Below are 119272 nucleotides of genomic sequence, written 5' to 3' on the forward strand. Positions count from 1 at the left end.
TCAAAAGAAATAAAAAAATGAAAATGAAATGAAATTGAAAAGAAATTAAAAGAAAAGAAAAGAAATAAAAATAAAAATAAAATAAACATTCTTTTTGCTCTTTTTTATATCAGGGACTGTATCTTGTAGTGGGGAAAAAAACCCATTCTATTATTGTTTACATGCCACTATATCTGCATCACACAAAATCAAAAGTTGTCAGTAATAAGGTGGTTAAAAAGTATTCAGTACTATTCAGTACTAATCATTTCTTTTTAATGAGGAAAAATGACTGAGTACACCATTATTATTTTAACAAAAACAAAAATAATAATTAAAATAAACATTTTTTTAAATTTCATTCATTTTTGTATTATGAATAACATTTGTACATTATTGCAAACATTCTTGAAGTATGGTTGCAAGCTTTCAGACAAAAAAAGATTGGCCACAAGGAAGTGTCACGCTACTCAAAGCTGCTTGGTCTATGTGGTCATAAATTCTGTTTGTGTGCTGACAGCCAGAGACTGACAGCATCCTCAGCCCCTTTCACCACAGGCAACAAAGAGCGTCTCCCAGTACAGGTGACAGAGAGAAAGAGAGAGACACAGCAACGAGGGGCTGGGAAATAAGATATGAGGGAAGCAGGAAAGGAAGGTGGGAGGGTGAAGCTATCATCTATAAGTACAAGAGAGAGGCTGAGAGAGAGAGAGAGAGAGAGAGAGAGAGAGGGAGAGTTGAGAGCTGGCTGGTGAATATTGGCTGGTATTGCCGGGAGAGGAGGGGCCTGCTGTAAAGCTGTAATGGGCTCCAGCTTGTGCAGTGGTGCCGATCCCCACATTTCCTCCAACCCAGCAGCTTTTCCTCTCTCTGCAGACACACATGTACGAGCGCTGGGCTGGCGCCGCTCCAGCACAGCCTTGAGACATTCTCAAACGGATTTTTCGGATTCACCATCCCACCATCTGACTGAATGACTTTGTTTTTCTCGTTGGAAACGCACAGCTCCAGTTAATTTATCTTCAAACGCTCAAGCAAGCTGGATTACATCCCAAATATGCAGACGCAAGGAGCAGAAACATAAGGGAACATCATTTAGCAGTGGACTAATATGCACCTCTCCTGAATCTGGATTTCTCTCGGAAGCTAAGCAGATGTAAGGGCAGCGTTCAATTCATTCCCTGCTGAAGATCAGATACTTCCAAGACTCCACTTCATCCCTTTCAATCATCTCTCCGTCATGTGATGGAGAGACCTGTCCTTGTAGACTGACATCTGGTTCGGAGAAAGAGCTGAGCTTACCTCTGTAGTGCGAGAGAGGCTGTTTCTGACATGATCTGACAGGTGCACTTGCTCATTCATTTTCTGCCATGAACACGCAGCTGGAATTCCAGGAAGAAAGGAAGAGGGCAGGTTTGATGTGATCTGTGAACGACAGACTCTTATCTGCACAGTGAGTGCAAATGAGAGGTGGGATTACATCCCCACTTTATAGAGGACGAGGAAAAGATGATGACACAGTCATAGAGTGCTTTTGTAGATAAATACATGCAGGTGTCAAATACAACATGTTATGCAGGGGGAATATGAAATTAGGCACGGCATTAGACTTGCAGTTATACTGAAGGCTAATGAGCATCTTGTAATTGCAAGAATGTTTTACTGTAGAGAATAACATCGGAAATACTTAACAAGTCAGTACTGCAGCAGGCACTAGTCACAGACTCGAGCAACATGTTTTAAAGCACTTCAAATAGCATGACGTGCATGTCTGCGCCTACAGAGTGTTGTTATATGTAAATGAAGGGAACAAGCTCTCTAATAATAGAAACAGAGAGTGAAGGAAGGGATCACTCAGGGGAATACGGAGCGCGGAAAGTAAATATTTGTTTATTGCATCTTTTATTTAATAATTCATGTACTTGTCTACGACTTTGGCACCAGGGAGTTTACGTTGAGCAGATCTCATCTTTGATTATATTGTTCTGACACGGTGGGATCTGTGAATTTAATCCTCGGCTCGCTGCTTGTTTCAAGTGCAGAGACTTTGGGGATATGAAACATTTTCTGTGTAATATAATACTGTCTGATTCCCGTCATCATAATTCTGTCATAGGTGAAGTTTTAAAGGCTGTCACATTGAACCAGTATATATGTTGGAGTATATTGAAAGCTGAGTAAAAGCACACAGACATCAGAAGCTCCATTCATCAGAGATCAAACCTTGACTTTCTCACGGCTGGATGCTACAGCGTCTCTGATCCCGCTTCCCGGGTTGGACCTCAATTAAAACAGCAGTGGGGCCTGAATGAGGAAAGCAGACAAAGAAAAGCACATCAAAGCCCTTTCATGGAGTGCAGAGTCTTAACCTCTGATCTCAGGGAGGGATTACTGTAATTGGAAGGCAGGGATCGGCATCTACGTCGGAGAATCAGGACGCGAAGTTTATCGAGGAATCGCACCCCCTCAGGAAATCACAAGCCAAGATGGGCTGCAACATGTGTGTGGTGAACAGGCCGGAGGAACAGTACAGGATCATGTTTCAGGTGAGAATGCAAACATGAACAAGTGCATATTAAATATTCTCTTCATTTTTAATTTTGCGCAGACAAACTTTAATGCTTATTGGCAATAATCATTAGAAGGTAAAAGTTTCAGTTATGAAGTTCATAATGAATCATAAATTTAAATACATCATATATAATGTGACATTTACTACTGTTCAAAAATTTGGGGTCAGTATGATAAATATTATATATATATATATATATATATATATGCATACATATATATTATGGCTGTCAATAGATTACATTTTTTTTAATTGCGATTAATCGCGCACCTTTTGTGTGATTAATCGTGAAATTAAGCATACACCATTTATCTTGCCTTTACCTTTGCTGCCTATATCCAGCAAAGTAAACCATCACACTGAAGTGTGATTCTCACAAAACTGTATTTTTCAGCTTCTTTCCAAAAAAGGACGCTTGCTGACTCCAAAAGGACACCAAATAACCAAAAGTCCATATAATTCATACATTCATGTACACCAAAGCACCCATAAATAAAAGTCAAGTTGCGATACTGAACAGGACCACATGGAGATGGCAAAAAAACTGTCCTAAACCAGCCACCTTGACCTGCATATATACTAAAGTACACAGCAACATACACAGGACAAATCCAAAGAGCGCTCATACATGATCTGTTTGTGCATCAATATAACAGACTCACACGTGCTTAATGTACGACTCCTGTACGTCACCGCAATCATCTTTACTTTGATTGCAACCTTCATCCATCAAAACTTTACTAGCGAGACTGATATCCAGCCGATAAACATAGTTTGCATATCATCTGGCCATACTGCGGTGGGATGTTTCGACGTTCTGTTCAGACAGGAACAGCGCGATGCGGGAGGGCTCGCGCTCTTCAGATACAATGAATATGACAGAGAGTTTGTGTTTTAAAGTGAAACAGACACTGGAATGAATAAGTCTCTATTCTCTCTGCCATCTCTGATGTAGCCTAATCAGCATGGACTTTTAAGATCATCTAACTCCGTGACATAAATTACGTTAATGATGCAGTTTCACATGCTTCAGTAATTTATTTGTGTTAAATTATTTTAACGTGTTAAGGATAACAGTATTGTCATTTATAATGTTACAAAAAAATTATATTTCAAAGAAATGCTGTTCTTTTGAACTTTCTATTTATTAAATAATCCTGAAATAAAAATATACTAAAACTGGTACTGTACTGAACTAAAACTTTTTTCAACATTTATAATAATAAGAAATGTGCACCAAATCAGCATATTAGAATGATTTCTAAAGGATCATGTAATACAATGACAGGACTAATGCTTTGCCATCACAGGAATAAATAACATTTTAAAATATTAAAATAGAAAAATGAATTTAAATTATAGTATTTCAAAAAAATTACAGTTTTACTCTATTTTTGATCAAATAAATAGCCTTGGTTAGCATAAGAGACCTTTAAAAAACATCTTACTGACCTCAAATGTAACATTCAGAGTAACAGTTCCGAGATCAGCAATAGCTTGTTATATTATGTATTAAATGTATTAGTAACACACAAATGAACTGTTAAATATTCAATTTTAAAACAATGGGTAATAATAGGGAGTCAGTCCTCCCTTTGCTGCTATAACAGCTTCAAATCTTTTTGAAAAGGATTCCACTTGCTGAAGCATGGATACAGGGATTTGGGACATCTAGTGTATATGATTAAACATAAAAGGGAAATTAGACTATAAATCAGCTCTTTTGGACGAGTAATTTAAATTTGGTGCCAATATATAGACAACCTTGAGTACGATCACCATTCCATGATCTATAACTGAAGCATTCCTCAAATTACATTAATAGTTCTTCATACAAGTATATTTACCTCTGAAATGGAGAAATTGTTCTGTATGTTGGGGTTTAAGGACCTTTACTCTTGCATGAGGCTCCTGTTCTTTTTAGTACCAATGAAAAACTCACATTCTGCTGTCTCATATAATGGCACCAGGGTTTATGCATGTTAACCTTATGGGGATTGTAGATCTGCCAGCAAACTGGAAACTGTTTATCGTAACAGAACAGCTTTAAGATGTATCAAGGGGCTTTTAAGTTACGTTGGTGCTTTAAGCAAAGAATTTAATGAATTAATCCTGTGTTGAAAACCACAATCCCCCAAACTGCACAAAGACTTCCTACTCAGCATCCTCTAATTGACATTGCAGTGAGACTTTCTAATACGATTTTAAACCTCTTCCACTGTTGAGGTGTTAAAGTTTGGGTTCCATTCTGTCATTTTTCCTACTACATGACAGGTCATGTGACTATGATTGATAGCTAGGGGATATTTATACTTCTGGAAAGTAGAGCAGGATGAGAGAAGGGCAGATCTGCTAATAATAAAACCTATCAGGTGTGTAAAATATCTGTGGCTGTGGCACGGATAACAGAGATGGAAAAGGAATGCTAAAATCAAGATTTATTGAATTCGGAAGCTGAGTACAAGTGTTCCGGAGCAAAGCTGATCCTTTAACTATGCTAAATAAAAAAGCATAGCACGTCTCTGAACACATGGCTTAAAGCTGACAATGGAAATGTGGCTGCAGTGTAATGTCACCTTGAAATAAACTAAGGGTCCAAATCAGTAAGTATCTGTGACACCTGTGCAATACCTGTGCACCTTTTTGCAAGGTCACGCTCATAAATATGCAAATATTAACTAGATTTATGTTTCGGAAGAGAATGTGAGAATGCTGCTTGGGATTATTGCTATGCGGTTGCTGTTCATAGTAGTTGTTAGGTGTTTGTAGGTGATTTTTAGGTGGTTACAGAATTTAAAGGATTAGTTCACTTTCAAATGAAAATTACCCTAAGCTTTACTCACCCTCAAGGTGTATATGACTTTCTTCTTTCTGATGAACACAATCGGAGATATATTAATAAATATCCTGACGCATCCAAGCTTTATAATGGCAGTGAGCTGGATCAATGAGTATGAGCTGAAGAAAGTGCCTCCATCCACATCCATCCATCATAAACATACTCCACATGGCTCCGGGGGGTTAATAGAGGCCTTCTGAAGCAAAAAATATCCATATTTAATAAGTTATGAAGTAAAATATCTAGCTTCCGCCAGACCGCCTTCCATATTCTACTTATGAAGAAAGTGTAAAACTCTTGCAGTTCAAAATATTGAAACTCTTAAAGCAAAAAATATCCATATTTTACTTCATAGCTTATTAAATATGGATATTTTTTGCTTCAGAAGGCCTTTATTAGAAGAAGAAGAAAGTCATATACACCTAGGATGGCTTGAGGGTGAGTAAAGCTTGGGCTAATTTTCATTTGAAAGTAAACTAATCCTTTAATTGCATGATTTAAAGATTAAAAAAACATGTATATATTTTTTATGCACTGTATAACTGCAAAGTGCTTCCTTTAAAAAAAGAAAATAACAATGTAATAAATTAATAAGAAAACCTGAAGACTACCAAACAAAAACGCAACCTATTTCAAATGCACTGATGCCTCTCAGTTCTTTTGCCTGTAACGTTTAAACTCCACTTGACCAAAATCTTCTCCACAGCTTGAGTTTGCCACTTTGAAGTTTGTTCAGAGAGCAATTTGCTTTCTCCGCCAGACCGCAATGTCATGCCAGGATAGGTCGAGCTTTCTCTAATACCGAGAGGATCTCCCACTTGATCTGTTCAATCTCACTTCAATTTCCAGCTTCTCTCTGCCTTATTCTACACTGCCTGAGGTTCTTCACAGAGGGTTTTGCTCCTTAACCAGTTTCTTACACAGTGACTGATAGTCCTCTCTGTGTGAGCCTGTTTTAAATGCTGCACAGCTATTAGTGGAGAGAGCAGGAAGACACCATAAACCCCCTGCTAAATCAGCTGTACCAACACTGGAAGCCCCCTGGATTTACAGCAAAGAAAGAGTGAAGCATATATAATGCGCTTTGGAATATGATGCAAAACGGTATCAGCATGAGAGTGATGCACAAGCAGTGGGTGACATCACCAGGAGACATTACATGTCTTTACTTTTTCCTCCTATTCTTCATGGCTTTCAGATTGAAATTGTTCACACTTAAAGGGTTAGTTCACCAAAAAATGAAAATACTGTCATTTATTACTCACCCTCATGTCGTTCCACACCCGTAAGACCTTCATTCATCTTCAGAACACAAATTAAGATATTTTTGATAAAATCCAATGGCTAAGTGAGGCCTGCATTGCCAGCAAGTTAATTAACACTTACAAACGCCTAGAAAGTTATTAAAGTTATATTTAAAACAGTTCATGTGACTACAGTGGTTTAACCTTAATGTTATGAAGAGAAGAGAATACTTTTTGTGTGGCAAAAAAACAAAATAACAACTTTATTCAACAATATCTAGTGATGGCTGATTTCAAAACACCGCTTCATTAAGCTTGGAAGCTTTACAAATCTTTTATTTCGAATCAGTGGTTCAGAGCGCCAAAGTCATGTGATTTCAGTAAACGAGGCATCGTTACGTCATAAGTGTTTCGAAATTTCAATTGTTCACGTGACTTTGGCAGTTTGATACGTGCTCCGAACCACTGATTCGAAACAAAAGATTCATAAAGCTTCGAAGCTTCATAAAGCAGTGTTTTGAAATCAGTCATCACTAGATATTGTTGAATAAAGTCGTTATTCATTTATCGCACCCATATCTATCTTTTTATGTTTTTTAAAGAAGTCTCTTGTGCTCAACAAGGCTGCATTTATGTGATAAAAAATACAGTAAAACACTAATATTGTGAAATATTACTACAATTTAAAATAACTGTTTTCTATTGTAATATATTTCAAAATCTAATTTATTCCTGTAATGGTAAAGCTGAATTTTCAGCTTCATTGCTCCAGTTTTCAGTGTCAGATGATCCTTCAGGAATCATTCTAAAATCCTGATTTGGTGCCAAGAAACATCTCTTATTATTATCAATGTTGAAAACAGTTGTTTAATATTGTTGTGAAAATCATGATAGATTTTTTTTAGCATACTTTGATGAATAGAAAATTCAAAAGAACAGCATTAATTTGAAATATAAATCTTATGTAACAATGTAGAGGTCTTTACTGTCACTTTTGATCAATTAAATGCATCCTTGCTGAGTAAAAGTATTAATTTCTTTAAAAACAACAACAACAACAATAAAAAACTGTACTTAACCCAAATTTTTGAAAGGTAAATACAAAAACTTGTTGAAGAGAGGTGTTACTTTTCTAAGCCTCAGTGTGAGAAACAAAAAGGTAGAAAAATGGAAAAGGTACTAGTCTTTTTCTTTTAGGACATTATTCGTTTACGGACTCAACGCAACGTGTAATTCAAATTACAGGTAAAACACCTGTGAAAAATCAATATGAAAAATCTTAACAGTACATTGGGCCCTATATATATATTTTTTTTTACAGACTTCTCCTATAAGGCATTATGATTTATGATTTTTCCACCTGGAGATGATAAAACTGGTGAAAAATCCCTCAGGCTTATACTGAAGGAGGGACCCGAGCCATATCTAGGGATCAGAATCGTATAGAGATGTATGGATGTGCTTTTTTTAAAGTAACCAACCACCTAGCAGCCACCCAGCAACTGCACAGCAACGTGGTAAAAAGCACTCGTAACACCTTAGCAACAACAAATCAACACCCTGGCGATCATGGCAGCAAGTTCTGCACTGGCAAACACCAATCATTTTCTTCATAGAACGTCTTTTATCATGGTAATGTCACTGTTTTATAAAAATAATAAGCCACCATGGGTTAAGTGGTGTTAGATAAAAACCACACCTCTTGTGGCTCTAAAGTGCTTATCATAGTGACACTGTTTCTTCTTACACACACTTTCTCTGTGTCATGCTCTATGTATCTGAGTAAGTGGCATTTGCTCTTGTTTCTCCTCTGTGGCTGGGCACACAGTAATGAAGAGCAGACACATCCTGACAGGCTTCATTGGACTCAGGACAAGCTGCTGCAGGCATGAATAATATCATTCACACTGGATCGCATTAGCCGGCTCTGCTGGAATAGCCGAGCGCATGGAATCGCTATCCGTGAACGCCATCGCATTCATTTGGCAGGACCATCTTCATGTGATACTCATCCGCGCTAATTGCTGCTAAGCTTTAGTCTTATGATGAGATTTAAATGAGAAAAAATCCTGTGCATGTTGAGATGCTCCAAAATGAGCCTTTTAGCGGACGCTTTGCCTTTTGTAATCCCGCCTAAAACCCCCCACAACACGTCTGATGAGTTTCCCTCTCGCTCTCTCAGTCTTCCTGCCTCTACCTAACATACCCTGTCAAATTTGTCTCTATGGGATGCCGTTGCCAAGGCAACTGAGGTCATTAAGCAAGACTTATATGCTTTCTCACTGCAAAGCACGAAGACGCAATAATGATGGCAAAGACGCGCACACACATAGTCGAGCACACTAAATCAGGCGTTTGGAAAAAACACTGATGTAAATAAACATAATCCACTAGTGTGGGGTGAAGTATACCCTTCACGCTGCAGGAGGTCTCTCCAAACATGCAGCGACATGAAAGGAAAAAAGATAAAACGGTCCACCCTTCACCTGCTCGGAGAGTAAGAGGAAAGAAGAAGAAAGTAAAACTAATCCAAACTGACATTTCAGGCACAAGTAACCTTTAGTTAAATTCTCCTCTGGTTTCTAGAGCAACCCTTGCCCTGCCCTGACCGGCAACACTAGTAGGAGCAAAAATTGCTATCGCCCATCCTGAACATACATACATCACTGCTCAGGACTCAGGATTAATGGAGGTTAAGGTTCAATCCAGGGCGGAGAGCGCATGCGAGAGAGAGTTTCCCTCCTCTAAACTCTAATCAAAAGCAAGCCGAAATCCTGAGGGGAAGGTGATGGAAAAAGGGAGGGAGGACAGGAATAGAGTTTGGGAACAATGTAAAAGGCACAATTTAGAACCTCAAACTGAGTTGACCTAGTTAACTGCAGTGCTTAGAACCTTTGTGAAGACGTTTAGCAATTCTAACACTTTGTTTAACTGGGTCAAGTTGATTGAGAGAAGCAAGCTGATTTCAAAATGAAACTCGAGAAAAAAAAAGAAAAGAAAAAAGGCCATAATCAGAATAATTATTTGGGGAGAATCTTGTGGGAAACAGCCCTCTGTTTCTGTATTATAATTACGAGTCTGGCTGTCGGTGGAAATGCAACAACAAACAACCTGTCACTCCAATATAAAGCTCATACTTCTGTACTAATAACCACTAGAGGTAATACTCAGAGTTGGCAAAGTTGAAGCATTAAAGCAGTTACAGATGCAATAAGCAGATAAAATGTCTAACAAATAAGGCACTTTACATGAAAAGCAATAAAAGGCATTTTCATGCAAGTGGAAACTAATATAAATGCCTGGCAGTATTCTTATTAAAAACATTACATTTCATAATATTGTGTCATCGTCAAGTAAATAAACATTTACAAATTTTCACACTAGTTGTAATGCTGAAAATTTGTCACACTGTTACCAAATTTATTGTAAGAACAATTATCAAACATATATTGTTTTGGTAACTTTGTATATCTATTTCACATCTTATTGTGAACAATTCATCCATTCACACATTTATTTATTTATTTAAATTAAAATGGCATAACTCGATCTTCTGGTGAAATGACAGAGCTCTCTCTGGTGACGTATGATGGCCTTCTTCAAGTCCACTTAAACCCCTTTCCTTTTTTTACAATTGACTGCAAACTCACATTCAGATATGCCTAAATAAAATCAACAACTGAGAGATAGAACCAAGACTCTGACCTACATTTTTTTCACTCAGAAATATGTTTTACTCAGAATTGTTTATTGTTTCACTCAGAAATATGTCACAACATGGAAGAAAAGATTTGTATCAAACTAAAAATGAACAAAACTTTTAAAGGGTTAGTTTACCCAAAAAATGAAATTTCTGTCATTAATTACTCACCCTCATGTCGTTCCACATCCGTAAGCCTTTCATTCATTTTCAGAACACAAATTAAGATATTTTGATGAAATCAGAGAGGTTTTTTTATCCTCCAATTGAAAGCAACGAAATTACCGTCATTCAAGGTCCAGAAAAGTAGTAAAAACATTCAAATAGTCAACGTGACTACAGTGGTTCAACCTTAATGTCATGAAGCAACGAGAATACTTTCGTGCAAAAACAAAACAAAAATAACAACTTTATTCAACAAATTCATCTCTGGAGCTGGCCAATACTGAGCCGGTGTTCGGACGTGAACACAGAAGCTCTGCAACAGAAATAGCGTTCATCACTTCATAATATTAAAGCTGAACCACTGTAGTCACGTTGACTATTTTAATGATGTTCTTAATTAATGACAGAAATTTCATTTTTGGGTGAACTAACCCTTTAAACCATTTTTAAAAATTTTGTTATTGTTAAATTCTACATATAATGAATGTCAGCTAATGTTAATGAATTCAACTTTGCAGTGATGTTTAAACATTTTATCTTTAATTTATATGAAATATATATTTTATGAATAACTAAAAAGCAGCATTTGATTATATACTAGATAGATGAACATTATCTAAAGGTTAAACATTTCCTTTTACTAAAAGACAACAAAATTGACTTTTTTCTGCTGCTTCATGCTACAAGTCTTAGAAAGAACCATAATCAATGCAGCTTGTTTGGTAGATCACAGACTCTGAGTTAATGCAGGCATCCCGCAGTGAGACGATAGGGATCGTTGGGGTGTGGATGTGCATTGCAGTATCTGTGAGCGCTTTCAGAAGCTCCTTCATTAGCAATGCAATTATTCCACGGGGCAAATGTACAGGGTGAAGGTCAATAGAGGTGTATCAGGAGTTAAAGAGATGTAATTGCTGTCTCCTGGTATTGAACTGATAAGCACAATCACCCACTGAGTTCTGTATAAACCACTTGATCATGCAGAAGAAATTCCATCACAGTCCATTCGACACGCTTTGTTGTTTCTCTGAAAGTGCTAAAACAAATATTTAGAAATTTCCAACACGCTGCTTCCCTATATAGAATAGCTTGTAATTTCCCCCATGATCTTATGTTTATACATTATAAATACTAATGTATCAAGCTCACGCTATAGAGAATCATACATCACTAAGCATTTTCTATATGAGACAGAGTTGAATGTATAGAAAATCTTTTCTGCTCGAGAACTCCATGTTTGTCAATATCGCTATTGCTCCATCAACTCTGAATCCCGTGTGCAAACAGTCCATTTGTAATCAAAGCTACTGACAGGATCAATAATGATCCGAACACAGTGAAAAATAAATAGGTTTCACCTCTTTTAGACATTGAAAGACTTTCAGTCAAAAAGCATAAGGATTGGGGTGAGACCTGGTCTCTAAGGGTCAGCTATTTGTAGCTTGACTGCTTTGAGAAGGATGAAAGACAGAGAGAGAGAGAGAGAGAGAGAGAGAGAGAGAGGAGGGGTTGTCAAAAGTACTTTCAGTAGTATTAACCTTGTATTGATTGTGGGTTGTATTCATGAGGGTTAAATCACCTCTCATCTGTCCCTGCCTAAGGCTTGTCATTGGATGAACTGTCCCAATGCACAAATCCAAATCTGCACTGTCAGAAATCTGTCAGTTATAATAATAATAAATAAACCAACAGACTAAGAGTTATTAACGAGCGTACACAACAGCAGATGTAGAACATGGTATAATTTATAATACACACACACACACACACATATATATATATATATATATATATATATAAAAAACAAATTATGTAAGAAAACTCAAACACTGAATATGTTAAACAGATCAAACCAAAATAAATCCCTGATACATAAACACTATTTTACAGGTTTCGTAGCTTTGTCATAATACTCAAGAGTCAGTGATGTGCAAGAAAAAGATCCTGCCAAAACATTAACTGATATAAGGATTAATATCAACCTTAATCAGCTGTTGTTTTTTTTCTTTTTAAAGCTGTCAATAATCTGTTTAATCTATTTCTGTTTGGTTTTTCTCCACAGAAGGGAAACACTCTTCGTCCCATTGATGCAGAAGTAAAGGTACCACTCGGATCTGAAATTTGTCTCATCACATGTATACTGCTGTTCAAAAGTAGTTATGAAATAGAAAAAATAGAAAAAAAAAGAAAGATTTCTATTTCAAATAAGTGCCATTCTTAAAAAAATCTATTTATCGAAGAATCCCCAAAAAACTGAAAACTGGAGTAATGGCTGCTGAAATGTCAGCTTTGACATCACAGGATGGCAATTGTGTTTTTAATCAAATAAATACAGCCTTGGTGAGCAAGACACTTCTTCAAAAAACTTTTTTTTTTTTTTTTTTTTAAATGACCCTAATCTTTTTAATGGTGAAGAAGTAGCTATAAGATCAGTTTCAGTCAGAGCAGTTTCTTCTCTTTCTGTGTCTGTTTGTGATTGGATGATGAACAGCTCATGCTTGTCTTGCACTAGTCATTTTTGCTGGTTTGCAATGTTACTTCTCACCAAGGAGGAGCAGAACTACATCCTTCCTTGAGTTTTGCTTATTTGTGCATTTATCTTCCCTCTCTTCTTCTCTCATTTTTCTTATCTGCGTCTCCCTCCTTCCCCACCTTATTTTCTCTATAGTGCTGCTTCAGCATTTTCAGAAGTGTCAGATTAATAACCAATCAGTACATTATATTTCAAGTGGACAAGATTAACAACCAATCAGGGCTGGATTTCCCGAAACCTTCTTAACTCTACGTCATTCTTAAATTATACATTAAGCTGTACCTTGACGTTAATACGTGTTTCCCGAAACATTCTTAGTTAAGTATACCTTCTGTAAGTCATTTGTTCGTAAGGTTGGTCTGGACCACTCTTAGCTATACCTTATCACCATTGACAGTCTATACAAATAAAATTCTCAAGTTGTAATACACCCAGTGTTCAATTAGGATAATGGCAAAGAATAAAATGCAAAGATTTTCATGCAAAGAATAAAATTGTCATTACACTGATGGTTGTTAGATTTTTAATTATATTATTCAAATGTACATCAGCTGGCAAACCATTAGGCATTAGGGAGTTTATTTAAAGGAAATGATTGTGGTGGGGAGTTTTGTCAAACTATGGCAGCGATACAGCTAATAGTTGTGCTAAATCAAAGACGGCACCTTATGCAGAGCCATTTAGTGTAGGCCTATGTGCACTATTTCATCTGTGAAAACTTTAGTCCCCTGGCTACCATGTCAGAAGCTGCAATTCTTTAAAAAAAAAAAAGAAGAAAAAAAAAAGCCTGCCACAGCAGCTAATTCAGCAGCTTTTAGATCTTGTTGGTCCAACTCATGCGTGGCGCCACGAGGGGTAAAAGGGGGCATTGCCCCTTCAGATCTGATTTGTGCCTCCTCAGTATCAATTTGTCCCCCCTCCACCCCTGAAACGGGGTTGATTTTAACCTTTTGACATGTACGATCACACCAGTGTGATTAGAACGCTTAGTGCGTCACTGCTAAATTCAAATGTGCTTTTGCTGAGCCAGAGACAGATGCGCTGACAGATGCACAACTATTCAGTGTTTTCAAACACATCAGGTTTATTTTAGGTTTCAGACATTTAAATAGACATTTGAATGAAGTATAGGCTATATAAAAAAATAAAACATTTATAGTTTGTTAAACTCAAATTCCATACACTGATGTCTATGGAAGCTGCAATAATAATCCTTTCAATTATATAATTTGACAAAGTGTTTTATTCATATCAGATACACATTGTATATGAAACGATAAAGTTTACTCTGTTCGTCTCCCAGTTCACCGGCCACTTACTTTTATGTATTTCGGGGGAAATGTTATTTATGTATTTATTTTTATTATTTGGGAAAATTTGTAAATCCGACAGCTCGGAATTGCGGTGCAAACTCATCGCGCGACAAAACACATTCACTTCCACATATTTTACAATCGGAATATTATATCACATAATTCAAGATATAGTTAACAAGTTTGTGAATATTTTGAATAAAAAAGGAAAAATGAAATAAACGCAATACCTACATATCTGTCAGCTGCATGATGCATCTCCAAGGAATTAATATGATCTAAAGTATTGTTCTAAAATAACGGTCACCTTAAACTCACATTGGAGGCTCAGCTAGAATATAGAGCACCCACAATATAGATAAATTAGAATATAGATTTAGTTTGCAATTTGGCTTATTTTTAAGATCCCATAAGTCCTGATGCAATTGCAATTTCTGAAGTACTTCTTTTATAAAGACCACCGCTTTCTCACATAGCGCAGTGAAGCAGCCCCTGCATAGAGTGAATTAGCGATTCTCAAGCAATCGATATCAACCAATTCAGCACCACCGGCATGGACAGCACCTGGTAACATTGCGCTTAAGAAGATGTACTCTAAGCAACCTATGATAAGCTATCCTAAGATATAGTTCGGGAAACACGCCTAGGAAAGGTATAACTTTCGTTAAGGTATACCTTTAGAGTCTTTGTAGCACGCTAAAAGACAACATTATCGGGAAATCCAGCCCAGTACATTATATTTTAAGTGGACATACAATTGCATTCATCCTACATGGTCACTATTTTCACTACCTGCAGCTCAAAGGTAGAAGAACATCTCACCTGTCCCAGGACAAGGATGGGCAGCCTCATGATCCTCTGCTGCTTCAGGTAGTACGTAAGGGTCACAGGAGAAGATTAGGTGCGGCCGCTGGCACGGCTCGGCTCATGGCTATCACAGACTGCGTGGACAATGGCACCCAGACCGACATTAGCTTCCAAAACTTCCTGAATGGGGACAGAGAGTCTTACCCAAGCAGTGGATCACCAATGCCCCCGCCCTCCCCTCCCCTCGCCCAGCTGGTGGAGCCGTACCTGCTGAATGACCTGTGAGCGTCTTCAATGTCCTCTCCCTCTTTATCAGTTCTCATTAGTGTATGTGTGGGTCTGTGAGGTGGACAAATGTTAGATACACTGAAAACCTGATGCATCTTTTCACAGTGGTTCTCTGGGACAGGAATATAGTGATCCAAATGACTACTTCAATGTTGCTAACCATGAGGTGGATCAACAAGAAGAGCTGGAATATGAGGTGGGAACACCAACTAATCAAAATAATCCTTTACATATAATTACAAATAATCAATCTCTACATTTAACAAATTAAATACGGCTGATAAAATTGGTGAGCAAAGTTATGATTTCTTTTTACCTGGGTGTAAATGGCCAGAACTGTTTCATTGTTTGATGTCAAAGTCAAAGCTCCATCAAAGGAAAACCTGTCAAAATATAGAGAAACACACTATTTAGGTAATAATATAATATAATATAATATAATATGGTATTATTATTAATAACATTGTCCTGACTCACATAAAAAAGTAAAATGCAACCAAAACAAAAAATTTATTAATTTTAAACAGATAACTCGTTGATCCAAAACATGAAACTGGAGTTTTAAATTTTTGTTACATTAAATGAAACAAAGCAAAAATAAATATACAATTATTCTGGAACTGAGCAACCTCTGATTGTAGATTCCACAGGATTACAATTGTGACCAGGAATAAAGCACATATTATATTCACATACAAGAAAGAAAGTGAAAAAATACGGGATTAAATGGGTTAACATAACACCAGTTACCCAAACAGATTGCCACAACCTACAATGGCTTTCTGTCTCGGTGCATCTTTAAAGCAGAGGGCTCAATCTTTGCCCCATATAAGCAGCTCTTCCTCTCTGTCTCTGTCAGGAGGTGGAGCTATATAAGTCGAGTCAGCAGGACAAACTGGGACTAACAGTCTGTTACCGGACAGACGACGAGGAAGACCAAGGCATCTACGTTGGAGCAGTGAGTGATGACATAAGACCGGATGTTACGTTTTACTGCTCATCACAACAGTATGCTAAGTATTCAACTGCGATATTAAAGTTATCCAGGTGATAAACATTCCCTGTTCTTAGGTGAATCCAAACAGCATAGCAGCAAAAGATGGAAGAATCAGGAAGGGGGACAGAATATTACAGGTATGTTTATTTCTCAGATTAGCTTTTAGAGTCAAATGACATCATCAACAATTACTCATGAACTGACATCATATCGTCATGATGTTCATCTGGGATGCAGGCCAAGTGCTTCTGACAATCAGTCTATAAACAGATAATTGGTGTGACTTTTAAGACAGCCCACACAGTTACTCTAGAGAATAATTACAGAACAGCAAACACAGAGTGACATGTTTCCATTGTCTTGACAAGTTCTTAGTTTATTCTGGTTTCATGACATTGACACACCCATTACCATGGACTCAGTTAAAACATGACCACTTATTTGCTGATGTTTTGATGTTATATTATGTTTGGAAAAGAGCTGACCTTTTGTGTTTGAATGTGGCTGTGAGTGATGGCTCCGTCTGTTCCACATTAGATAAATGGGATGGAAGTTCAGAACCGAGAGGAAGCGGTGGCCATCCTGACCCGTGAGGACAGCACCAACTTCTCATTACTACTGGCCAGACCAGAGATAGAGGTAAAGACATAAAACACATGAATGAAAGAGGATTTACAATGTGAACACACTAGAATAGAGTGAAGGACAAAGACGTACATTTATGAGAGTACATGCAAACAAAATATAAAGAGTCTTATTTATCAGTTATCAATTATCAATGTCCTAGACCAGGAGTGTCCGAACCTGCTCCTGGAGGACCACTATCCAGCAGAGTTTAACTCCAGTTTGCCTCAAAACACCTGCCTGGAAGTTTCTAGGATGCCTAGTAAGACCTTGATGAGATGGTTCAGGTGTGTTTAACTGGGGTTGGAGCTAAACTCTAAGGATAGTGGCCTTCCAGGAACAGGATTGGACACCCCTGTCCTAGACAGTAATGTGTTAAATTGAGAGTGAATTGCTGCTTCTCATATTTAATTTCAGAAGAGATCTCAAATGTTCAGAATGTTCGGAAAGTTTCAATTAAAAATCAACCAAAGACCAAAATGTTTTTTTTTAATTTTTTTTTTATCTCAATTCAGTTTTATATTCAATTCATCTATCTCTATAGATGTTTTGTTAAGTCCTACAGTATTGTTAATGTGGTAGCATCTAAATGAACTGGATTCATAAAAAAAATAGAAACATACTGACGCCATTACTGTATAATGCACCAATAGTAGTCATTTGAAATGTTATCTTTTAAAAAGAACTTCTTGTATTTACTTTTTACAGCATATTTTGTCTCATATTTTGGCATATTCTTTTTAGGAGAAACCATGGAGACAAAGCAGACATTAAAATGCAATACAACTAAGATCTCCATGAAATTTTCTGCACATCCTCTGAGCAATAAAACGGTCCTCTAGGCACACACATAAAAGCACAATTCAAGTACACACAAAAATAGGCTTTTTGAGGCACATGCAAAGTTAATGGACCCACGCTGTCCCCAACGACAGCATATCCTAAAATTAATGGCTTATTTTGCTGAAGGAAGGGAAACAGAAGTCTCACATCACTCAATGTCTCAATCATGTGATCACTCTTAGTGACGGGCGTCAAGGATTTGTGGCGGTTCCATTAACACTATTCCACAAGGAGGTGAAGAGTGAGAGGGAACAAAGCTGCTTTACAGAATGGGGGAAAAGTGCACTATTAGAAAGACATGCACAGAGGAGGAGTAATTGAAGGAATTGATGGAAGGTATGAAAGAGAGGGCAAATGAAGAGGTATAGACAAAGGTACACTAGGTAGAGAAAGGAAATGTTTTTTTTTTTTTTTTTCACAGTCAGCTGTTTCCAAGGACACAAACTAACACTGCTGTGCACATACACATTCATTTGATTTCTATTTAATAAACATTTAATGGCATTTTTACTCTTGCACCACTCATTTATTATCTGTTTTAAATGAGCATCTATTTCAGAGCTGTATATATGGTGCTCTAAATTTATGACTTTGTAGCTGTGTCAATTTTTCTGCAATTTCTGGGGATCCAGTGGAGATATTGAAAAAAATGGCTGTTGGTTATTGTGTGCAGCCCGCAAAAATCATCTATCATGAGCACAGCCGTCAGCTAATGAATAAAACAGGGAGCTCATTTCAGCCAACGCTCAGCACTAACAAGATCAGAACAAAAAGAGGGCCATTTTGTACCTCTCATTCTCATCACCCTCCCAGCAACACAAAATGATTAATGATGAACTGAGGACCAGAAACAAGTGGAGCTGTCAGACCAAGAGTGGAAGAGATGGAGAGAGAAAGAGAGACAGTGATAGAGAAACAGGAAGGAAAAGAGAATGGTTGACTCACAGATTACAGATTACAGGTTGACTAAATCAAGAGTAGAGGAAGAGAGACAGATACGCCTAAGAAATGTCATGGGCAGACCATTAAAACAACCTGTGCTGCTCTTAATGTAAGTCTGAGATATAATCAAGCGATAATTGCAATTGATTATTGTCTTCTGACTATAGACAAAGATACTCAGGGAAAACAAATCAATACATCAATAAAGCTGTATTCATAATACATCCGTAGAATGACATAACAATTGCCACAAATTGACATTAACAAATTAATAGTCATAGTAGTGCCATTTTGTTATAATGTGTCACAAGTAAACAATACAGTGTAATTATAAATTTAAGTACTGAGTAATATTAACAACGTACTTACTATAGGGTTATGGCTAGAAATAGGGTTTGGTAATTGTGTAATTTACTGTTTCTTCTTGGTTCTTGTTTCTTGCTTCTTGTTCTATAGTACATGCAACATGTGTAACAAAAATACTGTAAAATAACATGTTACCTAAGACAAACTATATGTATAATACATATATAAGTGTGTGTGTTATGTTACACACACATATTATATATAAATTATGTATGTATGTATGTATGTATATTTATATAAACCAAAAGTTATTCAGACATTTTTGATATATTTTTACTAGTGGGTGCAGGACACTATAGTTCATTTATGTAAGTGAGGATAGCAAAATAAAGTAAACTGTGACATATTATACCCAATAATTCTTCATACAGTGGACTACCAGTAAAATTGATAATAATTTGGAACCAATAATTATTCAGACACTTTGACCTGACCAGGTTTTGCTAGTGTTATCTGACATAGTTAAGATTCATTTTTTCTGACACAGTTTAACTATGAGATCTTGTCATATTTTATTACCATTTTTTAAACTATAGTAAATAAACTGTATTATTGAATGAAATGTTCAAGGTGTCTGTATAAATTTTGGTTTGACTGTATATATATATATATATATATATATATATATATATATATATATATATATATATATATTACAATAAACAATACTGTGCAAAAGTCTTAGGCCACCAACAACTTTGTTGTTTTAGCAATATTTTAATGACCATCCATATTTATTTTCCAGTCTCTTTACTAAGAAACAGAAAATACAAGAAACATGTACACAAAATGTAAAAAAAAGAAAAAATTCTGAACAAAATCTTTCAGCAAAAATCAGTGTTTAGTGTGACTTCCTGAAGAAGAAACTTCTCATCAGATTTTGAAAGTTTTCTTGGCTTTCCAGTCCTTTTCCATTCCATTTAGGTTTAAGAGTGCCTGGTTCTTGCTATTGCTCAAGTGTAAGGGGAGATCACAATACTTGCCACTTCAGCCTATAAAAGCTTATAAAAGCATCATGTGTGTTACTACTAAACATTGCACACATTTAAACAAATGTCTATATTGCCATCTAGTGTTGAAGTGTATTACTGCATGCATTTACTGGTGATGTCAAACTCCATCTCTTCCCTCTTTGCTTGCTTACTTTTCCCCTTCACTTCCTTTTTTTGCCTTTCCCATAGACGGACACTCATTTGGACCCAGAGGAGCTTGATTGTGAGTTACCTGTAGAGATGAGTGTGGACAGCCTCAATACCTCCCATCTGTCCGGCCTGTATAGTTTCCGCCAACAGAGAACCCAAGCAGGCATTCCTGAGGAAGACCTACATCGGGAGACACCCATGCTCAGCCTAGCAACCCTCAGCAACAGTCAGGAGCTCGACAGTGGTGTGGGCCGCACTGATGAGAGCACAAAAAATGAAGAGTCCTCTGAGCACGACATCCTTCTGGGCGACGAGCAGACCAGCGCCTCCAACACAAATGCCACCAACACACCTGGCAGCTTGCGCAAGTTCAGGCCCAGCAGGAACGGTGGAGGAGGGAGCGACACGCCATCTCCACTGTTCCCTCTTCGAGAGCTCCACCTAAGTACAGACTCACTGGACTGTGGAAACGTAAGTGGTGGGTACCTACACGATCCCATCAGCGGGATGATTATGCCGGGTCTGACAGAGGAGGAATGCGAGAGGTACAGGCAACTTCTGGAAATCAAGTGCCGTTATGAGAAGAGGATGAAAAAAGTGCAGCAGCTTCAAGAAGGGCAACAGAAAGAAGGAGAGACACAAAAGGAAGATGAGAATAGGGAGAGGGAGGAGACTCTGGATGAGAACAGTAACGAGAACCTAACTCCACATGAGATGGCACTTTTGGAAGAGGAAATGAGGCACCTTGAGTTCAAGTGCCGGAACATTCTACGGGCACAGAAGATGCAACAGTTAAGAGAGCGCTGTTTGAAAGCCTGGCTGATGGAGGAAGAAACATCTGGCCGGGCATCTGCAGAACCTCAGGGGTCTCCATTGCATGAGCTGTCTGACATCAACGAACTTCCAGAGAAGGAACGGTCAGACAAGGACAGCACCAGTGCTTACAACACTGGGGGAGAGAGCTGCAGGAGCACGCCTATGGTAAATGAGCATCGACTTCCAGTTTCTCAGCTGGAAGAGTCCACAAGCCCTCTGCTAAATAGACACAGGGATCGACCAACCTGGAGCGAAAGGGGACGAGCAAGCCTCAACAGTTCATATTCACCAAGCAGCTACAAGAAGTTTCAGAGTAACACCACTATGAACCAGAAATACTGCTCACTAACAAGAGAAGGAACCATCCGTCGCATGCCTGAAGGGATGACACAAGGCGGCAATTCTAGGGTGAGCAGCCATAACAGAAATGGTGGTCGTAGTGCAGAGTCAAGTCCTTACTTCACTCGACGCCGTCATTCCAACTGCTTCACTCCAGAACGCTACCAGAGTTGCATGCATCTGGGATCTTCACTTTCCGAGAGTTCTGGACCCTTGGATAGAGCTGTGGAAGGAGAAAGTGAGGCACAAATGGGCGGCAGTGACTGTGAGGGCCATGTGAATGTCACTTTTGGGTCTCTGCCTCACCCCAGCCCAGTGAAGCTTTCTCTGGCTTTACCTTTGCCGCTCCCCCCTGCCTCACCACGCATGGAGTGGAAGGTGAAGATAAGGAGCGATGGGACCCGCTATGTGGCCAAACGTCCCGTCCGAGACCGACTCTTGAAAGCCAGAGCGATGAAGATCCGTGAGGAGCGTAGCGGAATGACGACTGATGACGACGCAGTTAGTGAAATGAAGATGGGACGCTACTGGAGCAAGGAAGAGCGTAAGCAACAGCTGCTGAGGGCCCGTGAGCAGCGCAGGCGCAGAGAGTTTATGATGCAGAGTCGTTTGGAATATCTGCGCGATCGTGGTCTGGACATGGGCAAGGAGAGCCAGTCGGAGTCAGGTCAGAACCCAGCCTCAATCCTAGAGCTCAGTCAGAAAAAGAGCTCCAAGAAACGCAACCGACGCATACTGGACAACTGGATCACCATCCAAGAGCTACTGGCACATGGCTCTCGCTCTCCAGATGGGACAAAGGTGTACAATCCTCTTCTGTCCGTTACCACAGTCTGAAAGGAAAGGATGGTGAGGAAGGACAACAGAAAGAGAATCTATTTTATCCAATTACTTTCTTGAACAGTTCTCAAAGGGTCATTGTTCTACTTTACTATTGTCGCTGAGCAATGTCTAGCATCTATCACCCTCTTTATTTTAACATTAACATTCTCTCAAGTCTTAATATCTTAAGGTGTGATGATTCTCAAGTAAATGTACATTTCAAATCAAAAGACTAGTTAAAAACTCATTAAAGGGTTAGTTCACCCAAAAATGAAAATTATGTCATTAACTACTCATCTTCAGAACACAAATTAAGATATTTTTGGTAAAATCCGATGAGAGGCCTGCATCGCCAGCAAATAACACTCCCTTTTCAATGCAAAGAAAGCTACTAAAAACATATTTAAAACAGTTAATGTGACTACAGTGGTTTAAGCTTTATATTATAAAGCAACGAGAATACTTTTTGTGCGCCAAAAATAACAAAATAGCGACTTTATGCCACAATATCTAGTGACTGGCGATTTCAAAACGATGCTTCATGAAGCTTCAAAGCTTTACAAATCATTTGTTTTGAATCAGTAGTTCAGAGCACCAAAATCACAAGATTTCAGTAAACGAGTGAAACGTTTTGAAACTTCAATAGTTCACGTGACTTTGGCAGTTTGATACGCGCTCCGAACCACTGAATCGAAACAAAAGATTCATAAAGCTTTGAAGCTTCATAAAGCAGTGTTTTGAAATATTGTTGAATAAAGTCACTATTTTGTTATTTTTGGTGCACAAAAAGTATTCTTGTCGCTTTATAATATTAAGGTTGAACCACTGTAGTCACATGAATGGTTTTAAATATGTTTTTAGTAACTTTCTGGGCATTAAAAAAAGGGAGTGTTATTGCTGGCGATGCAGGCCTTACTGAGCCATCGGATTTTATCAAAAATATCTTAATTTGTGTTCCGAAGATAAACAAAGGTCTTACGGGTGTGGAAAGACATGAGGGTGAGTAATAAATTACATTTTTGGGTGAACTAACCCTTTAAGAAGTAATTTTTTCTGTGCTTCTGGGTGGTGATACTCTTAAGTTCTTGGATAAACTTGATTTTCTTGATTAATGAATGTCACATTATATTGCTTCTTAATATACATTAATGACATTACTAGTTTATACTAAAAACAGCACAGTGACAAAGACACTTTGAAGATTATGAATGTTGACTGAACGTACACAGACAAGCACAACGGACACACAAACTGCATACAACCAGACAAGTCTCTTTGTGGGGTTGAGTGGCCATACAGCAGGACAACTGTTCAGTCAAAATCTGCCCATTGCAAGCAAATATACAGGAAAAAAATGGAATTCATACAGTAACTTCCTCACAGCTGCACACAAAAAAAAAATTCAATTTCTTAAAGGGTTAGTTCACCAAAAAATGAAAATAATGTCATTTATTACTCACCCTCATGCCGTTCCACATCTGCAAGACCTTTGTTAATCTTCGGAACACAAATTGAGATATTTTTGATTAAATCCGATGGCTCAGTGAGGCCTGCATAGCCAGCAATGACATTTCCTCTCTCAAGATCCATTAATGTAGTTTGGCGGTTTGACACGCGATCCAAATCATGATTCGACACGCTGATTCATAACGCTCCGAAGCTTAATGTAGCAGTGTTTTGAAATCGGCCATCACTATATAAGTTGTTATTTTGTTTTTTTGGCGCACCAAAAATATTCTTGTCGCTTTATAATATTAATATTGAACCACTGTACTCACATGAACTGATTTAAATATGTTTTTAGTACTGATCTTGAGAGAGGAAATGTCATTGCTGGCGATGCAGGCCTCACTGAGCCATCGGATTTCAACAAAAATATCTTAATTTGTGTTCCGAAGATTAACGAAGGTCTTACGGTTGTAGAACGGCATGAGGGTGAGTAATAAATGACATTATTTTCATTTTTGGGTGAACTAACCCTTTAACTGTTGAATTCTTGAATTTCATTGACAATAATAGGAGGATGGAATAACAATAATGCTTTTGTACAACTTACTGCTCAAACTACAACATCATATAAGTGCTTAACCTGTGCAGACACAATCATGTTAAACTTTTCTACAGAGACGTGGTGCTGAACATTTGTGATGCTCTGTTTACACTATTCTCCTGCACAGTTTATTAGGACACAAATAAGACAAAAGCACAATGTAAGCCACATTATGCTTTTTAATTTTGAATGTATGGTAATTATTTTCCCTAACACCCCAAATCATCACAGAGAGACTTTCACATGCCTATGTGGCCTAATGCGAAACACATACTAATCACCAGCAAAAGGGGAAGCACAAAACGCTCTGGAATCCTATGAAATATAACCAGCTTCAAAATGAAAACAGATTGTACATTTTAATATACTGTTATAAGGAGCATTTAACCTGAAGTGGTTCACACAACAGTGTAGCAAAGGAGCTAAAATATTAAGGGATATTCTTATTAACAAATAAATGATTGATATACAAATTTGTTAGCATATTTGTAAGTGTTCAAAACTGTTTGAAGATTTTGTAGAAAATGGCCTTAAGAGTTTTGACCAGTTTGATGATGAGAGTCACTTGTTCAGCTCAACTAATTTTGCATGACTTTGACTATGATTTTGACTATATTGTACATGACAGAAACACAATGAACTTTAGTGGAGAACTTCCATTTCTCAGTATACAAATGTATGTGACCAGAGTACTTTATCCAGCATCATTGTCATTTCTGTCTTGGTGTTAGATAAAAATGTAGAAACCTACAGTTATCCTCATATGGTATCTACCTGTTGACTGATATCAATAGTCCTAATTATACAATGTGTAATGTGCATTAGTTCTTGAGTGGTTATTTCAATGCATTGCTGAGACAGTACAAAAATATAAACTTTTAGACAAATAAAATGATTTTGTATGCTTAATATAAATCAGTCATTAGCCTGATTTCATAAACTATTTGCACGCATACACGTATACATTCATATTCTACACACAAAGCCAAACATTCACTCAAAATATATAAAAATAATAATAAAAAAAACAACTTTCCAACAGCAAGAACATGTTTTATAGAATGAGAGCAATAAATAATCACATAATTTCTCTCAATTAGTTCTGCATCGAAACCTCATACATATATACAAATAAAACTTCATACAATTAATTATTTTAAATATAGGAACTGCTCTTACACACACATACTGATACAATTTTACAATTACAATTCGTTCCAAGCCCCCCCCATCCCCAGGTCCTTAAAATGTAAACAATGGTTCATGTTCCCATTCCCAGCCAGATATTGATTCCTCAGTCCAGTGCAGAGTAAATATGGCATATTTATATTAGCTAATATATACATTCAGGTTTATACAGCATCATTCAGCTACAGTAAGTGCAGACATGCAACACGGGGCACGGTGGCGCAAGACATTAGCGTGTCAGAAACCAGAACACGCGTCTCAAAAAACTACTGGATCGATTTCTTTTTTTTTTTTTAAACGTCATATATCTCTGCTTTATTTGTGTTTGAGCTCAGCATGCCCCAGCACTCAGGACTCTTAATACAAGCACAAGAGCAAAGCGTTAGAGTTAGAGAGAAGCAAAACCACCCATAGGAAAAAAACGTGAAATGTGTTGAACGGCCCTCTAAATTTCAGATCACGCCACAGCTTATGAACAGGGACATGGAGCTCCTGTTTGTCTACAAGGGCCTTAAGGTTTCCAGTTATGGATAATGCTAGCAGATTTGAAGTACTGGAATCAATTACCTGAATAAACATTATTGTAGTTCGACTAAATGTATTTCATACAGGCAAAGAAAATAGTAAAATAAAGGGCTGGGCCTAGCAGCAGAGATTAATATTCTTATTTAGGATGTTTTCATCCTTGTAGGACTTTTAAAAAATGTTAAAATTTTATAAGTATAAAAATAACTCCTCAACACAAACATCATCACTAATGTAATACTGTAAATGATTCTGCTTAATGGAGAGAGAAAACCCCATTTTGGTTCTCGAGGCGGGGGAAGTAGAATTAGAATGAGATAGGGACTGTTTGGAGGGACGCAGATGGTATTGGAACTTTGGATCCTAGGCACTGATGATTTTTAACTTGTGTATGTGCAAAACCAGAAACTTTCAGCAAAAAGATCTTCACAATTAAAGATGCTTTACAGTCTCTCAGTGTAAATGAGTGTGTTTGTGCATGAACATAAGTCCTCTAAACAGCTTTCATATAAAAAAATAAGAGGGCACTGACATTGGACATGCAACTCAGCAAAATTCACAATATTAAAAGAGCGAGTTGCTCAAGTGTGTATGGCTTCTGGCAACGACAAGTTTTACATGGATCGTACAGCTTTTATGTAGATAATATAGTTTTATAAACTTGCTGCAAAACATTTACCTGAAATCAGCAGTCCAATTAGTTGGCTAAACATTAATTGTACACAAAAAAAATCCTAGCTTGTTGGTCCGTCTAAAAAAAGCTCTTAGAAAACACTCAGCACGGCACTCTGCTAAAACATATCCATGTATTATATTAGCAGTAGCTTTTACACCAAAAAAGCAAGAATTATATTAGTAGTATTTGACATCATAATAGTAATAAAGTCACCCATTAAAATCACCCATATCCAGATGTTATTTTTAAAATTCAGTTACTTCTAAGTATTTAAGATATCTGTAACACATTTCAACCGCAAGTCCATAAGTACACAATTCATTTCAAAGTTTCAATGACACTCTCTATGAACACCCTGCTCCTCCATCAGGTCATCCAGAGAAAATATCCAGGTGTATCACAATGATCCTGAACCTCCAATGACAAACCTTTACAGTAGGCACTAAGGTTATGTAATGAATTGCCAAATATAATGTTTCATTGGTCAGGTGAGATTGTTTAAATAAACAAACAAAAATAATAGTGAAATGGCAATGCTAAAGGGGAAGGAGAGATGCTGAGGTAACAGGTGGCAGGAAATAAACAAATGCAGTTCTGATTTTTCTATTTATCTATGTCTTGATTATTGGTCGCTATTAGTCATGACTCTTTTGTGTACGTTACATTTAGGTTTGTTCCATTAGGTTAGACTGAATTGTCTTATATAACAGAAAAAAGAAGTATCTACCAAACAATTTAAATCTCTTTCTACACATTCTGTTTAATAAATGAAAGGCGCACATGACATAATGACTTCACTGAGGTCTTCAAAAAGGTTTTTTACTGTTATGGCTGACTTATTGCAAACCTGATGCCCAGCCTCTTCAAGACAAAAACAAAACAAAGCAAAAAACATTTTTCAAATAGTTCCAAAATAGTGATTTTTTTTTTTTTTTTTTTACCATGTAGATTTAAGTAAACTTTTCCAAGCATCCCTTCACTCACAAGTCAAAATGAAAGTTTAAAAGAATCAAAATATAGTGTTTGGCATCCCTCTAAATGCATGCTGGCCCTTCTTACACGCTGAGGAATACGTTTGACAATTTTGAGGAATGTATCAAGCAAAAATTCTGACTGACCCTGAAATGATTGTCATCTGAGACACATGAAAACTGAATAGACTACAAATGAAAAAAGTTCAGTTTCTTTTATATTTTGCACTCATCTGTCCAGTTATGTGTCCATGTTGAGTGTTTATAGAGTCTTACACTGAATCTTAAATTCATCAGTCTGACTTAAATTGGCACCCCCTTTTCTCCTGTAACCTCTTCCTTTGGCAGAAATGCAGGTCAAATTCAACTCATACTCTTAAAAACACTTCATCTGCTTCACCATTGTCTCCATCAGGCTCCTCAGATCTTCAGTCGGAGATTTTATGCTGTTACACAGCCTCTGTTTTGAATGGCGGCGGACAGCAAGAGGCCATTCAGGCTAGCAATGAGCATGTAGCCGGCCAGATTTCCCACTCTACACGTGAGGGAAGCGGATGTGGAAGTAACAGAGTCTGAGTATGGTATGCTTCCTCTTGCCCGGGCTCCGGCGCTTCCGCGTTGAGACTCTGCGCCCTCTGCCGCGGCTCACCCTCACACCACCGTGCTGATGCGGTTGATAGGTTTGGATTTGGAGCTGCCGACCGTGCTGCTGTTGCTGGCTCCGCCTCCTCCCCCTCCCCCTGGGCCGCCCGACTGCGACCCCATGGGTCCTGGGAGCTGCGGGGCTAGCGGGGAGAGCGGAGTAAGAGGGGTGAGAGGGGTATGTGGTGACGAAGGAGGAGGTAACGGGGAATGTGGTGGAGGAGGCGGAATGGAGGAGAGGGGCGGGTACTGCGGTATGTAGTGGGCGGTGCCCTGGGGTATGTGCCGGGCGGTGATGGCGGATGGCGCCTGAGGGGGTGGCGAGAAAACGAAATGAGTTTGATGGGCGGAGTGATGCAGTAAGGGGTGGGGGCTGTGGGCGTGGACGGGATGGCTGTGGGTATGAGAGTGAACGTGGGAGTGGGCGTGAGGGTGGGGTTGCGAATGAGACAGAGTAAGAGGAAGCTTGCCGGTAGGACCGGGCACCCGTACGTGGCGTATGGTATTGGGGTGCACGTGGTAGAAGTTGAAAGGGCCGATGGGCGAATGGGGTGAATGCGGGGACAGAGGCGGAGGGGTGCAGGCCATATTGGCGTAGCGGCCTTGCTGCATAGCATGATGGGATAGTTGCTGTTGGAGCTGGGCGTGTGAAGGAGCGGGCGGTCCGCGTCGCGGGAGGGACCCTCGTTGTAGGGTGTGATGGATAGCGGGCGGATGGCCAGGGGCGGCCACCTGCATGTGGAACCGATGATGATGGTGGTAGGGGGGCGGAGGCTGCCCAAAGTTGTTGTGACAGTACTGAGCGTGCAGCGCTTGGATCTTGGATGGGCCACCAGGGTCTGACTGGCTGAGGGCGGAGGGGGATGGAGGCGGCGGCCCTCCTGTAGTAGGAGGTGGCACGGGAGCCGGGTAATGTGGCCCGGGGGGAGTAAGGGGAGCAGGGGGTTTGGCGCGCTTGCTCCCAAACAGGGAGCCCAGGAAGGAACCGGAATTGCTCCCTCCAGAACTGCTCCCCGGCCCCCCACCTCGATCGTTGATGCCAGCGACCCCCCCAATATTGCCTACGGCGTTGTGAAGCTGCCCCGGCCCACCCCCCACCCCTACTCCGGGGCTCAGGATGGGGCGGTGAGGCCGGTAGTCTTCCAGCCCGTAGCAGCTGGGAACAGCGCCCCCCATGGGCATACGCTGATGTGGCTGAGGACTGTTAATGATGGATCCCTACAGTGCGCACAAACACACAAAGCCAGACAGTTATTACACTGAAAATCTCAGATGGACGGACAGTGTTGGGACTAACGAGTGAAAGACACGCCACATTTACTTCGTCAAATAAATAATTTGTTACTTTTTAGGAATACACTGATAAAATTCTGGCCAATATAGATAAGCAATAATGATTATGTAATGATGTTATAGTAGATAACCAATAAATGCCAGATATTAAAATGCTATACTATTTTTTCTAAATAAAAAATTTTAGTGTCATAATGTACAGTACCAAAATTCCAGCAGTTGGTACCAATTACAGTAAAATTTCACGGTTCTCTGTACCATTTTCCATAGCAAAAAAAAGTAAATAATAAATTTAAACAGCATGTATTCTTCAAATGTAAACATTGTTTATAAAAAGAACAAGTGTAATATTTGTAATAAAATGAAGGACAAAGAAACATACACATTACACAGAACAAGTGGCAGGTCTATTAAGTATTAAGTATGCATTTACACTAAGACTTAATGCACATCTATTTTGACATACAATATCAGATTGTTTTGTCTCGTGTGTTGCTACGGTATATATTTAATAATTATTGGCTTGTCTGCATCAGCCAGAATTTTAATATCAGAACATGCTTAATTTTAATTAAGAGCAAGACAATAATGTAGCTTGAGACTTAAAAGTACATCCACACAAGATGTGTAACACTGTACACACATCTCCAGGACAGCAAAAACCAAAAAGCCTTTTAGCATTAAATATGAACAGCTTCAAACATCTTGCAAAAGTTAGAAATGTCAGTGTCACATTAAACAAGCCACAATGATTTTTGTGATGGTCGACCACGCTTCGCATTAGTTAATAGCAAATGCGCCAGGCATAACCTATTAGACATGCTGCATGCAAAGCAAACACAGATTACTGTTTTTACACAATACGGAATAAAACATGCTGCACTTCATCACACAATAATCACAAATATTTTTCTTAAATACAGTACAGAGGACTCATGCACTTGAGAAAGCTGCAATACAAGATCATTCCATTTCAACGTGATTACGAGCAGTTAGTAAATCTGTCTGACTTACTTCAATGGTACTATCCAAAGAGCCAACACTGTTTCTACGGCCTCGCTTTCCTGCACCCAACCAAGCACAGCAAGGTCAGGGTCAAAGGTCATGGAGAAAACATTTTCTAAAACCTCATACTGGGTGTTTGACCCTGGATGATCAGTTTACAATGAACAATGTCTACAAATTCTGTACACAAATGTCTACTGACAAAACTAAACTTCACGCCACTGAACTCAAGATTGGCTGTGTTCAGAAACCATATAAAAGAGTAGTACGCCACATGATCACATTACATTCATGTTTAATTCTGTGAGTTCAAAATTAAATGGCTACAAAATGAAATGACTAACTCTTGGCAGCCTGATCAAACATTAAGCAAAAGATTTAAAAAAATTGGCAGCTATCACTTCATGGAAATAGGTGGCTAATGTCAAGATCATCGCATTGTGTGATACAGTATTCAGGCCGTGACACACCGAGTCGACGTCAAAGAACTAGCGGCGACAAAAACTGTTGTTGCCTCATGTTGGCTGTGTCTGGCCAAAAAAGCTGCGCTTGAACATCACACCAAAAGGACTACAGGCGACTGCCAACTAGCGTGTGCATTCTGTGCCTGCATGTAAGGAAAAACTGTCTATATCAGCAGGTATAAATAGCCTATATTTGTCATTCAAAAAGGGAAACTGAAACTAGAACTGCAGACATACAAACCGGAAAACAAAGCAGCGCTTGCTTACCATTTTGAATAGCAATCGTGCTGTTCACTTTCTTCATTCCAGGCGGCTCATGCCGTTATGAAAATATTTGTGTATTGGAATGCTGAGGTAAGATGATGTAAAATTAGAACAGCCTTCTGTCTGTGCCATTTTGACTTCTTTGCTCTGCCATATCTGTTTATTCTTGTGCACAGATCTCTCTCACCGACGCCAGCCCAGATGCCAATTTAAAATGCTGACTAGAGCTGACGTATGGAACACACTGCAACAGATGATCACCAGCGGCCCGCCATTGGTCAATGGCTTGGTGTGTCACGGCCCTTACACAGTCTGCCCCAATGTATACTGCACATTTGAACAAATGTAGCATCTATGCAATCTATGCATACAGAAAGTTTGCATACTGTGACTGCGCATACTAATCACTGCAAAAAAAAATGCAATTTGACATTTAAAATACAGCCACTGAATGAAAAACAGTATGCAAGTACATACTGTGCCATTAGAGGGCACTGTCTGTCAATCTGTACTTCATAACAGTTCAGCACTCCACAACTGTTACAGTATGGCATTCATGATCAAACTGTGGTGGATTTATAAATATTTCCCCCATATAAATATTGTTTTATTTTTTTTATGCTCTGCAGTCCACAGAAATCCAGGGAGCATCCATGTAAGAAAGCATAATTAAAATGTGGTAATTTGTGGTAAATTTTGCAGTTTTTAGTTGAAACAGAAGGGAGTTTGTTGTGTGATTGTGTGTTGTACCTGTTTCAGAGAGGTCTCTCAGTGAGGAGCTAAGTGCTGTTCGTTTGAGCCCCTCCCCTGCTGCGTACGTGTCATCCAGACTGGGCCTTCCCAGAGTGCCGTTCACAGCCTCAGTCTTCATTCCGCCAACCCCGCCCACATCTCCACTCAGGAGCCCTGGACGCATCACACCTTTCTGCTTCTCTAACTCGGCTACGGAGAAGAGAGATAAGGGGTTAATGCTAGCAAAACTGACATTTACCATAATGAACATTAACCCTAATTAATAATTTATCAGATATCTGAAATTTCAGTTTGCAAATAGGAAAATAAGCTCATGCTTATGATCTGTCATGTGTGAAACAACAGATAATAAGGATTTCTTACACTCTACACGGTATTTCTCCATATCCTGAACCTCAGCGACGCTCTCACGCAGATCGCTGGTGAAGCGTGTTCGGTCCTGCTGGCTCGGCGCGTTGAACACAATCAGAACCTTACGCTCACTGCCGGGCATTGCAGATGTCAGTCTGATACCGTGAGGATAGTCTGAGAGAGAGGGACAGAGATAGAGGACAAATGCAGTCAATTAAAGAGAGACCCAGATAAAGAGGCATGTGCTGTGCCTCGTGTAATTAGTTACAGATCTCACATTTTGACAAAAGTCTACAGATACACACAATAACAGTACTAAAATTAACCCCAGAAAAGCCAGAATCTCACACATTCAACAAAAATGTTTTTTTTTTTATAACCTTTGTTTTCTAGAAAAAATATCTAACGACCTTAAAACTAAATAAATTTACTGTGCACTTTCAAAATTATATTTGTTTTTAATTATTTTTCTTAACCAATTTGTTTTTCTTTAAGCATAAATCGAACAAATAATAGAGAGGTTTATGTTTAAAACAATAATAAAAAAAAAACAATTAGTTAAGAAAAATACATTTAATTAAAAATAAAATTGTCTTAATCTTATAAATTTTTACTTTAAACTATTTTATCTTCTTTTAAGGATATTTAGATATTTTGATAGTGGAAATCAAGTTCAAAACAAATTCTGATTAAGACAAATAGAGAACAGACGTTTTCAGAAATCAACAGAACAGCTACAATTGAGGTGATGGCATGAGGATGTCTTTTTCTCCTTCATATACTGGTAAGAAACCAAAACACCACCTACATGAAAGCAAGGAAAGGGTAATGAGAGAGCACCGAGCTGAGATGGAGTGGATGAGAGCAGAGTGTGTAAACGAGCTGGAATGGAGTGATAGTATAAATAAAGAAGGAGGGACAGATGGTGAGACAGATGGATGGATGAATATACTTACAGGAGTTCTGGAACATATGAACCTGCATCTCCACCAAGGGAAAAGACTGTCTGAAACTGTACGTCACAGACGTCTTCTTCTTCTGAAAAATCTTTGTTACCTGCAGAGGGGAACAAAAGGGGATGTTAGGATATAGTTATGATCATTATACTCTATATACATACAACAGAAAAATGCTTGGACACACTTGAATATATATTATGGCTGTCAACGTTTACACTCACTGTAAACGTTTCTCTTTGTGAGCTTTGGTTAGAGGTGGCTGAAATGCAATTTTACACATAACTGCCAGCCTGCATGGAGAGGTTTTTGAGACTCCAGTGACACCAGCAGCTTCAAATACCCGTCTGGTGCTCAACAGTGGCTTTTAATAGCTGCCCTTTTAATACAATTAACTTGTTTGACAGAAACTTTTCTTAATAAGCCTTTATCTGACCGAGTTCTGCTGTGCTCTAAATCACTCAAAAATCTTATGATAGTCTGATAACCTCCATTCAGTTTTGAAAAATATTAGTGGTTTTCATACCTTTTGCGTAACATTGCACCATGTCATGCTTTTCATCTTCAGAAAGATCTTTCTTCCTCCCCATATTGCATGAGAACTGTGACTTGCTTAATAATGTGGAACAACCTCTTTAAGTAGGGTTTCCATTTACCTGAGATCTGGCGAACTATTTAACAAACCTGTCTGAGATTGTCAGTTATCTAAAAAGATATGGAGAAATAAAACAAACAAACACTTTCTTTGAAAAACTAAAATCTGAATGTTTATTGTATTGAAATCCTACTGATATGTCACTAGCATAATAATTTGGAACACAGTGTATATACATACATACATACATACATAACATACATTACATACATACATACATACATGCATATATATATATATATATTTTTTTTTTTTTTTTTCTTTTTTCAGTCTGAATAGCTGTAATCTAAACAAAGAGTGGCAATTTTGAAGAAACTAAAATATAACATAGTCTTGATTTGTTTACCCTGTTTTTGGTCACTGTATTATTTCCATATTTCTATTTGTGCTATTTAATAGTTTTAATGACTTTTAATGAAATGATAAAGAATGAGAAGGTGTCGAAACTTAGACACCTACTAGTACAAATTACATCTTCGATAATAGGTATTTATTATTATTGTTATTAGTTATTTGTAGTAGCAATAGTAGTAGTGGTAGTAGTAGTAATAATAATAATAATAATAATAATAATATGTATAAATACATAATATTTATATATATAGAATATATTATTTTTTGTCATTTTAGGTGCACCAAGGACCAGAAATTGCTTAATTATGACTAATGAATTGTGTGTATATATATATATATATACATATATATATATATATATATATATATATATATACATATATATATATATATATATATATATATATATATATATATGTACACACATGGGCGACATTGGGGGGGGGGCATATTTTTCCCGATGTGAGCCAGCAGCTCCAGTCCACTACAATTTAGAGCGGTTAATGCCCTTTCAAAGAAACTCCTTTGCCCGTGAGAGCGGAAAGACGCGTTCGGGCACATGCACACGCGACCGTCCGTGGTCATAAAAATTCGGCTGCGCGGCCACTGTTCAGAGACTCAAAGCTAGTCCATAGTCTAGTAAACGCTTCTCGTTTGCGCCGACTGAAAACACACGAGAAACACCATGAGACAGGAGAGACTCAGACATTGCAGTAGGCAGGGCTATTAAATTATTTTATCTTATTATCATGCTACTTTTATTATGAAATTAATATTGCAATTCATTTGCCCCGCGATATCATAGCGCATCGCCGCATAACCGACGCGCTGCGAGGATAATAAAATATTGGTTAGATAGCTTACTCCTCATTTAAAAAACAACTTTAACACAAAATACTTCTCGATTCATGAAAATTACTATTTTTTTTCTCACTATGGGCTACAAGAGAAATATTAAGAAAATAAATTAGATTCATCTCGCATCGTCTCTAAGAGAACATGCACCATTAATGCAGCAACAGATGCCAAAAGCTCAGTCAGTTTTTACTTTCAGTTTCTGTACTGAATAATTGACTGGCGTTTGAGACTTCTTCACCGGCATTACTCTCATGCAAAGTTTGCACATTTTTTAAAATGTTTGTGTGATATCCACTGGCTCGCCTTCATGGTTTAAAATGGAAATATTTTCAATATTGCGACGTGGCATTTTTCTTTATCACCAGTTGCTCGCAAAATGATGGACAATGATTCACATATCATCCGCGTCATTTCCCGTGATAATATTAAGTGAATTATTAAATAAATTAGTAAATAAACAACAGGCAAACTTAAATCAGTTTGCTTAAAATTTCTGCAAATAATTTGCTGATGCAGGTACAAAAAGATGTTTTGTACCTGCAAAAGAAAAAAAAAAAAGATATTTTTCTTGCCCCCCCCAACTCGAGAGTCAAATGTCGCCCATGTATATATATATATAGTTATAATTGTAATTATAAAACATAAATATGAATATATATTTATAAGACTGAAACTGTTACATATGTTCTTACTGATTTTTCTTTTTATGAAAACAGTAGGCCTATACATCCTGTATACATTTTTCAATGCAAATATTGTACTATTATAATAATTGTAAGTGCACATGACTTATCTAAACCAAAGGGAGTATTTTTCCTCTACATCTTCTTGCAGTAATTAGACCAATATGGCTGACTGAAGACTTACCACTAGCAGGTCATTAAAGAGGAAGACCTCCCGCTGGTGAACTCCACTCCTCTGCGGTCGATTGGGGTCAGGGACTTCATACAGCTGACAACAGCACACTAGCCTGCGATGTGGCAGAGAAAGCACCTGTGCACACACACACACACACACACACACACACAGCATATCAAAATACAACTTGGTTTCACACTAAATGACACAAACAAACTGAAGATCAAATTTCCTTTTTTCCAAATTTCCCAACTAAAAGTTGAACAACGATATGGGGTTTCAACCACAAGTATGACGTAAATCACATGGTTTGACTCACAGGTTTCTTGCCCACGATGACCCTCTCCACAGCTTGCACTTGAGACACGTGGTCATCGTTTGTCCTGAGCTCCCATTTCTGAATGCGCTGGTAGATGCCCACTAACATATCCCTGGGAATGTCCTGTCCATTATCCACTCCTGTCAATGAAAAAGGTAGGGAAAACGAATGAGAAAAAGAACATGTAAACAGCTGGAAAATCTATCTGATTTAGCTAAAGACATTCTAGATCTAACAGATAGATAGAGTGGATCACCTCTAAGGTTCTTGATAAAATCCTCCAGCTTCATCTTCCTCTCAGCTTTGACGTTGGGGCTGTACATGTCTGTGTTGAGGAGGATGATGGCAAATGCCAGGATGAAGATAGTGTCTGGGTTCTGAAACTGGCGGACGAGTGCAGGGTTGCATACGCAGTATCTCTGACTGCAAGAAAGAAAGAAGATAATACTCATGCAGAACTACAAAATGCAGTTAAAAGAGCACAGGGTGTGATGAGAGTAAAAGCTACCTGAAGGCCTCTACCAGTCTCTCAACCTTCTGGGCTTCCCCCTGAACCTTAATCTGAGCCTGAAACTTCCTCAGGGCATCATCCAGATCCATACCCGAGAAATCCATCTCATCCAACACACAGCTGAGAAAGAAAAACAGAAAGATTGTTGAATTCATCTGCTAACATGTATTTGTTGATTTTTTTAGCCAGTGTCTGGCTTCTGTTTTTTGCCTCCAGCATATGGATGCTTTGCTACAATCTGGGTCTGGAAGACAGGAAAAACATCATTACTTACTCCAACACATCCTTGTTGAACTGTTTTTGTCGATTTCCCAGAAACTCCCCGATCATCTGTCTACTTAGGCCTTTTCTCTCCAGGATGAAGCGTGCAATGCCCACAGGTGTGTCTGATACAAAACCCCTCTCTATCAAATACTGGATCCCCTTCTCTGGTTTCCTGAAAGACAGAGAGAAAAAGACAGGGAAAGTGAAGATTAAACAGATAGGACAGGATTAATTTCAGTAAGTCTGTGATAAACTGAAATAAAGACAAAAAAGAGAATATTGACAATAGCCTGAGGGTAGACAGATGTATAGACACTTGAGCAGAAAATAAATCCAATCGGATTTAGGTTCCCACATCTTGCATTTGATCGTGCAGTCTTTTATTTATTTCCGTCATCTTAAAATCCATTTGATTGCATACAGTTTCATTTCTTCATCAGACTTAGTTTTGTAAAGGAACCTGCTAAAAGTTCCTCAGGTGCTGAAAGATTCATAACACATCAATCTGGATTCATAAAATGTTACAGTTACTTTATTAATTCTCTATGATTTATAATAGAGGGACGTGTTAAAATAACACTGTACTGTCAAAAATCGTCTGTGATCTTAACAACCATATGGATGGGCAATTGAAAAATATCTGTACTTAAAATGTTTAACATCATGATTTTAAGGTTATTGTATAAATGGTAACATTGGTTACCATTTCTTTTTTCACCATTTTAAAAAAAAAATTTTTTTTTTAGCAGTTCAATAGTTCTGCGACATGATAATGCCTTTTTAAAGAACAAATATTATATATAGTTTCTCAAGTAATATAATCCAATTGTAATTGTTAATGAAACAAAACAAAACAACAAGAATGCTCAAAAGTGGGTAACTGAAAATTCTAATTGCATTTCATTTTGAATAATTATTTAATAAAAACTTTGCATGTGTATAGAATGGGAATTTTAAAAAGTGGAAATCTTGTTTAAATAGACTTAGACTGCAAGGCACTGCTGTCACTATTTAAAGTTTCAACCCAAAATTTCAACTGAAACCGCACAATGTCAGTCCTATCTAGGGATTCAAAGGGGCAGAAAATTTCTGGTAAATTTCCAGGATTTTCAGTAGCTCCTCACTGCAGAACACAAGATCCAGGATCCAGATCCAGGGGGTGGAGATGGGTAGGTTTAGGGATCGTGGGTGGAGATGGGTAGGTTTAGTGATATGTAAAGTGGGAGGAGTTGGACCTGGATCCAACCTCGACCCATGGATCTCGTGTTCTGCAGTGAGGGCCATCTCGGATTTTTGGAAACTTTCGGGAAATTTTGGAAAGTTTCTGGAAATTTACTGGAAATGTTCCGCCCCTTTGCATCTCTAGTCCTATTGCTGATCTTGTGACGCATTTTGGCAAACATCTCTTACTTGTTGAAGAGGTTGAGTCCAATGCGGTATTGCCTTCTCTGCACCACATCATTGTTGAAGGCGGGTGAGTCCCAGCTATGCCTGCTCTCTCTCTGATAGGTCTGTTTTCCTAGAGGAGGCAATGGTTCTCTTAGACTGTCCCTAGACGAAGAGCCTGAGCTGCAGTTAATGGTTTCGTTGGAGTTGGTGGTGGAGTTCAGGGAGTCATTGTCCCCATCCGAGTGCTCCAGGCCAGTAGTGGGCAGGGGCGCGGAGGATGAGGAAGACAGGGGTGTGAGTGGAGGTTGGGTGGGTGAGGGAGACGTGGGGTCTGGGTAGGGATGATGGATGTGTGGCAAAGGGTGGTGGTGCAGTGGATGGTGAAGATGTGGGTGGTGATGGTGGTGCATCATAGTGTGGTGCGGTAAGTGTGTAGGCAGAGGGGATGGGATGGGGCGACCCGGGGGTCGCGTCTGGCCCTGTGCCGCGCACGGATTGGGCGTGCGAGGTGTAGGGTTGTGTTTGAGAGTCCCTTGGGGTGATCCACCTGTCGTAGGCTCCTGCTCGTAAAGCAGCTGTCTGCTGAGGGAGCCTCGATCGGAACGGTCGCTCATGTCAACGGAGCTGTCGCTAGGTGGTTCTATGGTAAGAACAGGAAGGTGTGACCCACGCAAGCGGAAATCTCTGCATTCTGTGCAAGGCGTGCTCCGCCGGCTGTTATTGCTCCCACCACCCTCCGTTTCCCGGCTGTCTTCACGGCCTCCAACCCCACTGCTGACACCCCAGTACTCGGTGTCTGTGCTAGAGGGAACCCGCTCGATAGATAGCGGAGAACACGGCATGCCGTCATCCATATAAAGCGTGACGTCACTGTACGAGGTGGCTGTGCTGTCCTCATGCATGACCCCTAGACGCTCTTGCTCCCCCAAGACCCCCCTACGCAAAGTAGGTTTGTTGCTCCACACACACTCGCCGAAATCCTCGCTCTCCTCGCCGCCTCCCCCACCACCATCTTGAGAATCTCCTCGGCCTGACTGACACGTGAGAGTGTCGTCCATAGAGTCAGCCAGAGAGGTCACCTGACAGAGAAAGCACACATACATTTACACTACTGTTCAAAAGTTTGGGGTCTTTTTTGGGGTATTTTTGAAAGAGTTATTTTGGGATTTTGAAAGTAGTCTCTTATGATCAGTAAATATGCATTTATTTGATCAAAAATACAGTAAAAACAGTACTGTGAATTACAGTGCGTGCATAATTATTAGGCAAATTGATATTCTGATCATTTATATTTTCCAAGCACATTTTACCAATTGAAAACCACATCAATCTTAAGATTGTATATTAATCATTAATAGGTGATGTAATTGCTGGACAAAAAAGAGATTTAACTCACACTGAAAAGTCAATTTGTGAAATGCCCATGAGTAGGATGCAATGCTACAGAAATTTTATACAGATAGTGACAGATATGTTGAGGTACTAGCACCAGTTCAAGTCAGACAACAGCAAGATGGTGTGAGCTGCTACTAATAATGAGCAAGACGGACCTTTCAGGGTAGGAGATGGACTTAAAATGAACTCCCAATCTATTTATAAAGCCTTTAAAAACTTCACGTATCTCACAACACTTCAGCTTGTTATTATTATAAAGTGGGGGTTATGCTTCAGGATTCTTTACTTTAGCGAAGTCTCTGAGAACCTGACAACTTGTATTTCTGCAGGCAAGTAGGTTGCAGTTCTAGAAAATGGCACTGAAGACCAAAGGGTTCCTGATGGTTTCACACCTAATTCTTCACCTTAATTCTTAAAGTCTTTTGCAGTTAGCATCTTTTCTTTTCAACTTGTTTTTTGTGATCCTGCCACCCCAGTGAGCATTTCTTGCCCAATGGTCACACCTTAATTTTGCAATTTCTATAGTATTGCATCCTTCTAATAGCCATTTAATAATTTATATTTTTATAATTTTTTAAAATATCTTTTTTGTCCCAATTTACCTGTAAAAGTAAACCCGCTTAATTATTATGCACATCTGAATATAAGGCGTTTTTCACTTCCAGCCCTCGTTAACAATTATATATCACTTATAAATGATTACATACAAAATTAATAGTAGTCATTAAGATTGATGTGGTTTGGAATTGGCAAAAAAATTATCATAATATTTACTTGCCTAACAATTATGCATGCACTGTTATGGAACCTTGCTCCTGCCATGTGATAAAAAATAAAAAAGATAATTGCGACTTTTAATCACACAATTATTTTTCTCTAGCAATTCATACTTTTTTCTCAGAATTGCTTGATATAATGTCGCAATTGTGAGTTATAAAGTCAGAATTGCAAGATATAAACTTGCAATTCTGACTTGCTTTCTCAGAATTTGGAGTTTATTTGCGAGATATTGCAAGCCTTTTTTTCCTCAGAATTGGACTTTATAACTCGCAATTGTGGTGAATGACCTGCCCATCTTCAGCTGTCTAGCAGAGGGATGCAGGTTTTCCTCAAGAATTTGGATGTACTTGGCATCATCCATTTTCCCTTCAATCCTGACCAATCGCCCAGTCCCCACTGAAGAGAAACAGCCCCACAATATAATGCTGCCACCACCATGCTTCACAGTAGGTATGGTGTGTTTTGGGTGGTGTGCTGTGTTTGCTTTTCGCAAAACATTGCACTTGGACAGTCCAAAAAGGTCAATTTTGGTCTCATAGCACCTTTTGCCAGACGGCATAAGAGGCTTTCTAGGTGTGTTTTTGCATAGCGCAAAAGAGACTTAGTGTGGCACTTTTTCAGGAAAGCCTTCTTTCTTTCAGCACTGTTTGCTGAAAAGCAAACACAGCACACCACCCAAAACACACCATACCTACTGTGAAGCATTAATAATGCTTTAAATCCATGAATAATGACCTGAAAAAGGATTCTTTCTGTCTCTGCTAATGACCATTGCGCCTGTTTATAAAAGCCACTTAGCCACTTTGGAAAAATATGTCTGTTAATTGACAAGTAACCAAATGTTTTCTCAGTGTAATGCTGTGGGTTATTTCGAAAAAGTATAAGGTACGTAAATGATTCCTGAATTACATTTTGTCATTAGGACCTCATTTGTCTCTCAGACAACATGTAAAACTACTTTATACCAAATCTAATGCAGCCTAAATCTATTCTACTCCTACTATTCCAACTTTGTATGTGGCCTGCACTGAAATTAATTTAAATGAACCTAAATCTTTAACATAACTTCTAAGGGCCCATTTTCTGACTATTTCACTCATCTGTCACCTGTTTATTGAAGGCGTCATCTGCATGCGAGTACTCCTCTCTGTCTGAAGGACAGTGTCCTGGTGAGTCAGTGTCCTGCTGTGTGCCTGTGGTTCCTGCCTGGCCAGCTGTTCCTAGAGTCGAAGTGTGATGGCTGGTATATCGACCTTGCTGCTGCTGAGGCGTTTGGGGCTGAACCTGAGCAATAATTAATATTAAAAATAGGAATTAAAATGATGTAAACATCACATAAAACAGAATCAATATCTGACAATCAGTCAAGCTGAATTTTCCACTTAGTACAGGCTTTAACCATTATACTGTTATATTGCCTGTGGCTGTCGCTCGTCAAACGAGTACTGCGAACGCATGTTTGACAGGATGATCCGGCGAGTCATTCGGCTTTCTGAGGCAGAACTGCGTAGCCGTTGAAAGTTCTTGTTCATGCGATACTGCCGGAATGCTGTCTGAATTGTGCGAGCCGCTCGCCTGCTCAGGAAGTAACCGCCATACTTCCTCTCCAGCATCTCCACCTGATAAAAGGGAAGACAGAGAGAAAGAGAGCATGACAAGGGAATGGAATTGCAGACAGCGAGAAAGATGTAGTGCATTGTTCTCCAAACCTAGTAATGTACTGTGCTTTACCAATCAAACCTGAGCACAAAGAATCTGGGAAATTACTCAATTTAATGGCATTGTTGCTCAATAATTATTAAAAGAAAAAGGATATTAGCAATATTTCTGTACATAGCAGTATTTTCTGTTGAGTATTTATGAGAATATTTTCGGAAGTCACGAGGCATGACTGTAGTTTAAAGCTTGTAAGATGGCCTCCATGCACATTAAAACACAAACACGCCGCGATAAGTAGATTTTCCTGTGGGCTGTTTGTGCCGCTGAGAGTTCTGACAAACATTAAGCAAGCTCAAAACAAGCAAAGTTAACAGTGTTTGACAAACTAAGATTTTCCTTTCATTAATGGAATTAAAACATGGTATTACTATGTTTTTTGGAGATGGCATGATGATTTTCTTTAAATTACGTGTGTAAACAGTATTATATATAAATGATATACTGTACATTAAATTCCACAGTATTTGCTGTATGAAAGCACTACTGTATGACCGTATCTGATTTCAACATCAAATGTTAATATTTGAACAAAACCGCTTAACTGCTTATTTTTTAAGAAATTTAAATAAAAGTTTAAATAGTCAATACGTTTTTCTTTGCACAAATTTCATTTTTTTTCTTCTTCATTATGATCAGGATGGTTGTATCATCCTGAAATTGTTGACTTTTTGCACAAAAAAAGAAATGAAAATGAATCTAAAAATTTAAAATACACCCATCATAGAAGAGGTGTTTTTAAGTCTTTGTATGTATGATTTTCATTTTTAATGTATTTTTGATGTTATTAATACAGCTGAACAAAAACAAACAAACTAAAATACCAACAACACTGACACATTTCCCTTTCCCAAAATTTACAAATTTTTAAAATCTTTGATTTTTAGTCAGTAAAACAATTTAGAGCAAATCACACCTAGAAATATACAGTACTGTGCAAAAGTCTTAGGCCACCACCAGCTTTGTTGATTTAACAATGTTTTAATGACCATCCATATTTATTTTTCAGTCTCTTTATGATACAAACAGAAAATACAGAAAATATGTACACAAATTAAAAAAAAAAAAAAAAAATTGTTTCTTTAAGCAAAAATCAGTATTTAGTGTGACCTCCTGGACTAAAAGTTTTCTTGGCCTTCCAGTCCTTTTCCATTCCATTTAGGTTTAAGAGAGCCTAGTTCCTGCTATTGCTCAAGGGGAGGTCACCAAATACTTGCCACTTCAGCCTATAAAAGCTGTTTTTTCTGATTTTCTTTTGATTTTTTTAATACTGCATACAAATTTACTGTATTTTCTGGTTACATTCTAATAAAGAGACTGAGAAATAATTATATATGTTCATTATATCATTGCTAAAACAACATCTAATGGTGGCCTAAGACTATTGCACAGTACTATATATATGTGTGTATTTTTCTTTTACATACATACATACATACATGCATACATACATAGATTTAACCATAGTACTGTCCCACCCTATTTGGGAAAGGCGGTACAGTGTAAAAACACAATGGCAGGTCCAAATAGCGACTAAAGACCATAAGGATTTTATGTGTTTTTCAGTCACACACATCCACACCTTCTTGTCCTGCAGGTCCGTGGAGAGCTCATAGCTGTCAGAGAGCGCTTTGCAGCGCTTGCTCTCTTCTTCCTCTTGCTTGCGGAGTGCCAGGCTGGCGGGTTGGTGGCGGGTCCGTTGCGCCCAGGCCAGGCTCGCTGGGCTTGAAGGGGCCACAGGAGGCCCCTGAGGGCCGGGAATGTTTCGGATGTTCCCGTAGCGGTCTGAGTTGCCCAGGTATGGGCCCTGACTGCAGGTGCTGTCGGAAAAGCTAGCTGTGTCTGTACACTGAGGATCTCCCTCCACACTGAAAGGAAAAAAAAAGAGAGAAAGAGAGAGAGAGAGATGGAGAATGAGCTCTAGGTCAACAACTGCCAGAAATGGTCTTATCTGTTGACAAGTTGAGACTAAAACAAGTCTGTAATCTTGGCACTGAAACTGATCAGTGTAGACAAACATATTAGCACACTAACCAACATTAGCATTTCAAATGCCCATATGCAGCCCAGCCAGGACTCAGCCATCTGGCTGGAATACAGGAGAATGAGAGAGCAACAAGAGAAGATGGAGGGAGTGTGAAAGAGGAACAGAGAGAGGGCATAATGCACAGAGAAAGAGGCAGAGAGAAATGAAGAGAGAGAAAGAGATGAAATGGAAAAACAGTGGCATGTGTGGCATACTGTCAACGAAAGAAGCCAGGCATCAAAAATTATAAGAACTGAGTCATCCGATGATGACTCAGAGAGAAAAAGAGAAAGCGAGAAAGAGAGAAGCATGAAAAAGAATGAAAAAGAGTATAAAAGCAAGTCGGACTTCAGTATCCTCCTCTCCCTGAAGCAGGTGTACTGTACTGTGATGACTCACTTCCTGTTGTCAGCATTACTAAAGGGAACCACATTTTTTGGTAAGTTGCCATTTATGCATTTATAATAAATATATAATTATACAAATTACACATTATTATGTCATATATTTCTCATTGATCTTTTTATTCTGTATTCTTTAGTCACCTTTTTTACTGCCATAACTATTCACAACAAATAGACAGATTAAACCGGTTGGACCAGTGTATATATATATATATATATATATATATATATATATATATATATATATTTTCATTCACTTTTCAACTTAAACAGTTCTTTAATTTCAAGACAACTTAGCAAAAATTACAATAATTATTATAATAATATATTATGTTTGTTTTTTTACTGTTGTAGTTCTTATTTTTGTAGCCATAAAAAGCACAAATAAAATAATTCAAAATTGGTTATGGATATTATTTATAATTGTTATGGTTATATTTACTTTTCAACTTCCAATCGGCCAACCGTTTTTTTATTATCAAAACAACTTTGCAATTTGAATAACAATACTATTATTATTACTCCTACTCCTACTACTACTAATTATTGTTATTGTTGCATATTACATTTTTATTGTTGTAGTCTAATGATAATTTAATATTATGCCAAAAATCACAAATATCCTATTCGTTAAAAATCAGACACTTAAAAAGCATTATCAGTCAATCTCAGCTATTCTCCCAAATCTTCACATATGACATTTAACGTTCATTATTCTGTGTTTTTTTCCCAGTTGTTTACTCACGTGTAGGCGTGGGCCCTGTGCGGGAGTTTATTCTTTCGATGGAAGCGCTTGGCTAAGGAGGTGAACACACACTCATACATGATGTCTGCAGCGGTGTGATAGGGAGCGTGTGTTTGTGTAAGAGCTGCTCTGGGATCAGTTGAATCATGCCAGTGGGTTGATGACTGCATCGACAATCTGTCAATTACTGCAGAGCCGATGCAGTTTACAAGCAGTACAGTAGCAACACACACACATACAGTCTCTCTCTCTTTGTGCGTAGCAAATCTCCTCACACCAGGGGACTGGTAACTACCAACACAGCAACAGCTGAGTTTTGCCAGCAACAGCAAAGCTTCAAAACAATCGACTCAACAGCAATCAACTGAAATAATACACCGCTACACACTGTAACATTCAATGTATGATTATTATACAGCCTACAGTTTCACTATATATATCATCACACCAAAAGGCAGCATAGTACAACTGCCATTTCTTTCTTTCAGTCACACACATGGCAATAAATGTCCTTCAGACTGTGTCTCCTGTCCATCAGGACGTGTATGGTAATGTGTGTCCAGGAATAGTGCAGTGTAGTCCAGCCGTGCAATCCTGCAGTGATCAGCATGAGTGACTTTAGATATGTGCATGTACTGTATGTGTGTGTATGTGTGTGTTTGCTCATGACGGATATGCAGCTGTGGTAGGATCCCGGTCACATGGTGCATGAGTGTGTGGGCAAACCGTGCTGTCCCCACCTCCCGGGGCAAGTCACACAAAGGCACACGCGAAAACAAGTCACGGCATTCCTGGGTCAGCTCACTACCACACAAACAGATTCATTTGTTCCTTTTGTGGCCACAATATCTTGTATTTTTTCATTTGCAGGGCTCCATAGTTTAACAGCTAAAGATTATTAGTGAATAATGACTTAAATCTTAACTGACTTCAGAAGACTACAAATATAGTGCATGTGTCATATGGACCATTTTTATTATGCTTTTTTTTTTTTTTTGTCATTTTGAAGGCTGACAGTCCCAGTCCTCATTCACCTTCAGCCTCAAGAGTGAGGCCATGGTATCATACAGAAAGTCATACAGGTTTGGAACAACATGAGGGTGAGCAAATGATATTTACATCTGTTCACTTAGCAGACACTTTTAGCTATAATTCTTCACACTTATATCTGATTTAATACATGACCTCAGAAGAAGATAAGGAACCCTTTCTGAAGGTTAAACTGTAGCTAATGAGAGCAAAATGTGCATTAGTTGTGTGTGTACACATGTATTTTCATGAAATCACCCGTGGGCAGATGCTGACAGAAAGGAATATTTCCGTGATAGTCAGTGAATGGCTGTTAATTAAAAGTGTCACTCAGACCGCTACATGCGTTTGGCAGCGTTAGTGTAACCTGTTAAAGAAAACGTTCATCAACAGGAAGACAACCAAGCGGTTCTGCAATATTAGCTCAAAATGGCCACTTTCAACAGACTATAATTTAGGACACACTAATCTTGCAAACATTAAAATACCGATAATAGGCAATATGGGATTATAATTTTGTCAGTAACAAAATACAGTACTTCACGTTCTCCCACTAGACAAAAGTGCATGAACCAATCAAAACAGATTTTTAAATACATAATACTCACAATAATATGAGTAATTCAACACAAACATAGACGACTCAGCAGACATTAGTACAGCTTTAGCTTGCTCTATAAAACCAATAATAAAGTAATAAAGAGGAGCACCATTAACTTTATGATCTAAAAGAGTCATTTGCTTTTCAATAGAATGATCTTGCATTATGCTAATGTCACTATATCACTATACCATCTGCCATTATATAGTGGTGCACTTTAAAATTGTCACTGCAATCAATGGGTCATGATTTTTTAATTTTTAATAAGATTTTTTTGTAATTGACATTCATTATTATGTTTAAAATTCAGTCCACAATAACCTAAAACATTTCATGCAATCCCACAAGAATCTAATAAAGCTGCTAGAAAAAGCTAAAAAACTAGCAAACAAAAAGCAGACTGACAGATAAACAGTGAGTGCGCCATTGATCTTTAAAGGATTATTGAATTGTTTCCTCAGCTAGTTCTGTGTAAATCTATACCAATTTATGTGTGTCACTGTGATCTCACCACAAACCACATGCAATCCACAACGAATATCAAATATACACAATCGGAAAGTAATCAGAAACTTACACTCTACAAATTACACTAGGCAGTGGCCCATATTTTGTGGTCGTAGTACCGAAAAAGACTCGTTTTTACAATTAATTTCAATAGAATTTGGTGTTAGCGTGCTGCTAAGCTAACACCACAGTACTTTGAGCACAAAAATACAAAGCAAAAACAAATATTGGCTAAAACAATTCCAATAAAACCTTTTTTTTTTTTTTTTTTTGATAATATAAGCTTATTTATAATTCTCTCACCTCTTCCACCATCTTACATTGACTTTTCACAGAGCTCATTGCAATGTATTATAGAATTGCCTTCTCTACAAAGAATACATGTGATGCTGCCTTAGAATTTGGCCTAAACAAGGTAGGAGGCGGTATAATTAAGCTGCCTACTTTCTGGAATAGCCATGTGATGTCTTAAAATGCTACCTCCGTAGGCAGCACACTAGGTTTTGAAACAGAGCTTTTATCTTTGCTACAGGAGCTGGGGGCTGGTGTAACATAGCTCAGAACAATTTTATTATCAATTTTATCAATTTTCATAATCATGTTAAATTAGTTCAGGCTCAGAATTACAGTAATTCCACCGTATCAGTCTAGTATCAGTAGCCTTGAGTTGGGAGTGATTTTGTCGGTGAGATCTTCAATAAGGGTGCAGAGAAAAAGGTATTGAACTCTTTGTGTTATAAAGCACATAAAGCAGAAAACCATCACATTCACATGTTCATGTGAATATTGTGAGTATCTTGAATTTATTTAAGGGTTAATTCACATTAATATGAAAAATGCTGTTATTTTAACTTTCTATTCATCAAAGAATATTGAAAAAATGAGTCACAAGTCAACTGAAGCCATATGATAAAACAGACTGAAATGTTAATATTCACAGAAAATATTCATATCCATCTGTTATGATTCACAAATTTTCTTTGTTTGCCAGAAGCATAGTTATTCATATGATTTAAAGAGAAGGAGAGGGAAAAGTCATATACAAATAAATATGAATGAGATTTAAAGAATAGTTCACCCAAAAATGAAAATTCTATCAATTACTCATGTCGTTAAAAACCTGTAGGACTTTATTTCTTTTGTGGAACATAAAAGAAGATATTTTGAAAAAATGTCTCCATGGTTTTTGTTCATATAATGAATTTCCTTTAAATCACCTTCTTTTATGTTCCACAGAAGAACGAAAGTCAGAGTAACTTACAGAGTAAATGGCAATATTTTCATTTTGAGAGCTTTAACAGCAACAGTGTAGGTGACATTTCAAAATAAAAGAGGATGAATGTACTATGTCAAATTTCATTTTTCAATGTACTAGTTCTTTAAATCTGATGCTGACAGTTGCATTGCACCTTTAAAATTGGATGCTGAATTTAGACTTAATTCACACTCAAAGGCACATGGTTTCCTCCTGAAATGGAAAGTTAACATACAGTCTCTGAGTCATCTGTCTCCTTGAGAGTACTGCATGTGCATCTCTGCTGTCATGCAGGTAAAGGTGTGAGACAGTGAGAATGTGTCATTGCAGGATGTTGTTAAAGAGGCCATATTATGCCCTTTTATAAAGTCTTGTTTTTGGGGTCTACTAGAAACGGTTTTCATGCTTGAATGTTCTAAAAACTCATTATTTTAATGCCCCACATGTCACAGAGCTACCCACGAGGCTGTCAGCTCCGACATAACCATGAGTTTCAACACACTCTGGATATAAATTAATAAAATGCAATGTGAATTTCAAATATTTATACTGCAAATATTATTATTATAGAATAACATACAAGATTATTTGCTTAGATGTCCAAATATGACAATGTTACTGCTTCTAGAGTGAATCATAGAGAATTGGAAGCTTTCATTTTGCACACTCAGCAAACAACAAATCTTCATGCAGTGAGCATCAGAAGCCAAAGACAGTGCACGTCATTTCTGCACTCCCTTAAAATGCAGTGTTTGGCAGTCACGGTGCACTTCCTGTTTAAAGCTACAGGCCAGAGCTGCTAAAGACCCCAGGGGAATCATCTCTGCGTTCATTACTAAAGGCTCAGCTTGAGAACGCACTGTTGGAGAATAAGACTGCTGCCTGTCACGACACAGAGCGCTGTATAGTCTCGCTTTTTTGTACAACCTCAAGCAGCCTGTCATTTACACCAAACCGGATCACAGCTTCAGCAGCACAGAAGAGAGAAACACTGAGTGACGACATGAACGTTTTAGGCTTAAAATAGCAGGACTGCTGAAAATACAAAGTAACACACAACACTGAACTCCAGAAATCAGTCTGAACAAGATGAATGTTCAAGGAAGAAAAATAATGACATCATTTAGTGTCTAAATATAGACAGTAGGCAAATAATCTGATGCCCTTTTTACACCTGGTATTAAGATGCATTTTGGTCAATCGGATCACAAGTAAATGAGGGAGACACATTCCCGTGTACACCTTGTGTTTTAATCCGTCTCTTTTGTCTACTTTCAACCACTTCCGTTCTGATTTCTTCGAGGGGAGGGTCTATGGGCGGGTAAATGTATGTTTTTTTCCAGATCTTTCGATCTAATGGACAAAATAAGCTTGCGCATTTTACATATGAACACGCCCAGAGACGACGGAAAAACATACAGAGAGCATCAGCTTTCCTTTCTGCTCTGATAACCGCAAGTAGGGCTGCACGATTAATCGTAATCGAATCTAAATCGCGATTTGGCTTAGTGCGATTATGACATCGCAAAGGCTGCGATTTTTAATTATATAAATATGTACACAGCGTGTTAGTGAAGAGCTGCTCTGTGATCAGTAGTAAATGACGCTCCATCTGAGAGCACTGCATTAGAAAAAGCAACACACATCAAATATACAAACTTTTCAAACATGAGAAGCCTTTATGAACTTCTTTTCTAACAAAAGACAACATTTAATGTGTTTTTACTCCAAACTCACTTCATAATGTCAGTTGAGTGTTTGAAATAGCATTTTGATTAGCACTGGATTATAAATATACTTTATTATTACGGAAATACCCGAGAAGGCTTGAAAAAAACATATAAACCATGTATTGTTGTAGTCGTTTTATTCATGTTTTATTCATGTTTAATCAATCAAAGCATTTCTACCTTCTTTTTATTCAGTCACAGCGATAGCATGATGCCCATTGGGGATTTCCTGGAACAGCGTTTGTTATATTGCATATATTTGGAGTATTTGGAGTATCTGCTCAAGGGAGCCCTCCAGCGTCCAGTATGAAACAGACATGTTTAGCACCAAGTAAAGCTCACTCAATCCTATTCAGGGTAAAAATAGGAAAAATAATTTCTCTCTCTAAATAACTTATAATCATAACATATAATCAATATGTTTTTCTTAAGCATACATAAGTGTACAGGGTTTTTTTTTCCACAGTGGATGCATAAGAGCCACATAGTTCATATTAAATACATGGACTCCATTTTTTATTTTGCATACCTCCTGACAAAAATAAAGAAATTATTGAGACAGATTTTTATCATAATAATATAATATTTGATAATAAATCCTTAGAACTTTCTAATGATTTATAGACATACTGCTTGCATGTTAACAGGTAACCCCACATTTTGTCATACAAGTTTTAAATATTATTTTTTAATTATTATAGTTATATTTATAATTAAATACTAATGCTACATACTTTAATAATGAAAGTTATTACAAGTAATATTTCTTATTTGGTTTAATATTTTTAATGATAATAATAATAATAAAAACAATTAGTCAAAATAATATATTAGCACAAAATTTCGGGCCATATTGTGCAGCCCTACAAACAAGCAAAACAAGCCTGGTATTGTTTATAATTTTTTTTTCATTTGTTCTATAAAATCGCATTTTAAATTGCAAATCGCAATTTTTTCTCCAAATCGTGCAGTTAGAAATCAGGAATGGTGAGAGAACATTGTGCTTGGTACATTTTTTATCTTCAAACCAAACTCGGGTCTTCAGCAGACAAAGTTTAAATCCTGTCTGGCTAGTGCACTTCCCATACTGTTTACGCATTAAGTAAGTTTTCGACTACCTCTAGAAATGGTTTAAAATGGACAAGCTCAAAACGTTTTAGACCCCGTTTTCACCTGTTTTTAGCGTCATCTACTTGTGATCCAATCAACCAAAACGCACATTATTAACCAGGTGTAAACAGGGCCTGACTAACTCAAGCAAAACCAGGTATAACCTTCACATGGAATTGAGTTGATCCAAATATATTAAATAATTTGTTAAAAAGCAGAATTATACAGAAAAAAACAGCATCATATTATATAATTTATTATTACAGTCAGACCACAATGACTCTGAATTGATTCATCATTAATCAAATGATTCTCTTCACCAAAAAGACTAAGATTTGTTCAATAATTTATTTTTCTAAAAAATGTTTGAATATATATATAAAAAAAATTAAATATATTTATACAACAATGTTCAATTCAAGCATGTGTGCACAAGGACTCAAATGAATCAGTCAATCGTGTCTGCACAGGTTGATTCACATGAACCATTCGAACAAACCACTTCAATAATATTAATCTGAATCCAATATTACTTGAAAGAGAGGACAATATAGTCCACAACCCAACACTAAAATGTGCATGAACATGTTAATGAAAGACTTCAACACACTGCTCTCACCAAGTTAATTTAGCAATATGAGAAGAAAGCTTTCTATCCATATTTTTAGACATGTTAGAAAGGCAAGATATGCCAATTATTCACTGTTGTGCCATGCTGATTAGCCTAACTTCTTTAGTCAGCTGACTCAGTCTCTTTCTCTGACAGGACTCACAAGCTTCTCACTGCTATATGGTAACTAAATGCCACGTCATATGTGCAGACATGTGTTTGGAATGAATATGATGCACTAGAGACATACACACTGACAAAAATCTGTGCATGTAAACACAGTAACATGATGGAAAACAAACAAACTTTGCGCAGAGCTAAAACATAAATATAGTTGGAGTAAAGACAAAGCAGATGAAAATTCTGACTGTGGCTCAAATCCAATGCATTAAACAGACAGGAAATGACCAGGGCTGATAGTACAGCAGGATACATAGCCCGGGGTTAGAAAGAGAAAGAGAGGGTGAGAGAAAGGTCAAAGCTCAGAAGAAATCTTTAGCATTTTTGAACTCATATACCACTCAAAGGCTATAACCACTATACTCAATTAGGGGTGCGTGATATGACCAAAATTTCACGGTATGAGTAATTTTATTTCACGATACTGATAAATATCACAATATAGTTATTTTTCCTTTAAATAAGGTTATGATATCAAAATTTTTGATACCATTGAAATTTTTCAATTTCAATATCACAAAAAATAATAAAACTAAAAATAGCTCTTAAGCTTACTGAAGACAAGTAAACAGTCAGTGATAAAATAAGAACAAAGAAACTAATTACAAGCAGTAGGACAAACTACAATAGAACAAAGACACAAATAAAATAGACCTACCTGAAAAACTAGCAACACTAGAAATAAGAAATACTACATAAAATTGAATAAAGTAATCAAATGTATATAAAAAAAAAACACTGCATAGTCTTCACTAGGGCTGGGCGATACAGCTAAAAAATGTATCACAACATAATGTTTCATATTGTTCAGTATCGATAATTATTGAAAAAAAAAAAATAAACTTTTTTCAAAAAAGGACAGTAGAAAAAAAAGTTTGAATTTAACCAATGCATTTTTAATTAAGGCAAACAACAAATAATTTTAAATAAAAAATAAAATGTAAACATATCTTTCTTATATTTTATATGAAGATTAAATAAATCACCGTTAAAGAAACTCACACAAAATATTAATTGCTGCAGTCTATTTTAAAATTTTTGATTTATTTGAATTATTTAAAAACAAAATCTGTGTGGATGTATGATTCAATGACTCATTCATAAATACTCTTATTTCATTACTTCAATTTTGATTGATAACATAAACATTAGTGTTTTTATCTGAACTATAAACTTTTATCTCAGTATTTCTGTGATAATTTGAATATTTGTAACACAGAAATAAAGATACTGTGTGGTTGAAAACATTGTGCAGCGGTTTATACCGACATGACAACAGTTCTCTCAAGACGAACTTTGAAGTAGATCAACTGTAAGACATAAGGAAACCACGAAACTGCCACACTGACAAGCTGATGTCCCTTTTTATTCACAATCTCCTCGTCGACGGCAGGTACAGCACTTATTTTCACATGTTTGCGTGTTCTCATTTCACGTGCCGAGTGCGTGTCACTCATAGTGCGTCTGTTTGTGACCCAGGGACAGAGCGAGCTTGAGAGTTGTTCATGCAACCGAACTTCATGTCTGTTTACATTTTAATGCATTTAAGTGAAACTATATCGAGAGTTATAATAAACATTTTTTTCTATCATTATCGATTAAGAGCAAATGCACGAATCCAATATACTGTTACATGTGTTTTCTTTCTCAACTGTTTACATTCACTTAAGACATAAATGACTGAGTTTACATGGATACTTGCAAAGACTGGCATTTTGACACATAAGAGTGTGTATTTGACTGTTCAAGCCCAATAAGGCGGCAAAAAGAACTCAGTTTAGTACTCGCACGCTCTATGAGCAGCAGCTTAAAGGATTAGTTCACTTTAGAATTAAAATTTCCTGATAATTTACTCACCCCTATGTCATCCAAGATGTTTATGTGTTTCTTTCTTCAGTTGAAAAGAAATTAGGGTTTTTGAGGAAAACATTCCAAGATTTTTCTGCATATAGTGGACTTCACTGAGGTACAACAGGTTGAAGGTCCAAATTGCAGTTTCATTGCAGCTTCAAAGGGCTCTACACAATCCCAGCCGAGGAATAAGGGTCTTATCTAGCAAAACGATCGGTTGTTTTCTAAAAAAATAAAATAAATAAATATATATATTTTTTAATCACAAATGCTCATCTTGCACTAGCTCCGCGCATTACGTAATCACGTTGAAAAGGTCACGCGTGACGTTGGCCAGAAGTAGCGAGCAAGTGTTTACAAAGCAAACGTGCAAAGACTAAGTCAAACACCCTTTACAATAAAAGGGTAAAGCAACGATGTTGGACGATTTTGAATTTTTTTGCCCTACGTGTGACTTTCGCCAATGTCACACTTTATCTTTCCAACATGATTACGTAATGCGTGGTGCATCGCAGAGCTAGTGCAAGATGATCATTTGTGGTATATACATTTTTATTATTTTTAGAAAATGACCTATTATTTCACTAGATAAGACCCTTATTCCTCGGCTGGGATCGTGTAGAGCCCTTTGAAGCTGCAATGAAACTGTAATTTGGACCTTAAACCCATTGGTAGCCGTTGAAGTCCATATGGAGAAAAATCCTGGAATGTTTTCCTCAAAAACAATTTCTTTTCGACTGAAGAAAGAAAGACATAAACATCTTGGATGACATGGGGGTGAGTAAATTATCAGGACATTTTAATTCTGAAGTGAACTAATCCTTTAAGCAATATGAGTTCTCTTTCGCTGCTTAATGCATTTGAACTGCGATTCTTAAAAACACATTCAAATGATAAGTTTTCGTGAAGGCCCAGCACAGCAACGTCACATAAACATAACAGCAATAGACGATAGTTCAAAATCTCTACCAGTTGACAAATTTCTACAGGTTAATTGTGTCTACTACTGGTATAATGCCCACTGATGTACTGATATTCTTCCAAATATCTTGTGTTCAGCAGAACAAAGAAATTCATACAGGTTTGGAACTACTTGAAGGTGAGTAAATGATGACAGAATTTTCATTTTTTGGTGAACTATCCCTTTAAACTGGAAAACAGTTGGTCAGAGTATGAATCTGAAGGCCTCGCACAGAAATAACAGCCTGCTCGTCTAGTTACATTCACTTACTATCATGCAACAAGAGTGATGAAGCACTTAATAAATAATTCCTTATTGCAATGGATGACAGTCGTCCAGAACCTTCCATCATGACGCCGACAGTGAGGGTAAAAAAAAAAAAAAAACTACAAGACCAACTTGCTGGCAGAACACTTGCTGAAGAACAGCGATTCCCTCTCACATACTCAGTCTCTCGCTTCCTCTTTGACAGTGTTGTAACTCTCAGCAGCCTGTAAAACAGCTGAAATCTCTCCAGCACTGTTTAAAACCTTCAGACGAAAAGACTAACGGATTCAGAAGACCCCCCACCAGCTGAAAAAAAGAGCCTAGAGAGAACACCACAGCCTGTTTCTGCACAATGTACTAAAGAGTTTTATCATGCTTTTTTGACAGGACTCAAATCTGGATGCTGTATCCGATCCTTCATAGTGCCAGTGTAAGAACATGAGGTTTCAAGCATTATGGAACACAGCATGTTCCTTCAGCCAGGGGCGTTTTATGAAGAAGCAACAGAGGCAGCACCTCTCCAAAATTTGGAAGAGAAAATAATTGACAGTACAATAACAAAACAAAACAAATGTGATGAAATATGCCAAGATTGGCAGATAAACCTGTCAACGTGATATGCGAAAGAAGCAGCAGCAGCCGTCTGCGGCATATAAGCATAGGCTAATAAAAAAGCAACGCATAATGTCCCAGGCTCTCGGCCCCTCGCTTCATACCACAGTAATGTTAATAAAACTTTAATACATTAGCTCATCCATGAACATGATTTATGTTCGTTGGATTTCTTTTCATTGGCTGTGGAGGTGAAGACAACAACTCACGTGATTCAACACTCATTTGCGGCATCATCAAGCTACGCCTTTGTTATTGTTTCGAATAAGTGACCTCTAGCGACGAAACTTACATACTGTGCTTTTGAAATGAACAGATTTTCTAATCAGTTAAATTAAAGTGAGACCATTATGACACATGCAGTTTTTACAGTGGATTCATTGACCAATAATGGTTCAAAAAGGTGACTCTTAATAAAAATAGCCAAACAAATTATTTTTAAATGCTTACTTTAGGCCTAAAGTAATTAAATTGAGGAAATATTATTTTATTTTTTTAAAAAAGTTTAAGAAAAAAAACTTAAATTTATTAAAATATGCTAATATAAACAAAAAATATACACTGAAAATTATATTAACATCTAAATTAACAGGTTATTAAATTCATAAATGTTTAATAATCACTGAATCAATACAAATACACTGATTTATACCAACAAAACTTGTGTTAAATCAGGTAGAAATAGCTCTTTATGCTACCATTTTTACAGTGGAGTATTGTTTTCTTGTTAATCATGTAAAATGGACTCCAGAAACTGTATAAAAATCAAATGAGAATTTTTTTTGTTAGTCTAGTGTAAATTAACCAAACAGACCAGGGACTCTGCTTCCTCATTTCAAAAGACCACCACACACGATCACCTTTAGTGTGTTCAAACAGGTTATACCAAATGCAAAGGACTACAGAAGCTTCAGAAATATCATTCGACTGTAAAATATTTGAATATACAACAGTCATGTCAACATGTACAGTACAGCACTCATAAAAGAGGAAAAATGATTCAAGCGTGAGTCAGTTACACACTTGTTTTCAAATGAGGGTAATCCTGTGTTGAGGGAACTTGTGACCTACAAGTCATTGCCAAGAACATGCATTCAAAAACCACTGCACAAGCTCACAAACTCTGTACATTACAGGTATTCAAGTAATAACATATAATTTAAACGCATAATTGACTGTTTTTGGTAGTGGTTTCTTCTGACTCGTTGGCCTCAAGCGTTTTCTCTGCGGCTAGAGATGCGCTTCCATTTACAATAAACAGAGGACTCGCGCGCACGCATATTGCGCGGTTTTTTACGTTGTTTTCCCAGTGAGGCTTCATAACATGGTCATTTAAATGAACGAATTTAATATATACATTAAAGTCCACCTAGCACAAGACAACGAACAATTCCAGCCAGTAGTGTCACAAAAATATCATAACATTGCGTCTTACCAGTACACAAGCTTGTTATGAAGAATCGCTGGAGTCTTATCCGACGCACAGTTGATGCACCACATTGTTGCGAGAAACACGTCCGGATGCGCAAGCGCTATTTCATTTGATAGCTAATTTGGCTCGAGAGCTGACAGCGTCCCTCACGGCTTGCGCGCTGAGTAGGATTCACTTTAAAAAGCATGATTTGCGATTTCATGTGCTGTCATTAGCGAGGAGATGATGAGAAGCTCATTCTCTCATCCTTGGCCACCCTCCTCCTCCTCCTCATCCTCCTCCTCCCCACTCGTTCCATCTCTCTCTCTCTCTCCCAATCCTTTGAATCTCTTCAGGCTCGTGCAGCCAGCGTGACACAGCAGTAAGGGCGCGAAAACGCGTCTGCCAGCAGAGCTTGGCAAACCGCTTCCTGTTCGCAGCGCATGATCCACACCTCAGGCATCATTGCTTCGACTCATCTGACAGGCTCTGTTCGGTGCCATTAAGATCAATCAGCGTGTCATGTGACATAATCTGTGTGAGTCTCATCTCCATACGTCGCACGGTCCGGGGGAACCATATGGTGTCAATCTGGTGGTCAATTCTATCACTGAGTTCGCGCCACTTCGCAAAGTGCACTCTTAAAAATAAAGGTTCCAAAAGGTCGTTTTTTGCAGTGATGCCATAGTAGAACCATTTGGGTTCCTCAAAGAACCTTTCAGGGCATTATTTTCTAGTGTGAAGAATATTTTAGTAATCTGAAGAACCCTCTTCCAATATAAAGAATCTTTTGTGCATTGGAAATGTCATGTGGATGTTAAAGGACTTCATGGAACCATAGTTGCCAATAAAGAATCTTTATTTTTAATAGTGTGGATGTATCACTCCATGTTTTTGCACATCTGACATTTCTTAATTAATGTTTTGTGTTTTGTCAGTGGACTTAGTACAATGAAGTATGCTGAGGGACACTTTTCAACCCACTCTGTTGTGACAAGTCTCTTATCTTGAGCAGTCTAGTTATAATAATGGCCAGCTCTGCCTCCATCTTTCACGTGGACATCAAAACACAGGAGGGATTTGTGATATTTCTCTCTCTATCTCTCTGTCTCCATCTTTCTCCCTGGCCTCAGGACAGCTTTATATAATTCATCATATTCCATATTAGCCACCATTTTGATGCCTTCTCCCCATCTTTGTCATCTGTCTCATTCTTCAGCACAAGCTGCTCAGTGTTCTGTTCACTTAATCTCTCCTGTGTCACTTTCTCTTTTTTTCAGGGTTCATACGGTCATGGTAAACCTGGAAGTATCTGGCCAGGGAATATTAAGATTGTGATTTCCAGGACAGGAAATGTTTATAGTCAATATACATTGCTCTGGTTATGCTCTGCATGGAGATTCCTCTATTTCTACTTCACAAATACTGGTAATATATCATAGTTGGTAGCTGATATACAACTGAAAATCCAAAAGGCAATCCTTATAAAATTATTTTATAAATACGGGGCTGTCCCAGGCATGGGGCGGGGCCCATTGCAAGTTCGTGGAAAAGGGACCCCCTCAGTTCGTCGATTGCGTTCTGGGCGTTGGGGGGGGGGGTCCATTTCTGATCGTGCTCAGGGTTGGGGGGGGGGGGGGGGGGGGGGGGGGGATGCGGGGGGTGAGGTGGATATCCCTGCCAGTCCATTCGCAATCCGTTTGGGGCGGGGCCCCCTAGAGAATAAGGACCCTAACGACCGCCCTGCTTATGCAGTACTTATAAAAACTGGACATTAATTTAAATCTGTGCATGTACAAACCAAATTAATTCATAGGGAATTCTTCAGTAACATTTAAAAAAAGAAACTACAATTATGGCCTACATTTGTAAGGCTCTCATGACCTACATTTTGCCATTCATCACTCTCTTGTGTGTTATTTTAAAAAACATGAATGAGAATTAATGAGTTGGCTACATTACTGTCCATAATTGCTAAAATGCAGCATAATAATCAGCAAGGGCATCAATAGGATACAGAAATATGCCAATATATTTCAATAGCTGTGTAGCAATACCTTTTCAAAATAAAAGTCAGAATATGGAGGTGAATTGCAAATTGGATGTGCTGGCTTGTCATGTCCCTATGAGAATGTTTGGCCAACTGCACATTGTAAAAAATGTTTTTTGTTTGTTTTTTGTTGAAAATAAAAAAAATATTGGAGGAGAATACAAGAAAACACTATTTCAGTCTTTCTACTTCAAAATTGCATGTTTAAAATGAGGATGCTTTTTCTTTTGCAATTTCACTGGAACCGGAAGCCTCAGATGATTATATTATACACATGAAAACAAGATTTACAAAATGCATTATGGATGTTTAGGAAACCCATTGAATATGGCAGTGGCATGCCCCTTTAATCGTGAAAGTGTCCTTTTTGGTCTTGTTGCGATGCCCACGGAATGCGATTTCGGAATGCAATTTCTACCAGGGGGACCCCAGAACGTGCCCCCAGCCCCCGTGGAGGTCTGCACGCCACTGGAAACTGGTGACAAGAATCACCTATTGTGGCTATTTGAACATGGTGGGCGATTGCACATTCACCTTCTCTTTCTCATCCTCCTGCGATTGCAAACAAAATACAGTCATGCTTCATTTTACAAAAAATAAACAGAGCTCATATGCACAGGTAAGTTTCATGCTTTCACACTGAGAAAACACATCACCACAAATGCTCTCATTCTAGGTATAAACCATCTGTATATAAACCATCTATATACCAGGATATATTGAAACCATACTGCTGAAAAACTGTAGACCTACATCATCTCAATGTGCTTTGAGCTACTACTCATGCAGCACTCAGTCTATTTTAATGTCACCAAGGCATCACGTGATGCGTATCTCCACATGATTGGACAGACATGATGCTTCATGACTGTGCTCTATCGGCCTCCCGTGGTGGGCGGAGTCAACGTCAGTCTCCTCGCATTTCCCCTTTCATGATTCCCAAAGAACAACGCTACAACGTGCTGCTGACTGCAATATTAATAAAGTCTAACTAGGTCATTTGAGCTATCAGAAAGTCTCTGCTTCAGAATGCAGGAAGTTCAACCAGCTGAGAGGAATGGAGACATCAATTTAGATTATGATTTCTGCATAATGAACAATAATAAAAATATATTCATATCTTATTTTTATAATAGTGTATATATCACAACCTGACAACTCAAGGAATAATAAAGAGAAAAAGACAGAGCAACCAGAAAAAGAAATTGTGGCATAACATTGTGACATTATTTTAATGACAACTGAGCATATACATGCACACACTCTGAAACAAGTAATAGTCTTAATAAGACCAAAGATTGCCCGTTTTATGTACCCAAAATGAATTATATCTTAGGTTTAACCACTTTAAGAGCCAGCGGAAAATCCCAGAAGCACTGGCGAGGATGAAGCTGTTCTTGGTGGGTACACGAGCACTGAACGGCCGCTGACAAACAAATTGTAAAATAGAGCTATGATTAAATATGAGTCACATATTTCAGGTCTAAATAACTACATTCTCGCCTAAAAACTCTTAAAACTACAGTTCGTGGTACAACAAATGTAGCATTTGTAAAAAATACAGTAGATTTGCTCGACCACAATGACAGTTGCTTCAAGTGGAGTGATGCAAACTGTGAAAAAGTAGAAGTGCTGTTATCACTAGAATATCACACGGCTCTCAGCCAATCAGATTCAAGAACCTGAAAGAACTGTTACAGTCAAACCAAAATTTATTCAGACACATTTCATTCATTAATACAGTTTATTCACTATAGTTTAAAAAATGGTAATAAAATATGACAAGATTCCAGAGTTAAACTGTGTCAGAAAAAATTCATCTTAATTATGTCAGATAACACTTAAACATGGTCAGGTCAAAGTGTATGAATAATTTTTGGTTCCAAATTTTTTATCAATTTTACTGGTAGTCCACTGTATGAAGAAGTTTTGGGTATAATATGTCACAGCTTAGTTTATATTGCTATCCTCACTTACATGAATGAACTATAGTGTCCTGCACCCACTAGTAAAAATATATCAAAAATGTCTGAATAATTTTTGGTTGGACTGATATATATGTATATATATATATATATATATATATATATATATATACACACAGGTGCTGGTCATATAATTAGAATATCATCAAAAAGTTGATTTATTTCACTAATTCCATTCAAAATGTGAAACTTGTATATTATATTCATTCATTACACACAGACTGATATATTTCAAATGTTTATTTCTTTTAATTTTGATGATTATAACTGACAACTAAGGAAAATCCCAAATTCAGTATCTCAGAAAATTAGAATATTGTGAAAAGGTTCAATATTGAAGACACCTGGTGCCACACTCTAATCAGCTAATTAACTCAAAACACCTGCAAAAGCCTTTAAATGGTCTCTCAGTCTAGTTCTGTAGGCTACACAATCATGGGGAAGACTGCTGACTTGACAGTTGTCCAAAAGACGACCATTGACACCTTGCACAAGGAGGGCAAGACACAAAAGGTCATTGCAAAAGAGGCTGGCTGTTCACAGAGCTCTGTGTCCAAGCACATTAATAGAGAGGCGAAGGGAAGGAAAAGATGTGGTAGAAAAAAGTGTACAAGCAACAGGGATAACCGCACCCTGGAGAGGATTGTGAAACAAAACCCATTCAAAAATGTGGGGGAGATTCACAAAGAGTGGACTGCAGCTGGAGTCAGTGCTTCAAGAACCACTACGCACAGACGTATGCAAGACATGGGTTTCAGCTGTCGCATTCCTTGTGTCAAGCCACTCTTGAACAACAGACAGCATCAGAAGCGTCTCGTCTGGGCTAAAGACAAAAAGGACTGGACTGCTGCTGAGTGGTCCAAAGTTATGTTCTCTGATGAAAGTAAATTTTGCATTTCCTTTGGAAATCAGGGTCCCAGAGTCTGGAGGAAGAGAGGAGAGGCACATAATCCACGTTGCTTGAGGTTCAGTGTAAAGTTTCCACAGTCAGTGATGGTTTGGGGTGCCATGTCATCTGCTGGTGTTGGTCCACTGTGTTTTCTGAGGTCCAAGGTCAACGCAGCCGTATACCAGGAAGTTTTAGAGCACTTCATGCTTCCTGCTGCTGACCAACTTTATGGAGATGCAGATTTCATTTTCCAACAGGACTTGGCACCTGCACACAGTGCCAAAGCTACCAGTACCTGGTTTAAGGACCATGGTATCCCTGTTCTTAATTGGCCAGCAAACTCACCTGACCTTAACCCCATAGAAAATCTATGGGGTATTGTGAAGAGGAAGATGCGATATGCCAGACCCAACAATGCAGAAGAGCTGAAGGCCACTACCAGAGCAACCTGGGCTCTTATAACACCTGAGCAGTGCCACAGACTGATCGACTCCATGCCACGCCGCATTGCTGCAGTAATTCAGGCAAAATGAGTCCCAACTAAGTATTGAGTGCTGTACATGCTCATACTTTTCATGTTCATACTTTTCAGTTGGCCAAGATTTCTAAAAATCCTTTCTTTGTATTGGTCTTAAGTAATATTCTAATTTTCTGAGATACTGAATTTGGGATTTTCCTTAGTTGTCAGTTATAATCATCAAAATTAAAAGAAATAAACATTTGAAATATGTCAGTCTGTGTGTAATGAATGAATATAATATACAAGTTTCACTTTTTGAATGGAATTAGTGAAATAAATCAACTTTTTGATGATATTTTTACTGTATTTTTGAACAAATAAATGCAGCCATGTGCTTTTTTCAAAATATAATTTATTGTACATATAATTTTTTTTATTATTTTTCCTTTTGATTTTGGAGTGAACGGTGACCTGGAAATGTTTTCACAATCTTGATCCATAAATAATAAAGCATGACACTTTCAACCCTTACTGTTCCTGCTTCATAATTTTTCCACCATTTATTATTCTCGCTTTATTCTCTATTTGTCCATTACTGTAAACCTGTTTACCTATCTCTTGCTCATCATTTGTTTTTCTCCATCTCCTTCTCATCTATTTGTAATCATACTGCCCCCTCTCTCTTTTTACTCATTATCTCGCTTTCCCCACTGCTTCCACCCTTTATCCCTCCTTCTCGATGCTGTCACTCTCTCTGGAAGACTCAGAGAAGGGGAGAGGGGGGCGGGGATGAGAGGAGAGAGTTGCTTGGTGACGGTTGCTGAGAAACGGATGTGGGAGGGGTTGCAGTGAGCCAGAGTCAAGAGTGGCGTTGCCTTGGCGACCGAGGTTTCACACTGTCTTACAGGATTTGGCGCAAAATGGGAGGGATCACTGTGTGAAAATATTACCCAGTAATATTCTGAAAATAACTTTTCTGTTTGAATATATTTTAAAATAGTAATCAAATATTGTTCATCATGCATAAATAGCATTTTTGTGTGTGTATATGAACAGTTATGCTAATAGTTATATGACTGGCTGTAATTTACAAGCGAGTTTAGCCATCTTTAATCTAGCTTGCTAATAAATGATAATTTCGTGTCATCATAAAAAGATAATTACAATGCCTAGTAATCTGTTGAGTTACAGATGTGTTGCCAGATTGGTCCAGCCCAAAAGCTCACCAAAACCCACCCACTCCAAAAAAAACCCGTCCAAAGTATTAACTTCCAGAATAATAGTGATTACACCCAGAACAGGTGAGAGTTTCCCAGGTCTCTTTCCATTGCGATCGTTTGAATATACAGCTACAAGTTCAAAATCTGGTCCTTTATCATGCTAAAACCCCCATCACTCATGAGTCATCACATCTAACCAATCATCAAAGACCAAGCAAATTGATTGACAGGTGTTCCTTACCAGGCCCTGATTTAAACTGAACCAATAAGGGTTGTATTAAGGGAAAAAAATGTATTGATGTACGCTACACTTTATTCTTTATGTGATACTTTCATTATTATACACGTTCGAACGTATCAAAATAACATGACAAAACATAAAAGCAAAGAAAAAAGCCAGTTATTTAAAAAAACAGCCCAAATTTTTGTCTACCCACCCAATGCCTTTTTCTCCAGTCCAACCTGATCAAAAGAAGCCCAATTAGGTGGGAACCACCCAATCTGGCAACACAGGTCATTATGCTGGAGCGACACACCCACTGGCCAAAGGCTGCAGTCTAGAAATGCCCCGAGCACAGGAATTCAAAAAGAAAACATGAAAATACAGACACAGACCAGTGTTTCTGTAGACAAAAACACCATCGCACACTTCTAGTTGACCATAAGTAATGATTGGGAGACATTATTTATGTATGAGTCTACTTTTTTCAAAAATCCTGCATAGTACAACTTTAAATACAGGGTAACCCATACAATAAGGATGACCCAAAAACTATTCTAACATTATGAGGACACAGGAGATGGAAACACATTTACATACATGCACATCAGGAAGCTGTCCCATCTAGAGGCTGAATACACATTGACAGGCCTACAGAGGGAGCTGTCCATTGTGCTGAACACAGCCCTCATCATTCACAGCAACTTGACCTCCTTTATAGTGGTTCACAACTAATTTAGATCATTCAGTTTAACCAACATGAAATTATTCATATCAGTTGTCAACTAGACAACTGATTTAGTTATTTAATTATAAATATGGATATTTTTCTTACAAAAACGCTTCGCTTCATTTCACTTCAGAAGGCCTTTATTAACCCCCTGGAGCTGTATGGATTACTTTTATGATGGATGGATGTGCTTTTTTGGGATTCAAAATATCGGTTACTATTCACTCCCATTACAAAGCTTGGAAAAGCGTATTTTTTTAAATATTTTTTATAACTCTAATTGTGTTTGACTGAAAGAAGACAGCCATATACATCTAGGATGGCTTGAGGGTGAGTAAATTATGGGATAATTTTCATTTTTGGGTGAACTATCCCTTTAAAGGTGCATTGCAAAACTTTGGCCTCTCCATCACCACCTGTGGTCAAAATACAAAATTGCATGTTGCTCAAAATACAAATTGATGAAGGCTTACTTTAATAAGGCAAGCACAGAGTTTTTTCAAGTACTTGCTATTATTATTAAATAACAATTATAATAATTCAGAGTGCAAACGACAACATTTTTTCAAAGTTTTTCCATAGTGCTGCAATTTATAGTCTAGTTTTAAGAAGTTGCTAGAAAGTGTGATATATGGATAATTTTGACCAACAAATAAGCTTCTCTTTTAATCCCATTATCCCATTATGAATTATGCCACAATTACTCCCCACACTTCATTAGGGTGTAAAATTAACTTCAAAGCAAGTCAGAATTCCAAATAAATACACAGGGAAACTGAAGCTTAAAGCTCACTGATCGTGTCTAATCAAAAATGTTTATTTACACACAGAATAAATAAGCAGAGAGCAAACAGTCATGTCTGCACGCCATTGTACCGCAACGTGATTCAGCTGGTGCCTGTAGGCAGGGTAACGTGACTGTGATCACATAAACGCTACTACTGCGATGACTGCTACATTCTCTTCATTAAATTTAATCTACCATAAAGTCATCTTTAGCCATATTTGGAAAGACTGTCTGTATATTTTGTCTAATTTGTCTAATATATTTAGACAAAATATATTTACTTTACGGCAGCTGTGCTAATTAATTATGCAGGAAACATTAAACATGAGCATGATATTATTAGTAGAAATAGATTTCAAGCAAAATAGAACAGTCTTGTTGACAATAGCGAGCCTGTAAGTTAAACTTCACTTGTTTTTAGTGTTCAGAGTTGTTTTTAGTGATTTCCTTCAGAAATCAATTGAATATGCTGATTTGGTTCTCAAGAAACATTTATTATTATTATCAATATCAATCATGCTGCTTAATATTTTTGTGTAAATCGCGATGCATTTTTTCCCCAGAATTCTTTAATGAATATTTAGTTCAAAAGCACAGCATTTGTTTAAAATAGAAATGTCTTGCAACATCATACAGTAAATGCATTATTTATATATATATATATATATATTTATATATATAGTGCCCTCCACAATTATTGGCACCCTTAGTAAATATGAGCAAAGGCGGCTGTGAAAATAAATCTGCATTGTTTATCCTTTTGCTCTCTCATTCAAAAAATTCACAAAATTCTAACCTTTCATTTGAGTAAAACAATTGAAAGTGGGGGGAAACTCACATTATGAAATAAAAGTTTTTCTCCAATACACATTGGCCACAATTATTGGCACCCCTAGAAATTATTATGAGTAAAATATCTCTGAAGTATATTCCCATTCATATTTACATTTTTATGAATGTTTTATGAATTTTACTAGGAGCATGAAACTGTCCAGCCATGACTTCCTGTTCCACAGGAGTACAAATATGTGTAAACACAAAGGCCAAATTCCCTTAATCATTCATCACAATGAGAAAAACCAAAGAATATAGTTCTGATGTGCAGCAAAAGATTGTTGAGCTTCACAAAATAGAAAATGGCTATAAGAAAATAGCTAACACATTGAAAATCCCCATTTCCACCATCAGGGCAATAATTAAGAAGTTCCAATCAACTAAAGATGTTACAAATCTGCCTGGAAGAGGACGTGTGTCTAAATCACCCTAATGCGCGGTGAGGAGGAAAGTTTGAGTGGACAAAGACTCTCCAAGGATCACAGCTGGAGAATTGCAGAGATAGTTGAGTCTTGAGTCTCAGAAAGCCTAAAAAAAAATTATCAAACAGCACCTACATCCCCACAAGTTGTTCGGGAGAGTTTCAAGAAAAATCCTCTGCTCCCATCCAGAAACAATCTCCAGTATATTCAATTGTCAGACAAGACTGGAACTTAAAAAGGGACCGGCTTCTATGGTCAGATGAAACTAAAACAAGAGCTTTTTGGCAGCAAACCCACCAGATGGGTTTGGTGCACACATGGATAAAAAGTACCCCATACCCACGGTTAAATATACTGCTGGATCTTTAATGTTGTGGGCCAATTTTTTTGCTGGAGGTCCTGGACATCTTGCTCATATTTACTAAGGGTGCCAATAATTGTGGAGGGCACTGTATATATATATATATATATATATTACTGACCCCAAACTTGAACATACATAGCTACTTTTGAATGCCCTCCAATAAAGAAAATGCTCTTCGAAGCCAAGCGGTGTATTACCAGCAGGGGCTAACCAGGCAATGCTAACCAGCCAAACCTTGACCTCTAGGTTAATCCACACTGTCATCTATAATTCAATGATTTCCTCTGTCACTGTATTTGCTGTCACCAGTGCTTTCCTACAGAGCCAACGAGCAGGACACTGTGAACTGCAAAACACCTGAGGGGGAAACAATATGAGACTCTAGGAAATTTTTCTTCTCTTTAACAGCCAAACATTTCCATCTCTTCCATTTCTTTATTGTTTTAACCATTCATACACATCCTCCTGCTTCCTCTTCTGTTATATACGTGACCTTGGCTTCTACCCAAAATACACAGTACACACATGCACACCTAGACAACACTCACATTCATTTATACTCATGCAAACAAACACATTATACGCAATTAATAGAGTAATATAGTCCAAACCATCAGTGTAGCACCTACTATGATGGCACTGCCCAACACTGATGCCATAATCTCCAGCCGCGTGCAGAAAGGAGTCGCCCTCGCCCTTTGATGTGCGCTTGCACTAATCTGCCTTTAGCTCCCTTTCATGATCACCACAAGCCGACACTTGCTGTCTACCAAACAAGATTAATCCGACACAGTCATCCCCGCTGAAACATATTAGCAAATTAACAATTTCTTAAATCCCTCACAGTTTGAAGTCACACGCCGCAGCAGAATGACCGCAAACAGTCATCACACATCATTAGAATAAATGAAGATGAGTGTCTCGAGAAACTTGGACAGCCCTCACTCAGCTTGGGATTGTGACTCATTTCTCAGTGGACACACTCTTTACAAAAAGTATAGCCAGTACATGACTTGTTGAAAAGTGCTACATTGACTCAATCTCATTCTGTCATAATTTTTTGGGTAGGTAAGTAAATAAATACATAAAAAAATAATAATTATCAAGGTTGAAATTAGATTATTATGTGATTAGAAAATATGGATTGCCTTAATAATGTTTTTGCCATTATTTAAAAAAAAATGACAGCACAATGAGTACAATAATATAAATAAATAATTTTTTTTGGACATGTACTAGGTAATTGAACAATGTTCTTTGTAGTACCATGGAGCACCATAAGCATACTATATATATGAATATGATAATGGACACACTAATGCTTTATATAAAATTATAAAAGAATAGCCATTAAATGTCTGCTTGAAAAGTGCTACACTGATGCACGATCATTAAAAAAAAAAAAAAAAAAAAAAAATATATATATATATATATATATATATATATATAGAGAGAGAGAGAGAGAGATATATACAGTATTGTGCAAAAGTCTTAGGCCACAATTAGATGTTGTTTTTAGCAATTTAGCAATAATATAATGACTATATATAATTATTTCTCAGTCTCTTTACTAAAATATAACCAGAAAATACAGTAAATTTGTATGCAGTATTAAAAAACAGAACAAAATCAGAAAAAAACAGCTTTTATAGGCTAAAGTGGCAAGTATTTAGTGACCTCCTCTTGAGCAATAGCAGGAACCTGGAACCTCTTAAACCTAAATGGAACAGAAAAGGACTTGAAGGCCAAGAAAACTTTTAAAATCTGATAAGAAGTTTCTCAGAGTTTCATTTTGAGAAAATAGAAAAAAAGTCCAGGAGGTCAAACTGAATACTGATTTTTGCTTAAAGAAACAATTTATGTACATATTTCCTGTATTTTCTGTTTGTATCTTAATAAAGAGACTGAAAAATAAATATGGAATGTCATTAAAACATCGCTAAAACAACAAAGCTGGTGGTGACTTTTGCACAGTACTGTATATATAAGGATATATTCATCTGATTAATCTCAATGATTCTTGTAAATAAATAAATGGGCTGAAATATTTCTTTGGACTTTGAAATGATGAAATATATATTTTATATATATTTCCATTGTACTTTTGTAGTATGGAGCACCATAAACAGACTCTTTCTCTCTCTCTCTCTCTCTCTCTATATATGGTATTACCATTTGACACAATCGCTGTAGCAGAACACTGTCACAGAACTTTTTGTAAGGGTTTGCTTTTCCTGAGAGAGCGAGGAGAAATTAAGCGGGATGTTTCAGTAGAACACAGCTCTAAATTACCCATCAGCCTTGTACTTGCAGACTGAGGATACCAGAAGTGCTCCTACCAGACACAGTTAATCTTCTGTCACTAGATGAGACCCATGGGTGCAAACACACCCCGTAAATCTGACGATTCTGCTGGAATTCTTCTTTAACCTTAAACGCCCTGCCCTCTTCAGCTTATAAATCTACTCACTTTCTCTTTTCCTCTCACACACACTTGAAAATTATTCCTGTGTGGAGCCAGCTGCTTTTCTTTATATTATTAATTTAAAACATGACCTCTCACTCTTCTTCTTCTTTTTCTTCTCTCTCACACCCTTCCCCCTCCTCTCCTAAGATAGTTTTGACGGATTTTTTCTCCCTCTGGATCTCTGAACCTGTCACTTCATTTCTAGATGTGTCAGTTCATCATTCTTTCCATCCATTTCTCTCCCTCACGCTTCTCTTCTCTCCGACAACACAGCTGGTACGAATCCCATCTGCTAATAAACTATTACCCACCACTTCTAGTCTCTGAGCTCTGTGAGACAAACAAACAACAATCATAGCAATCAATTACATTTAAAATCATATTAATAACATATGTCTTCCAATATAATCACATATATCAAATTAATCACATATATCAATTTGCTGAGAAAAACTAAAATGCTTATTTCAACTTTTGACACGCAGCACAACTAATCAGTTTTGAAACAGTGGACCAATCAGAAAAAGTTGGGGGTGGAGCAAGCATGGCGAACATATGTTTACAGTAGCAACTGTCTATCATTTGTCAAAAACAAGAGGCTGTGTCTGGGTACCTGATTGTTTTTTGTCAATTCCAAAACAGTATGTTTCAGTTCTGCAGTTCAGCTATTTTTGTTATCTCTCTCTCTTTTTTTTTTTTTTCAGAGCATGTCTCATTCTGTGTACGCCTTTTTACAAGACATGCACCAATATTAAAGTTCTGGCAGATACCAATAAGCCGAAAATAATTATTATTTTTATGACCAATAACCGTTAAAAAGCTAATATTAAATAAAAAAAAAACTATCAAGATAATATCTAATAATGACATCTAAATAAATATAAAATATAATACAACAAAATGCACTAAAATGATATTCAATGAAATTAAAAATATTTAAATAATATAAAGTAACATCTAATAATGATATCTAAATCATTTTTAAAGTAATACTAAAATTGCATTATAAAAAATATATAATATATATATAAAATAATGAAATCTAAACAATGTTTTAAAATCACTAACAATAATGCACTAAAACTAAGGACAATCATTTTAAACGCGTCAAGTGAATTCAGGCATCACACCATTAACATGTACAGTATGAAAATAGATATTGATTTTCAGATCTGCTAAAGATTATTAAAGATTTAATTGAGAGTTAGATAATGGCAAAGGTAGTTTAAATGTAAAAACACAGGAAATGAGCATGCAAGATTTAATATCCAATATCAGAAGATACCAATAAATACAAATTAATATTGGCTGATAACCAATATTGTGCATCATATTTTTACTATTCCTGGATGCTGTGACTCACCTTTTTAAACATTCATCCCCTTAGAAGTCAATATGTTGCTTTATTTATTTTCATACTGTCATGCTCTGACCGTAGGAAAATTACTTATAATAAAATTTCATTCAGCTACAGGGCCATCATTAATTGTGTAATTTTAAATCACAGTTTTTTTTTTTTACTGTATAATGAATCACGCTAAATTAAAAAAAAATGTTAAACCGACATTCCTAGTTACAAGAGTGCTGTAGCTGCACATCCTCTTTCACACACAGATGTTCACCTCCTGCCTTTTGTTCTCTCAAAAAGACAAAGACATCAGTTTTAGGCAAAATAAGCTACATTAAATCCAATTCTTTTCTGAAACAAACACTTAACCACTAACATGCCACATACCCAGCTGCCTAAAGGCAGGCCAAACTGGTAAATTATTGAGTTCTGTCTCACTCAGGCATAAGACACTTCACTTCACTCTGTCCCCAGTGGGTCTTGGGTTTATTTTTAAATCAACATTTACACAAAAGCAACCAGAACAAATGCTTTCCAATCTCACGCAATACTACAATTGTGATGAAGATGGATAAACGGGTAATACGGTGTACTTCTGTGGGCCTTCGTCTCTAATTGTAATCACTGCTACATTCTAGAGAGTCAGCTGTCCGCTTGTCCTACACAGTCCAAAACAGCTGAAATCAGGAAGAAACAGCACTCTACTAAATGGCAATAGGAAGTAATAGTAAACATAATGCACTGACGAGTCCGAACCAGATTAGCTGAATGTGAATTTGAAAATGTCATGGGTAAAAAGGCCCGCAGTCAACATATTTCCCGTGTAGGATGAGTGGACGGCACATCTGTTATCTCAAGACTGTGCAGTCGCTTAGTTAAGTGTCAGCGCTAATGTCACAGACAAACGTGCAATGATGCAGAGAGTCAATGAAAGAATGGAGGAGTGAATAAACGAATGAGAGCTTACCGCCGTGCAGCCACAGAGAGGTCCCATTCAGGCTGAGGGAAGCGGAGGAAAAAATAACCCCTCTTCCAGTCTACCCTGTCTCTCACACCCACCACCCCTCCTTCTTTCTCTCACTCCCTCTCGCTCTCTCTCTCTCTCTCTCTCTCTCTCTGAGGAGCGGAAAAGCTGCATTCTTGACAGGTCTCTTCCACGTGTGCACTTCACTCATGAGTGCACATGCACACACACTCGCACACACGCATGTGTGAATGGGCTTTTTGCAGTGCGGGGTAACGGAGAAATGTAGGGGCTAAAGTATAGAGCTTTATTAAAATATTAAAGGTTGTGATCTGACATATTAAATGACTTCTGAAGTCCGTTTCTAGGAATCAGTTTGGCTCTTTCTGGCGTTATCAGTTTTGGTAGCTTGTGTGTTTGCTGTCTGCCTGACAAATGCAGCAGATTGCAACACCTTCAGCTTAGATCTGAACAGCATGTGTGTGAGATTTACTGTGATGACGATTCGGCGGTGGTGAGATAAACTTGATGGAAACTAAAGCTGAGAATGAAGGATTATAAGGGACTTAAGAGTGAAGAGATGTTATGAAGAGTCCATACACTAAATAATTACCTCTACTTGCTGTCAAAATAACACACACACCCCAAAAATAAAAATAAAAAATTATGGAATTTACTAGATTTCTCAAACCCATATGCTGTTATTTCTTCCATGGAACACAGAAAGGCAAAAATTAGAAGATTGTCTTGTGTGCTCTTTCCCAATAAAAGTAAAAAGGAATGGATGTTTCGTATCAAAATGACACATGAAAAAAACCCCACCATAGTCAATATGGCTTGTGTGGTGCCTATAGCTTTGTGTGAGAAACAGACTGAAATCACTATTGTGGTCACATGGTGCAAAAGATACCATCACTGACGTCACAACTGGTGCAAGGTGTCTTCACACTGCATATTTAAATATACACAACCAAGTGAATGAGATTTAAGAGTTACAACAGAGGGAAAGATTATCTAACACTCTCTCATATATATATATATATATATATAAAATTATAACTATATAATTTTTTATCATAAAATTATATATATATATATGTAAAAACATTTATTTATATGGCAATATGGCACTTTCCACAGCTTAATGCAGGGTTATTACAGTTAACCAAAACTAAAACTATTAAAAATAATTTTGGTTAATTTAAAATAAAACTAAAAATATAAATATTTTAGGGAAAATTTTAATTTAAAAAATGGCAACCAACTGGAAAAAATAATTTGAAGCACTAAAATTACTAAAACTAAAAAAAACAAAAAAAACAAAAAAAAAAAAACAAGAACAAACAAACAAACAAAAAAAAACAGAAATATAAAAAAAACTAATAAAAATTTTAAAAAGTAGAAAGATTAGTAAACCAAACGAAAAATTTGAAAATAAAAACTAAGTTAAAACAACAAATATAAATTATAAATAATACAATTAATAGGGACATTTTACAAACAAAAGGAAAAACATCCAAGTATATGCTTGATCGCTTAAATATATAATGCTCTTCTGAAAAATAAGTATACCGAAGCACCCAGTGAAAACCCAAAACAACATTTAGAGGGTCCTTATCTTTTCCTCATTCTGTGGGTGTTAACATTGCTTTTAAACACTGATCTGGGACTAATTGGGTTATTTTGCTTGTACAGGTTAGTGCCTCTTTTGGATTAGTGCAAAACACAACATCTACCCAGAGCCCATCTGTTTCTATTTGGCTATAAAGGGCACTTGAGTGATAAACATCAGGATATAGCCATTTACTGAGAGAATAGGAGCTATCCATGATCATTCCCACATACAATTAATAAACAAACAGGCAGATGGCACCAACAAATGAGACAAGAGTAAATTAAGCTAGATTCCTGATGCAGCAGCTCCAGCAGCTGGAAGAGAGCAAAACTGCCTTAAGAGCAGCAGGGTGGCATGGATTCATTTGTCAATGTTACTCATTTAGAGCATAGAGAACTGGACTCTTCTCTCTGTAGTTTGCATACAAGCCGTAAACACCACAGCAGGATTGTGCACCATTCAGTTCAGGTTAAAGGTGCAAAATGTAATATTTTCTGTCTGCTAGAGGTCGCTAGAGGCCTATTCAAAACAAAGGCGTAGCTTGATGACGCCAAGTTTGAGAGCGGAATCTTGGGACATGTGGTCTCCACCTCACAGCCGGTGGAAAACAACTGGGATAGGACTTGGGAAGAAATCATGTTCATGGATGCGATTATTAACATTACTGTAGTATGAAGCAGAGCAGGACCGAGTGTTGTGGGAGCTGAACGAGGCCGCTGGAGCGATTGCGCAACACACGTCTTTTGAGCAGCGGAACTTTTATTATGCCACAGTCATCATGAGTATGAGGTAACACAGCTCAGTCTATCAATTAATTTTAAAACGTATTGTACGATGGAGAAAATTCTGTATTACTGTTACTAAAAATAAAGCTGCATCTGATTATGCTATGTTAGCTACTTGACAAAATAGCGTTTTTCTCTGAGGCATGGTAAAGCATGGTACTCGCAAGAAAATCAAGCAACACGTTTAGTCTAAACAATAAGACTAAACGTGTTGAGCTATACAACAATTAGTTTTCTGTCTGTAAATATATCAAAACAGTTGTTCCCTTCTCTATTAAAACATGTAAATATTAAAGCGTCTTTGGTGTTTCCATGGTTTGTACAAAATAAAACCAGAAACCGAGGGTAATGCGGGTATGACGCAATTGACAGGCGACTCCTCACACGTCCCGGAGCCTTGGTTGAAATTGCAATTTTCTCACAATTTACAAATAGTTGCAAACATTTGGGATATTGTAAGTACTCAAGTGAACAAAATATATAACACTGGCCTAGTGGTTTTTGGATATTTTACTGCAAAATTCTTACATATTGCACCTTTAAGTTCCTTAATTTGAACTAGAGCAGCAAAAATGATGCAGAATTGCAATTGAAAATTGAATGTAATGAAGGAGAAGTTGAAATTAAGAGCTAATTTTCAAGCAGTTCAACCACAGGAACCAGTTCAGTGACAGCTAAGTGTTTGAAAACATGTGGGAGGTGCCACATGGGAGGTACGTACAAGTATTGTTATGAAGGTGTCTGTTTTTGATCTTTTTCTATCTGTTTTTAAAACTGTACTGTTTATATTTTTATATTTATGTTTAAATATGCATCACCATGGTCCTGTGAGGCACATTCCATTCCACTGTTTGTCTCCACATATAGCAGAATTACAATAAAGCTCACTTGACTTTACTTTTTCTGAGCACATACCTGCAGAACGAAGCACCTACTAACTGCATACAGAACAGAGGCCAAAAGTCTGGACAGATGCACTGCAAAACAAACATCACTTGCTTTCTTTTTCCTTCAGAGAACTGAAGCAGCACCTTTCTTCCAATGCTTGACTACCAATATGGCTCCTTTATATTCCACACCACATAGTCCAGACTCCCCAGTCCTTCTGCTGTGTGCTTGAGGCCCAACCGTTGAGACTGCAGCGCATCCATTTAAAACCGCTTCTGCTTGTCCTGTCTGTCACAGGCCAGCTCTGTGCACTGAAGTGATATGAGAGATCAGATCCCAGCGGCAAGTGTGACAGCAGTAAACACACAGCTACCATTTGTGTCCAGGCTAGAAGAAACTCTCCGTAACCCTTTCACGCACTGGCTTGAATGTAAGTTACCTCACAGGATTTAGATTTGATGACTGTGCAAAAGCAAATCCAGAGGGAGAGAACCTTGTTGACGGTTCCTAGATGAGGAACATAATTATCCACAATATAAATTAATGGATAAATTATCCCAAAATACACTCGGGTTTGTATTAATGGGTGAACAAATAATATTTTAATAGTATTTTTCAGCTCCATGTGCTCAAGAGGCCTGTTAAACACATTTGCCCTGGGTGCAGTTGTTTTATTCATTTTGCATACTAATATATTCAAATAAAAATACTAGATCTAATATATAAATCACTGATGCCTTTTGATGCTTCTTATCTTTAATGAAACCCTTTTAACCTCTGTTAAGGAAATGCTGTGGTCATCTTGGATTACATTCATAGTGCTGTTCAGGGTTTCGTTCATCGATTTTCCCCATTCCTTTCATTTTCTATTGCCCCCAGGTTGTATTTTCAAGGGTTCTCACCCTTCCCCCCTCCAACGCGACACTTCCTTCATCTCTCGCACTAAGACTTTAATCAAATTATCCCGCCTGACCTTGCATCCAACTGAGGTGACACAAACACATCAACACAGTACAATCAATCAGTCAGTCAAACTCTAGTACAGTTAGCTCGTTTTCCCCAAAAAGGAAGCACATTCATAATTTGGTTGGGATCCCTAATGTATCTCAGCTCTTTAATGATGTTGCACTTTTATTATGTGTATATTGTGTACATATTTTAAAATGTCTCACAGTGCCAGTTCAGCCCCAGGAATCAGCTTAGTGTTTGAAAACATGTGGGAGGTGCCACAACGGAGGTATATACAAGTGTTGTTATCTGAAGGCGTCTGCTTTTAATCTGCTTTAATTACTTACTGCACATTAAATGCCAGAAGATGCCTTCGGAAAAACTCTTCATATATATATAGTTCACCCAAAAATGAAAATTCTGTCATTAATTACTCACCCTTATGTCGTTCCAAACCTGTAAGACTTTTGTTCATCTTCGAAACACAAATGAAGATATTTTTGATGAAATCTGAGAGCTTTCCGTCTCACCATAGACAGCCTACGCAACTGAAACTTTGACAAACGAAAGTCTTATGGGTTTGGAACGACATGAGAGTGAGTAATTAATGACAGAATTTTCATTTTTGGGTGAACTATCCCTTTAAAATTAAAATGAGACAAATATATCTTTTTTTTAAATTAAATTAAAAGACTACATGACCACATTTTAATCTGGATCATAAGAGCATTTATTCAGTCGCTTTCATCATCATCAGAAGCACCATCACCACCACATCACCACCATCATCAGTAACATTCTTATAATATTCAGTAATATTCTTTAATATATCAGTTTTATATCATATCCATTATCATTCATGTAATATACATATATCAATGAATGTTCCACCTCCATTGGAAAGGAGTAGGAATGATGTTTCAGTATTTACAGCATGTAAAAGATAGAGAGACAGAGAGAGAGAGAATAAAAATAGTAAAGAAGGACTCTTTCATGTGTGACTCATCGCATTCATTCCCGCTGTGAGCGCTAAATACAGGAACACGCTGACTGAACGCATCAGGCAAAAGATTCCACCACTCATCTCTGTATTAGCAGTGAAGTCGTGTCATTTCCAGCCACTGCATGAGAATCATGGCATGGTTTAAGGGGAGGTTCTACAGGCATTCATGATGTATTCGGTTGGATGCAATACGTCATGTTTCAGAATAAGTACAGAGACCAAATTTTAGATTTTGCTGCTGTAATGATACTTCTATAACGGCATTTTTAGAAAGGTTTTTACTTTAATATTTATGAAGGATTTGTCTTCTAGCAGCATATTTTTTGACATACACATTTATTCACTATTTTGACCGACAGTTAATAAGTTGCTGATGACTTACAGGGTTAGTTCACCCAAAAATAAAAATTCTGTCACACAAATGAAGATATTTTAATTAATTATTCACCCTCATGTCGTTCTAAACCCGTAAGACCTTCGCCCATCTTCAGAACACAAATTAAGATATTTTTGATGAAATCTGAGAGGTATATGACTTGTCCATAGACAGCAACATAATCAACACTTTCAAGGCACAGAAAGGTACTAAAGACTACTAGATACTAAAGACTTTTAGAAAGATTTTTGTGGGCAATAACAAAAAATAAATAAAAATAATTGCAACTTTATTCAACAATCTCTTCTCTTCCCTGTCATTATCCTTACGTAGCTGCCACAGTAAGCACAGTGAGGGCTTCCGTGTTTATGTCCAAATGCCGGCTCAGTATTGGCCGATGCTGCACACGTAAGCAGCACGACGCATGCGTGTGATGCTGACGCAGGAGCCGGCCAATAATGAGTCGTCGTTCTGATGTAGAACCTGGAAGCGCTGGGCATAAACAACATATGAAAATGACACAGAAGAGAAGATATTGAATAAAGTCATTATTTTTGTTTTGTCTTTGCACACAAAAAGTATTCTCGTCGCTTCATAAAATTAAGGTTGAACCACTGTAGTCACGTCGACTGTTTTAACGATGTCTCCAGTACCTTTCTGGACCTTGAAAGTGTTGATTATATTGCTCATATACCTCTCGGATTTCATCAAAAATATCTTAATTTGTGTTCTGAAGATGAACGAAGGTCTTATGGGTGTGAAACGAAATGAGGGTGACAGAATTTTCATTTTTGGGTGAACTAACCCTTTAAAAAAAAAAAAAAAAAAAAAAAAAAAGAGGACATTTTCTACAGTATATCCCTTCTATTATATAATGCTAATTTACACCATGGAGTAAAGGATTGATATAATAAAACTCCTTGATTTTGCATATTTAATAAGACGATGCTTAATTTGCATATTTGAAAACTTGGTCATTTTAGTTTGTTTTTTTTCATATGACAAAAGTTTAATTGTGATAAGTCACCTGTAGTACATCCCAAGATCAAAATGTTCCACCATGATGCGAGAGGCTCCTTTAAAAGTAGCACACTGCTGCAATGACTGGAGGACAGACCCTAAGTCACTGGATAAACCAGTGTATATGAGCCTTCTCCCTTCAATTCCATTCTTTCCATACTTAACAGGCTCCGAAAGACATCCGAAATGCTGGTACAATAAAGTAAAAATAATTAAGCCTCCACAGTAACAAAAGAAAGAAAAAAAAAAAAAAAAACAGTATCAGTCACAACCATGAAAGAGTTTAAAAAGAGCAATGACTTTTTAGAACATGCATTAGAGTTTGAGAAACTCTTTTGTTATTATCAGTTTATGCAGTTGAGTCTCTGAGCAAGTGGCGACAATGTCATTGTCACATTCTGTCACAAATTCGTGGGCATTTCATAGTCATACATCTGGCTAATGTGTCTTCTTGTATTTCTCAGTCCTTTTGCAATCCTTCTCATGAAAGATATTTGGTTCATGCAATGATTCCCCTCACCTTTCTTGCAATAGTTTTTTTTATATGACCTTAACATTCCTTTTCAATTGAACAGGCAAGGAATCGTTATCTTATTTAAATCATAAAAGCTAAATCAATTTTCCTAAGCAGTTCATTTATGTATGTACTTTGTGCGTGTCGTGTCCAGGATATTGTCAGTACAATTACATATTACAAACAAAACACTACAGTTCCAGAATATCTCTTAATCCAAAACAATCTCGGACACTTTCACCAATGAGGTGAGAGCATTTTTGATCAGCCAGCTGTGACGGCATGTCAAACTCTGTGGACATCTAACTACTGGAACCAGCACACCAGAGCGATGTGATCTACAATAGTGCCAAACGTTTTGTTTACGTCGTATCTTATACCTGAGGTACAGTAAGAAGTTTACAATAACAATATCTCAACTACTATACCTGGATAATTCAGTGCCATTTTTGAGGATTCATTCATTGAAGCAGGCAGGGGATTGAAAAACTTTGATTAGATTATGAAGCACCGCTTAACCCCTGTTGCTGTTACTGACCTACATCGCTAGACTAACATGCCAACCAGGCCTTTTTTTCTTTCAGTGTGGTCCGTATAGTGTCCTGCACTGCATTGTGTTTCAAACGTTGACATTTACATGTATGTACAGAGTCACAAACTTTAGTCTGAGTTTGTAGAAGTGGGATGACGAACGGTTTGGCTTTGGATTGTTAAGGTGATAAGCAAATGCCAGTAAACAACAGTACAAAAAGACACAAAATGTCAAGAAAGCGAATCAAAAAGAACTCTGAGGAATGACAAATGGTGGTAGGTGAAGCTCCACATTCAAATATGGCTTTGGAGAGGCTTGCTGTCATGCTGGGCCTGATACATACGCAAAAGTATTGAAAATCCTTAATTTTGTTGGGAAACTTTGACAGTCGGGCCGACAGACAAGCATCTTTTTTCTCTCTGTGGGGAAACGGAGGACGATACCGAAAAAAGAAAAAAAAAGAAAAAAAAAGGCATATCCTTTCTTTTGACACTAAATGTGGGAACAAACACAATACATCACAGACCATACTAAAGTTACACAGGCGTTTGGCAGACGAGATACAGAGGCCAGAGAACACATGGAGGAAAGACAAAAGCAGAAACCAAAGAGAAGCTGATATCACAACAATGAGAGGACTGAGAGACAGACGGTGGTGGAGAAAAGGGGACCATCTGCTTTGTTTTCTTTTCTTCAGGTTGCTCTTCCACTTCAGATCTTCTCCAGTATGTCCCTTTATTAATACTGTACAGCAATGGTTTTCATTCCCTTTCGCTCGTTTCAGTCACGTACAGGATGTTTGTCCATTTCCGAGACGTGGTAGGATGCAGATGACATGCTAGTGCAAAGGATCTTTTTGTATTTTGTTTCATAGGTTTCAGTTAAATTAAGACCAGCTGCATTTAGGCTGCAGACTCAGACGCACTTGGTTCAAATTTAGCATCCAGGTGATTGACAAGCACCCCATATAGTTTTGTTGGAGTGGGCAGAGCAAAACTGGGGGATGTTGTCAGGGGTGGGGCCAACAAGTCTGCTGGTTACCTAGAGGAAGGGCTACTGCACTCAGAGGCAGGGCAACAGAACTGATGGGCGATGTCGTCGTCCTCATCCTCTCTAGGGTGCGGCAGAAGCGGACAGGGAGTGAAGAGAGTAAAAAAAAAAAGTTTCAGATAAGGAGGAGATGTAAGAACAGTAAAGAGAAGGAAGGGGGATGAATGGAAGAATGGATGGGTTGTTATATATATATATATATATATATATATTGCTGTATATAAACAGTAACACTCACTCTACAGTGCTGTAATTTCAAATTTAGAGTCATTTGCTTGTAAATTAGAATGAGTGCTGGAATGACTTTTAGAAAGGGAGTCAAAAATGGGCGGGTGTGATGTCACTAAATATATCAGCATACCGGAGGAAACTGAGCTCATGAATATTAATTAGCTTGTACTGATATTGCTAGGTAATTTTCCTAGACTGTCAAATTATGTTCATGAATTAATATTTATGAGCCAATTTTTCGCCTTGGTACTATTTATATATTGGCATATGCAGATGTGCATGAGTTCCACACGGGCTTGGAATTGAGATACAATACCAAGCAATTTTCATGTATGAAATATCATATAATATTATAAGCTAATAGAGTGCTGCAGGAAGTCCTGAAAAGTATGTAAATAAGTTAGCATTTGTGCATCTCTGTTTTCATCGACTTTAAGTCAGTGGGTTTTTTTGGATGGGTTCTTGGTTAAATGCCTGAATTAAGGTCAGTAGTTGCAAGCTCAAGATATTTTCATGTTTTAATCTATGACATTAAATAAGAGACGGTTGCTAATAAGTGGTTAAATGGGACAACAGAGGTTGTCGGAAAATTAAATGTAATTACACAGAACAGGCAAATTCAACTACTCACTAGTCTGCTTTTAAAGCCTCATTGTGTTTATACTTACACTTTTGTAAACTATTTTAACCCAAACTTTCTAACTTTTCTAAGATTATGACATGGTAGTCATGCAACCGTGTTATAGTTCCTTTAAAGACTAACTTTAGCTTTAAAAACCTGGCGATTGTAGTTAGGCTTTAATTTTCAAATTATCGTGATGAAAAAAACATGCAAGTATCATAAACTCTTGTTCACAGAGATAATTTTCTGAAATAATCCAAAATCCAATGGGAAAATCCTTTTGGTTTTTAGTTGATAGAACAAGGCTGATGCTAACTTCCAGGTTGGCCTACAAAATGTGTCATCAGTGCAGCACTCCATGTCAAAATATTTAATTATTCTGGAAATCAAGTATGAAGTAGAGCTCATCCCGAGATTCTAAAATTGAAAATTTTTAATGAGAAATAATTAGAAATATTTTTTAATAGCACATTGATTGGGAATTTCTTTACATAAAAGTATAATCTGCTAAAATCGCTCAAATATTTTAATATTCACTAACAAAGTTTGACTGAGTTGGCTAAAAGTCAGTTCCAGCACCTCTGATTCAGGAACTGTCTTGTTTGCAGGGATTGAAACCTCAACTTGAATTTTCACAAAATTTTGTGTGTCTTAGTCCTTTCCAGCAGGGGGCAGAATTGTAGTACAAGCTGATTTCAATCACTACAGTTCTGCCAACAAAACCCAACTGACTTAAATATCACCAGTTTAACTGATCTATTATATATATATATATATATATATATATATATATATATATATATATATATATATATATATATATATATATATAATAAGATGCACTACAGTGGCAAAAAGATAATATGAAAATAATACTGGCATTACAGTTCAAACTGTATTTTCTAGGTATCTAGATTAATCTAAAATATCTTATCTCTCCATAATCTAAAAAAAAAAAAAAAACACAAAGTGAAGTAAAGCAATGTGCACAAATACATGCAACATTGAATCATGGGAGAAATGGCTGATTTGATGGAGGAGGAAAGAGTGTGAATCATGCAGTGAGTGAGGGGTATTAGGTGTGTGTGTGTGGGCAAGGGGGGTTCTGCATGTGCTTTTGTCTTCACCTCTGTGTGATTCACGTTTAATGAAGGGGCGGAACTACATTTGAACGAGCATGTGAGGATGAGAGTGTATGCTGGTGTGTGTGGAGGATTATGCATGAGGTCATTTGTGACTGGAGTGTGGACCAAGGAGACTGAATAGATGTCTTATTCAGAGATGTGTGTGAAGGGGCACTAATGAAAATTTAAAGGGGCAGCGTGTAATTTCTGTGCTGTTAGTGGCACAAAATTGCATTTGATTAAGCGAGTCAGCTTAACCAATGCATAAGTGGGGGCGGGGCGCTTTTTGTCATTCATTTTGCTATTCCATTTAGAGGCACAGAAATTTCACACTTAAATTTAAATTACTTTTATCACATTATCACAAAGCACATTTTAGTTTCAAATAGTGGTAAATAAAAATTGAAGTGGCCCACAGGGGTTCAGATCTCGCTAGGTTACTTGCAAGGTCATTTAATCTCCAAAAGGCCATAATTCACTTGCTGTTGGAGGCAAAAGCATTATTCAGTTTGGACGAAGGAATTATGGGTAGTCAGTTTTGAGAGGACGGCTCTCCTGTTACTTTCTGGAGAGGTGGGAGATGAAAGGTGAGCGTTCGGACGTAGATGATGGGAGACACTGAGGTTGTGGAGGATCAGGTGAGCGGGTTATCGAGAGGGGAAGTGTGGGCTCAGGCCCTTACCTTGCCTGCTCCGGGTGCCGGGCAGGGGGGAGGGCGCAGGGCGGCTTGGGCAGAAGGAGCCGCGCGGGGCAGCAGTACTGGTGGTGGGTGGAGTGGCTGTTTGCGGTCAGACTGGTGTGGACAGAGGTAGAAGCTGGAGTAGCAGTAGAGGAGGTGGAAGAATTGGTACGAGTAGAAGAAGTACTACAGGTGGAATAGGGTGGTGACCTGACAGAGAGAAAGAAAGAAAGAGAGGAGGAGCGGAGAGAGAGAGAGAGAGAGAGAAAGAGAGAGAGGGGAAGATAGAGATAGGCACAGGAAGAAAGAGAGAGAAAGAAAGAGAGAGAAAAAATAAAGTCAAGAAAGAAACAAAAGATAACAGACAACAAAGACAGCCACATGCATACATTACAAACACTTTAGCAGCAGCAGTACAGGCATGGTTAGGCAGCGTTATGCAGAGTTATGAAGCGTTATGCAGACTTTTATCGAGCTGTGGAGAGTTAGGTGCAGTCAGGCAGAATATTTAATGAAGATTAAGATGGTTTATGTAGAGTTATGTCAAATTACCTGTATAGAGGAGTATTACAGCGTACAGACCAGGGCTGTGTCTCAATCCGCTCCCTTGTTCCCTATGCTGTGAATCAGTATATCGAGATCACAGATTCGTCCGCTAAACATTGGGACACCGATGACACGATCACCTTATGAGGTCACGCATTAACTGAATTTACTGACAACATCGCAAAATCTTCATGTAGCTGTTGAAAACAGTGCCATTTGGAAATATTCTCTTGCATTTAGGCAAAAAAAGATACATTTTCATACATGAATGGCATCCAGACATTACATAAACAAATAAAAATTAAATACAATAAATTTAAAAATCACAGCACATAAATAAATAAAAAATAATCATAATAATAATCATGGGTGTATGTATTTTTTAAACTAATTCCTATGATGCTGATGGGATTTTCCCCCTTTTATGCAAAGGTATGAAAATGATAATTAAATAATTTCTTTTAAAATACAAGACTTTTAAATAATGCTTTAAAATTTAACGCTTTAAAAATAATGTCTATACATTTACACCCATCCCCAAATCAGTAATCTGGTTTTTGTGGTGCTTTCTGGAAAGGACTTATTGTTTGAATGCACTGAAACAATTTTGTCAACCCAACTCCCAAAGAAGTGCACTTAATAGTGAACTACTGAGCGGACTGAGACACATCCGAGGTGAAGGGCAGACTTGTTCTCCGCTACACTGCAGCTTGAGCGAGAGCTGTATAAGCTACACTAGACAAAATCAATCCACTGAAGACTTGATTTATCTTGTTTTAACAGTTAATATAATTTATCATTCAACGAACCCGTTAAGCCAAAAAAAAACAAAAAAAAACAATCCTTTTAAAAAGTTACATACAGATATGCATGAACTAATTTGTCCTAAAATAAGGATAAAAATGTGATTCAATTAAATCAAATGAAAGGATTCAGGTCTTACAGAGAAATTAGATTTGAAGCTTTATGAAATCTCTTTAACTAAAAACCCAAGACTTCTCTTGGATTTTTCCAAACTGAGGTAAAAATGCTGAAAACAAGAATCTGTCAGAGCAAGAGTAAAGCAGGTTTGCTTAATAAACATGAATGGTGAATAGTGCCTGATGTTCAGTAATAAAATCAATATCCGTGAGTCTTTATTCCACAAAGTTCTGTCAAGCCAAAAAATGACAAATGGAATGAATTTAACTGTTCAAATGAATCATCTGTAGTACACAGTGTGCCACCAAACCACATGCTTTAATAACAAGTGTCACAATACAATTATGATCCTGCAGGTTTGTTTGGTGAAGAATGTGTGTGACTGACCCCTACTGGCCAATCACAGGTATTCATTTAAAACACAAAACAACATTCACAACTTCCATGATGTGATGTGTTATGTAATGCATTTCCAAGCCAAACAGAGCATAATGGGGTAATAATGTATGGCAGGACTATGATCATTCCATACTGACATGAAACTTATGATATTATTGGTTAACATAACTTTTACCCTGCCCAGGCAAGATCACCAGTACAAAAAAAAAATGATTTATGTTTATATGAAAGATTTTTTTTGCACTGATAAATCTTGGTCATTGAGACCAGACATTTACAAAGAATGTACTGCAAATACTGTCAAATTTGATTTGTTGCATTTACGTCCAAAATGAGCTTTCTGAGCAAGTAATGAAACTTTGAATTACCAAATTCTTTTTTTGCAGAAAATGTGACAACTATATATTATCATACTATAACATCTTAGGTATTTAATGATCAACTGAAAGTTCATTTTTTTCTTCATTCTTGATGGACAGCAGGGAGTCAGTCAGGCTAGCATTAAACAAAGAAAGAAAAAAAAAAAAAAAAAAAATACAGAACAGACACTTCAACACCACCTAAAGCTCGAGCAGACACAGAACACAGTGACTGACACAGACGAGAAAACAAAGAGGGAATTAATGGACTGGTATGAATAGAGGGAAATGAGGGAAGGATGAAGGAAGGAAGGAAGAAAAGAAGGAGAGAAATGGATAGATATTGTGGCCTGAAAGAAAAGGATGCAGAAGTATGTAGGCAGACGGCATGAGTCCTCAGTGTGTACTGGGGTAAAAAGGCCAGAGATGAATCTGTTGGTGTGAACAGGGACCTCTGAGAGACCTTTATGCTATAGTACGTGCAACAACACTTTTTAAAGGTGCCAAAGGTGAAACTGAAGTGTGTAATTTTCTAGATTCACCAAACTTAAAAGCAAAAATATTGATTGTTTTCAAATGGGTCTCCCGAACAATTCCAATGGTTGCCAAAACAGATAGCCCCGCCCAAACTCACTCCATTTGCTGAGCCGGTTGCTATGTGCAGCTGGTCCGGATTCTCAAACAAAAAGTTTGGATAACACTACAGAGAAATGTTTAACTTAGGAAATCCAGCTATAAATGAAGTGGGGTAAGAGTGTAAAAAGATATTTCCTTTCAATTATTTTCATTTCCATCAGTTCTATGTTTGTGGTTTCCTTCATTGGGAAGAATTTCTAAGCAGCACAGTCGCAATGTTTTGGTAAAAATCCAGCTGGGACAGTTGTTGGAAATGCACACTCACACACACACACAGTGTCGAATCCTCTAGGGAAGGACTGTATTGGTACATGACCTCTAACAAGCCCTTTCCTCAACTGCTCTTTCTCTCTCTTTCACACACACACACTTTAAAAACTCAATTTTGCTGCCCGGCAACAAAAAAAGCAGTCTGTCCCTATGTGTCCGTCCCCATCACGCCTGTGTGGTCACCTTAAAACCCGCTGACATGCCCCATCCCACTGCAAAGGAGAGAGAATGCCTCATCACATCTCTTTCGGTGAACAAGCACCTCAAGAGCCCTGTATTACCATCTTCTGCTGCTTTGCAAGTCTCTCTGGACTCATCTGGAAGGGCTGATGCAAGTCGAGGGAAACATGGTGCGGCCCCTAACAGACAGAGGCGGATATCGCACACTGCTCTCTTCTGATTTTAACAGGCAGTGCTATTGTCAATCACAAAAATTAAAAAGAACAATAAAAAATAATTAATCAAACAAGACACAATGCAAATGTTTCATTGGTCAGAAAACAAGGTTCTGATGCCACAAGGGTTGTCGATACCAAAATTTCAGTGGCTGATATCAATACATGTAAAATATCATGATGTTTAAATATCAATTTTAATACCACAGCAAAAAAATAATATACTATTGAACACATTTATATACACTACTGTTCAAATGATTTTTTTTTTTTTAAGAAATTCAATCATTTTATTCAGCAAAGATGCAATAAATTGATCAAAATTGAAAAACGTTTATAACATTATAAATGTCTTTACATTCAAATAAATGCTATTATGTTATTTAAAGTTACTTTAAAGGTTTAGTTCACCCATCTTCGGAAAACAAATTAAGACATTTTTCATAAAATCCGAATCTTGCGTTTCGAATCAGTGGTTTGGAGCGTGTATTAAACTGCCAACGTCACGTGATTTCAGTAAAACGTGGCTTCGTTAGGCTACATCATAAGTGTTTCGAAATTTCAATGGTTCACCACTGGGGGTGCGTGACTTTGGCAGTTTTATTCACACTCCGAACCAATGAATCGAAACAAGATTCGTAAAGCTTCGAAGCTTCATGAAGCAGTGTTTTGAAATTGCCCATCTCTACATATTGTTCAATAAAGTTATTTTGTTTTTTTGGAGCACAAAAAGTATTCTCGTCGCTTCATAACATTAAAGTTGGACCACTGTAGTCACAGGAACTGTCTTTAGTAGCTTTCCGGGCATTGAAAGTATTAATTATCTTGCTGGCAATGGAGGCCTCACTGAGCCATCGGATTTTATGAAAAGTATCTTAATTTGTGTTCTTAAGATGAACAAAGGTCTTACGGGTGTGGAACGACATGAGGGTGAGTAATTAATGACAGATTTTTCATTTTTGGGTGAACTAACCCTTAAAACTTTTTATTTATCAAGGATTCCTGGGAAGAAATGTATCATGGTTTCCACAAATATATTAAGCAGCACAACTGTTCAACATTGATGATAATAAGAAATGTTTCTTGAACACCAAATCATCGTATTAGAATGATTTCTGAAGGATCATGTGACAGTGAAGACTGGAGTAATGATGCTGAAAATTCAGCTTTGCCATCACAAGAGGAATAAGTTACATTCTAAAATATCTTAAAATGGCGTTAAACAGTTATTTAAATGTTAAAAATATTTCACAACTTTAGTTTTTAAAGCAGATAAATGCAGCCTTGGAGAGCATAATATATTTCTTTAAAAATAAATAAATAAATAAAATAAATAAATATACAAAAAAAAAAAAATAGATGTCAGAATAGACATGAATTGTGCATTCAAGGTTAAATGTGATCTATAAATCTATAAGTTATATATCTAATATATAACATTCAGGTTTGGTTTCTGTAAGATTTATAGATATATTACTTATAGATTTATAGATCACATTTAACCTTGAATGCACAAATCTGATATTCTGACATCCTTTTTTTTTTTTTTGTCTTTTTTGTCCAAAAAATATAGTGTTAATAAGACTGCCATTCTGACCAAAGAGTGCACCATTCACATGCACAGCCAGAAAATAAATAAATAATTTAAAAAAACCCTGTTTAAAATATTTTGACATCCTTTTTTGACATAGAGTTTTGACATCCCTTGATGCAAATGATGGAGCTGTTTTGTGTTTGATAGGATGTGGGAGTGTGTATGTGTGAGCAGAGAAGGCTCATTTCCTTTGTAATTCCCTGCATGTTTTATTAGCCTGTCAACTGCACTGTCCTCTCTTTTTACACATTACTCCGTCTCTCACTCCTTCCTTCTTTCAATTACTACCTCTGTTCTTCTTTCTGCATTTCTCTCCTTCTCCATTTTTGCCTCTCCCTCTCTCTGTCGCCCACACAGTTCTTTACACATAAACACATTTGTGATAACTCACCTCGTTCCCCCAGCAACACTTCTACTGAAGCCCACAAGGGAGAGAGAAAAAAGAACAAGAGAGCACTTCTGTGACTTTGTGACCTGCTTGAACAAACTAGCTGTGGCCAAATACTGTCCTGCAGCGATTGTGTAAGTATATACTAAAGGTTAAGAGTAGATAAAGCTCTTTAATGAATTTGTTAGGATTGTGTGAAAATGTTTAACACAAAAAATGAAAATTCATGTCATTACAGACCTGTAAAACTTACATTAATTTCTTCTGTTAGTTCACCCAAAAATGAAAATTCTGTCATTTATTACTCCCTCATGTTGTTCCAAACCAGTAAGACCTTCATGCATCTTTGGAACACAAATTTCCAGAAATTTCATTTTTGGGTGAACTAACCCTTTAAAAGGAATTTTTTTACAAAATGTTCAAGATGCTCTTTTCCATACAATGAAAGTGATTTGGTACTGGGGCTGTTAAGCTCCAAGAAGTGCCATGATAGTTACATAAAATTGTGCATAACTTATTTGCTACCAGAAGTCTTCTGAAGTCACATGATAGCTCTGTGAGAAACAGACCAAATTTTTTAATTATTATTAGTCATTTTGTAGTTCAGCAACACCATTCTCCCTTCACTGTCACTGCATGGGGAAAAAAGTCATACAGGTTTGGAACAATATGAGGGTGAGTATGATGAACTATCCCTTTAAGTCAATACAACAAAAAGGCAAACTTGACATACTGTATACAGTATATTTGGAAACACCTCCACACCAGTTCACCAATTCCACTTTAATGTATATTAAAAAAAAAAAAAAAAAAAAAAAAAAAAAAAAAACCATAACTTTTCATTTTAACCAACACAAGTAATGTGGATAGAATTAGGAACAAGTTGGTGTGGTGACTAGTTAGTGAGGTTGACTAGCTTATCTAGATTTTTTTTTTTTTTTTCCTCTCTAATTTAATTATTTTAGCAGTGGTACTTTAAAGTGCCTGAGATGCAATGTCTTGGAGAGGATTTTACCATTTTGTGCTTTAGCACGGTGCTAGAATCTAGTATGGGAAAACTCTCGCTGAGAGAGAAAAAAAAAATGTGATTATAAAAACATGTTTTGCACATCTTATCTAATATTTCATACTGTCTTAAAGGGTTAGTTCAACCAAAAATGAAAATTCTGTCATTACTCACCCTCATGTCATCCCAAACCCTTAAGACTTTTGTTCATCTTCGGAAGTGACAAGATACTTTTTGTGCACAAAAACAAAACAAAAATAATGACTTTATTCAACAAATTCGTCTCTTCCCTGTCAGTCTCCTATGCTGTTTACTTTATATAGACAGTGCGGCACTTCTGGGTTCTATGTCAGAACGCCGGCTCCTGTGTCAACATCACACGTTCTGACATAGAACCTGGAAGCGCTGAACATAAACAGTGTAGGAGACTGACACAGAAGAGAAGAAATTGTTGAATAAAGTTATTTTTGTTTTGGTTTTGCACACAAGAAGTATTCTTGTCGCTTCATAACATTAAGGTTGAACGTCAACTGTTTTAACAATGTCTTTTAATACCTTTCTAGGCCTTGAAAGTGGTGACAAAATTGCTGTCTACGGACAAGTCAGAGAGATCTCAGATTTCATCAAAAATATCTTAATTTGTGTTCTGAAGACGAACGAAGGTCTTACGGGTGTGGAACGACGTGAGGGTGAGTAATACATGACAGAATTTTAATTTTTGGGTGAACTAACCCTTTAATCTTATAGGCTACATCTAATTTTTATAACCCATGTTTTAGTTTAAAAATTTGTGGAAACATTTCCACTGTTTTGTAGACTGAACATTCAACACCCAGGGTACACTACAGTTCAAAAGTTTATTTTTTTTTTAAATTATACTTTTATTTAGGAAGGATGCATTAAATTGATCATGTGACAGTAAAGACTTCTACAAAAAAAAAAGAATATCAAATACTGTAAATGTTCTTTTGAACTTTCTATTCATTAAAGAATGCCGGAAAAAAGATATGTTTTTCACAAAAAAATATTAAGCAGCACAACTGTTTTCAACATTGATAATAAGAAATAGTTTTTGAGCACCAAATCAGTATATTTGAATGATTTCTGAAAGATCATGTGACACTGAAGACTGGAGTAATGATGCTGAAAATTCAGCTGTCATCACAAAAATATTAGATTTTAAAATATATTAAAACCGAAAACTTAAGTTATAAACATATTTTATCATCTTACTATTTTTTAAATGCAGCCTTAGTGTCCATAAGAGACTTCTTTCATTAACATTAAAAGAAAAATAAAAATAAAAATCTTACCGAGCCCAAACTTTTGACCGATAGTGTACAGTAGGACATGTTGTGCAGGCTGTTCTTCAGTCCCTCACAGCCTCATTTTCTTCAGTGTAAAATTAAACATGAATAAGGTCTATTGACTGTGAACTCAGTGTGTTGAAGCTGAGGGCTATCACATTAGCTGAGGTCAGGGAAGATGGCCCCACCATGCCCGTACAGACCTGTCAATGCGATTTTACTGGCTCACACACTTCCTTTATCGCCGAGACACTCCGTTTGAGCTGGTGGAATATGTCATAACTGTTCAGGTGGGCTGTCAGTTTCACTCTGCATAGTTTAGTCATGAACAAAAAGCATCCATCTTCACTTCCTGATGATGCATTTCTGTCGATTTCTTCAAGTCATTCAGTATTCTGATGGGAAATATGTCTGTCAGTTAAAGTGTAATCGACCTGATAGTGTGCTCAGAGGCTGAAGCTATGAAAGTGCATATTAAATTCATGGTTGCTTTTCAGCTGGAGGCTGAATGTGTGTTAACACTACAGAAGGGTGTTTGGTTTCGGATAATTATCTTGTTTTAGTTTGCGATTAAGTTGTGGGTTAATTTTGACCCGATTTGGACATCAAGTTTAAAGGGATAGTTCACCCAAAAATGAAAATCCTGTCATCATTTACTCACCCTTATGCTGTTCCAAACCTGTATGAGTTTCTTTCTTCTGATGAACACAAAAGAAGATATTTTGAAGAATGTTGGTAACCAAACAGTTGACGGTATCCATTGACTTCCATAGTTATTTTTTTCCTACTATGGAAGTCAATGGCTACCGTCAACAGTCTGGTTCTTCAAAATATCTTCTTTTGTGTTCAAAAGCAGCAAGAAACTCATACAGGTTTGGAACAACATAAGTAAATGATGACAATTTTCATTTTTGGGTGAACTATCCCTTCAATATGGACTATGAACAAGATATTGTAAACTTGTGTAAAAGCCTGTATGCTGTGCATGTTGAAAGACCCAGGAATCCAAAAAAGTTCTGCACTGATCCTAACAGATATCAAGTTGGCAGCTTGGTGCCGTTCTTTTGGGTCACTGCTTGAATTCAAAGAAACTAGGACAAAATTAAACACATTGCAGCATACACAAATGTATGGTCTGTCCTCGCCACAGGTCACAGGTAAATATTCCCAGCTGTCCCTCCTTGAGACGGCCCTGCGTTCTGCTGAATGTTTGATAATAAATTTTGCACACAATAAATTTCAAGCGCTGAACATACAAAATGCAAAAGCTGACATTTGGTCCCAAACAAAGCATCAGTGGTCAACCCTCATTCTTCTAACGGGCATCTGTTATCACTCCACAATATAGGCAAATCTGTTATACAACTGTTCACAGAAACATAATGCCAACCCTGAAAGCGAATATTTACTAATGAAAGAGCTGCAATATAGTTTTACCCCTCAGAGACATTCAAAGCTAAACTTGAAAGATAAATATATGTACTGAAGGGCTGCACATAGTTTGCGTTTAAAGCTCCAGAGATTTCCACGGAATAAGAGCATTTCTCGCACCCCTTGCATGTTCATTTATTTAATATTTTGGCTGATAATGCTAGCATGTAACACTTGAGCTACATTGAACACACTGCAGTTTTTCCCCCCACAGGGAAAGCAGGATGAAAAAACAATAATGCAAATAATAAAATGTAAAAAAAAAAAAAAAAAAAAAAAAATTATATATATATATATATATATGTGTGTGTGTGTGTGTGTGTGTGTGTGGGTAATTGTGGAAAATTCAGAAAATTAAATCTAAATATTTAAAAAACAAAACTAATAAAAATTACAAAAGCACAAATTACTTAACTGAAAATATATAAATAAAAGGCACATTAAAATTTACTAGATGCTATATACACAACTGTGTACAAATAATACTAAAAAAAAAAAAAAACTGCTGTTTTGCAGCAGAAACTAACAAAAGTAGGCAGATTCCATTATAGACAGGTTGCATGACATGCCATAATCCTCTAAAAAAGTAAAAAAAAAAAAAAAAAAAAAAAAGGCTACTGACACTTATGAACCATACACTCAAATAACAAAGAATCATACTTATGCTGTATATGAATTTAAAATAGGTAAATTTTCCTATTTATAATGTGTCATGTTATTATGCAATGCTATGTTTTGCACATAGCTGGATCCTGGTAGTTCACGACGGTCAAGACATTTTAGTTTTGTATGATAAATTTGGTAGTGTTGGGTCACCATTTTAGTCCTAAAGAAAAACGACAGTACTGAACAGCCAAATCGCACATTACACTGGAATAATTATAGCGTTGTTACTTTTAACTAAAACTAAATAAAAAAAAATAATAATAATAAAAAAAAAAAAAAAACTGTTTTCGTCCTAAAGTGAAGGTGTTTTGGGTTCAAGTATGTGAGAGTACATCGCATGTTCATGGAGCTGATTTTCCAATGGACCCAGAGGTGTGTTTTACTCTAACCTCCAACATAGTCAAGCTATTAAGCTTACTGAAATGTTGTTGATAATAGCTAAAAATGTATTGCTTTGAAACGGACAGCAGACACTGATGTGCCGATTGGATTGTGGTTGTCAGAGGTTTGCAACTGTGTACCTTTAGAGAAGACCACATATTCAATAAGGGGCAGGGGTGAATTATGGGTCAGTTTCCACCGAGCGGTACGGTACAGTACAGTATGCAATTATTTCAGTTTCGATTGACAGAAGTTGTGAATGGTACCAAAATACCATACCGTACCACTTCTGTTGGGGTACCTAGGACAGTAGTCCAGTAACTAGAGGGTGGAGCTAGACTCACTGCAGAATGTTGATTGGTTGACACAGAATCGTCACTTGCGCACGCTACAAGGGGAATGACAACGCAAGAGGCACCATTTTTTTAAATATACAGTTGAAACAATACCGTTGCAACACAATGTCGCCGTGCAACAATGTACCATGGCCGAGCCAGGAGGTGCGTATCAAGTGACGTCGATCGCTACTTTCCGGCATACACCACACCTACCAAGTAAAGGGAATGTTGGCAGTGGAAACGCAAGCCGGATCAGGGTTTACCATCCCGAATCGTACTGTACTGTACTGCACTGCTCGGTGGAAACAAGCCATTCTTTTTTTAAAAATCTGGAAACCCTTTTTGAATTATATAAAAATAGTGCCACATGATTTGATTTGATAGAGTTGATTTTCAAACAATTTTGTATTGTGTCTGCCATTCCATTTTTGTTTGTGTATGTGTTTTTTTCCCTTTGTGTTTTGTCTGATGTTCGAAAAAAGGTTTTCGTTAATAGAAATAATGCTGAATTAAAATAAAATGAAATATAAGTATTAGATGAAAAACATTTTTTTCAGTTAGCTGCCAAGACAACATTTCTAAAATTTAAGTTGAAGTATTAAAGTAACTGAAATTAACTGAAATAAAAATAAAGCTAAAATAGAAACTAAAATGTTAATAAAAAATATAATCATATAAAAATAATACTTAAACAACACTACTGGAATACACTGGTTCACATGCTATGTACTAAAGAAAGTGTAAAAGTATTACATCATAAGTCCAGTTCCAATGCAGCGTAACACGCACAGCTCTAGGGCTGGTGGTTGAAAGCAGCGGCTGATGCCCTCGGGGGCTGAAGTGATGCATTGCTGCTGACTGCGGATTGCAGGGGCTGCTGGGGTGGGAGAGAAGCTCACGGCAGCCCCGCAGCAAACCTCTGCTACCAGTTATTTTCATGCTTAGCCCAGCAGAGACCAACCCGCGCTCACATTCATGCCTCCGCCGGCTCAGGAAATCAGGTTGAGCAGGAATACGAAAGCGGTTTCATTAATTATCGCAACCTTGCATTAGCGTTGTAGTGACAAACAAAAACAAGTATGATTCATAGCGCAATGCATAAACGATGTCACATTTATGAGAACGTATTACTGCGATTTAACAATGCAGGAACAATTAAATTCACGTCCATAACGCGATGCAACTCGTGAACCAAGGACAAAAGCATCCGGAGAGTAATTATAGTGAAACGTGACATAGCAGCGGCCTTGTCCTCAAGCACCGTTCATCGGTGTCCTTCTGCTGTGTGTGTAGGGAACACAAATACACGCACACACATATACACGCACACCCACACACATATACACTCCTAGGCACACTAAAAATGCACAGAATTGGTTCTGTATTACACAAGCAACTTTTTTTGGCAATCCAGTTCATCTACAGGTGTTGCCATGACAACCAATCATTTATCCTTCAGATCCCCGGCTCGTGCCCATGGTGAGGAATCGTCATAACAACGCCACCGAGAGACTCCAAAAATCACAGATCGCTCTCATATCAAACCCAAGGCATCAACACGCACACACAAAAAATTCCCAATGTATCAAAATCCAGCACATTCCTGCCATTTGACCTTTTTCCCCTGCACCCACTAACACTCCTACACGCAAAACACACGCACACAGCTGGGATATTACTCATGTAACTTCTGACTAACCACTGACGCCCATGTTCGCGTTCACTATATGGGCGAATGCAAACGACATGCATATCAATACCCATTAACATACTCACACTGGGCATATTGGTCGCTACGGCAACAGCTAACAGGAAGTCTTGCAGCCAACTGACGATAATTCTCGATTTCCAAATGATTTTCATCCCTCTGTTCTGATGTTCTCACACTTATCTCTCAGTTAGCTCACAGTGCTGTTCTTCTGCTAAACCTGCTCCAGATGCAAGAGCTCTTTCATACAGCGAAGCAATAAGTCATAAGAAGCAATGGCATGTCCCACATGCATTCAGGCTGCCCTAGATAGAACAGGCCTCTGTCACTTGACGAAGCGTGCGCTACTACAGGAGTCACATAGTGCACTGTGGAGGAGGAAGAGGAGGAGGAGAAATGGAGATTAAGTGAAAGTGTGAACACAGACCTGTCTTTGTTGGAGGAGTCTCCTTCTGGCCTGTGGATCCAGTGGAAGAAAGAGTGAGAGACAGACAGACAGACAGACAAACATGGAGACACAAAGAAAGTGGAAGTGTCAGTAATGTTATATTGTTGAACACATACACATACAAAAATGGAGCAAATGCGAATTGATCTTGTGCAGGGAAATGATTTTGAATAATCACAAATAATGATTTGAAATCCCAATTGACTACAGTTCTTTCAAATCCATACCAATCATGGTTAAAAGGGGTGGGAATCAACAGTTTTGTGAAAAGTTTAACTAAAAAATAAATAAATGTTCTTGCCGTGAGAATACCAATACAGTATCATATCAGCTATCACCATATTTTGAAATGCATCATGGCTAGAAATCTCACATTACTTAGGCTTTCTTAAACGGAGTCCTAACCAGACAGGTTTACAATGATAATAGGGGCTTTTGCATCAGGTAGTTATATGAACTAGCCACCGGGGCAGTTCCCCGAGGACTAAATGTCCCCCTAGGGCCATTTTCCAGGTTGCATTGGATGGAGGACGATGTGATCGGAGCGGTCTGTGTTTTTGTTGTGTGACGTGGGATTCGTGATAACGGAGATGGAATGTAGATGTACAAGTTATGCGATGGAAAGAGCAAAAAGGAGGGCTAAGAGACAATCTTGATGTTTCGCTTGGTCCTTTCAATGTCGCGTTGGATTTTCCCGGTGGCTTAAAGGTTGAGCAGTGCCTGGACTTGGGCATCGGTCCATCTTATCACTATTTTTTTATCATGGAGTTTGTTCGTGGAGTAAACGGTATGCATTTACACAGCTTTTTAAAAATGGCGGGTGCTGTTTCGTATGGCATGCTTTTGACCAATCAACATACACTTACGTCACTGGTAGTTCCTATTTTGCTGGGTTAGACCCTGCTCTGAAGTAGGAGCTAATTTAGACATTCCTAGAACTAAATTAATTCCCAGTTCCTGCTGTGCGAACGCATCAAAAAGTGGGTACATCCACCATTAATTTTAAGAACTATGAAAAGGTTCATCCAGTGCGAAAGCCCCTAATTACAGTCACAATCAGAACATATTTGAAGTTTAATATACAGTTTTGTCGAGCAGGATTTTGAACCAATGAGATTTCACTGTAGGTGGAGCTAATTCAATTAAATTCAACTCACATTTATTTGTATAACTCTTTTCAAAGCAGCTTTACAGAAAATGCATGTTTCTACATTACAATTTAGAGTAATCTGTTATCAGAGCTACCCAGCACAACTCCACAGAAACCAAGTTTTTGACCTTATAAATTCTGATCCAGGGTTTACAAATGTGCAGGGTTAAATACTAAAGTTAAGAATGACTCTGGGTTAACAATACTAAAAAGTCGCCTTTTGTTATGCCACTAGGTAGACTGACAAACCACTGCTTTTTGTTACCCTCTCAATTTACACTAACTATAAAATTAGGGTAAAATTAATACAATTTTGATTAGGAGAACAACTTATAAAAAAAAAAAAAAGCTATCCCACAAAGCAGAAGGTGTCAAGTTTGACTGCCACGAAAGCTTCTCCATAGACATTCAATTGTATCATAATTTCATAAACTCCATCAGTCAGTCCTCCAACATTACTCACAGACTCACGTCTACGACAGTAATTGCCACCTTCAATGGACAAATGTAATTAACACTGGCCATGCTAATTATTCTGAGAAACAATCCCACCTCAACAGCTCACCCACAGCAGTAGTTACACTTGTTCATTAGCCGTAAGCATTACACCAGAGAAAGAGAAAGATTGTGATCACCCAAGTTGGGTCATTTGGATCCTCTGATGGGAGGAGGGTGAGAAAAAAAAGGGATAAAAAACACAGATATAAACCAAAATAGAGCTTGCATGAAAAGACGATGCTGTAAACGACCCTTATGGGTGAAAAGAGAAAAGGCGACCCTAAAGAAAATAGCAAATGGCACGTTGGTGTGCCATCTGCTCAACACCACAGGAGGGCTGGTGAGGGGGTGAACAAGAGATTGGGAAATTTAGCAATAAAGGAAAAAATGGATGGATATATGCTGAAGTTCATTTGAATGAACAGTTAAATGATGTCTACCTGTCAAAGTCTGTAAAACACCAAAATCTATCAGTAAAACAAGCCATCTGCACTCAGTGTCATGTGACTTTCCATTGTTTCAGGTAAAAGTGATGCTAAGCTAAAGCTACAGTAGCAGCACTAAAGCCACTCAGGTGAAAAGTAAACACATGGCCACATCTACCAGATGCTGTTTACGAGACAGCTAGTGAGTTCATGCATTTATCATGTGAATCATCTGATGACACCAAGGCAGAGGAGTTGAATCTAATTTTATCTTCATTTTTATATATTTTTTAATAACAAAAAAACAACTATGGTTGATGTTTCTAAATGTGTTCATGTTTTAATTGTGTTATTTAATTTATTTTTTTTCTCCCCACAGGACAAGTTTTTTTCCTGCCTTCAAAGACTTACTTAAATCAATCAAAGATCATTATAGTGTTTGAATCAGAATGAGACTCAGAGTGACACTGAATCTCATGAATGAAAGTAACAAACTAAGCGACAAGATGTTGGATGAGGATCTACACACTGACAATGACTAGATCATAGATCTGCTGTCCATTTGGCTACATTTACATGGACACTTTTTGATTCAATCGGAATTAAATCATTCTGATCGATGAAACCGAACATAGTATTTACGTGAATGTTAAATAAAGCGATAATGTTAAAGGGTTAGTTCACCCAAAAATGAAAATTATGTCATTTATTACTCACCCTCATGTCGCTCTACACCCGTAAGACCTTCATTAATCTTCAGAACACAAATTAAGATGTTTTTGATTAAATCCAATGGCTCAGTGAGGCCTCTATTGCCAGCAATATCACCGAACTTCTCAAGATCCAGAAAGTTATTGTCGTTATTTTGTTTTTTTTGGCGCACAAAAAGTATTCTCGTCGCTTTATAATATTACGGTAGAACCACTGTACTCACATGAACTGTTTTAAATATGTTTTGAGCACCTTTCTGGATCTTGAGAAGTTCGGTGATATTGCTGGAAATAGAGGTCTCACTGAGCCATCGGATTTCATCAAAAATATCTTAATTTGTGTTCCAAAGATGAACAAAGGTCTTACGGGTGTGGAACGGCATAAGGGTGAGTAATTAATGACAATTTTCATTTTTGGGTGAACTAACCCTTTAATGTGTGCGTTTATGTCACAAGCTTCAAATTGCATTTGATCTTTTGATATGCTCACAATGCACAAATATACAGAGTTTCATTTCCAAATTATGTTAACATTTTTCTATTAAAACAAAAAACTTAACATGCATGAATTTATCGCAAACAATACAGTAAAGATTCATGGATTTACAGTTTGTCACTGAGAGGGTTTGCTTGCAGATTTAGTGGTAACTAAAAATCAATGAACAAATCTTTTTGGTGAATGGAAGCAAAAGATTAGAGTCACTGGTACAGTATGAATTAAAATCACAACCCCTAACAAATACTACAGTTAAAGCATGATTACTATGCAAGAAGAAGTGAAGTACACTATCTGCCCTCAAGAAAAATGAAGTAAGTCTCAGATGAGAAGGAGAGCACTCAATTTATCAGAGGGCATTCAGGTTTCTCTCCATTGGAAAACCAGGCAAGAGAAACGAATATAAAATGCATACTGAAAAAACAAAACATAGAAAGTGAGCAACATAAAAAGGGTGCAATGTATTCTGCAGCCTCTTTCGCTCTCTCTCTGATCCTATGCTTCACTCTCCCACACAAGTTGATCCACAATCTGACTCTGTGCTGAATTTTAATCACAACCTCTCCTACACAGTGGCCCGATCATATATACAAACCGAATCTCCACACCACACCAGCCACCTGCCTTAAAAACTACAGGAGATGCTGTACTGCAGTGCTCGACACTGATCCAATCCACTAACGTTAATCTGCACACTTCCAAGCACGAATCTGTATGCATTGCATGCTGTGATGAGGCCGGCTCAAGTGCACACTACAGGCAGGAGTGATCAGAGGTGCAATGGAGAGGTCGATTCCTCAGCAATGCAGGGAGGGAGACAAACAACCTAACTGTCAGCAGCACAAGGAGTGGCTGACTACACTCCTGTACCATCTCTCTCTGGATTCATATGGAATCTATTGACACAGAAAACGCTGGGAATGATATTGACAATCTCCAGGCTACTGACAGCTTTGCTCAATGTGGAAATCTTTTCAGGGACCCTCCAGCACTGTATTTTAAGATATCAATAGCATCAGTTTAAAGGGATCGCTAAAAATGAATGTAATCCCAAACCAACAGGGTTGTGCACCATTCACAAATGAATTTAGATTACTTTTTAAATTGAAGTTCAGTCAAATTTGAATGCAAGAAAGTAATATGAATAATGTTTAACTCCAAAAGCAATATATACTTTGAATGTCTATTAGACAAAGCATAGATAGAAGTTCCTGGAAGTTCCAGAAATCTTCACTGGCATAGTCCAATATGTTTCAATATCAAAAAAAGTTTATGACAGATTTAGCATGCTAATTAAATTTCAGGATCCCATGACATTAGCCTGTCACTCTGCCAAAGGCCCAGCAGCACAACTCTGTCCAGATAAGAGTCTGTAGGCTTATGTAATGTTCAGGCTCAATGGCACAGCCAGCTGCCTGTCCGATGGCCTGGAAACAGTCCTATTGTGACAGACTGTTGCACTCAATTTCAGTTTTGTAAGACAGACAGGGTGCAAACTGGAGAAATACCCTCTGAAAGGTGCTTTCTTAGTTCTGCACCAACATTGCTAGTGTAATTTATAGTAAACACTGCTAAAATACTAGTGTACGATGTAAAACAGTGTGTTCAAACATGTATGTGGTTCAAGTCTTCAACCAGTGTCAGTGAATATTACAGTGCACACAGCAGTTTCCCTATACTTGCTTTAAAGGATAGTTCAATCAAAAAATTCAGTCATCATTTACACACTCATGTTGTTCCAAACCTGTATGACTGCCTTTTTCCTGCATGACACAAAAGATAATATTTTGAAGAATGTTTCCATAAATAAGGCTGGGAAAATACATCAATTCTCAATACATACAATGATTCTGGATCGATTCTGATATTTTCCCTCTCAAATCGATTCTGACAGCAGATGGCGCTCTAGGCCACACACAAATGCTTACGAAGAACAACGCTGGACAGCGATCGTGCGTTCAGCTGAGTCATGTAAGTGGTTAAATATACTTGCACCTCGGCTCAGAATGCTTTTATGATGAAAGATTAATGTAAACACAGCCCACTGTGAACACCCTTGTAATTCGCTTCAACATTTTCGAACTTTATGAATGATTATTTTAGGTGCTGTGTGTAAAGGAACTCGAAGCAAGCACGTAGTGTCATCTGCTGTTAAAAACTAAGCTCAGAATCGATTTGGGAGAGAATCGCGATTCATCGGAAAATATCAGAATCGTTACAGATTCTTTGTATCGCAAATCGAGAAACGACGTACTGTCCCAGTTCTCATACAATGAAAGAAAAATGGGGTCCAAAAGACTCACTGTATGAAAAAAAAAGAAAGAAAAAAAGTTGTACAGGTTTGGAATGACATGAGGGTGTCATATTTAGTAATATTAACCAAACTTGAACTGAATTAAGCTGGACAAATGATGGCACTATTGTATTCTGTAGAGCTGCATTAAAACTGAATACAATTTTTCATAATTAAAGAATTTTGCAAAAACGAGACTGTTATTGTACCGAATTGCATCAACAATGAACTGACTCAAGCTCAATAATAACACTTTTGTCTTCTGTAGAGCTGCTTACAGCTGAATTAAACTCATTTCATAATTTATTAATTTCACAGTTTGAACTGAATTGACTTGAGCTGAACAATGACACTGTTGTCTTTCATTTGAATTTGTCTCATATTTGATGAAGTTTGAATCATTGATTCTGTTATTTTCCAGTTTGGTACTGTGAAGCTGCTTTGAAACAATCTGTATTGTATAAAGCGCCATATAAAGGTGACTTAATTTGACAATGAAAGAACTCTAAATTTTGAGTGAACTATTCCTTTCAAATATATTAATTACTATAAACAGTAGTCTTTTTACAGTAGTTAACACTCACACAACCAACATCTTAAACGGTTTCTGCATGCAAACACACACTCTCTTGATTGACAGTTTTCCAAACAGCCAGCATGGAGGCTGTGGAGACTGTACTCTACAGTAGATCCTCAGCTATGCAGTAAAAGAGCCCTCGGGCCTGTACTTACTGTTTCTGCAGAGAGCTTCCCAAACTGGTAGCAGCACCATCTCTTTCTCGTTCCCTGTCTCGGTCCCTTTCTCTCTCCGTGGAATTGGGTCCAGCTGACAGGCTTTGGCCAAGCCTTGTGTGCGTGTTGGCATTGACACGGCGATCCCGTGGTGGCACGGGTGGTGGTGGGGGCGGGGGCGCCGGAGCCGGGATGGGTATTGGGATAGGCCCGCTGTTGTGGCTCAGATTGGCGTAAATGGCAGTGGAGGTTGCAGCGTGGGACGTCGGTGGCTGGACAGGGTGGATGGGAGGTGGAGGTGGGGGTGGGCAGGGCTGTCGGTCCAGCCTCAGGTCTTTGTTTTCCTGGCTGAGTCGGTCCAGCTGCACTTCCAGTTCCTCGATGCGCCGCCGTTGAGTTTCCAGAAGCTTCTGTTGGCTCTCAATGATGTTATTGAGCTCCAGCAGGTACTCCACTGCCCGGTTAGGGCTCTCTGGGCTGCCCTGGCCAGCATCCATGTTGATGGACACCTGCACGACAGTCACCTTTTGCCGGGACAAGCTTCTGGGATCACCCTGTAGGAGGAAGCTCTCCCCCCCACGTGGAGTGGGTGGGGGGGAGAGACGGAAATGTGTTGGAGTTAGAGTTGGGTAAACAGGGTAAAAAAAGTCAGTGGTTTTAATCTGAGATTCCCTCAAAGTTAGATTCAGCTTCCGAAGTCAAAGTACTGGAAAGTGATGAGGGAATTCCATTTTGGGAATTTGTATTCACATGTAAGGGATGATGATGATGATGATGATAATGAGAGGGTTTGTTCACTTGTTCACGATGGGTGTCAGCATGTGTTTGTGTAAGTGTGCATCGCTATTCTTCTGTCAAGTGTGCCATTTTTCCACTGCCACCAAGGAATCATGGAATTGAGATCAAAGACGGTTTGTGAAAATGAATTTTATCAGTCATTCAGCTAGATTTACTCTGAATAGGTAATAAAAATGAAGAAAGAAAGAAAAAAAAAGCTAATTTGGCAGTCACAGAACATTCCCAGCACCTCAAGTCCAAGGTAAGGATGCACCCCAAAAAGCCAAGTCAGCAAATATCCATTAAACAGGAAGGAAAGCCGATTTCCTTTTCGTCCATTTCTCTGGTGCACATCCTTTTCCGTTTCTCTTTGAAATGTGGAGTTGAAGCACTGCAGCTGTTTTCTGGCTGTATATTCATGACTCATATTCCAGACTGAAGTGTTTGGGAGACATTTTCATCAGGAGTCATTCTATTCCAGAGGCGATCGAGATGGAAAGGTGTAGAGACGGAGACGGAGAGAGAGAGAGAGAGAGAGAGAGAGAGAGAGAGAGAGAGAGAGAGAGAGAGAGAGAGAGAGAGAGAGAGAGAGAGAGAGAGAGACTAAAGTTCTTCTGATAAATCCACTGCAATACTAAATTGGCTTCTGGGAGGTGTGCGCATGTCTTTCAGAACAACCCAATTCCCCCTTCTCTCTTCTTTGCACCCTAATTACAATAGCAAGCTCTCTTCATTCAAGCCATTAATATTGCTTATCATTATACATTTTAAGACATCACCTGGATTTCCCACGCATGATGTATTTCAACTCGTTGCAAAGTCCGTTCAACACATTTGATTATTTCATAACACATACTGTGCATCTTCGCACCTTTATTCCATTATTTTTGAACCCAAATCTCTCTTCAGTGTAAAATAATCACATCTATCATTAATGTTTCATGCACACGTTTGTCGTTTACTCACGAGCGGTTTCACACTTATTGCCCAGACAGTCCTTGAAGACAATCGAGCGTCTCCAACGCTTACAGCTGCGCGATAATGAGGCGATATGTAGAATACGTCCCAAAACGAAGACATCTAAGTCGTTTAAATCTCCAAATTCGACGTTCCAACGCAAGAAATCTGTGATTTTTATGAGTTAAAACCGAGCAGATGTTTATTGATTTTTCTTTTGTCGCTGATAGTCGCAACGCGTTCCTCCCGATCAACTGAAACAAAACCGAGAAGAAATACAATCCTTGCAGCACGATGTCCACTGCCTGTCGAGTTTTATGTTGCTTTGTATAATCAGCGCAAAGGCGCTCAGGTCCCGAAACAGCTGAGACGCGCAATACAGCGTCCGCGTGCTCGTCCACAGTGTCAAGCCAATGCGCGCGAGATCATTAAATAACACCCATGCTGATGGAGCACAGCTGTCACTAACATTTTAAGACAATTTATAGAGACTGCGTTGGATGACAACTAATTAAATACAAAAAACGGTTGTGTATTCCAGTATGTGACATAATGTCAAGCCTTATTGATGCCACTGACTAAAGATATTCGCTAATGAATGAACTGCTCACATGTTGAACAGACGTGCATTCCCTCCTGATGCTCCCTGGATAGCCCTGCACCTGCCGCCCCTCGCCGCCATTCGGTTTCACCGCAGTGTCCACATGTGTCTCGAACGCTAGTTTTGCAGCATGTCGATGATGCTCAACGCCTCTCGCCGTGGGAACGGGTGATGCAGGGGTTAAATTCATTTGAGTGAGTCAGAGAGAATATATTTTTCTTTTCAATCGAGGCTCTGACGTTGGTCCGAGCGTGTAGCGCTAGAGGAACATGCCGGGGAAACTGTGTCCCCGTGGTCGGCCATTTTGGAACGCGGTAACATTCAGTTCGACTGAGAGTGGCTCCTTGCGCTGAGCCAAAATGAGTGCAGTTTCTCGCGCGCGCTCTCGCTTTCCCTCTCTCTCTTTCTCTCTCTCTCCTATACACCTCACTACTCAAACCGTAGGCTGTGTGGTGCAGAAAAAGCAAGAACGGATTTACACATTGGGGCAATATTTCGCATTCAGTGCAGCCCAAAATTTAAATTTCAAACAGCAACAGGTAGCCTAGCCTACGACATGAATATAAAATCAGGCTTTGCCCGGCTAACGCGATCTTAAAATGATGACAGTGCCCAATATTAATATTTTATTTGAGGTTTTAATTTCTACTGCAGCAAAAACCGCGGACAAGTAGCTTTTGCCTTTTACAGCAGTTTTAGGACGTTTCATGTGCTGAATCACTCTCATGCTCTCACTCCTTTCAGCACCCACATTAAACCATCCATTTTTTTCTTACTTCCACCCACACGTCCTGCCCTCTCTTTCTCTCTCTCCGTGCCTTAGTCACAGCTGAACTGTGTGTGAGTGAAAGGGATGTGCTAAGCACATGCAGGAAAAGGACAGACCACTAGTATGTTGTGGTTTACTTTATCATTAGAGCTTAATTTATCTATTTAGTAGCAGTACGCAGTGATGCCACATTCAGGGTAGAATTATCTGTATGGACAGTTTTTTAATAGAATCTAATACGATGCAGCACGCCATGCATAAGCTTGTGCTAGCTGTGTTATACAACCTAGAGCATCTCAATCATCTCCCTAGTTCAATAGTCAGTGTACTATCAAGGGAGGCAGTCATTTTAAGGACCGTTTTATTGTCCAAGCTATTCCAGTGACAAATTCCCACAATGTACTACAAAACTAGTGAGAATCACCTATGATGCTCAAGAATGCTATCTAAAGTTTACATGGTTCTGCTGGTCCAGGATGAATCTTTAGCAATCCATGCCTTTCTGGCTCATCAGCTCACTATGCCCTCTTCTTAAAGTTCATGGAAAATGTGTTCGCGCATGAGAGTCTGCGCTCTACATGGGCGAATTGGGCACGCTTTGCTCATATAGAGCATACTGATATCCACTGTGTTTATGTAAGAGGTGCATGCGGAGGAGAAAAGAGTTGCAGAGGGAAAAAAAAAAAAGAGGGATGGAGAGAAATCCATTTAATTTCTTACTCTCCCACACAAAGCCTTAATTATTCAGCTGCACAATTCTGTGCATTTTGATGCATCTTAATTGTGATATCTATCTATCCATCCATCTCTTTCTCTAGTTGTCTGTGTATCTATCCTTCAATCCATCTGTCATCCATCTCTTTCTCTTTGTTCATCCATCCATCCATCCATCCATCCATCCATCATCTCTCTCTCTCAATCTATCCAGTCTCTGTCTGTATGGTCTCCCTCTTCTTCATTATCCCATTCCCTTATATCTTTCGTTCCTGTTTTTCATCTCTCTTGTGCTCTTTTATGTCTCTGACACCAGTCAGAAAGAGAAAGCTGGAGAACATTGTGAAGATCTGAGCTTCAAAACTACTGTCATGTTTTCAGCCCTCCCCATCTCTTCCTCTCTCTCCCCACAGGGCAACCGCAGCGTTTGTTCTTTCACACTGAGGTTTCCATTCCCTCTTAAATGCTTTAGGAACATTTCCTATTCTTTAACTATTCATTCACAAGAAGCAGCGTGTTATATAAGGAGCTTCATCAACATGTCACATCGGTTTTACAGTTGATCTGATGTTTGCTCTGCAGACTTTACAGAGCTGTGGTGGCTTCATGTGGTCTGGTCCAATTGTTGTCTCGTTCTGACAGTGACATTAGTGCTTAGATAGCAGTGGCCGTGCTCCATTAAACAAAGGGCAGGAGGGAGGATTGGACACGGACCAACAGTTGGTTTGTAAAATGAATAAAGTCACATTCTGACACCCTATGTCTGCCAAAACTATAAATGTAAATCTTACTTTCTATGCTTAAAGAACAGAAGCCTGTCATTAAAGTATATGGATGAAAAAAGATGAGAGGATGAGTGTGTGTTTACTTCAGGGCTAATGGCATCTCAAGTCCTTCACTAGGGAAAAACCTGTGAACAGGGAAAAATAGGCCTATCCATTTTACACTATCCTTAAAATGAACCTTGCCACTGGTTGAAGACCTACTGTAATATAGTAAAGTGTTACTGACAAATATTATCAAAATGTTAAAAAAAGTTTTGTCAGAATGCCATTTACAGTAGACAAAGACACTTTTTAGATCCAGACAGTGCTGATATCCACTTTCCTCAATACCTGATCAAAAACCTAGCATGCTATCATGATATCTTATCCAACTCCATTTACCTGGAAACCGTGTAAATATAAAATGGAAATAGGACATGACACAGGACTACAAAAATCCTCATTTCTTAAGTCCACCACCTGCCAGTGACACACATACAATATCCAGGCCAACTGCATAATGCACAACATATCAGAGACGCTGTAATGTACAGCCCTTGTGCACACGCCTCGCACTTATCGCAGATTACGCTTCATATGCGAGTGACACAAACCCTCCTCGTCCCATCTGAAGCAGCCTGTAGCTTGCTGATTAAAAAGGTCAACATGACATTTTCCTGGTGCTCAACATCCAGCCCCCTTCTGCTTCCCTGAGCAGCACACATTCACGCCCCAGCAACGTGTCTGTTTCTCAGGCGTAGGTTACGTGCGCTCTCAGACTAAAAATAAAGATATTGTGATCTCTCAGATACATATTATTAACTCTTAGTCAGCTGAGAGATGTTTAAATCAGAAGATAGAAAAGTCTGCTGGTCAAAAATGGCCAAATTCTCAATGTGATCTGAGTTTTGAGCCCAATATGCTGGGGCAAAATAGAGGGAGGGAGGATGAGGCACAGAGCCCCTGTTCACCCTCCCGTTTCAGAGTTAACATGGTGTAGGGCATATAGTGTATAATTAAGGAGAGCAATTAGAAAAGAGAGAGAGGGGGGGAGGGGGGAGGAGAGAGGGGGAGGGGGGAGGGTCGTTTAGCATGTTAGGACAACATTAGCAGACTATTTCATAAAATAATTTTTCCTTCAGTGATAAAATTTTAGTATGCACTGCAAGATAAAAGAAAACAGAAACGCAGATTATAAAAATATATTTTACTTAAAGGGGTGGTTGATTATGATTTCACTTTTTTAACTTTAGTTAGTGTGTAATGTTGCTGTTTGAGCCTAAACAAGGTCTGCAAAGTTACGACGCTCAAAGATCAATTCAAAGGGAGATATTTTCTTTTTTTGCACAAAAGATTAACATGCTAGTCGAGCAGATGTTGCTCTACAGCAACTAAGTTACATAAATGTATCCACTAACCGTTCAGAAACGTCCAGATGCATTTTAAAAGTTGTAACTTCTTCCTGAGTCTCTCCATCAGTGTCTGACTCCGGTTTGAACAATGTAAGGCTGAACGCCTTTACTGACAATCGCCATTTTGGCTGTGTAACACAGTTCGTAGATACGGGAAGGAGGCGGGAACCGGCGAACGTTCAAACATAACTTTAATATTCAAAATAAACAAAGAACAAAACGAAAGTAATGCCGGCAGAACCTCACGGACGTCTGCCGGCCACACCAACATAATAAATCCATAAAATAAATCCAGGCCTGATAGTCTCTCGAACTTCACTGTCGTCGCTCCCCTTTTATGCTTCCGGAGCTCCTCCGTGAGAGATTCGAGACCGGTGCACGTTATCACTCGCGTCACCGGACTCGCGCCGTTCCCTCACGGCTCTCGCCCGCCCTGCCCGTCACAGGCTGCGTGTGAGATTCTCCAGCTTTGTTGTTGAGCAACCTAAGCACGAGCTGTAAAAGCTCCGCCCTCTTCTGGAAAGCAGGAGCAGCAGCTCATTTGCATTTAAAGGGACACACACAAAAACGGCATATTTTTGCTCACACTCAAATAGGGGCAAATTGGGCAAGCTATAATAAATGATCTGTGGGTATTTTGAGCTGAAACTTTACAGACATATTCTGGGGACACCAGAGACTTATATTACATCGTATTAAAAGGGGCATTATAGGTCCCCTTTAAAGTAATTGATAAAAACAGTTAATTAATACTTGAAAAAGTTGTCTCTGCTCAATTGTGCGCCTTCCTGTAAAATAAATAAATAAATAATAATAAAAAAAAAGATACCTCGAGATTGGTATAGAGATTACGTCAGGTCCAGTTTGGATCCAGCCTCTTATGATGACCTAACACCTGTGAAGAGATGATGCCAACCCTTGCCAGGGGAAGATTTTAGACTATGCAAACTCTGAATCAACATGCACCACTGCCAAATTTTCTGTTCTCTGCTTTAATAAGATCATTGTTTCTGGTTAAATGAATACACAATGTTCCTAACTGCTTGATTTGTATTATCTTAGAATTGTCCATTTCTGACATATGAAGATTACTTGGACAGTTACCTCTGATAACAAATTACTCTAAATTGTAGTGTAGACATGCATTTTCTGTAAAGCTGCTTAAGAACGATATGTATTGTAAAAAGCGCTATACAAATAAATGTGAATTGAATTGAAAAGTTTTTGTGCATATATGTTGTTATCTTTGCAACATGCTAATGCTAAACTGTGGGCTAGTTTAGTTTCTTTATGCAAGTAGCACTATTTGTGACTGTTAAAAGTTGGTGTTTGTGAGCATCATAACAGAAATCATAGTTTCATTTCTGTTACGATGTGATTTTGGGGTCGTTCACACATAACACGTTTTTGCATTCCACTGTGCTGCTTTTCCATTGTTTTTCTGTGTAAACAGGAGATGGACATGATTTCACTGTTGTGCTTGCGTCTTCTGCAGCATTTTGCACAGCATGTTTCTAAAAACACAGCAGTCAAGTTTCAACTCTTATTGCACTGTCCTAAATCTTGTGTTTTTAAAGCTGCTGTCCGTGACTTTTTTTGGTTAAAAAAATATCCAAAATCAATTTGAGCAAGTACATAACCAGATAGTGTTCAAAACTATCGCCTTACCTTAGCCCGGTTCACAACGGTAAGCTTGTAATAATGTTTTCTGATAAGAGTGGTACTGATGGGTTTCCGTGTGAAATTCAAGGATGCAGCCGTTCGTCTTTGCGTCATTGCGCCACGTCTGTTTACATAAAGAAGGAGTCCCAGCTAGTAGGCTATATCATGTGAGGATGCTGCAGGTGGCGGATCATTTATAGCCTTTTCTCACAGCAGCTGCAATAATTAAACTTATCATTTTGATGGTGGATTGTAATCCAGAAAGGTCCAAATGACAATCATCAGTGACAACTGGAGATTCACCCGTAGTCAAAAGCAAAAGTCTTCGGACTGCGGAGTGGATACAGAAATTGAAATCTACAAGTAACACTAATACACACTAAATACACATAGTCATGCAATACTGATGTTGTTAACATTAACAATTCCAAGCTAAGCGATCGTTAGATTTATTGGCAGCATGATTTATTGTAATGCTTTTTTTCCCTCAGTTGGTCAGAACAGAAGTGGCAGAAATGTTACTTATTTATGTCATACTTTCAAGACGTAGAATCTGTGATTCCAAAGTACAGTATCCACACCAGTGCGATGACTGACAGCAAACATTAGATTCATCCGCGCTGAGGAGCCATGCTGATGCACAACCCACGTAAAGATGATAATTCCACAAATAACTGCAAATGCAGGTTTCAAACAGAGATGGCGACAAAGAGGAAAGACTTACGGACTGCAGCTTTAAACACATAAAATCACTCTTTCTGGGCTGTACGTTTTTGCATTCCCTTGTGCTGCTTTTCCATTGTTTTAAGTAAACTTGAGCTAAACAGATGGGTTTCACCTTTGCATTTGTGTCTTACATCTTTTGCAGAGTCTCGAGCACAACATGGCGTTGCAAAAACATGGCGCTAAAAGAAATTCAACTGTTAAGAAATGCTTCTAGAAGTCTTTTCATTCCACTGCCCTGAATCTCGCATTTTTAAATGTTAAAAAAAAAAAAAAAAAAAAAAAAAATCCCTTTAGGGGCCATTCACACAGATTCCTTTTTTCTATGTGAACATGCACCAGATGGATGTCTTTGACAGTTGTGCTCACATTTCGTGCATGACAACGTTCTAAAAACGCGGCGCTCAAGTTAAAAAAAACAAAAACAACTTGTTTACTTTTTTCATTCCACTGCTTATGTCTAGCATAAACTCAGCATTAACATAAAAAAAGGCATTGTGTGCGTGAATGGCCCTTTAGAATGTAGCTGACTACATAAACAGTGAAATAGCTTGAGATTGAGAGATCAGTTTGACATTTTTCCTCTGCATTAGATAGTGAATATTTAGAATGCTGGATGTTGTATGTGTAGGAGTCTATTCCCAAGCGACATAGTGATGTGTGCGAGTACTCGCCTGTTGAAATGCAGAGCCTTGAAATTCAGAGGACCCGCTTCCTAGATGATTAGCATAGTTTGTGCTAGCAATCTCCAACAAAAAGCTTCTTGACAGGTTTCTTTTCAGAGATAGGTACTTTCCATAGCAATTTAAAAGAAAATTAGATTAGTCCGATGTGTTGGATCACCGTTGAGAATCTAAAGATAATTACTGGGAACATGGCATTAAACTTAAATTACCATTAGTAACAATAATGATAGTAAAATATATAAAATATGCAAGACTTGCACTTTAGAACTCATCTGCTTGGTTTTAAAACCTAGTGAGCTTTCTATGAATTTTTTTCAGAATGCATTGCAATCAGCTCAGTGAAAAAAAAAAAAAATCTAACTTGTATTTTTAGGCTTAAGAGCAACACTGTTAGCTTAGCAACATGCTAACACACCAAACTCAACTGAAATCAATTGTGGCCTATATGTAGCTCACTATGTTTTGGAACCAAGCTATAGAGCGAGTGGAAATGAGTGAACACAACATCTTTTATTTAGTTTTATTCGGTTTATTTCTTTAACTGCATGTCATTATTCATAATTCAAAACTCCCTGTTGATGCATTCAAAAACAATACAGTATCTTCATACATATCAAGAGCAACAATTAAAAACCTGTACATCTGTGTTCAAGGTGTCCCCTTACGGACTGCTATTTACACACTCAGCATCTTCCCTGTAGAGGGCGCCACTGAAATAACGGCTACTCGAGGTCTCGCTTCAGACCCGGCAGGTAAAAATCTGCAACACACTGCTGCCTGCTTCCTCATTTTCTATACTTTAGAGTCCTGTCTACACTAAGTCAAAATGAAGGAGAGGACACTTATGCTATAAAGGAAGTAGAACCTTTACACATTTTTTGGCCCCATCCGAAGACTTGAAATTGTTTTAACTGCTTTCCGCTGGCTTGTGAGTGGTGACCTCCATATGTACTGAATGAGGGAAAGCGAAATAGCAACCGCAGCCAGCCAGTTGGAGGATCAGCACCAATGGTGAAAAAGAGATCACGTCAAGAATTCAGACTGGGCGGCTGCCTCAGCGAGGTCCTCTACTGGTGCAGCGGTTACTTCCTTTATACAACAGAATGTCCTCTGCTTTCATTATCATGGGCTGAGCTGTCTGGCACACAGGGGTGTAAAAAGCACTGAGAAATTATACTGAAGTATGAGTACAATGTCAAAGATTTACAGTATCTAGCCAAAAACGCATCTGAGTGAAAGTACAAAAGTTCTACTTGGTATTTAAAAGTAAACAACTTCTTAGCTTTAGAAACAATGGACATTTTCTCATTTAAGCTTTTTTAAGAGAAACATTGCAAAGCAACCCAAGCTGTGAAGAGCAAACCATTTAGTCATATTTTTCAATGTACTGGAAATACGACACAACTTTTTTTAAAAAAACAGTTTGAAATTGTTAAACGTTAAATTAAGCAGAAGCTGAAGATGTTGTTTGACACACAAGTATAGTTGTTATTTTATAATTATTTAGTACTGATTAGTATTTTGGATTTCATTTTGTTTAGTATTCGAAATTTTGTTATGTGCTTTTGTCATTTTTACTAGTTATTTTACCATATTTTACCAAGACAACATTTCTCATTTTTAAAGTTTTTCATCTAATGTTATATTTTATTCAGCTTCATTTCAAGTACTGAAAACATTTGTAATAGTTTTAGTTAACACTGATTTATAGACTGATCAGACTGAACTGTTTATTAGTCTTCAACAATGCATTTAACAAATAAAACGCATTGCTTTAGGTCAAAAGATGAAGACTTTTGTCTCTTCACAAGGACAAATGACCATAATTGTGACAAATTTCAACGTTTTTCATCATGATGACCAGTGTAATATGCACTTTTTAAGATCTATAAATTAAATTAAGTAGTAATAAAAAGTGACTTTTTTCATATAGAAATGTAATTTTGCAAAAGTATAAATATTCAGTTTTTAAATAATACTTAGGCATAGTAATGAAGTACAATCGCTCAAGTACTTTACACCCCTGCTGACCTTTATCCTATATTTCTAGAATATAGATATAAAAAACATCTCCTTTTCTTTCCTCTTTACAAATAAAATTGTTCTTGTTCTGTACAATGGCTGACTCCTTACAAGGCCAATATAGCAAATTCAAGTTGAAAATTCAAAGCTGAAACACTCCGTTCGTGTTTTGACATTTTAAAAGCGTCAAACTCAGAGGGCCAAACGTTGCCCCTCTGCATTTCTCTCGGTAGAGGAAAAGAGTATGACATCATTGATTAGCATTTAAATGGCACATTTGCACTGATAGGAACCTTGCAGACATTATTATAAAAAACATTGCATTGTTGTATTCATATATCGGTTGGCTCAGAGTATGGCTCGTTTTTGAGACTACATCTCTGACTACTGAACATCTAAGGATCTAAACTGTCTCCGGTACGAGGAAACCTATTATGGGGAGGGACAATGTTTGGTGGGCATGCTAATTGTTATCATTGTGGACTACATACTTGAGGTTTTTGTATCTCTAAATCTTGCTTTTAATATGTTGTTAAAGACATCATGAAGAGGGCTATAAAAGAGGGCTGTGCAAAAACCACGGTGTGCACTAGGGGGCAATCAAGCTGTCAGATCAGATTCCACAATTTGAATAATTTGAAACAGACAACAGATGTTCTATAAAACATTACGATTGGCCTCCTGGGCTGTGGAATACATTATCATGCCATTGGGACATTTGAATTCAATTGTAAGGGCCAGTGCTATTAAAACTAGTATACTCACTACAGACATGCAAGATTGAATTAGAAGAATCATTTTAAATATCAAGCTTCTCGTCAAGCCAATGGGCACCTCGGTTTAAAATGTTGCACGTCTCGACAGTGCTGTATATTTCTGATATGTGAGACATTGGGGGATTAAAAAAAAAAAAATAGACATGTCCAGGGTCAATAATTATATACATTAAGCTTGCTTATAAGATCTGCTACAGTAAGGGAAATGCTACAGTATCTATTAACGTTTTGGAAAACAATCCAAATCTTCCCCCTCACAAAAATAAACCCGAAACGAAACATTTACAAGGCTCATCCCAGTTTCTGTACAGTACGTGCTGATGCCAATGGGATAATCGGGTACAAAGTCAACATCAATACCCAGGCTGGTTGAGGATTCTGAGCTTCAGATAACACCTCAGATGTATGTGTAATACTCGTGTAAGAGCCCTGATTTAAAGTGTTAACACTTAAGATCATTGTATCACTTTTCCGAAATCGCAAATTGCTAAACGCTTACAGGCTGTGTATGGCAACAGAACTCGCATGTGATCTTCTATGCAAGCATTTATTGATATGTTACAGCACAGTAAAGATCTCGAGTGATAAATTAATGTCTGATTTATAATATGTAACTTTAGAATATTTAAATAAATGCAAATCTATTTGATAAAATACTATATTATTTTAAAATAGCAAATGTATGTCTATAGGGATGCATTTCATTCCAATTAATTTATCACAGATGATTTTACCGTGCATATTTCTATCACTCAGCTTTTCAATGAGCTTTGCTTGGTATGACACTGAACAGAAAGAGATAGCACTTATTGCTCAGACAGTTCTGAGGTAAAGATCAATGCATAAGCTGGTGGTACAGCATGTCTGATTATCACCGGATCTCCTTTAAATTTTCGGTTTCGATTTACCAACCTGCCTGTGTATTTTAACAGTACACAAAATTACGAATCTCATATCTTAGGTAGAAAAATTCCTACCGCAATTTTTGATCAGTAAGTCTTACAAAATGCATAGAAGACCTGTATCAAAATGCCCTTTTTTTCTTTTTCTTCTTTTTTTGTTTTTTGTTTTTTTCTTTTTGTCTCCTGAAATGAAGATTCCGCATGATGCTCGATGCTGATTGGTGGAGGGCTCGGGGATGAGGACCGATCAGGCCTTCGTTTTCTTGTTTTCATAATTTTTCTGAAATGTCGAGGGCAATGAAATGGGCCTGAAAAATTGAATCAGAAAGCATACAAACGCAAAAAGTATCACAATGGGAAAAAAATCAAAACTTTGGGTCCTGATTTTGAGCTTGAGGGAATTCTATGTCTTGTATAAAGGAATATCGCATGAGGCACTTGTAATGGCTCTCTTTCACTTTGACTCACTTAGCTGAAGTTTCGCAGAGCGTGTGCAGAATATTTTCCCCAACTCGTGAACCAAGTCTTGCAAAGATATAGATGTTAAAGAGGCAGAACAGTATTGTGTTGCACACTTTCTACTATGCTACGTCTTATGTTCTTTTACTTGTATTTGTTTCTCTTTTTTTGGTAAACACTGGCTAAAGAAGCAGAAGGCACCTGGAGAGGTTTGATACGGCTCACTGGCCTTATAATAAAACTTTAGTTCTGTTATCTTCCTTCCCCCCCTCTTTCAACAGCAAGACCACTGCGCACACAGCAGGGGAGGGGTTATAGTCCAGTCACAAACAGCAAGCAGCTAATAAAATCTCTTAAATCGAGGGTGCTTAGTCCTGGTCCTGAAGATCAATCTAGTTTACTTTCAGAAGTGTAGCTCTTCAGGGGCACGACTGAGCAACCGTGTTTTAAATAAATCTTCTTTTTTTATAATAGAATTTTTGTTGCATTCTTATGAAAATAAATGGAAAATATGCAAAATAAAAATGTCAAATGACATGAAAAAGACATGCTATGAAGGACACCATGAATCAGACGCATACTAACTGACCTTGCAGTTACTGTCACGCTAGCCACAACGTAATGGCAAGCATTTGCTCATTTTCTCTCCTTGGCCACTAGATGGCGATAAAATCAAGTCTTGATCGGCCTGGATGGGAGATCTCTGCGGTATCTGGATGATACCAATAAAACACACACGGGACCATATAGATATGGATTTGAGACGGAAGAGGAACTGATAGGATGGTGGTGGTGTACTGAAAACCACAAGATATAAAGACGGAGCTGGAGAGGCTGTATGAGTGTGTGTGTAAGAGAGAGAGAGAGAGAAAAGAGAAGAGAGATTTAAAGGGATAGTTTACCACCGCCCCACCCCCAAAAACAAGTAAAAATCTGTCAGCATTTACTAACACTCATGTTGTTTCAAACCAGTATGACTATTTCTTCGATAAAACACAAAAGGAGAAATTTTGAAGATAAGCTTAAAAAAAAGATGCAAAAGCACCATGAAAGAATCATAAAAGTGGCTTGAGAACTGTATTAGGTTAATATATTAATAAAGTCAATATAGGGCTTTTCACACTGCGCTTAACCCCGGGTTATCGTCGTTCTAAACACCGCTTTTAACCCCGGGTAAGGGAGCGTTTCACACTTGTAGGCTAATTTAGATGCGGGGTTAGCACCGCTTTTTACCCCGGGTTATGAAACCTTGCTCTGGAGGTGCTCTTTTGCGGTGCCAAACTTGTACAGTGTGAAACGATGCGGTGTTCGAATGTTACAACTAGATGCTTGGCTACCGACAACCAATTGCGTGCTTTATGTTCACGCGCTTTGGGCTGACACGGAAACACCGCGCGATGCATATAAACAGTCGTTTCTGTGTATGATAGGAAAAATGTCAAACCGCGATGGAAAAAAGAACAATTGGCGTGAAGAAGAGACCGTTTCATTCTTACCTTTATAGTTCGAAAAGTTCACTCAGAAAAGCAGTCAGCAATGTGTTGTATGAGGACGCGCAATGCTAGAAGCCTTTACGTAAATAGGTCACGTGCTGCGTTTGTCCAGTCAGTAACACTGATACTGCGAATATTCAAATAAGGACTTTAACACGGGGTTTAGAAATGTGCAATGTGAAACAGCAGCTTATGAATACCCAGGATTAACTGTTAATATTTATAGCTATTATGGGGATATTGTGAGCAGTGTGAAATGTGAATAAAGATAACCCAGGATTCTGTTTACCTGGGGTTTAGAATGACCCAGGGTTAACTATTTTAAGTGTGAAAAGCCCTTATATGTAATATCTTTGTGTGAAAAACAACCAAAATCTCAGCTGCGGTCACATTAGTGAAGTTTTGCAGGCAAAAAAGATTCATTGTCTACTTTCAATAGTGTAGTGATGTACTGCTCACACAGAAGTCACTTTCAAACCAAGCAGCTTTCTGCTGGTCAACTTTGTATGACCAACTTAACCAAATGCGAAATCTGTGAGGGGAAATCTTTCGCCCTTATGTGAAATTCTTGATCACATGGATTCCTATTGAAATGACTAAATTTTGCCTGCAAAAATTCGCTGAACAAAGATAAATGGGGCTGCATCTCTATTCACTGAAATCTGCCCTAGCTCTCTTCATGAGAGAAGCAGCAATGTCTGATTCATAAACAAATTGTTCCTTTGAGTCATTAATTTTTTCAATGAATCAGTTGATTCGATTCACAAAAATCGAATCGGACTGTACCAGCTCCACAGCAGTCTTCTACCCGACAGTCAAAGAGACATCACAAAAGTGTGGACTTGGAGGAAGACAGCGAAGGCTTTAAGGCACGTTCACACCAAGAACGATAACTATAAAGATAACTATAACAATAACTATATTGGTATACACACTAACAGGTGACAACGTTCTGTTTAAGTTGTCTGTCGAGCTCTTTAAAGTACGATGGATTCTGATTGGCTTCAATGTTTTTTATCATTCATGAGCTGGAAAAAAACATTCTAAAAGTGATTCCAATGATATTGTTGCTGTGTCATTATTGTTATAGTTGTGGTGTGGACTCCACTATTCTCATAGAATTAGAATGATTATAAAAACTTTATAGTTATTGTTAGACTTTTCATCCTTGGTGTGAACGGGGCTTTAGGGTTCAGTTTGGGACAGAGCCTATGACTTCAGTAGACTTGGAATATAGTACACAAGTCATATAAACAGTTTTTTGGTGGTTTTGCATCTTTTTTTGAAGTTTAAAAGTTCAGTTACTATTCATTTTTGTGGAAAAGAGCAGCCAGTACAACTCTTCTAAATTTCTCCCTGAAGAAAGAAAATCATACAGGATTGGAACGACATGAGTGCGAGGTTTTTAGGTGAACTATCCTTTTAAGGGAATTAGCATTAGGACCACAGTCCTCCCTTATTCTG

At 37.8% G+C, this 119272-nt stretch overlaps 3 protein-coding genes and 1 long non-coding RNA gene across 11 annotated transcripts in view; 1 reads left to right on the plus strand and 3 right to left on the minus strand.

The window, feature by feature from the left end:
- Positions 1-238: 238 nt before the first annotated feature.
- LOC127517495 (uncharacterized) lies at positions 239-17058 on the minus strand. The gene is made up of 5 exons (XR_007931256.1): positions 16923-17058; positions 15757-15823; positions 15420-15491; positions 15168-15332; positions 239-2283 (listed from the first exon to the last, which is right to left on the minus strand). It is a non-coding gene; the product is annotated as an uncharacterized LOC127517495 (long non-coding RNA).
- On the plus strand, positions 2279-22733 carry pdzd4 (PDZ domain containing 4). Its single transcript, XM_051903240.1, has 8 exons — positions 2279-2525; positions 12562-12600; positions 15144-15433; positions 15546-15636; positions 16300-16398; positions 16512-16574; positions 16975-17076; positions 20394-22733. Exons 1-8 carry the CDS (start codon positions 2466-2468, stop codon positions 22344-22346), a joined length of 2697 nt encoding a protein of 898 aa, XP_051759200.1. The 5' UTR covers positions 2279-2465; the 3' UTR covers positions 22347-22733.
- Positions 22734-25413: 2680 nt separating this feature from the next.
- On the minus strand, positions 25414-105816 carry LOC127517493 (IQ motif and SEC7 domain-containing protein 2). 7 transcript variants are annotated; one of them, XM_051903232.1, is made up of 18 exons: positions 105437-105809; positions 103092-104340; positions 96767-96796; positions 83998-84204; positions 44151-44436; positions 42271-42471; positions 41960-42136; positions 38699-39756; positions 37299-37460; positions 37022-37144; positions 36770-36936; positions 36514-36653; positions 36204-36329; positions 33470-33569; positions 32526-32687; positions 32160-32351; positions 30691-30740; positions 25414-29601 (listed from the first exon to the last, which is right to left on the minus strand). In XM_051903232.1, exons 2-18 carry the CDS (start codon positions 103586-103588, stop codon positions 28393-28395), a joined length of 4887 nt encoding a protein of 1628 aa, XP_051759192.1. In that variant the 5' UTR covers positions 103589-104340; positions 105437-105809; the 3' UTR covers positions 25414-28392. The 7 variants fall into 7 exon arrangements, with proteins under 7 accessions (XP_051759192.1, XP_051759193.1, XP_051759194.1 ...); XM_051903233.1 differs by lacking the exon at positions 96767-96796 and having other exon boundaries at positions 103092-105806; XM_051903234.1 differs by lacking the exon at positions 83998-84204 and having other exon boundaries at positions 103092-105804.
- A 6848-nt stretch (positions 105817-112664) lies between these two features.
- magixa (MAGI family member, X-linked a) overlaps positions 112665-119272 on the minus strand; it is a 57306-nt gene continuing 50698 nt past the window's right edge. For both annotated transcript variants that reach the window (XM_051903745.1, XM_051903744.1), the window contains one exon: positions 112665-119272. This exon is cut by the window's right edge and continues 761 nt beyond it. In XM_051903745.1, the coding sequence (XP_051759705.1) occupies positions 119246-119272 (27 nt within the window). In that variant the 3' untranslated portion in view covers positions 112665-119245.

Source organism: Ctenopharyngodon idella, chromosome 8 (assembly GCF_019924925.1).
Source record: "Ctenopharyngodon idella isolate HZGC_01 chromosome 8, HZGC01, whole genome shotgun sequence".
Classification (NCBI taxonomy): Eukaryota; Metazoa; Chordata; class Actinopteri; order Cypriniformes; family Xenocyprididae; genus Ctenopharyngodon; species Ctenopharyngodon idella.

What these genes read in the sequence shown, in the direction of transcription:
- pdzd4 (XM_051903240.1), top strand. Translation starts at nt 2,466, where the DNA reads ATGGGCTGCAACATGTGTGTGGTGAACAGGCCGGAGGAACAGTACAGG. An exon ending in AGTACAGGATCATGTTTCAG is followed by an intron (nt 2,526 to 12,561) that starts GTGAGAATGCAA and finishes TTTTCTCCACAG; the next exon opens with AAGGGAAACACTCTTCGTCC. An exon ending in CCGTACCTGCTGAATGACCT is followed by an intron (nt 15,434 to 15,545) that starts GTGAGCGTCTTC and finishes ATCTTTTCACAG; the next exon opens with TGGTTCTCTGGGACAGGAAT.
- LOC127517493 (XM_051903232.1), bottom strand. Translation starts at nt 103,588, where the DNA reads ATGGATGCTGGCCAGGGCAGCCCAGAGAGCCCTAACCGGGCAGTGGAG. An exon ending in TTCAACAAGGATGTGTTGGA is followed by an intron (nt 37,145 to 37,298) that starts GTAAGTAATGAT and finishes TTTCTTTCTCAG; the next exon opens with CTGTGTGTTGGATGAGATGG. An exon ending in TTTTATCAAGAACCTTAGAG is followed by an intron (nt 36,654 to 36,769) that starts GTGATCCACTCT and finishes TTTCATTGACAG; the next exon opens with GAGTGGATAATGGACAGGAC.